General features: G+C 40.1%; 6 protein-coding genes across 11 annotated transcripts; 4 read left to right on the plus strand and 2 right to left on the minus strand.

The window, feature by feature from the left end:
• Nucleotides 1–440: 440 nt before the first annotated feature.
• On the plus strand, nucleotides 441–16,725 carry LOC310930472 (receptor-interacting serine/threonine-protein kinase 3-like). 3 transcript variants are annotated; one of them, XM_083893477.1, is made up of 12 exons: nucleotides 441–975; nucleotides 10,462–10,636; nucleotides 10,741–11,080; nucleotides 11,163–11,311; nucleotides 12,559–12,608; nucleotides 12,878–13,033; nucleotides 15,271–15,353; nucleotides 15,490–15,547; nucleotides 15,957–16,018; nucleotides 16,137–16,176; nucleotides 16,269–16,511; nucleotides 16,597–16,725. In XM_083893477.1, exons 2-12 carry the CDS (start codon nucleotides 10,482–10,484, stop codon nucleotides 16,614–16,616), a joined length of 1,356 nt encoding a protein of 451 aa, XP_083749603.1. In that variant the 5' UTR covers nucleotides 441–975; nucleotides 10,462–10,481; the 3' UTR covers nucleotides 16,617–16,725. The 3 variants fall into 3 exon arrangements, with proteins under 3 accessions (XP_083749603.1, XP_083749602.1, XP_083749604.1); XM_083893476.1 differs by lacking the exon at nucleotides 441–975 and adding an exon at nucleotides 9,917–9,964; XM_083893478.1 differs by lacking the exon at nucleotides 441–975 and adding an exon at nucleotides 9,917–9,964 and having other exon boundaries at nucleotides 16,140–16,176.
• A 6,053-nt stretch (nucleotides 16,726–22,778) lies between these two features.
• impdh1a (IMP (inosine 5'-monophosphate) dehydrogenase 1a) lies at nucleotides 22,779–34,240 on the plus strand (the record flags this gene model as incomplete). 3 transcript variants are annotated; one of them, XM_083893579.1, is made up of 14 exons in its annotated part: nucleotides 22,779–22,877; nucleotides 24,678–24,726; nucleotides 26,643–26,744; nucleotides 26,911–26,985; nucleotides 29,425–29,631; nucleotides 30,178–30,558; nucleotides 30,641–30,731; nucleotides 30,838–30,933; nucleotides 31,066–31,209; nucleotides 31,816–31,957; nucleotides 32,045–32,188; nucleotides 32,264–32,347; nucleotides 33,952–33,968; nucleotides 34,137–34,240. In XM_083893579.1, exons 1-14 carry the CDS (start codon nucleotides 22,780–22,782, stop codon nucleotides 34,238–34,240), a joined length of 1,734 nt encoding a protein of 577 aa, XP_083749705.1. In that variant the 5' UTR covers nucleotide 22,779. The 3 variants fall into 3 exon arrangements, with proteins under 3 accessions (XP_083749705.1, XP_083749706.1, XP_083749707.1); XM_083893580.1 differs by lacking the exon at nucleotides 33,952–33,968 and having other exon boundaries at nucleotides 30,838–30,945; nucleotides 34,137–34,158; XM_083893581.1 differs by lacking the exon at nucleotides 33,952–33,968 and having other exon boundaries at nucleotides 34,137–34,158.
• A 2,033-nt stretch (nucleotides 34,241–36,273) lies between these two features.
• On the minus strand, nucleotides 36,274–42,376 carry prrt4a (proline rich transmembrane protein 4a; the record flags this gene model as incomplete). Its single annotated transcript, XM_083894274.1, has 2 exons — nucleotides 36,274–38,360; nucleotides 41,689–42,376. The coding sequence occupies 2 exons, from the start codon at nucleotides 42,374–42,376 to the stop codon at nucleotides 36,274–36,276; spliced, it is 2,775 nt and encodes a 924-aa protein (XP_083750400.1).
• Nucleotides 42,377–51,850: 9,474 nt separating this feature from the next.
• Nucleotides 51,851–58,191, plus strand: LOC310930438 (transmembrane protein 53; the record flags this gene model as incomplete). The annotated part of the gene is made up of 4 exons (XM_083893418.1): nucleotides 51,851–51,933; nucleotides 53,918–54,204; nucleotides 57,500–57,746; nucleotides 57,830–58,191. Exons 2-4 carry the CDS (start codon nucleotides 53,953–53,955, stop codon nucleotides 58,189–58,191), a joined length of 861 nt encoding a protein of 286 aa, XP_083749544.1. The 5' UTR covers nucleotides 51,851–51,933; nucleotides 53,918–53,952.
• Nucleotides 58,192–60,222: 2,031 nt separating this feature from the next.
• Nucleotides 60,223–69,680, plus strand: rbm28 (RNA binding motif protein 28). Of its 2 annotated transcripts, none has more exons than XM_083893158.1 (20): nucleotides 60,223–60,538; nucleotides 60,674–60,817; nucleotides 60,906–60,994; nucleotides 61,104–61,179; nucleotides 61,292–61,384; nucleotides 61,467–61,538; nucleotides 61,783–61,888; nucleotides 61,988–62,247; nucleotides 62,337–62,403; nucleotides 62,572–62,681; nucleotides 62,757–62,830; nucleotides 62,955–63,090; nucleotides 65,298–65,362; nucleotides 65,478–65,636; nucleotides 65,804–65,953; nucleotides 66,046–66,120; nucleotides 66,224–66,353; nucleotides 66,546–66,684; nucleotides 68,418–68,520; nucleotides 69,275–69,680. In XM_083893158.1, the coding sequence occupies exons 1-20, from the start codon at nucleotides 60,421–60,423 to the stop codon at nucleotides 69,413–69,415; spliced, it is 2,307 nt and encodes a 768-aa protein (XP_083749284.1). In that variant the 5' UTR covers nucleotides 60,223–60,420; the 3' UTR covers nucleotides 69,416–69,680. The 2 variants fall into 2 exon arrangements, with proteins under 2 accessions (XP_083749284.1, XP_083749285.1); XM_083893159.1 differs by having other exon boundaries at nucleotides 60,909–60,994.
• A 1,061-nt stretch (nucleotides 69,681–70,741) lies between these two features.
• On the minus strand, nucleotides 70,742–72,124 carry LOC310931164 (leptin-like; the record flags this gene model as incomplete). The annotated part of the gene is made up of 2 exons (XM_083894275.1): nucleotides 70,742–71,086; nucleotides 71,966–72,124. 2 exons carry the CDS (start codon nucleotides 72,122–72,124, stop codon nucleotides 70,742–70,744), a joined length of 504 nt encoding a protein of 167 aa, XP_083750401.1.
• Nucleotides 72,125–144,179: the final 72,055 nt, after the last annotated feature.

Raw genomic sequence — 144,179 nt, forward strand, 5'->3', positions numbered from 1 at the left:
GTGTTTATAATAATAATAATAATAATAATGCATTATATTTAAGGCGCCTTTCAAGACACTCAAGGTCGCCGTACAACAACAAAATAAAAAAAATAAATAAAAATAAAAATAAAAAAATAACAAAAGGTAAGAGCAACGGGTAGAGAGTTGGAGAGTTAGAGGGAGTAGGCCTGTTAAAAAATGTGGGTTTTCAGATGGGATTTGAAGATGGCGAACGAGACAATGTTCCTGATGCCGGGGGGGAGAGAGTTCCATGGCCCCGATGGTGGTCAGACGGGCAGGAGTCGCAATGAGGCTGAAAGATGAGCCAGATCAGTTTGACAGACGAGATCTTCCAGGTCTCGCGATAAATTATCGTGAGGCCTCCTCCTCTTCCGGTGAGACGGGGCTGACTGGAGTAAACAAACCCAGGTGGTGTAGCTTCATTGAGCTGAGAGAAATCATTAAGTTGTTGCCACGTCTCGGTTTGATATAAAAAGTCATACTTGCGGTCGAGGAGCAGGTCATGGAGCAGACGTCCTTTGCTTGTGAGAGAACGGATATTAATTAAACCTACTTTGATGTTGCAACGGTCGTTGGATAAGCTAACGTTAGCCGCCGCTCTGGGAATGCGAGCTAACACACTGTGGTCCACTTTGCGGGTAGAGATTCACGGTCGACGGCGTTTCGTGGACCAAATGGAGTTTAGGCAGTGGAGTCATCAATGTGGAAGCTTCGTCGGGAACCACGGTGGATGTATTTCCGATATGGCAGGCGAGCGATGTCCGGATAGAAGCGCAGCATCGGCAGTTGGATGAAACCGAAGCTGGAGGAGCTCAACAACTGTGTATTGGAGTAGGGCTGATGATGGATTTAATAAGATAGACATAATAGTCCAGAGGAGAACAAGCCTCACAGGCAGGTAAATCCCGCATGATGAGCGAGTGAGAGGCACCAGGAGATAACGGTGGGGAGGAGTAAGAGCGCCACGAACAGGTAAAAGACGTCCATAAAGATAAACACACACGGTGCTAACAGCAGATCGTTTGCAGAGTCAGGACGAAAAAAGTTCAGATAACAGTTAAGATCAGAAAAGGGGAGAAAGGGGGGAGAAAGGGGGAGCCGGAGAGCAGCGGCAGCCAACCGCGCCAGCGTACGCTCAACCGGAAGTGGTTATTACTCTGAAGTGCTCCAGTGCTTATATATCCATTCTTATCTTACTCATTCATGATAATATCAAGATTCTGGTCACAATTCTAACACAATAGCCACCCCCAGTCTCTATGACAGACTAAGAGAGCATTAAACTGGAGCTGGGATGATGTCAGTCTCGGGCAATCACATTAGTTCCAGACTAAATGACCCTAGAGGGGAAATAAAGCACAATTTACTGCATTTATTTGTATCAGTCAAAATAAAAGCATGACAGAAATGGTCTGTCTGTCTGTGGATGTGGGTGATGCAGGTTATTTGCTGTGCTGTCAGAGCGAATCACTTGAAGCAGCGCCCATAATCACTGCAGGAGATAATCACTTATACACCTGAAATATTAATACACACAGAGAGGCAGAAGGCGTGATCAATATTAATTTTGGCTTCCACACAGAGTGCACACACTAAAACTCCACACACGTGCACATGTGCTACATAAATTCATTAATAATTAAGATGGGCTCAAGCTCTGAACAAACCTCTGAGCTTTGAAATCAGTTATCCCACATACATTTAATTCAGTGTGTTATAAATGAAAATCACCCTCAGAAAAGGTTAAACGATCCAGTGTGTGGTTTAAGATCCAAGAAGCTTCAATGGCAGTAAACAGAATATCTTACTCATTGTATGTATTGTTTAATTGTTTTAATGTAAATGTTTCTTGGTCTTCGTATCTTTAGAATATAAATTGGGGAAAGGCCTTGGTTGATGAGACCACCGTCTTGGAGGGTTACCATGAAAATGAAGATTGGCTGTCCCTACATAAACCCAGTCCATCAAACCAATGAAAAAGATGGATGAAAGCGGATTGAGAGAGAGAGAGAAAGTGGGGATTTTTAAAATAACATATAACATCCTTTCTGGTATCTGAAGGCCACCATTGTTCGCTGATGCATCTTGAAAAGGAGGGAGAGTGAGGGATTAGAACATGAGATGTCACTAATTCTTACACAGTGGACATTTGAATTGTTTTACTCTTTTGTCTTGGAGGACCACACATTACAAAAAAAACACCAAAAGAGGTATTGATGTCAACACTTAGTCGTAATTTCTCATTGTCAACAATCAGATGGTAATGCTAAGTTCCATTACCCAGAAGCTGGAACTGGGAGTAACAACACTCGCTACCCAGTCAACGTATTCTCATGAAGGGTTTGTATGAAAACGTACGGAAAAGTATGTACCCCGTTTTTTTGTTCATTATCCTATGAAAATCCAATGATACGAGTATCAAAAAAAGTGAAAAATGTGAGAAAAAAAAATTGTGAAAAACAATCAAACAAGTGCGATTGAAGCCCGAGTGCCGATTATCTTCTGTTTCCTCAGTTATTACGGAGATTTTTCAGGTCTCTGCCTCGTGTTATGGCTACTGTTATGGTTATGGTGACAGGTATGGTTAGGGAAAGGGACAAGGGGATATAGCGCATCGTCCACGGGTCCGTGGTCGAAAATTACGTGCGAAAGCATATGAAATACAAATCTTTCATGAGAATAGGCTGACCCAGTAGCAATACCAGTTAACAACAAAGCTCTAAATAGTCTAAATGTCTGGTTGGTGAAGTTGCTCCAAGTTTCTGAGTTGGACTCTATCAGTATGGTATCAGGCACGTTGTCTTCAATGGCTTCATAGCACCTCCTAAACCTGGGGGCGGGGTCATCATAGCACGACTGCTACAATTTTGTGACAGAGATGTGACAGTGTTATACGCGACGTTCAGCTCTCCCAGGATCCATAGTGCTCTATGCTAATGCAACACGTGTAAAGGTAGAGAAGTCAGGGAACTGAGTTCTTTTTGTTTGCACCATGAGCTCCTGTTCAGGCTGTTGGAGAAACATGGCGACCTCTATAAAGCAAAACCCTTGCCTCAAGTAGCAAGTATAAAATGCTCAATCTACAGTTACTAAAACCACACATTTTTTATGTTAAAGTGACAATATTTATTTTATTTTCAGCAGAAATAAATGGTCACTTTTACTTTTTCTGTTCCATTCCTTTGTGCACTCCTGCCCTCATCACTAACACTTCCCTCTCCCAAGCCTGTCCATCATGTCTTGTTTTCTTTTCCCTCAACACTACTTTTACTGCTTGCCTCTCTCTCCCCAGTGGCGTGCCTGGTTCATTGCCATAGTAACAGACAGTCATGACAGGTGGAGTTAGCAGGTAGTGCAGCGATGCACAACTCCCCCTGGGGCTGCAGAATGCCCCCAACTATAGAATGGGAGAAAGGCAGAACATGCCCTCTTATACAACACTGATCTTTGTAAGTTGTATACATGTCAGTGTTGTCCATGCCAGAGTCTGTATCCTACACTTACTGTAAAACCACATGGCCATTGTTTCACTGTGCAGCTAGAGAGATGAGAAAGAGGAGTTTCTATTGTGCTGGATTCTATACTGATATGAGCCTGGGAATCATCTGCTACAGGCTGCAGCAAAACTGTTCTCTCTGCAATCTGTAATTGAATTGATTTAGTCTCAAACAGGGGAAATGATGCCCTGCTGATCTCTCACGCACACACACAGTACAACCTTTAAACAACTTATTTCCGAACACCACAGATACACACCTTGCTTACAGGTCCATAGGTAATGAGATTTAAATAGCATCTGTTTTCGACATACGCTGACAGCACCATGTCAACCATATAGCTACAATTGCTCCTTCGGGGATTACTGCTACTGCAGTAGTAGAACACGTGGGGGAGTTGGACAAAAGCTTTGTGTTTTCTGAGCTGGATGCAAATGACAACACGTTTTTGTTTTTTTTGTATGAAAAAAAAAAGCAGCTTCTGATCCTCACTAGGAAGTTATCACAGGATGGTAGTCTGTACTGGTAGACTGTAGTAAAAGGGGAGGAGCAAACAGGCACCATTCCTTTTTAATGAGACAACAGTTCACCTCATGCTTTAGTGGTTGCATGGGCAAAATGCTCTGCAGAGAAAGCGGTGTTAAAACAGCACAACGGAGAGAACAAAACATAGACAGCCAGCGGAGAGCAATGCAGAACTCACCATGAGCAAAGACACGGCTGATTCAGGCATGAGTTGCACAGCCATGATGGGATCCTGCTATCACTTCTTGGGGGGGAAAAAGAGGGGATGTTGTCAATTTCCTGGCGAGAGAGACTCCGTTATCCTTTTCTTCTTTCCTCTATGAATATAGCTGGGAATCAGACTCACATCTGTCCCGATGAAGTGTCCTCCCACTTTTGTGCCCTTCACCTCCTCTCTGCTCTTCAGTCAGTGCTGCAAACAGACTCTGGTGCCCAACTGTACAATGCCACAGTATCTGAAGGGTACAGTTTCTGAAAAGCAACCTCCTCTCTTCCACTGCTTTGATCCAAGAGCACACCTTCCTTACTTCTCGTTCACTTTTCAAACACTCCCTGCAGACCCCACACCCACCTCCCTCACCCCAAAGCCCTGTGACACGGGTGCTTTTGGCTCAACGCTCTCCTCCCTCACTCGTTGCCTTCTGCCTCCCAACACAAAGCACATCCAAGACCTGCATGGGAGTCTGTCCAGTCGCTGCGACACAGGATGTAACCTGCATCAGTGATGCTCGCTCCTCCAGTCTGAAGCACTTCTCCAGTGTGGCGGGAAAGCCCAGGCGCTCACCTCTCCTCTCTGAGATCCAGGGCAGAGAGAAAGATTTATATTATTCACCCTGCCTCATATATCATGAGCATGAGACAAGGGCAGAGAGGTAAGCAAATAGAGCAGAGTGTAATAAATGGTTTCAGAAGGACAGACAGAGGATGGGGTAAAAGGAAAAGCCAGGAGGAGAGAGATGTAGTGGAGACAGCAGCCACTGGTGAGAGAGCTCCAGACTGAGCTGAGCGTTAATGAAGGTGGGAGGAGAAGAGGGAGGGCTGAGAGCAATATTAATGCAGAGAGTAAGAGCAGACCGCGCCTACTGATGTCGGCTAAAAAAAAAAAGAAGCAAGGCAGCATGGGATGTGAATAAATACACCTCAGGATGCTTAATGAAGGGAATGTGAGATCAGATTTAAATCTGTGGTAGCTGTCATTTCCAGACACCTTTTTTTTTTTTTTTTTCGTCATTAATTATTTAAACGGAAAAGAGTCTCACCATCGATTTTGCCTTGTGTGCACAGCAGGAACAGCACAGGGCAGAGAGACATGTCATGCAATCACAAGACTGATGACCTATGAACTAGCAGAGTGTCATGAATGATGATTGGTTGGGGTCATACCTGTAGTGTTGCCAGTCCACCGAACAACACGGCAATAATCCATGCCACTGTGATGTGATGGTGAAAATGGTGAAAAAACTGGTTTCAGTTTGAGTCTCGAGTAAGTGGCTTATTGGTGTAATAGCAGACTGGAAGTGACACACATCTTTCTACAATCAGACTCCTTCATTACCTCCACTATGTGGTAATGTGTTCATGTTCAAAAAGTAATAGGTGGATTTCTTCATGTATGGGGGCTATGACCAAACTGAGTAATGGTAAGATTTGTTGGCAATAGGTCATAGGAATCCAGATTCAGGACTTAAAAGAATAAATGTAACCTTGCAAAATATGGGAGTGAATTTACACTCTGGGAAAGCAGGTGTTCTTGGAGTTTTGCGTTGTCTATTTTACAATCTAAACCCATGCATTCAATTTTACCATACTGGTTTATGCTTGTCCAATCGGAAGAAAATATTTTCTGGCATTGCCATCCCATCCATCATAAACAATAGTGTGAAATTGTCATTGTGTGGGTAATTACTTACTTCATTTGTCAGAGTAATCATTTCTGAAATATATGTCACAGATAACACAAAAGATAATGTTAATAGTGCTTGGGCAGGCAAAATACAAAGAGTCTTTATAATAAAACAAAACCATTCCCCCTTTGTCCTCTACATGGGGGTCATAGGAGAGCTGGAGCTCTAGTAGCCAAGCTTTAGTAGCCAAGCTTGACGGTACTACCTCAACCACAACACATGGAGCCTGTGGCAGGGAATCCAGTCTGTCACAAACTACAGGAGGACCACATCAACCACAGACTTCTGGGATGTCACACTCCCAGACAGCCTGAACAACTTCTATGTGAGGTTCGACAGGCTGAATGCAGACACACCCTCAAAAGCCCCCTGTGACCCCACGGACACTGCCTGACACACACACAGGTCCCTACACAGGTGTGTATACCGATATCTTTAACACATCACAGGCATCAGGCTGTAGTCCCCCGTATCTTCAAAACCTCCACCAGCATACCAGTCCCTAAAAGACCAGACACACCCACCCTAAATGACTTCAGGCCAGTGGCACCAGTTGCCATGAAGTCCCTGGAAAAACTAGTCCTCACCCACATCAACAACATGGTTCCAGACACTGTCGACCCCCTCCAGTTTGCCTACCGCCCCAACCGATCAGTGGACGACGCTACCACTATCCGTCCAGGCAGACTGATCGTGAAGTTGGCAGACGTTGGAGTCCCTACTCCCACCTGCAACTAGATCCTGGACTTTCTGACCGAAAGGCCACAGGCAGTGAATATGGGAGGACGGGTGTCTGCTGAGATCAGTGTCAGCACCGGATCACCACAGGGCTGCTGCCTCAGCCCGAAACCCCCACCCTGTACACACATGACTGTGTCTCCACCCAGGAAAGCTCCATCATCATTAAATACACTGATGACACCACCATCCTGGGGCTCATCAAGGGGGGAGACGAGTCAGGATACAGGGCCCTGGTCAACAACATCGTTGTCTATGGAGAGGAGAACGACCTCCTCCCCAACACAGACAAGACAAAGGAATTAATCCTGGATTTTAGGAAGAAACCTCCCCCTCTACAGCCTCTCTTCATTAGTGGGACCGAGGTGGAGCGGACAGACAGCTACAGATTCCTGGGACTGCAGGTCACATCTGACCTGAGCTGGGCTTGTAACACCACAGCCACAGTGAAAAAAGCCCAGCAAAGATTTTACTTCATCAGGCTGCTCAGGAAAGCTGGACTGAACCATCGCCCTCTCACCCTGGCATACAGAGGACTGATCGAGAGCATCCTCACCGCAGGCATCACTGTCTGGTACGGAAACACCACACAGGCAGAGAGGAAGGCTCTGCAGAGAGTCATAAAGACTGCGGAGAGGATTATTGGGACAAAACTTCCAGACTTGGACGCTGTAGGCAGGGGCGATTCTAGAGTCTGTAGGGGCCCTAAGCAAAAATTCCCAGGGGGCCCTTCCAACCAGTGTTCATCACCATTATGTTATAAATAATCTGACACCAACAAAAAGTGTATAATTCAAAACATTATTTTTTTGAAATGAATGAAATAACATGGAAAAACCTTGTAATTAAAAAGTATGTGAAACTATAAATGTAAAGAACAAATAAAATACTGTAATGGATTTTAATACATAACACTGTATAGAACCCACATTATACAACAATATAAATATATAGAACTATAAAATACTGTAAATAACTGAAAAAAAACATAAACTGAGTAAAAAAGATATGCATTACAGTAGTTTGCAGTAATTTGCAGTAAATAATCCTCTTCATTTTCCAACTTGCAGAATGATAACTTCACACAGGTTAACGTGAGGTGGGGCCCCTTTAGGGGGTTAATGAATAATAATAATAAATACACTACAGTACTACAACAAAAGGTCCAAGACCAAATTTGTCTGTAAAGGTTCTCAGTCATCCAGGTCATAGGTCTTCTGTGATTGTATGGCAACTGGACTGAATTTTATAAGCACAGAAAGGACAGTCAACTGTTAAATATACATTTAAAAGAGAATCTATAGAGAAAGACAAAAAAGACAGTGTTTATATCACAAGATCGACAAGTGAACATTGTGTCGTGTCAGGGCAACTAACAGAACAACAGATATCACACAAAAAAAAACAATGTACTAATCTTCACACTTTGTAATAAACAAATACAAATCAACTATTTATCGAATCAAAAATACTGAAACTCTATGATATAATACGCTATCGTGATGCTCAGTTTATGTACAGGGCGGCTAACCACGGCCTCCCTCACAACCTTCAAATGCTTCTCCAAACCAGGGAGAGGGGACTCCACCTAAGGGGGAACTTAGTTCAATCTTGATGACGAGGTCAAAACCTCAGCTACACTGAGAATGTTTAAAAAAAAGTATGTAAACATGATTGTGGCTGGGTACAGGGCGTCCCAACCAGACTGTGGATGAAGTCATGGTCAAATGTCTGTTGACACTATACTGAGATGTTATGATGGTATGCCTTATGTAACATGTGAACGTATAAAGCTGTGTTCCAAAACCGAACCGTTCAAACATTACAACGCTGCCCTAACTTGCAATGGAACTGCTGAGCTGGTCACTGAACGCAATAGACCGGATCTTTTGTACGCGAAAAGTGGGCTCTGATGAACCTGAATGTCCTGGAGGGACATTCCCTGCTGGTTACACTAGAGATGCATGGGGGAAATGGCAAGTCTCATGCCTGGCTGCACTAGACATAGAGGATGTCGAAGATGTGTACATATTCACATTCATGATAATTGGAATGTTATCCTTGGCATGTGGAATGTACATCCTAATTCGGAAGCAGAGAAAGGCCTCCATGGAGCAGCTAGATACGAGGGTGGACATCGCCACGATTAAGAATGCCGTGATGGGGTTGCGCACCGACAACTCCGCAATTCGAGACTGCGTGGTGCAGATGGGAGTGGATGCAGCCAAACGAGATGAGCTGGTGAAACTAAGCGTGGTGAGAGCTATGCGAGAGAGGGATGAATAAATCGGCGGAACCGATGCAACAACTCGAGACTGTGATCGCTCGTGATGGTTCGACAGGGACACATGTACGGCCGTGCATGTAGTCTGTTGACTGCCTTGAGATGAACTGCAGCCTTATGCTATTGTTGCTGCGACGTCAAAAATGTCGAAAGTTAACATGGAAAAAAAAAAAAAAAGGAAAAAAAAAAAAAAAAGAAGAAGTAATAAAATAGTATGGGTAATGGGGGCGGGACTAGATAAGCTTTGCTTCTCCCGCTGTCCCTTTCGGTCATGTGTATGAATGTAAATGCTGATGTATGCAGATGTTGATTACTTGTCATGCCCGAAAATAAACGATTCATTCATTCATTCATTCAAACAAGTTTTTTGTGATCAAAATACATAATTTTTCAGAACTGGCGACAGAAGCTCAGTGGTAAAGCGAGTTTTGGGTTAAATTCCCAGCTCTGCTAATATATATGTCGATATGTCCTTGGGGAAGACACTTAACCCCACTTTGCTCCTGACGGCTGTGCTGGCAGCCTGTGAATGGATATGAAAGATGCACTGCCCATAGATGTGCTGTATGAATGTGTGATTGTATGGGTATCAATGGGTGAATGGCAGAAGCTGCAGTTTAAAGTGGTCAGCAAGACTGAAGAAGTGCCATTTAAGTACAGATTATTCACGATAACTGACAAGATATAACGTTTGGTACTGTGCTGTAGCCACTTGCATTGAATAGATTAAAAGCAATAGACTAAACTACCCGACACATGATCTTTGTATTAAAGATCTAAATAAGGCAACCTACCGTCATCATATGGCATATGGTTGTTACCACTCCAGGAAGTTCTTTTTTTTTTTTAAATATAGAATTAAATAATTCTTTCCTGTCTAAACAAGGCCAGCCCCTCTGCAGCTTCCTGTAGCAGACACGGGAAGCTCAAGCTTGCTTGCTTGCAGGGTTGTTCTGTCACAGCCAGAATAAGTCACACTGAGTGTTGGATTGTTTGGGTGTACCACAAAACAAGTAAGTACAAACCCGAAGAAAACTTTGAAAAAGAAAAAAGGAATAAGATATTTATTGCATTGCATTAGCACAGGATCTGGTGTCAAAATCATAAATCTAGAGCAGACTGGTAACAAAGAAAGATTAGAAGATTTAGAGGGAAGCAATGGCACAGCTACTACATGACTGTACGAGTCTTGTGGGTGCAGGGAGAAGATTTAATGTAGGATTGAGTTTCATGTATGGTGTCCAGTCTATTGAGGGATGGTAGCAGCAAACAGTTGGTGTGAGGACTTCGAGTAAGAGTTGTCCTTTCAGACCTGAGAATTGGGAAAAATGTTGACAGACAGCACACAGAAAGAGGTGCTGCTCTAATGTCTTTGAGACATTAATGTCAGCCAGTACAAACGATTTACAATACAGTGAATGAAACCGTAAAGCTGCTAAACCACTTGTGTTTCTTTCCTTTGTGTGTGTGTTTTTTTTTTTTTTTCTAATCCACCCTATGATTTTAACAGATTTGCAGTCTCGGCAGTAGATGGCGCTGCTGAGCCACACAGCTGAACCAGTGGGCAATGAAAGCCTGGAGAATTGGGAGTTTGTTGATAGGGGGGGGTTTGGCTGCGTCTACAAGGCCAGACACAAGCACTGGGTATTTGATGTGGCCATTAAGCTGCTACGTGATGGTGTTGGGTTAGTGTATAAATATCTGCAAACAATTAATGCCTTCACATCCTGCTATTGTATGTAAATTGTTCAAGATGTTTTTGCTTTCTCTCTATTGTCCACAATTGCAGTACCCTCATGTTCAAGGATAAAGCACTGTTTGCAGAGGTGAATCACATGAACAAGGCCTCCTGTGAGTTTGTACTCAGGGTTTATGGAATTTATGAGGGAATACCACCACTTAGAGAACCGTTTGGAGTCTCCATGCAAAGTGGAATAGTCATGGAGTTCATGGGCAGAGGATCAGTCCAGTCTCTGATACAGGACCTCTCTGGTCATCCTCCATGGCCCCTGACATTCCGCTTGGCCCATCAAGTGGCTTTAGGCATGAACTTTCTCCACTCAAGGAACCTCATTCACCACGACCTGAAACCAAGTAATGTACTGCTGAATGATGACCTTAACGCCAAGGTAGAATGCACTTGTGTTAACGAGTTAATTTTTATTTGGTTTGAAGCTATTGAAGCTAATGGTGTGTGTGCTTGCTCAATAGCTGGCAGATTTTGGTTTGTCCAGAATTTCCACCAGTGCTTTGAATGGCAACGAAAAGACGAGTGGAGAGGTCGGAGGCTCCTACAAGTACATGCCTCCCGAGGCTTTCGAAGCATCGTATGAACCTGTTCGTGCCTTTGACAGATACAGGTAAATATCATTCAATACTATGTCTGTTGAGGTTCGCAGTCATCCAGATCAAGGTCATAGTCATCTTCAGTAGTTAGCTGTCGGCGACTAGACTGGTTTGGGTTGAGTTTGAAGTACGGGGGAAACAGAAAAGTTTAGTTATTTGGCATAAACATCCACCTTTTCAGGTTGGGTGAGGATTCAGTTGGACAAATGTCCTGCGTCTCTGACTGAGTTGTGTTGTTATCCCTTTTCCTCAGAGTCAAATCTTTAGGAGTTATTGCCTCTTGACTGTCGTTTTGCTAATTTCCCGCTCTGCCTTCCCTTACCTTTGGTGTGATGTCATGTCTGGGCCTTTTCAAACTTAAGATCACCTTTAGACCATTCGCGTTGTACTAACTACTGAAGATTCAATACAATATGGTGCAAAACCATAGAGTGTGTATAAAAATTGATTTAGTCTTCCAGTTCAAAACAAAATGAGAATCCTCAAGATTTGCCTTTGCCATATCAAAGTTCACGTTTCCTGCAATCGGACAAAAGGAAAATGTTTACTGACATTATAAATCAACTGAGAAGTAGAAGTTCATTCATCCAATCAAACCAAGTTATTTTTAATAACCGGATAATTGTAACAGTAAAATAACACTTAGTTTTGATCTCTCTCATGTCAACAGATAATCGGTTGACAACTGAAAAGTGACATACAATTGACTGCAAGACTTTATTTGTAACCCTAACCCTATACACAAGCACCTTTTTACTTTAAATACTATTTTTGCAGTGTTATTAATCATCTGTCTGCTAGTTCTCTGTAAACTGTGTCCGCATCTTATGAGTTGACTATCTACTTCTGATTAGTCTGTCACTTGAAAGTCAACAGGATCACGTCAACATACGATCACAAGTATGATCAATTCATAGTTGACAGATTATTGTCAAGTAAACATTTAATCATAGATTAGTTGACATTTAGTTGTTGATCTGTTAGTTGACAACCAGACTATTAGTATAGGGAAACTACACTTGGATATTGTGTGTCATGACCATCTAATTGTACAGTGTACAACAGCTGAGATCAGTATTAAGAAAAAAAAAAACGTACGTTGACCTGATAATGAATACCTTTTGATTATGAGTCAATCATGGACTAAAATATAGTGATATCATCCTACTTCATAGGCACCACACAAACTGGAATTCTACATACATTTTACATATAGTCTATGTGCTAAACTTGTAATATAAATGTGTCCTTTTTTCATCAGCTATGGTATCCTTCTCTGGTCTATTGTTACGGGGAAAGAGCCCTATCCATGTATGTATAAATCTTGTTTTATTATCTTACCATTTATCTCCTCTTCTGTTTGCACAGTAATTACCGTTTCCTCTTGAGGAATCTTTGTGATGACACAAAGATGCATGTATATATTATAGCAACAAACAGAAATAACAAAAGGTTTAACAGTATAAAGTGCCACTGAGGATTGCACTATATATTAAGTCTAGATAATTTGCACATTTTCCATTTATATAATGTTGAAAAATGACACCTAAATGTACAAACTGTATTTGTGTTATATACAGCTGCTCAAAGCAGTCTTGTGGCCCTGAAGATCCCTGATGGACAGAGACCCCCCCTCAAGGACATTAACCAGGGGGAAGCAGAAGGATTAAAAGAGCTGGTTGACCTCATGGAGATGTCCTGGGATAAGAATCCATTGAAGAGGCCCAGCTTTAAAGGTATGCATTTGCTATGCTGATAAAAATGTTTTATGTTCCCATATTAGAGCATTAGCTACAGTTAAATGGGCGTGAGGATTTTTTTATCTATCAATTGGACATTGACGGTGCTTTCACACCTACAGCATTTGGTGCGCAACAAATGCGTTTGGTCCCTCGGTTCCGTTCGTTTGTGTAGGTGTGAATGTAATCTCGGTACTTTGGTGCGCATCAAAGGACCGCTTTAGCCGCTCTACTATGGTACGGTTCGTCTGGTGTGAAACCAAACTATACCAGCAACCAGACTAAATGCATTATAGATATGAGATGAGATACGGGATTACCCCGAATCGAGCGTGTCAACCCAACACAGCGAGTATAAATTCCTCCATGCGCTACGAGCCATCCTCCTAGACTGGTGATTCCATTATTTTTGCCAGGGGTTGTAGAGAGATACAGCACCACCTATGGAAGCAGAGTCATGCGGCCTATAAATCGATTTTCTCCTCTATGTATACTCGGACTCTGCAAGTTGTCCGATTACCTGTCTTAGTCGGATTTCGGCCTTAGCTGGATTGTAGTGTGCATGTAAACATAGTGACTTACTGCAATGTATATACAGTACATGTGGAAGCAAATGTGTGCCTTTATCCAAATGAAAATGCATTAACAGAAATGCTTTTTCATTTTCAAAATGTAGCTGCATTTTTTGACTAATACTAAAAATAAAATGAATAATCAATATTCCAAACTGCATTTTCATTTTCAACTTCTAGACTGCTTTTTCTGTGCCCTAATTAAAAGACAAAGCAAACAGAGAATTTTTTTTGTCTTCATGTTTGCCGCAAAAAGTGTCTCTAGTTCAAATGAGTTTGCAATACGGAGCCGCGCAGGATAGTGACGTCAGTGGCCACGCCCCTTGTTCTTACAATCATGCTGAGCAAAGATATGTAAATTATAGAGGTCTTACGGCGGAGTGTCCATGCGTGATATTTCCAGACTGCAGACTGACTGATTGACCAGAGTGCCATCAGAAAAGTCTTACACAACTGTATAGATCAGTTAAAACTACCGTAACAATCCCAAAAACGTGGGTTAATCTCCAACAATTACGGGGGGAAACGTCTAAAATCTAAATATTTAAGGAGTCTGTTGTGTTTAGGAACAGCACCGCTGATTGCGACCGGCTGCATAGACACTGCAGCTGCGTGTGTTTGTGTCACACAGAGTCTGTGCGCCAGAGAACTCCGGCAGTTGATCGGTTAAAGCTGACCTAGACCGGAAGTTCCAATTAACGCTGTTTTTTAGTGTGTATCTGCGTCATTACCTTGTTTAAGAAGCCCTGAAGGTTCTAAACAAACATTTCAGCTACTGCCGAGAACGCTGTGTTTTATTGTAATCTCGGGCTCAGCGAGATCTCTGAAAAAACCCGGTCCGGTTACGTAAACAACGGTTCTCCTGAACAGCAGATCCTCCTGCTCCAGGCACTAGTCCGGGCACATCCGATTGCGTACATTGAACCGCAGAAGAAGAATAACGTCCGTTGTGGAGGTGTTTCACGAGCGACAGTGTCTTCTGACTCTGGGTCTGACTCCGGGTCAAAGTCATAAATGGGACTGCGGCGGGGAGTCGTGAAGAAGCTATTTTTAAACATTGTTAAAACAATGTTTTGATAATGAGTAGCAGTGCATCCACCGTCCCAGAGGGGGGAGCTGTGCTTCTGAGAGCGGGTGTACTTCTGGGTACTGGCCAATCACAAGACTCTGTCTTCTGGGTGAGAGAGTTGAGTCTCAAATCTCGCGGCTGGGAAACAGCGTCAGAAAAGAGGATTTCTATCAGCTCGTTTACAGCAACTAGGAGGTTTTTGACCATAAAAACAAGTTAATGTATGTAAGTAGACCTCCATAACTAACATATATGTGCAACAGGACCACCCTAGGTCTGCTTTAAAACTACTTTAACAATCCTAAAAACGTGGGTTAATTTCAATTACCGGGTAAATGTCTGACATTTCAATATCCGCGATGGTCCTCCACTCGTTTGTGTGGCTGTGTGTAGCAGAGCCAGAAGGCGGCGAGAACAGAGTGGGGAGCGGCTAGTGACGTCACTATCCTGCGCCCCTCCGTATTGCCAACTCATTTGAATTATTAGCCACTTTTTTTGCGCCGAACATGAAAACGAAAAAGCATTTCTCTGTTTGCTTTGTCTTGCTTCCATACATGTATGTCCTCTAAAATGGTCATTGCTTTATGTTTCAGAATGCCTTGAGGTCACTGACACAGTTTTCTCAAAGCACAAGGAGGAAATTCATGCAGCAGTTCAACACGTCTTGAGGACTTTGGTACAACTCATGAATTCACTTTCAAAAAAATTAGATATAGTTCTGAAAAATAACTTGTCACTGTATAATTTATGGGCAAACACTTCTCCAATTGGTCCATGTCTTTCTCCCATGTATAATATTTTCTCACCTGCAGTCAAAAATAAGTAATCAACATTCAAGTGTGCCATCCCATTGCTTTCATCAGACAACAGGTACTTTGTATACTCTCTGTGGGTCACATAGGTTTAATCTCTTAAAGGGATACTTCACCGATTTGAATGTGGCTTTGTACTGCTAGAATAGCAGTAGTATTTTTTTTTTTTTAAATGTGCTTCCCTCCCTCAGTTTTTCCCTGACTTGTAAAAAAATCTGTTTTCCCTTATCCAAATGTGCCCTACTGTGATGCAAAACCTGTCATTTGACTCACAGTAGGGCACATTTGGATAAGGGAACACAGATTTTTTTACAAGTCAGGGAAAAACTGAGGGAGGGAAGCACATTTTCTAAAAAATACTACTGCTATTCTAGCAATACGAAGCCACATTCAAATCGGTGAAGTATCCCTTTAATTGTTTACATTTTATAATAAATCATCTGATGTGGATGTTTATTTCCTTTCAGAACAATCAAAGTCACATGTGGATGGAGCCAGATTTAGAAAAAGTGAAATGGCTTCATCACAGGTATACTTTGCATTTACATCACTGTCTGATGACTTCAACAATTGATATCATGCTGTAACTAATTGCCAGCTGTCAAAGGATTAAATTCATATATACATTTTTTTTTTACTTTCACAAGCAGAACCATTCTACCAAAACAATGAGTGACAGAGATAAAGGTGAGCATCCGTGTCAGTGAACTGGCACATTCATTTCCAATTTATTTACACTTGTCATGCTCGTGCTCTAATTCCCGCTCATTGTCAAACAGCAAAGTTTGTGGACGACAACAGAGCGCAGCTAATTCGACACGTTTCCGAGGTGATGGCGATCGTGGAAGAGCTCGGGAGCATGGTCCACGTGGAAACTTACTCGGTGATCAAAGCGGAACAGACGAGCCATGAGAAAATGAGGGCCCTCTTTCACAGGACGTTTCGTTCGGGAGGGGTAACTGTCAAAGCTGCCTTCTACACTGCCCTCAAAAGACATCACCCCGAACTGGTTGAGAGGCTTGGTGAGATTTGCTCCCAGTTTTGTCAACATTTAACAAAATACAAGTTCTTAAAATTATAAATTTCTTTTTTTTTTTTTTCTATCAGGTGGATACCTTGAAAGCTAATGTGGCTGCTCTCTGCATCAAGGAATCCTGTGCCTCAGAAACTTCATTTCAATTCAGAGTGCCAAATCAAATATGTGATCCGCTGTGGGGACGAGTGAGGGAGAAGCAGAAATAAAATAATATTATATATATAATATTATTTTATTTATATATATATATATACATATATATATATATACATATATATATATATATATATATATATATACATATATATATATATATATATATATATATATATATATATATATATATATGTATTAGAGGTGGAAACAATTCAAATAAACATACTTTACTTCATCTCTTCATCATCATTATCTGCTTTTCTTTAAACGTAATTAAGAACACTTTACATCAGGGATTAAAGTAACACTTTATATTTATATTTAACCAAGTAATATTTCTGTTACCATATATTTACTGGGTAAATAGCTAGTAATTGGGGGCTGTAGCTACCTGCTTATTACCAGCTTATAACCCAATAATACACTAAAATTCACCATATAGAAACCATTAAAACTATAAACTGTAATTCATTGCGGGCCACCAGAAATGTTTCTGCGGGCCGCCATTGGCCCCCGGGCCGCACTTTGAGAACCAATGCTTTACATGTATGAAGGTAATAGACAAAATAGTTAAATATATATATATATATGTATACACCCTCACACTGATAATAATAATAATTGACAAATAATTCAGTAATCAATTAATAATAAAGTCATTGTTTCAGCCCTATAATAAAGAGACAAATTACCATTTTTTTTAAAAAAAATCCTCATGTTGTCTTTTTTCCATAAATTTGGTGAAAATGTTTAAATATTATTCTGGACTTTTTGGTAGTTAAAACAGCAAAACTGTTTGTGTCATGGATAACACATTTTCCATTGTCAACTGTGTGTGTGTACGTGTGAGAGAGAGAGAGAGAGAGAGCGAGAGAGACTGGGTAAGAGGCTTTTCTGGTTCAATCCCTCGGTAACTGTCACAAGCAGTCAGTCAGTCACCTGCAGATGAAGGTGTCGAGGGCAACCAAGGCAACAAAGTTGTTCTCTGGCCTCAGTTTAATGTTTGTTGATCACTACACCCAATACAAATTCTAATAATTAAAAAAAAAAAAGGACATTTTAAGATCTTGAAGTTAAATCTCATATTAGACACAGCACTATTCTCACAACACGAGTGAATATGTGTGCACTTGGGATTAAAGTCACTTAACTAAAAAGAAGAAAATCAAGTGAATTCCACTTGTTTTGAAAGGTTCTACGTTTCTTCACAAACACACATTTATAGATGTCCTTGCAAAAGCTGCAGTGAAACAGCCTGAAAGGCCCTTTGTTTCATTCACTGCTCTGACTCCCTCGGCGCCGAACATTCTAACGATCGTACAACTCTGAGGTGAAAGTGTCTAGTATGTTAGGCGTCATCTTGACCTGTCCTTCTCCTGCACAGTCCTACTGGTGCTCTCCACCCGATAACACCCATCTCACCCCACCCCATCCCTGCATTAACGCTCCCAATCCTCTTTGTGGGAGAGTGACGTCTGCTACTGTCAGAAACAGAGTTAAGCTCAGCAGGCACCAGGAGAACAGAGTGGGGAGAGAAGCTCCCTGCCTTAGGGATAACCAAGCAGCTCTGCTCCTCCAGAGGGACGAGGGATTCTGCCACCTAACAAGATCTGACGCTTTCCCCTTGTGGCTGCTCCTGCCTCCAGCTGGGGAACAAACAGGTGCAACATCATATCCAACTTGGTTTGGCAAGATACTCAACTTCAGCAACAGGTTAGCTTTAAACTCTGGCCACCTGTCTGAAGGCCTTGGCGGCCTCCAAGGATCAGTCCTAAAAACTGGAATACAAAATCTCCTCCAGGAAAACAACCTTGTTTTGAGAGACATTTCTACTACTGCTGCTGCTGCTGCTGCTGCTGCTGCTGCTGCTGCTTGAAGGATTTCAGAAGCAGACATCACCATCTGTTTCATTCTGCTGTATGCAAAGCTGAGTTTGTGAAATATCGTGTGTTGCGTGTTGTCCATTGTGCAGATTTGCTGACCAGACAGACAGCTAGCCTCTCATGTCAGGTGTGTCTGAAAGGTGTTTGTGTGAGCATGTACTCAAAGCAATGGGTGCTCATGAGAGCTTATAATTGAATCGGAGTGTGTTGCTATTGGGAGCCACTGGGGACATTGTTTACTTGGTGTATGTGTGTATGTGTGAGGGTGTGATGATTTTGTTCATGTGCACGATACAAGTCAGAAGTGCTTGAAGAGTGAGTGAGTGAGTGAGTGAGTGAGTGAGTAGGTGTTTGTGTTTGAGGTGGTGGGGCCCTGTGGAGGTTGTAGCCCTGGATTTCCCAGAGATGGAGGGTCATGGTTATGACCGCTTTGGAGATGGAGAGAGGGACAATTACCAGATTGATTACCGGAGGATTGTGGGCGACATGGAGCCAGCGCGGCCTCGCATCTCAAACAGAGACGGAGAACAAGCCCACGCCTTTGGCGCCTACACCCACCCGACGCCACATGGGCATGGACACGAGACTGCGGCCCAGCGATATAGTGCTACACGGATACAAGCTGGATTTGAACCTGAAAGGTCTGTCCCACACTCACTTCTCTGAATACCATAGCAAGGTCTTGAACGTATCATGTCAGAGCTTATTTACTAGATGCAGTGTTTGTGGAAACAGTTATTTTCAATTTAAAGCTGCAGTGTGTAACCTTTGTTACATTGTTGTTGATGTTAAAACAGTTTTAATTGTATTATCAATAAGTGGATAAACAAGACAATAGTGACTCACCAAAACAAAAAGGACCTGTGCAGCAACGCATGCATTATTGGGCCACGTGGCCACAATCAGACTCTAGATAAAAAGCTGAACTATGCTTAATTGTAGACAAGTTCCTTCTTCTAGAGGGGGATCTTGTATAATGCTGACATAGCACAGCAACTTGCCTATTACGAAATGTCATGTTGTGCAAAATGTTGGACCAATAAGATGCAGGGCATGTGCAGTGCATATCACGCAGGGCCACATATAGAGACAAACAACCATTCGCTCACACTCTCACACCTACGATTAATTTAGAGTGACCAATTCACCTAAATCCCCAAATCTGCATGTTTTTGGACTGTGGGAGGAAGCTGGAGAAAACCCACACACACGGGGAGAACATGAAAACTCCATGCAGAAAGGTACACTGCCAAAATCCATTCATCCATCCATTATCTACCGCTTTATCCTCCACCAGAGGGTTGCGGGGGGTGCTGTGCCTATCTCAGCTGACATTGGGCGATAGGCGGGGTACAACCTGGACAGTTCGCCAGTCCATCGCAGCACTGCCAAAATGTCAAATATTTTTTTATTTTATTGATTCAACTTTTCTAGGTTTAAGAAAAAACAATCTACCAATAAAGAAAGCAAATTTTCCTTGGCTAGAATAACTGAAACTAGCTTGTTAATCTGCAGTAACTCTAGACTCTAATGTTCCTTATAATAAAGAAACAGGCCACAAACTAGACAAGACTGTCATGTAAGAAATACTTAAAACTAGTCTTCCTTTTCTTGATTAATGTGACTTTACTTTACTTCCAACTATAACATTGTGAATGCAATGTTTTCTGATGTTGACCCACTGATGTTATGCCGTGTGCTCTCAGAAGCTCATTTATCAGATCCTCTTATCTGCTGTGCTGTCGTCACAGAAGGAGTTTCCATTGACAAGGACTGTTTCTATTTATTAGCATGTCCGGCCACATTTGTAATTGGATTCGACTCCGTGTGAGAAAACAGAGGTCAAGAGTTAAAAAGGTTCCATTACCTCCATGGTTCTCAAACTGTGGTACATGTACCACCAGTGGTACACAAGCTTCCTCTGGTAGTACTTAGGAAAACTAGGAAAATATTTTGTGCAATGTTTTCTCTGGGGGTTCTTGGTATTAAAGGTTAAGAACCACTACAAAAATAATATGTGGTATAAAATCAAAAATATCAGTAAAAATTAGGGCTGTCAAAATTATTTTTTTTTACACATTAATGCACTTTCTCACTTTCATCGCGCTACGAGTAGACGTGCAGTTTATAAACAGGCAAGGCGGCGGGCAACTGCATGGGGCCCCGACCTGATAGGGGGGCTCCCGACACTCGGAGCCTAAATGCATCAGTGAGCAGCCGCATCCCCGTACCCCTTAAACAACAAGGATTGATTAGCATTGACATCTCAGTAGGAAACCCCCCTAAAGGGGCCCCACGTCTCCTCACGTTAACCTGTGTGAAGCTGAAGGAAAATGAAGAGGAGTTATCAATCAGGAAGTTAGAAGAGGAAGAAAAAAGAGAGGATGAAGAAAAAAGAAAGAAAGACACACAGTTGTAAGTGGCGCTACTGGCGCAGATAAAGATATAATCATAACATTAACAGTCACTGTCTAACTAACGGGGACACAGACAGCAGCTAACATTAGCGTCAGAATGCTAGCTGACGCTAACGCTAACTAGTAGAAGCAGTGCTTCAAAGTGCTGATGAGGAATTTCCTGCTGTGAGTTTAGTAAGAAAACTATTTAACTTCTATACTTTATATTTTGTTTATAATGTGAGTTATTTACAGTGCAATGTATAGTTGTTTTTTTTAAAGTTATTTATTTTTTCTATTTATTTATATTGTCTTATAATGTGGGTTTTTTACAATGTAATGTTTATTTTTTACTAAGTTTGTATAGGTTTTTACAAGTTATTTACAGTATTTTATTGTTCTTTACATTTATATTATTTATTTATATGTATCTCTCCGTTCCTACAACAATATAAAGAGAAAATTAGAATTTTTTGGGCATATTTATGAATGGTAATTAATCGTGATTAATCGTGATTAATCCACAGCTATCCTGTGATTAATCTGATTAAAAATGTTAATCTTTTGACAGCCCTAGTAAAAATATAAAATATATAATGTAAACATGACAAGGAATATTTACCCTATTAATGTTACAATACATAATACACATCAAATTTGTAAGTTAATCGAATATGTGAATATATGTACACAAAAGCATTAAATTAAATGAAATACTTTAAAAGGCTAATTATGTTTATCTTTTTCTGACAGTAGATTTGCATTAATTATTGCAATTAATAGTTGCTTACTTACTATAAAAGTTGAGAGCAGCAGGAGAGAAATATCACACAATGGGTGGCGACGAGGCTGAAAAACGGGCCGTAAAAATGTTTTATATTATGTTCAAAAATTAAGTATAAAAGAGAGAGCGAGGAGTGACTTTAGCTGAAGCTCCCTGTTTATCTGCCCTGAACAGGACAAATGTTTTGTCTTCATCTTCCTTTCCACTTTCAGCTGTCTGTGAACACAGCGGTTCCCAAACCCGGGGTCAGGACCCACAGTTTCTTTCGCTGAATTCTCACAGCCATTTAGTTCAGATTTATGTATTAATATGTGTTTTAATTAGCATGCATAACATGGTTCACCAGTTCAAAGTGAATACAGATACAGTATGGCTGTAAATTAGTGGTTACATTATACACACATTTGCTCTAGTCCTGACTGATGATGTGATCCGAGTCATGATAGTTTACCATTTTTAAAAACGTGGGTCCCGAAGTAGAGTCTGGGGAAACAGAACTTGTATGTGCCAACATGCTCTGAGCTGCATTAGTGGGTGAGTGGTGCAATAGAACCAAAACACCAAAGTCTGGTCAAGAGGGGACTGGTCTAGAGTCATGGCTGGGCAATATGAGTTTTACAATATTCCATCATGATATCACATGTAAGATATTTCACACATTTCAAAGAGTTTGTTTTGATATGGAACTACGTGTACTTTTCAACAAAAACAGATGTATGACGCAAAACAAATTAATGTCAAAAAACAGAAATAAATCAGGGACAAATGTAATTAAAACACTAAACAAGCTTATACAGTATGTGATTTAATGTAATACATTAGTAATATAATAAAAAAAATATATATGTTATAAAACATTTAGTATTATAACATGATATTAAGTGGTGGGCCCCATGTATACAGTGTTACATTTAATGGAAAACTGATGCAATGCCACATTTTTAAATAATAATTTGACATTTTAGAAAAAGACATGAATATAAATGTCTTTCTAAAGCGCACGTCCATGATTAATGTGTGTCGTCCTATTTCAGCATGGCTGACTACTTGATCAGTGGAGGCACAGGTTATGTTCCTGAAGACGGTTTAACAGCACAGCAACTCTTCTCCATTGGTGATGGACTCACATACAAGTAAGAAAATGCTATTGTTGAGCTGCCGATCTGCCCTCAAGTGCCATATGAGTCTAGACTTTCATGTTCAAGACAGATTTGAACTTTGCAATCAATAAGAAGCATCTTTTAAATCTGGGGACGATTTGCACCGAGTGGATCGCAGACGACACGTTTGTGCTAGCATTACCGTAATTATGCGACGGTTTGTGCTATCAGAGAAATTCCAACGGTTTCTGAAAGCTGAGCAGTTGCAGGTCAAAGACAACATGGATATTACGGTAATTTCACTAGCGCTGTTGCAGGAAGCCGGCAAATCAGCGTCTTTGTCAGCAGATAGGGAAAAAGTGTGAAAACGTCTGTACATAGTTTTCATTTTTGGGCCTGTTTTTGGACATTGAGAAAAAATATGTTTTATACTGCTCAAATTTTAAATTTAACACAGAATCTGGTGTTCTTGTACAACTACAGTGTTTTATTTGATAAAACTGTATTTGGTTTTCTTCATTTTAAATTGTTAATACACTATTTTTTATATGCAGTAAATTTTAAATAACTGTCAGATATTGAACGTTATTGTGGAACAATGGGCTACAGAACTTTTATCAAAATATAATATCATTTCTGAGGCGTATGTGTTAAAGCAGGGGTTTTCATTTTGACTGAGGGCCACATCAGCATAATGGTTGCCCTCAAAGGGCCAGATGTAACTGTCATACAGAATAAATGTAACTAAATGTAACCAAATATAATGTAAACTAAAGGTAACTACATAACATAATATTGCTAAATAACTTTCTGTATTTATTACTTATTCAATTTCACTCGTTGCATGATGCATGCGTGATACACTGCGATCTAGTGACGGTGCCGTCACTTTGCGGGTAACACAATCACCATGCATTGTGGGAAATGTAGTTCATGGTCAACCGATGCCTTTAAGCAGCATAGACCTATTTAAATACAGATTTTTAAGACCAATTGATCACTCGCGGGCCACATTAAATGACATGGTGGGCCACATCTGGCTCCTGGGCCGTGAGTTTGACACGTGTGTTAAAGGATTAAAGTCAGAATTTGGACATTAATCTCAGAATTTTGGGTTTTCTATTCATTTGTATTGTTTTTAGTTTTTTTCCAAAAACGTTTGGAATCTTCTGGCCATAATCCTCTGCGGTAGTCAACTATTTAACACATTTTATTTATGTTTTTTGAATTTCTGGTACTCTTTTTTTTCTTACCATTGTTGAGTTTTTTGTTCTTGTTCCAAGTTTGAAGAATCCTGAGTTATTTTTTTGAAGAAACCTTATAAATAGATTATTTTGTTCTTTGTATAAAAATGAATATGAAAAAGGTGGACTTAAACACAGACACATTTCTAGCACACAGCATGTGCACATGCACCAATGGCACAGAGAATTATGCAACATGCAACATTAAGTGTTTAGTAATATCACTAATGACACATCTGCTTGTTTCCAACATGGAGGATTATGATGAATGAGACTTTCAAGGATAAGTCTGAGTGGTGTCACGGACATTAAAAGCACTGTGTGTGTGTTTGTGTGTGTGTGTGTGTGTGTGTGTGTGTGTGTGTGTTTCACTAATGAGTGGAGTTTCCTTAATGGAGGCTATATATAGGATTTATCAGTGCTGCAGAGGATAAATGTAGAATATTTAAGTGGGTTGAACTGCTACTGTAAAAACTGCAGCATTGAAGGAATTACAGTGATATGATCCTCTAATATACGTAATAGTTCTGTAGTTGAAGTATGAGATGTTTACCCTCAAACCATGTCTGTTTTGTCTCCTTCCTCTCAGTGACTTTTTGATCCTCCCTGGCTTCATAGATTTCACATCTGATGAGGTGGTGAGTATAACCACACTATGTGGCACAGTGGCTCACCAAATATATGGGTACAAGACAAGAGAGTTCTGCATCTGCATCTCTGGACTTTTAAATCAAACCCAATCTGTGCCTTCAGTTTAAAAGTAACATTTAAAGGATTTATGGGATTCACTGTATCTCAAAGTTGCTAGAAAGCCATAGTCTATCAGAGAGTACAAAGTGAATTTTAATAAAAGTTAAATGATATTTATTTTGTACACAAATTAGTATTTTCATGACATGATTTATTAGATTGTAAATTGGGTCATGCCTATCTGCAAAAAGTGTGACCCCAGATAACAAATTTGGGAAAAAAGTGCTTATGCATATCACATGCTATGAATGCTTAATACGTCCTTATATGTCCAGAATATTGTTGTGGTAAAACTTTACAATAAGGGTACATTAATACATTTAAGATTTAACATTTAATCATTTTATGCTATTTATACTGTATTAATGAAGGTATTCATTCAAACATCTGAGGGATTATAAAGCTACTGGTAACATCAGTTAACAAGGTTAACTGTTTATATAAGTATTACATTACTTATCCATAATTAAGTATTTATTAACCATAACCTTTAATAATGCTCCATGTGTTTTGTATGTAAGGTGACCTTTATTGTCAGAAAGGCACCAACAAATATAATGTATTATTATTATTATATGAGCCATGGGGTCATGCACCACTAACAGACTTCACAAATACATCAAGTACGTTAAGTACTGGAGCAGAATTGATAATGTATTAACCTTTGTTTAATCTTAATAAAAAATAAATGCTTAATTATAGCTGAGCAATGCTTTTGTTTTACATTTAAAAGATGCATGTTAAAATAAGGGTCACAAGGATCATTAATAAGGTCAACGTTTGTTTATGTGATGCTTAACAGTTAAGTCATTATTATTTCATGCTATTATACAATTGTATACATAAATGTCACCTGAGGTAAACACATTTTGAACATTGAATAAATGTTAACCAGAGGAAGACATTTACTTAATGTCAGTAATAACCGTTAACTGACCGTTAATTAAAGCGTTAACAGTAGCTTTATAGACCCTTGAATGATATATTAACTCATAATTCCATTAACTTGAACATTAATGAGTGGTTAGTTAAAACTGAACCCTTATAGTAAAATGTTTCCATTGTCGTGTATATTGTACATGCCAACATCAAAACTATTATTTCACTGTTCATGAGAGGTCAAAGTAAACTTCCTGGTCGTGATGTGTATCTGCCGTTTTTGCACAGTCAGGGGTTTTTTCCAGATAACGAATCGCAGTAATTTAGTCGAGGCTCCTTAAGCACCGTGGTGTTTATTTGACTTGCTTTGTTTTCGTCTCTGCCTGCTCTGCTGGGACATTCAATTAATTGCATGCCTCGGTCACATGGGTGATAAATCATAAGTAGGTGTTCAAAACAGACACAGCTGCGTTATCTAACACTCACTAACTCACCATCAGTTTTGAACATTCGTTTACAAGGAGAGTTTGTGTCTTTGTGCTGCACAGTAGGGCGGAACGATTTTGAATAAATATCTAATTGCGATTATTTTGACTGAAATTGCGATTCGATTATTCCCATTTTCATTTGAATTTTATTTTTAAAATGATTTGTGCAGATTCATGAGAAACAAAGAGGTTTTCTTTCATCTGCAGATCATTATCTGTACAGGTCAGGACAATATTTGATCTAAAATGATAATTTCACACATTTTGGCTTCAAGAAATATTGCAGTAAGCCATATTGGGATTTTGTTAAATTTCGATTAATTGTTCAGCCCTACTGCATAGACCAGTGTTCATTTAACACACACACACACACACACACACAGTTTTATGTCATAAGGTCATTACATGTTTCTCTTTCTAAATGCACCACACTTTAGGATCTAACATCTGCGCTGACAAGGAAGATCACCCTGAAAACGCCGCTCATTTCGTCTCCCATGGATACAGTCACAGAGTCATCTATGGCCATCGCCATGGCAGTGAGTGCACAGCACAACCTGACACACCACAGAGCTAAACGTTCACTCAGCTCAGCAAAACCCCGCTCCACAATCTGTGGCAAGCGTACACCAAAATGTTCCACATTTGAGTTATATGTACATGAGTATCGTGTCTCCTCTTTGTCTCTGATTGGCTGCTTTCCAGCTGATGGGTGGGATTGGCATCATTCATCATAACTGCACCGCAGAGTTCCAGGCTAATGAGGTGCGCAAAGTCAAGGTAAGACAGGCGCGGTCAACAAGATATGTGTGACACTCACTGTGGTACCAACTGCCCTCAATGGCCTGGTTTCCATTACAATGTATTGAAAATGTTTACTGAATTTGGTAAAGGAAAATCCACATTAAAGCACTGCTGTTGAAAAGCAAACGTTGGGAGTTAGGCAAGTACTAGACGCTTACACTTTAAAATCGTTTACCTCAGAAGAACTCATGATTGTAGTAATATTTGCTTCATGCACCAAGTCAGGGCCAATGAGCATCGAGTATTTTTCAAGAGGGGGCCAGTCTAGAGGGAAAAAAATACCTTCAAATCATAAAAACAACATTCTATTATGATATCGCAGTCAAGATTTTCATGATAAATTTTGCAGAATTTAAAAAATAAAAGTGCTGTTTTTGATATGGAACAATGTATACTTCACAATAATAATATATTCATGACGCAAAACATGCAATTAAAACAACAAACTTGCATTTAATGTAATGTATTATGTAATTATTATTATTATTATTCATTACATTTATCTAGAACTTTTCCATAGACCCAAAGCGTTGTAATGCATGTAATTTAATCAATGTGATAACAACCAAAATATGTCTTATTATTATTAATATTATACTAAAAATATTGGTGGCAAATGTATGTAATATAACATTCTGTCTATATTCTATCACCTCACTGGCAGCTGTGCTTCGGCCAATATTGCCATGTTTAAAAGGAAGAGCAGGTGACGGCCATGTTTTTATGATATTGATTGGTGGGCCTCATCAGTCTACACATTCCTCCTCCCGTCTGCAGTTTCCTAGATTTTTCCAGTGCAGTGACTTTTGTACATCCAAGTATAAATGCGAGGAACGCCTGTCTGTCTGTCTGTCTGTCACATAACTGTCCGTCTCCTGACGGGCGTTGAACCTGGCAGGCGACTTACTCAGGGCACCAGTGTGTGGAGTGGCAACTTTGGCAGTGTTTGGATAAAAGAGAAAGCAAGATTATCAGAAAAATGCAACACTTTCCTGCCCCAATCACACAGTGATATTCCATTCATCTGTAACACCAAAAATACCCACAAACATAAAAACAGGCACATATTCAATTACAAAGTACTGCACTGTGCCTTCATTTAGTTTTCTTGCAAATTGGAAATGCACATAACAGGCAATCCAGCTACTGACTGTATGTTTATCATCATGCTATTGCATTAATACATACTACATTGTTTTCATACATCACATGTAAACAAATAATTATTTGTTTACATGAAATGAAAACAAATGAATGAATTATTTGCTGCATGTTAAATTATAAACATGCAGCAAATAATTTAAGGTAGGGGCTTCAATAAAGAAGTGTGGGTCACACCTTGACTTTACTTGACTTTATTAAACAATTTACCAAAACTCTAATAATGAAGTAAAGAAGAGGATCAGTCACCACTGGGAAGACCAGCCAGCCGTATACTACTTTAGGGGAAAAAATTAATTAGAAAATAAAACAGCTCAAAACAACCACAAACCATAACACTATGTGCATGAACTCCTAGCACCCCAGCCACACCGGTGAAAGAGACAGAATTAAAACACAAACCCAACAAACAAAAAAAGTCACTATTACTAAAACAGTATTAAATACAATACTAAAAATAATACTCAAATGAACGACAGGTAGCGCTTTGTAGACATATCTTTCTTTTCTTTCTACAGACAATAACGGCAGACCCACTTTAATACATCATGCACCTCAGGGTAAACCATGCAATAACAAGCTAAATATAATATAATGTGTAAACAATCATGTTTGGCTTACCAGAGCCTCAAACAGTTCCATCACATGGAGAGGGAAGTGTCTCACACCTGCTGCCAATCAGCCAATGTATCCCTTATTTCCTGGGTTAACAGAGTTGTCTCTCCTAGGTCCTAGTGCCCCTCTTTTTTATGGAAACCATCTTTAAATAACAAACAGTTTGTGTATAGCATGGATTTATTATATGAACTGGATAGAGCACCGCCCCTTGCTTCCGTTCATTCCTATAAAGCTGCTCACCCAGCACATATGCCAAAAAAGTTTTTGACTTCTGCGTTTATTTCCGGGTTATGGGGCCCATAGAGCATGCGCAGTAGTGTCACTACCATATAAAGATCTATAATAGTCCGTGTCCATGTCTCGAGGTGTCCTGTCGACACTTTTACAGGCGTCTCTTTTACTATTGCGGTCAATGGTAAAGTTGCTTTTTGGGCTTTTATGGGGTTTTCTGTTGCAGTACCCACAGTGGCCACCATGTAAAAATTGTCTTCAAGGCAGAGGGGGCGGTGCTCTATCCAGTTCATATAATACATCCATGGTGTATAGGAATGTATGGTCTATTTTTATATTTCTGCTGTTGCATTGTCCAGACGTCTCCTGACCAACTCATCACTTCCTGTGCTCTGTTCCTCTCAGAAATTTGAGCAGGGCTTCATTACAGATCCGGTGGTGATGAGCCCTCGACACACAGTGGGCGATGTGTTCGAGGCCAAGATACGCCATGGTTTCTCTGGGATCCCCGTTACAGAAACTGGCAAGATGGGCAGCAAGCTGGTCGGCATCGTCACCTCCAGAGACATCGACTTCCTGTCTGAGAAAGACCACGACAGACCGCTGGAAGAGGTCAGGCTCAAACTGATGTGTGTTTGTAGAAGAATGTGTTTCAGGAGGACTTCAGGCACACAAGAGGAAAACATGGAACCAAACTGGTCAAGGGTTTTTACCATGGTTTTCACCCAAACCCTGACCCAGTGTTTTTTTTACATTTTGTGAATCCTGAATAAATGATGGTAAGACATTTTAGGATCCTTTTTTATGGCACAGTTTGAGCATTTGAATAACTTTAATGAAACAAAAAAGGAAAACAAAAAAACAACTTTGAAGAATCAGATGTGCCTGCTGGACGTCAGCCAATCAAAGAGGTTAAATAAAATAAATGTATATGAACTAGTTTTGGAACTATGAACTTCGTTCTTAAAGAAAATTAACTTTGAACTTTAAATTTAATTTCAAATTTCGGGAGGTTCTGAAAAATTGCCATTGCTATAGACCAATGTAATAAGCTGTCCTGGTGGTCCCTCTCTGTTGCAGGGCTCTCTCTTTGTTTACACCGCTGAATAAGTGTATAATTGACACCATTTTATTAACTTTAACCTCTTTTGGATTTAGGCAATGACAAAGAGAGAAGATCTAGTCGTTGCACCAGCTGGAGTCACACTGAAGGAGGCTAATGATATACTGCAACGGAGCAAAAAAGGTCAAATTTGCCAGAACAGTATTTTGTCTGTGGCGTCAGTATTCCAACTGGACTCATACATGGTACATTTTGTTTGCACTCTGACCCCTGTAGGTAAGCTCCCTATAGTGAATGACAGTGATGAACTGGTGGCCATCATTGCTCGGACTGACTTAAAAAAGAACAGAGACTACCCCTTGGCTTCCAAGGACTCTCGCAAGCAGCTTTTGTGCGGGGCTGCCATCGGTACCAGGGAGGATGACAAATACAGACTGGACATCCTAGTGCAGGCTGGGGTGGATGTGGTCGTCCTCGTAGGTTTTAACTGTATTTAAAGATGTACATAATCTGACTGCACATAAACTGTTTTTACATAACTTCAAATCTTATCTGCAGGACTCCTCCCAAGGAAACTCAGTGTATCAAATCAACACGATAAACTACATCAAACAGAAGTATCCTGAGCTTCAGGTGGTTGGAGGAAATGGTGAACTCATTTTCTGAACTCTCCGCTGCATGTGTGGAGTCAAACCTCCTCCTCCTCAACAACCTCCTCATCATTTAGCTATTTTTCTTTCTGTGATTCCCTCTAGTGGTGACAGCTGCTCAGGCCAAAAACCTCATAGATGCAGGTGTGGATGCTCTGAGAGTGGGCATGGGATGTGGCTCCATCTGTATCACTCAGGAAGGTTGGATGCTGTGTGCACTATACATATATATATATATACATATAGTATATAAAGTTTTCTATTAAATGAAAGTAAAAGCTTGTACACATACATGTACATGATTGTGTTCATTATTTTACTCCTGTCTGTCAGTGATGGCATGTGGACGACCCCAGGGAACATCAGTGTACAAGGTGGCAGAATACGCTCGACGTTTTGGAGTGCCGGTGATTGCTGATGGAGGAATTCAGACGGTTGGACATGTGGTTAAAGCGCTGGCCCTGGGAGCGTCGACAGGTAAAAAAAAGCCATATTATCCAGATGTGCATGATATTTGGCTTTGCATTGCATTGCTCTGCGGTTTTAATCATACAAAACAGAACAATAACATGATCAAATTCAGGTAAAACAAACACAGATACATTCTGTATCACAAAATTCAAAAAAATAAGACATTAAGATATAAAAGAATAATAACAGTTAATTAAAAACATCACTTTAGAAACAATTAAAGTAAAACAAACATGCAGGGGAAATGAGCAACAAAGTAAATGTTTAAAATGTTTAATGACTCAACTTTCTTATTCATTGAACCTTTTTTTTGGTTCTAAAAACTAAAAGCTAATGTACCGAGTTCAGAGTGAATCAGGGGAATTTCAAGATGCATTATTAAGCACTGTGAGTGCAGTTAACGGTAGACGAATCTGGGTTTTAATGGAGAAGTGAGGTAGAGAGGGATCATGTTCAACAGTGCTTAATAGATAAAAATGAGACAGCTTCTATTAATGCATATCATATATATATATATATATATATAAAACACACCATATATCCATTTTATCTCTTCTTCAGGGGTCTGGTTGATTGGAAACACATCACTTAATCCCTTATTTCTGTCCTCAGTGATGATGGGGTCGTTGCTGGCAGCAACCACTGAAGCTCCAGGAGAATATTTCTTTTCAGATGGTGTGCGTCTGAAGAAGTACAGAGGAATGGGCTCCCTGGACGCCATGGAGAAAAATAACAGTCAGAAACGCTACTTCAGGTGGTGTGACAGTGACTTTTCCTCTGTAAATGTGGATTTTAGTAAACTACACACTTATTTTTTATGAATATTTTTGCGTGTGTCCAGTGAGGGAGATAAAGTCAAGGTGGCCCAAGGTGTGTCAGGCTCAGTACAAGATAAAGGCTCCATCCACAAATTTGTTCCTTACCTCATTGCTGGTATCCAACATGGCTGTCAGGACATAGGAGCCAAGAGTCTGTCCATTTTACGGTAGGTTTGGAATCATTTGTTTGTGTGTTTGTGACTTGATTGACTGAAAGTTTACAGCGTGTGTCTCTCTCTCAGGTCGATGATGTATTCAGGAGAGCTGAAGTTTGAGAAGAGGACCATGTCTGCTCAAATGGAGGGAGGAGTTCACGGCCTCCACTCGTAAGTCGGACTTTTACCCCCTCCCTGTGACTCTTTCTCACAATTACTCACAAATGTTTGGATAGTCTTAAAGGTCCAGTGTGTAAGATTTAAATGTTGAGAAGGCCGATTGTAACAAACGGTGGACTCGTCCTTTCAACCCTCCCTTTTCCAAATGTGTCAAAACCAACTATCGACCACCTGCAATGCTGTCCTGAAAGGACAAATGGTCACACACACAACAACAAAGACAAACTCCAACACACAAAATAGCAGACTCTGTCCCCCCTGACCCTTTTTAGCTGGAGTTTCCCACCAGTTCGGAAGGGAAGAAGCCTCTTGGGTGAGAGGTGAATCATCTTCAATTCTCATCTCCAACCGTCCCTGGGCTGCCATGATTTTTTTCTGCCACCAAACTTGCAGGAGAACTACTGGAGCCCACATGGATCTGAGATTCACTCAGAAAACAGTTAAGTTTGGTGGTGGACAAATCATTGGTCTGGGGTTACATCCAGTACGGTGGTGTGCGAGAGATTTGCAGGGTGGAAGGCAATATCAATAGCCTAAAATATCAAGAAATATTAGCTACCTCTTACATTCCCAACCATAAAAGGGGTCAAATTTTGCAGCAGGATGGTGCTCCATCGCATACTTCCATCTCTACCTCAACATTCCTCAATGCGAAGAAGATCAAGGTGCTGGCCAGCCCAGTCATCAGACACAAACATCACTGAGCATGTCTGGGGTAGAATGAAAGAGGAAGCGTGGAAGACGAAACCAAAGAATCTTGATGAACTCTGGGAGGCATGGACGACTGCTTTCTTTGCTATTCCTGATGTCTTCATCAATAAATTGTATATGAATCATTGTCAAACCGCATGGATGTAGTCCTTCAAGTTAATGGAAGTCATACAAAATATTAAATATTGATCTCACAGCACCACTACTTCATTCACTGATGTTATGCAACATATTTTAAGTAAATTATTTGTTTAATTTTCACATTTCTCTCTGTAGGCGACAAAACTTTTGTCTTGCCAAAAGCCGACCTTTCTGTGTTCATTAAATGATCAAAAATTCTTAAGTGAAGCAAATTAAATTTATTTAGTATTGAACAGAATAATTGGGAGGGTTTTAGCTTTCATATGAGCCATTTCTAAAACCAGTGGATTAATTGAAAGTCAGGTTATAAGCTGTTGTTTCTACAAAATGGATAAGTGACAAGACTTTTGTCAGGGACTGTATGTTGCTCAGACAGCTGTTAGTAACATGTCATAGCACTGACTTGACACTGGGGTTAAAGAGTATGTATGAAATAAATTTAAAATGCTTATTCTAAGGTTACAAAACCCAAATAATAGCAATTATGTGCTTATAAAAACACATTTATGTGTAGTATATTCCCTTTCTGCTAGAAAAACATCCTAAATGTTACACACTGGACCTCAAAGTTTTAAACTGAGTTTTTCTGTCCTCATCTGTTTCCACTTGTTGTCTTAGCTTCACTTGGATCCATTGTCAAAAAAAACCTTTTCTAATCAAATTAAATGTGATTTGCCTGTGTTTAGCACCATCAAACTGTCTTCTCTCTTCCTCTTTTTTTCTTGTCCATGCTATCATATTAGATATTCTTATGTGCCATGTAAGTACATCCATGTAGTTATAATGGCTCCATCTTTGTCTTCTATTCATTCATCTCCATTTTAGAAGGTTTCTGTGTTTTTGGCAAAACATAATCACAAAACACAGAAAATGCTGTTGCTTCACTCTTTTTTTTACGTATTTTTTTTTTTTCAATCTTCACATGCAGTTATGAGAAGCGGCTTTACTGAGTCGTCAGGAAAGGGAAACGCTCGATCGGGACCTAACATTCCAACCCCAGCAGCCACGAACAGATGCAGTGGGCACATGTGACCAAACTACATACCACAAAATGACGCTGTTGTCATCAGCTGGCAATACCTGTGTGTGTTCTCCGTTTTTGTTACGTCTCTAACACCTTTAAGTTTAGATCACACTACTTTAATCCAAGTCTGAGGGTCAAAGGAGGGTCACACCTATTGAAGGACACATGAACTCTGTCTTCCTCTGGCTGTGGCCAAGGTGCAGTGAGGTTAATGTAATTACTCTGTTCATCCCTTATTATTGCTGAGCTCTGAAATCCATCCTTAGTATTGAGTATACAATAAATCTTGAGTTTCAGCCCTTTATTCCCCTGCTCATTCAATATCCCACACACAAGTGTTGTCGTAGGAAATCAGGAATCCATATATATATATTTATATATATGACATTGCAAAAAGCAGCTTAGTCTTTGACAAAATGTTTCACATTTTATTAATGATAAATGTTGTAAAAAGCACATGTAAAATGATCTAATATACTAATATACCAGTATACCATATTTTCTAGCCTGTGATCTTGTGTATAAATATTACTGGGTCATATTTTCAGTTTCTTCTTAGTGCATTGCATAATACATCCATCCATCCATCCATCCATCTTCTACCTTCTACCCTTTATCCTATTTTCTCTTTCTGAAAAGGAGGGTGTTACATGATTAATCACCCTGCATGACAAACCTGGTATCTGCCTTAATTCACCTTTACAATGATTATTACAATGAGCACCTCAAAGGAGCAAACACATGTAATCACACTCTGGATTTCATCTTATTTGCAGTAGAGCATACTGGTAACAAGACATAATAGAATCCTATACTTTAAAATAATCTAATCATCAGTCTATACAATATACTCATATATTCACACATGTTGGGATCTCCATAATTTAATTTTGCAACTGGATAATGTTAATCACGTGGCTATTGAGTGTACATATATAAGATATATTCTTATGTGTCTCATTTTCATACTCAGTACTAATAAACAGAGCCAATGAGTCAGTTGAGCAAAGCCAGGTCACCCACGTTAGATTGTTTTCTAGAAATATAGATGTTTTTGGCAATTTTAAAATACGATTTCTTAATGTTGTCGAAACCATGACTTTCTTTGGTATGAAATATATAATTATGCCATAAACGCTGGATCTTTATTTGGCAATTGTGCAACCAGTTACATGATTACAGATTATACAGAAATTTTGAATGTATTTTTGTTTAATCCAACTAAAGGATTGTGAATTATTAAGTGTACATAGTGCTGCATTAATAAAGGTTATTTTAACATGGGGATTTTGAAATTGCTTCATCACAATGCATTTATATTTAATATAAAGAGGAAATTGCACACCTTGGGTGTTTTTTCCCATGACCACTAGGTGGCAGTCAATCATCGTGTAGGAAATTAAATAAGAATTTCAAAAATACTAAACAGATGAAATGCAAACATTATTTTAACCTAAAACATTTTTTTTTTTTTTATCAACACCACACTGACATAACATAAGTCGGCGTGAAAGGTACTACATGCTGCATTGTCTGTTTTATGAATTACATCTCCATTCACAACTTAATAGACATCATTTGAAAAACAAAATACAAATACAGTCACTGGTACATAGAGATAGTAATATTTAGCCTCCTCTGACAATCAGTTTGATTTATTAATTAATGTATATTATATTATTAAAATGGTCCAAAGCAATACTATAATACTACAGTTAAGAGTTTGGGGGTTTCACGTTATATGCTAATGAGCATGTATTGACTTTTGAAATGATGAAGACTATTAGCATGTCAGCAATGCTAACTAAAGTTTTGTGGAATCCACTTTGTTTGTTTATTTGTATATTCAAAGCGTAAGGAGGCTATCTTTTACATTCCCTTTGTTTTGTAGGATAACTTCAATGTCCAAAAGGTACATATTGTAGGGTTAGGGTTAGGGTACATGTACAATAATTCAATTATAGTAAATCACTACAACTTTTACAATGAAAAATCAATCGGGACCAGAGTCTGCTACATTTGCATTCTAATCATAGTTTTTCTATAGTTCAATGGTGTCACTGCAAACACTCAGAGAATCAATTTGTCTACACACATTGACAAATTCTGCCTGCACGGCCAGATCCCATTGTAGCTGTTTGCTTTCACTTAAGTGTTTGGTCCCTGCTAGTCGGCCAGAACCCCGCATGTCCCGTGACGCTGTGCTCAGGGTTCGGTAACGCCTGTGGTAAGACAGATGAATTGCCCGTGGTAGGCTGTGCTGAGTAAAGTTGTGCCCTCTGTTGGCCCAGGAGTTTGAGTGTAGCTTTCCTGTCTCTTTTGGGTTGCTGCACAGACCCTGGGTTGAGCCAGAGACACTCCCTTTCCATTCCCAGTGCTCTGGTGTCCTGCTTTGAGACGTTAAAGAGCTGTGAGGCTGGGAGCATCTTGAACAAGGAAGGTTTTTCTCTTGACCCACATCTCCACAGGAGGAGGTTCTGTATAAGGCATTATCTCGACAACTCGACCCTTTTTCTGAAGTCCCTTTGCTGGGAGAGCTCAAAGAGTGGCTTGAAGAAGCATGGGACAACCTCGGCAAACCAAAGATACTGTGAGAGAAAAGGGACTCACTGAACAAAGCCTGATCAATACTGCGAGACAGGTCTATGGGAGATGGAGGCTGTAGATCCACAGTAGAGTCATTATATTGTCCTAAGCTACCCAGTGATGATAACTCCACAGCATATGTATGATTCTGAGGAGGGCTTGGGGGTGAAGGTAGAGGTAATACAGTTGTCTGTTTACGGCTGGATTTTGGAAGACAATTACACACATTTCTTGGATGATCCACAATAGAGCAAAGAGGGAGAGCATCTGACTCTCGTTGGGTGATGACATTGCAGAACACCTGCTTTTCCTTCTTACCTTGGGACCATGAATCATATGAGGAGAGAACAGGAGAATGTGCACTTCCTGGAGAGGGCAGAGTGAGCCCTCGAGAAGGGGAGCTGCATGACAGACGGGACCAAGATCCTGGCCTGGGGTGAGTTGTGGTCTTGACGGAAGAGTGTCTGTAACATAGAGGGTGTGTGCCAATGAGAGACAAACCAAGACACACCCCTATCTCGCAAAGTCTGCAGCCCACCTGGTAGCCCCACCAGGACCAGGGATGGAACCCATAACCATCAACCCCACCTAAACCAAGGACATGCAGGATCCCATAAAGCTGTAGTCCTCCACAGCCCAATAAACAAAATGAAGCTCCTACACCAGCTACTGCTGCCCTATGCCAGTCCTCCACTTTGGAAAAGGGGCAACTTGCTGGTTGTATCACTTCAGGAGATCCTCCATTCTCCCCATTGTCATTTAGCCTGTAGATGTGTTCAGTGTCAACTTGTATTAAGCAGAAGAAGATGAGGTAGGAGAGTGATAGAAATATGGTGAGACAAACAAAAAGACCATGGGGCAAAAGCAGGATCATTGTAGGAAGGAAGTGGAAGAGTTGGAGCAAGCCAACACATCCTAGAGATACTCCAAAATGCAACAGGGACACACACAATAACAAGCAAGGTTTGGGCAAGGCTGAAAAGTGAGTTGAAATAGCAAGTGGGAATGAAAGGTGCATGCGTGACCGCAGTGAAAGAAGGAGGAAGGCCAAGGAGAAAGCTGAGATCAAACAGGGGAACGGCAACACAGAGAGCAGCAGTGAACCGAGAGGGGGAAGACGATCCTGGTGACTGTATGCATCATAGAGCAAACAGAAAGCTTGGATCCCTGCAAATGCAAGGAGGAACAAGTGCAGCAAGGTGAAGTAGGGGCTTCCTGCAGGACACCTCAGGGGAAGCCCCAACAGGCAGATGACAGAGATTAGGCCAAACACAGCGAAGACTGACCCCAGGCCATAAGTGTGAGCTTCCCATGCAAACCCCCATGTAGCAAGGGCAGAGTTCCAGTCCGAATACAGAGGGACGTGCAGGGCAGGGATGAAAGCAAGGGAGGGATGCAGGGACTCGTTGGTAGTGGAATCATCTGGGAAGGTGGGAGTCCACGACTGGTTGGTTGTTTTGCAAGGTGCTGTCGAGGTGTCCATGTTACCATCGAGCAATGATTTGTCACTGGATGTTTGCAGGCTACTGTCCACGGAGGCATCTGTAAATGAAAACACAACATATTAACAAGCTATATACTGCTTTGACAGAAAAGCTGAAGGTAGAAATTTTACGTACAAATATATTTGGCAAAGACCTATATAAAATGTCCATAAATGACCTGCAAAAGATCATGATGTTAGGTTTGACATTGCCTTGTGAACATGCAACCTTGGTAATATTAGCATTTAGCTTAATGCAGCCTACTGTTGTGTCCAAACATACACAACTCACATTGTTTATAATGTGACACAGTTTTATTTTTATTTTAGGTTGTGATTTTGTTTTCTGGTATCTTTGCCTTTATTGGATAGCGACAGAGAAACAGGACACACATGTCAATGCTTGATGATGCTTGCGGGCATGTGTTCAATAGCCACTCAGCTACCAGCAATCTGTTGTTTAGGTTGTTTAATTAAATGAAGAGTTTCCTTTAAAACCAACATAAGACGAATAGACGATAGGCCAAAGAAAGGGAAAAGGAACATGGTGGAATATGTTGTGTATGAAGCTGATCTATAATACAAGAGAGTGGGCTCATTGCAGGGAATCTCCAACTGGGTCAAAGAGAGAGAGAGTGTGAGCATGAGCAAGTAGTGTGTGTGTGTGTGCATGTGTGAGGGAGGGAGATAGCAAGACAGAGAGAGAGAGAGAGAGAGAGAGAGAGAGAGAGAGAGAGAGAGAGAGAGAGAGAGAGAGATAATGTTGATTAGCCAGTATTGACCTCATTGCTTCTCTACTTCTGTGTTGCTATTACAAAGCATGATCATCAGGTGCCCTCCCGTCTTTAAATGTTGTAATTTAATTTCATCATTGAACTGTTGGTAATGTCTCACCTCTTACTGTGTCTGTGTCACCAATAAACAATGTGCATGGCCTCTATTCTCGAAGTGAAATAATGTTCATTTGACTCTGTGTGGCTTCTTCAGGATGAGATAACCTAAATGTTATAAATAGTGTGTCTTTTTTCTAGCACATATAAAGCGGACCCAGAACGGAAGTTCTAATTAAAACTGTTTTTTTTGGTGTGTATCTGTGTCATTACCTCGTTTATGAAGCCCTGAAGGTTCTAAACAAACAGTTCAGCCACTGCTGAGAACGCTTTGTTCAATTGTAATCTCGGACTCAGCGAGATCTTTGAAAAAACCTGGTCCGGTTACAGCATTTCTCCTGAACAGCAGATCCTCGTGCTCCGGGCACATTGAACCGCAGCAGAAGAAGAAGAACGTCCGTTGTGGAGGTGTTTCGCTTGTGAAAGTGTCTTCTGACTCTGGGTCTGACTCCGGGTCAAAGTCGTAAAAAGGACTGCGATGGGGAGTCGTGACAAAGCTATTTTTAAACACTGTTAAAACAATGTTTTGATAATGAGGAGCAGTGCATTCTGTCAGCCACGCTGTTTTCAGTCTGAAACAGCGTGGCTGACGAGAGCTTCAGTGAGGAGAGATTTCTATCGTCTTGTTTTCAGCAATCAGGAGGTTTTTGACCATAAAAACAAGTTAATGTATGTAAGTAGACCTCCATAACTCACATATATGTGCTTTAGGACCACTCTATGGGAGCTTTAATAACAAGTGAACAAACTGAAGAGAACTTCCAAACACAGGGTCAGTATCAGAGCCGCAGACTCCGCTACATTTCTATCGATACCCACGAGTTCCTGTTACTTCTTCTAAAAAAGTGTGCCAACCCGTGGCCCTACCTCGCCAGACTATTTAGATTTTCCGAACAAGTTAACGATAGTGTTCGCTTCAAGTGTTTGCTGTGTTTACCAAAACAAAACTTCATCGCTGCCTACAAAAATTCATCTTCCAACTTGCGGAAGCATGTCAAGGTACGTACATTGAAATAAACTTCCTTACATTTCGAAGCGAGAGCGTTACCATGGGGGCAAGTGAGAAATGTTAAATAAAGCAACATGGTAAAAAGATGTACACGTACTTCAGTACTTTTACATAAGTAGACATCTGACTGTAGTACCATTACTTTTACTTGAGTAAAATTTAGCAAGGGGTATCTGTACATTTACTCAAGTAATGAAGCTGTGTACTCTGTCCGCCTCTGGTCAGTAATGACTTGAAAGAAAATCCAATAAATGTATTGTGGACAAGGATAAATGTGGTTGTTAGTTAACAAACTGGATGTAATCAAATTGATAAGCAGATTAAATGGGTAATTTCTCACACGCGTCTGTCAAAGCCTTCCTCCCGTCACTATGACGTACTGTGAACCCATCATTTACTTTAACAAGTGTGTGTGTGTGTGTGCTAAATATGTTCAGGTGTGTGCCACATTAGCAAATAAAGAGAAGCGGTTGCAATTGCCATGTAACATTAACATTCAAGTGCAGGGACTGAAAGGAAAAATCTGACAAAAAGCTTGAAATCACAAGACAAGGGAGAACATTCTTGGGGAGATTTTCTGAGGAGCGAAAGCTTGGGGGAGTTGAAGTGATACAGGCCATTCGGTGAATGTAAAACAACTGTGTCTGCCTGCAGAATACATTTGATATTGCAAATGCTGCAGTCACACATCAACTCACAGTCTTGAGTCACCTTGTGATTAGGGCTGTCTGTTGTTGATAAGATACATACAGTGGCAATGATAAAAAAAAAAAAAAGATATATACTATAAAGAAGGAAATCATATTGTGATTGTTGCCCTAAAATAGCATAGAGGTCAATTCAACCGAGGTGCAAGTGGAGTTTACATGTTTTCCCTATGTTTTTTCCCACAGTCCAACAACATGAAGAGGTTAAAAGGTTAACTGGACACTTATAAGTGTGAGTGAACAAATGATTATTTGTCTCTTTGTGGTTGCTCTGCAGTGGACTGGTGATCTTGAGTGGAACAGTTCGGTTTGGTACCATTAGGAATAGTACCATAATTACCAGCCCCAACAGTTAAATTTTTGACGGTCAGGGTTGAGCCACAACAGTCAAGCTTATTTGCCAACAAACTTTACTGTTTTGTTTTTTTTCATACAAAGCTTGACGTCTTTTTGAGACAAACAAGCCACAAACCGCGCAGGAAAAAAAACAAAGAGCTGCATTGTTGCCCGTTGTGTTGCGTTCGATGTTGACATTCATTGCCGTCGTTCTTTGACGTTGCAACTGGTACGGCACCACGGTACATAATCTGACTGATGCAGCCATTGGGCACATCCCATACCCCGCCCACCAAGTAATGGTACTGATTTCAATTGGAACGCAAGCCTGACCCAAGGCTTTTGCATTCCAAACCACACCGTACCTTACCAAACTGTACCATGATGGAAACACAGCATATGTCAATGATGGAGGCTTGAACAGTTTTATTTGAATGATTCTTACCTTTCTCTGTCACCCTATTCACAGCTACTCTGTGGTCTGTCATATCAACCAATCCACCACCAGACTCTTTCACTGGGACCCTTGTCTTCTCCTGTGAAGGACCAACTATTGTCCTCCCCGAACTGCCACTGTCTAGAGCTGGGGTGGGCTGGTCAGAGCTGTGTCCCGGTCCAACAGACAGTGGAGAAGTGTCTGATGGAAGTGAGCCATAAGTCTTATTGTGCAAGGCTGTTAAAATTAGGTGATTCTCTTGAGTCTGTGTATCCAGGTTAGATTCCAAGCTGGTCTCAGCTGGCAGGTATTCAAATGTTTGTTCCTGAGTATTTTGAGGTGACATATCTTCTGTTGCACTTTCAGAGGAGCTGGGTATGAAAAAGTCCTTCTCGTTCGTATCCATAAGCGACATTTCTGTGCTTGCCTGTAGATCAACATATTCACCGATCACACCTTGTCTGTCTGATTCCTCTGATGAGAATGAAGGCCAACTCAGAGGTTGACCCAGGAGGTTGGCATCCGTGGGCTCAAACAGGGGACCAAGTCTTGGTGTCGGCTGTGGAATATGCTGTGCTGGTTTGTCTCGGCCTGGCTGTTGTGTTTCCTTGACATTTACTCCAGTTAAAACTATGGCACGGAGTGAGGACGGCAAAGAGAGGGGGAGGAGAAGATAAAGATTCCAGAGAGACAGCATGGTGAGGGTCTGTAAACTCCACCGCAAAGTCACATGCTGCAGGTTTTGGGGAACGTTATTATTGTCCAGTCATGTTTCAGTCAGGTTTCCAAGGACCTTGTGCCAAATAGATAAAAGAGAGGTGATCAATGAATTGCTAAGATATCTGCAGTAAATGGCATCATCTGCAAATATCATAAGATCCTGTGACATACACACAAAAACAACATCACACATTGAATACAGAACTGCCCTTTTTTTCTTACATCCTAGTTTCATAATCGAGTTTCAGTGCTCTTACCTCATCAACAGCCCGCTCTGCTGCAGCCTCTCTATTAAACATATATATGGCTCTGTGTTGCTGCTGCATGCCTGCCTGCAGTCTCTCTCTCTTTCTCTCTCTATCGCTCTCTGTGTCACACTCACTGTGCTCTGCCCCCTCTTCTCTCCATCAGACAGTGGAAACACGGGACAAGACCCACCTCCTCTTGACATCCACCACTGTCTCACCATTAGCTCCGTGAAGTTGGCCCCCCACCCCCAATAAAACCATTTCAAAATACTTGTAATCGATTGTGCTTCGTTTGTGCAGGTTTGTGCAGCAAAAATTTTCGTTTGTGCTGCTTTAGTTTTTGAGTTATTAACATGTTTATATCCAGCCCCCCATATCGTCCAAATGAGCTGAAAATGGTCTCGTTTGTTTCGGCTTCGTTTGTGCTGCAAAAATTTCCGTTTGTGCTGCTTTAGTTTTTGAGATATTAAACATTATTTCAAAATGGGGCGCGCGCGCGCGTGCCCGCGCCGCACAGAGCGAGCCTCTTCAGCACTCGGTAGGTGAGGAAGAGGAGGATGAAGCAGAACCAGCCAGATTTGTCCAAATGAGCTGAAAATGGTCTCATTTGTTTGGGCTTCGTTTGTGCTGCTTAGTGCTGCAAAAAGTTTCGTTTGTGCTGCTTTAGTTTATGAAATATTAATAAATCTATATTGTCACACAGCCCCCCATATCCTCCAAATCAGCTGAAAATGGTCTCATTTGTTCGTGCTTCGTTTGTGCTGCTTTACTTTACAGTACTGGGGTTAATATTAACCGTTTTCCGGGGTTTTAATTTTTTTGGACCTCCAGGCTCCACACCGGGACTTCCCCGGAGGTCTACCCGGCCCAGGGGGCCCCTGTCCCGGCCACAGTCACCGCCACACACCGCCCCTAAATCCTGGAAGTCAACACTTTGACATTTTTTCACTAACTCCTGGAGCTCCACACCCAGGCTTTCACAGACGCTTACCCGCCCCAGGGGGCCCTCAGACCGGCCACAGACACTGCCACACACCGCTCCTAAACCCTGGAAGTCAACACTTTGTCACACAAGTTTGGTCTTTGATGGTAAGTGACGTTTCGGTCAACGTCACACCTGACAGAAGACCCCAGGGTCCAAAAGACGGCACAAAAACGAAGCACAAACAGGTGTGACGTTGACCGAAACGTCACTTGAAAAAATGTCAAAGTGTTGACTTCCAGGATTTGGGGGCGGTGTGTGGCGGTGACTGTGGCCGGGACAGGGGCCCCCTGGGCCGGGTAGACCTCCGGGGAAGTCCCGGTGTGGAGCCTGGAGGTCCAAAAAAATTAAAACCCGGAAAACGGTTAATATTAACCCCAGTACTGTAAAGTAAAGCAGCACAAACGAAGCACGAACAAATGAGACCATTTTCAGCTGATTTGGAGGATATGGGGGGCTGTGTGACAATATAGATTTATTAATATCTCATAAACTAAAGCAGCACAAACGAAACTTTTTGCAGCACAAACCAGCACAAACGAAGCCCAAACAAATGAGACCATTTTCAGCTCATTTGGACAATATGGGGGGCTGCGTGACAATATAGATTTATTAATATCTCATAAACTAAAGCAGCACAAACGAAACTTTTTGCAGCACAAACCAGCACAAACGAAGCCCAAACAAATGAGACCATTTTCAGCTCATTTGGACAAATCTCACTGGTTCTGCTTCATCCTCCTCTTCCGCTGAAGAGGCTCGCTCTGTGCTGCGCGGGCACGCGCGCGCGCGCCCCATTTTGAAATAATGTTTAATATCTCAAAAAATAAAGCAGCACAAACGAAAATTGTTGCAGCACAAACCAGCACAAACGAAGCCGAAACAAACGAGACCATTTTCAGCTCATTTGGACGATATGGGGGGCTGGATATAAACATGTCAATAACTCAAAAACTAAAGCAGCACAAACGAAAATTTTTGCTGCACAAACCTGCACAAACGAAGCACAATCGATTACAAGTATTTTGAAATGGTTTTATTGGGGGTGGGGGGCCAACTTCACGGAGCTCTCACCATTGCCTCTGGTCGCACTCGTCTGAGAGAGAGTTTGAACGATCCCCCTTTTATCCTAAATCTGAGTCTCTTTTGTAGTTGCAGATTATACTTTGCTGTCTCTCTTCTTCCCGACATTGCACTCACACACACTGGTCTGCTGTGTGCAGCATGCAGTATGTTTCACGAGAGAAATGTGTCAACCTACTTAACTAACTAATGCTCCAGATCAATACAATGGGAGTAATTTACAAGTGATGCTGTGCCCTCCCCTTTGTGAAAGTGGTCCTCACATCAGCAGCTCTGTTAGAAACAGCTTGCAATGCATGGATTTATGTGTGTGTGTGTGTGTGTGTGTGTGTGTGTGTGTGTGTGTGTGTGTGTGTGTGTGTGTGTGTGTGTGTGTATATGTATATGTATATGTATATTCATATAGAGCAGCCATTCTCAACCTTGGGGTCACGAGATGATTTCTGGGGGTCGACAAATAATTTTGGAATTTTATTTTATTTTTTTTAATCAAAATTAATGTAGCGTCCGATCAGACGTTAGAATGATGACGAGCGGTTGGGCCCAAAAAGTACACTGGATACACCAGCTTTTCACCACCTGACCGCCATCTGGAGATACATCCGTGACAGCGGAGAGTTTTTCCCTTTTTTTTGCCCCTCATTTTTATTAGCACTGCTGTTTTTGAGCTTAAAATTAATTAGTACAGTGAAGAATAGTTTCCACCCCCACAAAAAAAAACTAGACAATATTTGACACTAACTCTCAAACTCTCATTTGACAGTCAACTCTCAAAATGCCGTGTAATTCCCATCCCTAGTTATCGTTTCATTTCATTAAAAAGAAAAAGAAAGTTTGCGTTATTTGTTTACATTTTAACCGGCTCAACTACCAGCAATACAATGGGATGTAGCGACAATTGTCGGTCTATTACTCGCGTGAAAAGTTACCCTCTTGATGCTGCTGTATGTTTTTCAAAAAATCCAAAAGTGTTTCTAAATAAAAACGAATAGCTGAAGTGTGATCATAAGTGCTTGTCTGATATGTAAATGCAACGTAGCCAACGGTGTATTGATCCGGCGTTGTTTCAGCACCGCGGACAGTGCTTTATCCATCATACCCATCATGCGTTCACACTGGTGTGTGTGTGTGGATGGCGGGGGGCGGGGTCCCGGACAGCCGTGCATGTTAAATTTGGGGTCGCGACTCAAAAAGGTTGAGAACCACTGATATAGAGTATATATATACAGCAACATACTCTTACTCCATAGCAATTTCTTTCCATCCCCAAAATATGATCTTGTTGTTGTGATATGAGTGGTCTCCATGATTGATGCCACATTGCTCACTTTTAAAATGTCGTCAGACTTATTCACATGTGTTCACATGTTTTAATATATATTAATGATATTATCATTAATATTTATTGTCAGGTCTCATGAAGAAGGTTGTGGGTTCGATTCCCAGCTCTGCTGGTCTACATGTGTCCTGGACAAGACACTTAACCCGATGTTGATGAAAGATGTGTAATAGAAAGTGAGATGCGCTTATGAATGTGTGAGTGAATGAGTGTGAATGGGTGAATGGCAGAAACTGTGATGTAAAGCAGATTTGAGTGGTGTGGAAAAGACTAGAAGTGCTATATAAATAGAGACCATTCACCATTTATAATTTGTGTAAATATTGCATGTCATAAAACAAAGTCACGGCCATCTCATGCATCCGTGCGGCGATGACTCCGCCCACGTTGAGCAGGTACTATTTCGTAGAGGAAAACCAACATAAACCGTGCCGTGCTGAGGCAAGCTGGGACCATAGGTGGAAAAGGGTCTTTAGTATCATCTATCATGTATTGACCTGATAAGAGACATACAACAAACTAACTGTTTTATAGTGCTCTACGTTTCTGTTGACTATAAATACTGTTTGCGGTGTCAATGTATGACATTTGATCAATTCTTAGTTATTATCTGTTGACAATATGTCTATTGTCAAGTAAAAAAAAAGATATAGTTCACAATTAGTTGCTTATCTCGTGACCATCCAATTAAAATGCAAAATAGTTGAGCCGTAGTAGATATAAATCTGTGTCAGCTGATTTGTTAGAGGTTTGGGAAAACTCATAAAAGCTCTATGAAGGAAGGGCGTGGGGGGGGGTGGGGTGTATGTGCATACACACACACACATATATACACACACACAAACATATTGGTGTGCATATGTTGGTCCAATCAATCAAATGACACTAAATAACTGTCGATTTCTCATCGAGAGTCAAAAGTGGTAGACACACCACTCACACGTGTGTTTTCCCCCCAATAGAATAGATCTAGTAGTCTCGTGGCCTAATTCAATTCCCCAAGCATGGATCTAAAATAGACAGTGATCCACATACCTTTGGATGCATTGAGAGTCACAGAGTGTAATGCAGTTACACGTTGAATACTCTCTCTCTCTCTTCAGTTTTTACCACTCACTACTGTTAAATTAGCAAGACAAATGCACACACACACACAGTTTTTCAAAGAGTATTGTGTGGGAATTCGTAATAAAATTAATTGTTTCTCTTCAAATGCACCACATAATTTAATTGGATGTGTTTCTTACGGTGACCCTGAGGTGCAAAACACAACACAAATCAAAAACACAAACGCTAATCAAAAAACACAAACGCAAATCAAAAACACAAAAACATTAACTCAAAACGGAAACACAAATCACAACACAAACACAAAAGCAGAAAAACTTAATTTATACGTGTGAGATTGCAAAACTGGCATAGATGAGAATCAGCACCTCTAAGTCCGAGGCCATGGTTCTCGACCGGAAAAAGGTGGGTTGCTCCCTCCGGGTCAGTGGAGAGATCCTGCCTCAGGTGGAGGAGTTTAAGTATCTTGGGGTCTTGTTCACGAGTGAGGGAAGGATGGAGCGTGAGATTGACAGGCGGATCGGTGCAGCGGCCGCAGTAATGCTGTCGTTGTATCGGTCCGTTGTGGTGAAGAAGGAGCTGAGCCGAAAGGCAAAGCTCTCGATTTACCGGTCAATCTACGTTCCTACCCTCACCTATGGTCATGAACTTTGGGTTATGACCGAAAGAACAAGATCCCGGATACAAGCGGCTGAAATGAGTTTTCTCCGCAGGGTGGCAGAGCGCTCCCTTAGAGATAGGGTGAGGAGCTCTGTCACCCGGGAGGAGCTCGGAGTAGAGCCGCTGCTCCTCCACATCGTGAGGAGCCAGCTGAGGTGGCTCGGGCATCTGTATCGGATGCCCCCTGGACGCCTCCCTCGGGAGGTGTTCTGGGCATGTCCCACCGGGAGGAGACCCAGAGGAAGACCCAGGACACGCTGGAGTGACTACGTCACCCGGCTGGCCTGGGAACGCCTTGGGGTCCCCCCGGAAGAGCTGGAGGAAGTGTCCTGCGAGAGGGAGGTCTGGGCGTCCCTTCTCAGACTGCTGCCCCCGCGACCCGGCCCTGGATAAGCGGAAGAAGATGGATGGATGGATGGATGGAGATTGCAAAACCTCTTTTTCAATGATTTATTTTGAAAATGTATTTTGTTTATTCAATCTTCAATCACAAATGGCATATGTTAGCGTTGTGTTGGTCTACAAGTACACAGCCTGTTACTCTCAAGTCACCATTTTCAGAATGAAGGGTAATGAATTCTGCATGACTTTGTCGTTTTTGTGAACATAAGCAAATCATTTCAAATATCAAAAAAAAAATGTAATTCATGTACTGGGTCGGATATCACCCAGGGGCCACCTGTTGCTGACCACGGGCTTATTCAGATTATTCAGTCATTCTGTTGTCAAGATAACAACTCCCCCACTGCCAGGACACAGGAAACGCTTCAACCCAGCCGTGACTAAAGGGACTGGAGAGGGACAATGACAAGCCAAACATATGAGCTCAGTGAGGAACATATCCAAATTATTGCCGCCTCACTCTTGCTGTCCCCAACTCGTTGGGTGACTGGTTTCTGTTTAGACAAGTCATCCTGCAGCGAGACACAGGCACAGCAGGGACCAGGCTCCAGCTTGGGATCTGAACAATCAGGACAAGATCACAAAAACAAAGCTGCACAAGCAAAGAAGGAGATGATCTGACCCAGGTTATGATTCAAGATCAAGTATTGTAAAAGTCTTTATTGGGCATGGTGGTGCAGTGGTGACCACTGTGGACTCACAGCAAGTAGGGTCTGTTATGGTTCTGTGGACTGAGGCCTTTGTGTGGTTTGCATGTTTTCCCATGTGTCTGTGCAGGTTTATTTCAAGTCCCTTATCTCCCTCCAGAAGTCTGAGAACATGCAGGTTACATTAAGCATTAAGTAAGACCAGCCCACTTTTATTCCAGGAAATTGAATAAATGCAGGAAGTTCAAATTTAGTGAAACAGAACTTTAACCTATTACTTATTTATAAATTATTTTACTTTATGTTCATAGGGAGCAAATTGTGTTTATGTATATGGGATATCTATCAAAGTCAGCTACAGATAATTTCCTGTCATCGTCCTCCTCTTCCTCACATATACTTCACACACTGGCATAGTGAAATTAGAGGAGAGATATGGTGATTATTATTACTTTAAGGTGCATTATGTAATAAATCTAAATCAACTGGCCGTAAAATCCTCCTAATATAGAGACTCAGGAATAATGTTCATATAACATATTGAACTCACCAACAACAGTACAGCCAAAATATTTGCATTAAAAAAACTGCAAATCATGTTTATGTTTTGAAATCATGTTTTGGCATGTGGCGCCACCTACCGCTGTCTACCAATCATTGCAGTCAGTAGAGTCTCAGCTGCCGAGCAACCACGGGTTGCCAGTTACGTCAGAAAACGAAACCTAAAAGACCTCGGTATTTTGAATTTGAATGTAGTAACCGTTTTTGGCCACATTCTTACATATGGCACCTTTAATACATATTATTATTTCATGTATTGTTATTCTTTGTTACTTGTTTCATTTTCTTAACAGTCCAGTCAAAATTCAGCTCCACTCGGACATACACTGGTATATATGCTGATTTTTCTCCCAAGTACGACCAGAAGAAACTTGCAATCCTGCCATTAATTAAATGCTAAGTTAGTTTTTAGTTTTGATTTAAAGGCCTCGAGAGAGTCAGGATTGTCAGATGTCAGCAGGGAGGTTATTCCACAGGAACGGCCCTGTGACCTTCTCCTTATGAACTCTGTGAACACAGGGGAGCACAGTGTTCTTTGAGCACAGAGCTTGAGACAGAACATTAGAATTTATGATAGGTTAGAAAGAGGGACAGCTCTGGTTAAACGGTTTGGAGATAAAGTAAGACAGTCAAGGTTGAGATGGTTTGGTCACGTGCAGGGGGGGGCAGTGCTTATATAGTGCTTATATTTGACCAAGGATGATGGAGATGGAGCTGAAAAAAAGAAAGACCACAGAGAAGGCCTGTGGATGCTGATGGATGTGGGGACAGACGATCCACTGTGGTGACCCCTAAACGGAGGAGCTGGGAGAAGAAGAAGATAGGTAAGAGGGGGTGATTGGCTCCAACCCTCTGTGACCCACAGAAAATCCACTTTTGTATGCATATTATGTGCTCCTGCCTTGTCTAGTCGCTGTATAATATTCTTTGTTTCATTTTTTTAGTGTTTCAAAAAGTCATGTAAAATAACATGGTCGCGGGCCGCGGTTGCATTGCCACTGTTAGCAGCCATTAGACGCCATTTTTCTACCGGAGCCTGTAAGGACAAACGCGAGAGAACAAATCAAGCGTCTCTTTACTTGTAGCGGAAGTCCCGCCTCCACTCTCTCCGCTTCGTCTGCTATGGCCGCGGTAGCTCGCCCTCTCCCTCGCTTAATGAACGTCATCCGCTGAGACGGAGAAAGACGACGAGGACGACATTTGACCGGCTGAGGATACCGTAGCGCTCAGGGAAGGGAGGGGGTGAGCAGAGGAGCAGTTCTTTGTTGTAAATTTCAGCCTCTCCTCTAGATGGCACTATAAACTACTTACTTCACCTTTAAAGGAACAGTACCCACAGTGGCCACCATGACAAAATTGTCTTCATGGCAGAGGGGGCGGTGCTCTATCCAGATTTTGAACGCACATCCACGCACGAGCGTGGACGAGGACGCCACATGACTGCGCTTTGGTGTGCTCGTACACAGCTGTGACCTCACTCTGATAAATAAGATTTTTCTGGGCTTTAGGAAGGTTTTTAGGAATATATATAAATAATATATATATATATATATATATATATAAAATGATTATAAAAATAAATATTGTAATAATAATAATCTTGAAATAAATAAAATAATTACTTAAGTTTTGAGAAATAAAGTATAGCAGCAGCTTGAGTTTCACTTTCTTTTCGTTTTAACAGTCTCAGCTCATTTTAATCCGATCCTCAACACATCCTCTGAGAGTGCTTGTTTTCTGTGACCTAAGTTCAGATTTGAGTGAGTGTGTTTGGTCTCTTCATGACCAAACACTCTGGCGTTTCACGTTGCCACGGTCTCTGAGCATATGAGACGTAACAGTTTTGAACAAGAATGATTTGTCCATTATGGGTCCTCTATTTTCTCTGGCACACTCTTCTCTACCTTTATAGCTCACTCGTTTCTGTCTGCTCTCGCTGTGACGCTCTTTCCTCTCTGTTTACTGTGTCGTTCACTATTCTCCCCATAGTCTCCCTGCCTGTCACTCGCTCCTCACTGACTCCGTATTCAGGGCCGCACATTTGATTGGCTTTTAGAGGCGTCACGTGGGATGGCTTAATTCGATTGTAATTGGTCAGTGGATTTCCTGAGTCGCCCAACCAGTACCGTAAAGTCTAGAGAAGCTGAGCCGGTCAACATAGAAGCACCCCGTCAACATTTAAAATACTTATAATTGATTGACTGTAGGTCTAGGTCAGTATGGGTCCGGACTCGGACCGCGGTCCGCCTGTTTAGTGACCTCCGCCATAGGTGATACACACGGCGATGACGTCATTTAACGACTTTTAGGATAGCCAATAGCTATTTTCCATGCTGAGGAGTTGACAACAATGGGGATGATTCCTCTTAAAGGAAGGGAGCGTCATGAGGAAAGGAATCGACCGAAACGGGTTTGAGGTTTTGACTGCGGCTTAAGGAAGGACCACGTCTGAATTAGCAGAGCTCTCACTCCATCAGCTGTAATGTGCTTCGGAAAACCCGGTGTACTCGTTTATTAGCGTTTATTCCACAAACCCGAAACCAGGTTAGTGACTCGGCCAACAAACACACGTAACACTGTAAGCTGACTGAAGTTGGATAGCAAAGTTATGAACTGGTTTTGTAAATGTTGCTAAACAAATGAAGTCCGCTAGTATATCAGAGCACGGCTTAACCCGTTTTAAAGTAGCGCATTCTGTGGCCATTCTAGCTTCATATAACTCATGACTGTAATACATCTATATTTACGTTCGACTAGCTTACGTTCATGCATGCGAAAGTACATGAGTCAAACTGAGGGCTCTAAAAAGGCCCTCAGTTTGACTCATATCCATGCTTTCACACAGCGAATTACACCAGTAACCTCAGTTATGTACTGTACTATGGATACATATATGTATGTATATATATATATATATATATATATATACATATATGTATATGTATATGTATATATCTATGTATATGTATATGTATATATGTATATATCTATATATACATATATGTATATATGTGTATATATATATATATATATATATATATATATATATGTATATGTATGTACACACATACATACATATGTTTGTACATACATATATACATATATATATGTATGTATGTATGTATATATATATATGTATATATATATATATATATATACATATATATATACACACACACAAACACACACACAGTGGTATGCAAAATTTGGGCACCCCTGCAAGTTTTCATAATTTTCCTTTATAAATCATTGGTTGTTTGGATAAGAAATTTCATTTAAGTATATCATATAGGAGACAAACATTTATATTTTTGAGAAGTGAAATAAATATAACCCCTTTTATCAACTTAAAGGGGTTATAAATTGTGTATATAGTTCTACTCTTGTTGTCATACTACATCGCTACGTTTTGTTCAGTAACTGCTTTTCATAATTTAACCTAGTACTTCATTGTTTCTTTTTATCAAATCAAATCCCTTGTATTGCTATTACACTCTTGGCAATAGGGCTGAATGATTATGGCAAAATACGACATTTTAATAATCAAAAAAGTTTTCTGATTGTTCATATTTTTGAATTGTAAATATTTTCAGGTTTCTTTTGCGCCGTATAACAATGAAGTGGCATGCGTATAAAAGTTTTTTTTTTTTATTGTCAAAGAACATAGATCAATAATAGAACCATTTAATTAGCTATCTGCTGTGTTTTAAATTGTGATTTTAATATGAAAATGATGGATTGTTCTGCCATGAGTGCCAAAAAACACATTTGATTATGTCAGTGAACATGACCTTGAGAAGATTACTGGGAAAACAATGTGGTGGCCTTTGACAAAGAGATGACTAAGTAATCTTTCAAGTTTCCCCAGCATGTAACGGCTAGCAATGACCTTCACGGAAGTGCTAGTGTTGTGTCACTATTTCCATGTTCATTTGTTTTCAGTTGACATGGCTCTGGTGCTCTTAATACTGCATGTCCACTTGTCTTTTTCTGCTGGTTAACTTTTTCCTTGTTTCTGTTAGTGCCGTTGAGGGATTGTATTTTCCAAAGTGGTTTGTAAAATGTTAGTGTCCTCCACATCAATCTTGCCATGTGACAAAAAAAAATAGATAGAAAGATAGATAGATAGATAGATCTATCTATCTATCTATTTTTTTTTGTCACAAAAAAAATACCAGGAGAGGGCACCACATGATCACAGACTGTTTAATGCTGTGAGGCAAACTAATGGTACAATGTGATGCGCATGCTTCTGAGTAATAATTCAGGCTTTAATTATATTGATTAAGGCTTAGAGTTATGGTGTATAAATTACAACTTCTGGCAACGAGTCAACCCTGTTTCTTCCTCATACTTGAATCTGCTTCAACTGGGCTTATGCCAGGATGTTAGCATTCAAAGTAGGCTATTTATAGGGAAACACCTTCGAAAACTTAGTTTCAAGGTGTTGTACAAGAATATATTGGGTTCAATGTTGATATTTTAAGTTCATTCTCCAATATAACATAGCTCTTGTCTCTTCTTTCAGACTCCATTGTCAACTTTGATGCACTGGGGAAAGTGATGGCAGCAGCAGCAATGTTGGCTCGAGCAACCCTGAGCAGAGGAATTACTGCCCACCGCCTCAGTAAGAACGTCACCTTCTACACAAATGAAACTGTTTCTCCAGTCTCAGGATGTCGGAGCCAAGTCTCTCAAGACCATAAACCCGTCATGCTGATGCTGCCATGGCTGGGCTCTCGTCCCCAAGCTGTGGATAAGTACTGTGAAATCTACTTCCGCACTGGCTTCGATGTGCTTGTAGTTGAGAGTGAGGTAAGGACAGTGTTTCATATCTTCAATAACTTCTAACCACTTAGATATGGCTCGTGGTTGACAAATTCATTGGTTAGGCAGCGGAATTCTTCTGCAAAACTTCTAGGGTCAGTGATTAGAAAGGCAGAGAAAACAACAGAAAAGTACAAACAATAAACATGCAAAAATGGGAAACAACAATTCGGCAGAAATCTGACATACATTATGTAACTTTAACTAAACTTAAGTTTTCTTCCAATTTTTTATTTTTTAACACAAATCATCCTGTCTGAGCTGTCCAGCTTTGTAATTGTGAATATTTTCTTGTTGCTTTGCTCCATATAACAAAGAACTCTGTTTTGGTTGTGGCCAAAAACAAGACATTTGAGAACATTATCATGTTAAGGTTTGGGAAACACTGATTGACATTTTCTACATTTTCTGGAGTTATATGGACCAAACTACTTAACTTATAGTTTAGAGTTCTGCTATCGTTTAAGTGTAAGGTGAGGTCACACTAAATACTCGACGCGTAAGCCTGTAGAAGATTTTTTCTTAAATGTTCTGTTCTTTTAATCATGCAAAATATTTTCTGGCTGTGTGTTCTTAAAGAGACATTAAGAAATGTTATATGGTCATTACAGCGTTGATGGGACAACAAATGCAATAGTGATGTAGGACCTTTGCTTTTTATAGGTGTTTTCTGTAAACACAACCTGAAGGTCGGGAGTCAGGTGAGGGAAACTAACAAAACTCAACAATGCACCAAATGGCTCTTTGTGTTTTAAAAGGTGGAGGTGGAAATAAGACTCCCCACAGCAGCATACTAACAATATAGATTAACCGAAAACAACAAGAGACACAAAACTTTTCATGAAAAAGGAGTCGATGGACATGGGGAAAAATGAGAAACACATTTTCAAAACATAGTCAGCTCAAATATTCTTATACAACTGAAAGTCAGTTAAAGACGGTTGATTTTTTCCAGCCTGCATAATATCCAGAACACCAGTGAGCCCATAAAGCCCCTGATTAAAAAAAATTAATCTGTGATTAAAAGGGTGCTTTCACACCTACAGCGTTTGGTGCGCACCAAATGTGTTTGGTCCCTTGGTTCGGTTCATTTGCATTGGTGTGAATGTAATCTCGGTACTTTGGTGCTCACCAAATCAACCGGTCCGAGACCACCCCTTCAGGTAGGTCTCGGACCGCTTTATCTGCCCTACTTTGGTACGGTTCCTCTGAGGTGAAAGCAACTAAGCCAAATGGGAGGAAATGGTCTGATAAAATGCATGTATCGCAACAACACTGCCGTTTGTTTGACAACTTCATAACAAGCCTACGCCTCTCTGTATTCACATTAAAGATGAATAATATGTGGCCAGGCCGTGTTGATAGACCAATGTAATTCCTCATGGATCTGTAAGAAGATCGCCGGCTAATCATGAAATGATCATTCCGGAGGAGGGCACGTCTCTTCTCTTTGAAGTGGGGTGCAATGCGCTGGGCGAGTCGAATAAATCATGAAGTTTGTTTGGAGTCGCAGCCGCAAATCATGTTTGAAATTAATTGTTTGGAGAAAATTACAAAACAAAAACAAAATAAAAACGTACATATTTGGACCCTGGACCTGTCCAAGGAACAAGCTAAAATATTTACAAATTCTATCTGCATTAATAAGAACAGTCTTCTGCAGTTCCCAAAAACATCACACAAACATAAGATCCACAGAATAAGATAACGTGATATAATTGGTTAATTGTTAACCTAAGAGAATTATGTTTTGTGTGAGAGTGTTTTACCACTTGAATATTACGAGTTGAATTTACATCACAGGGCTTAAGCCACTCACACAGGTGTAGAAATTATGTGCAACATACATGTGAATGCACCTCTCAGTCTGACAACTAAAAGTAACATATATGCTGCACTGTCAGTGGGCCAAAGGTTCATGTTTTTGAGGGTTATTTGCTCTGGGTCATAAAGGCAGATAAGGATGAACCTGTGGAAAAGCATACATGCATATGAAATGCTGGCAAATGTGAGCTGTGAGCTCAACTGTTTTTGTTGTACAATTTGTTTCTGCATATATGAATCTCTTAAACTCACCTCCAGAAACAGTACTGAGACCTCTACCATTCTGGATGAGAAGTATCACATGGTATTAAAGCCTTAATATGACCTGTACAGTGTATATATTAATCGGTTAGACTGTTTTTTTTGACCGTTCAGTTTAACCAAGTAGATTTTTCAGGAGCTTGAATGTTAATATTTTTTTGTTTCTTTGCTCCTTACAACAAATATTACTACTACTTACTAAACAAATATATGTTTGTTTAGTGGACAAAACCAGACATTTGACATGTTATGGAGCAAACAACTGATTGATTAATCGAGAAAATAATCAATGGATTAAACAATTGTGAAAATAACTGTTTGTTACGGCCCTGAAAGGAATAGGTTTTTTTGACCTCATCAACTCTGACATCGCTGAGCGCTGTTCCTGTGGACCCTCGCTCTAAAACTAAAACACAGACACAGGGTAAAACAGTTTTAGTCAGGTCTGACTGGAAACTGAGTTTTGTAAACGGCTCACTCTCATGCACCAAAGTCTACTGCTGCTTTTATACATATACGTTTGTGCCACTTTGGTAAATCCAAACAAAGGTTTATAGATGCTGAAATCACATGATAGCATAATTAATCTTACTGACGGAGACAGTCAGTCGGAGACATGTCTTTGGTACAGGATAGTGAGCAATAAACAAACTTCAATTCCCTGCTGGAAGACTCTCTTACGGTGAAAAAAAGCAATGAATGTGCTTATTGACTTAACTAAGACTAGATTTTATGAGGTGGGCCTTTTGTTTAGTGGGTTAAATCTGTTTTTCTTTTTTTTCTTTGCTGGCAGCCATGGGTTGGGGTTAGTTGAGTCTGGTTCTGGCGGAGCTCTTCTGTGAGAGCTAGTGAAAGTAATGCATGTTGAGCTAACAGGAGCAGCTAACAAGATGACCCTGGTAAATGTCCTCACTTCTGGAGGATCTACACCTCGTTGAGCTTAGAAGAGCAGCTTCAGGATGCATTCAAGGAATCTCTTAAATGTCCTCGCTTCTCCAAACACACCTTGTGATAATAAATGATGAAGGCATTTTTTTTTTTTTTTTTGCTTTAATAAATCCAATAATCACAGTAATTGAATCAACTGAACAATCAAATTATTTTACTCATGCTAATCATTATATCTGAGTGCTTCTATAATCCTGTTTTTCAAATAAAGAGCCAAACGAATCATCACTACTTTGTTTCCGAACATAAGGTGCAGGAGTTCCTGTGGCCGCGCTGGGGTCTGGAACACGGCGAAAGATTGTTGGAGCTGCTCCAGAGTGAACGCTTTGTGTCCCGCCCACTGCTCATCCACGCCTTTTCCATCGGCGGCTACACATTTTGTCAGCTGCTGGTCCACGTGTCTCGGGACATGCAGAAATATCAGTCGCTCACAAAGAGGATCAAAGGCCAAGTCTTTGATAGCTTAGTGATCGGCTCCCTGGAGAGGATGGCTATCGGTACTGACTTTATTTAATTAATTTTAGTCAATATTGATAAGATCCAGTATATAATACTTGTGTTTTTCCTCCCCTGTGCCCAGGTTTAGGTAAGACTGTATTTCCTCGCATGGAGATGCTGGTAAAAAAACTAAGCATGCTTTACTTTAGCATGTTCAAACAACAGACGGTGGACTACTTTAACACGAGCATCGACGTGTTTTGGAACACTCCTGTCCCGGCTCCTGCGCTGTTCTTCTTCTGCGAAAACGACGCGTTAAGCCACGCCCCAACTGTGGAGGAACTGATCGAATACTGGCAGAAGCGCGGGATCGAGATCACAGCGAAGAAGTGGGAGGATTCAACACATGCAGGTCACTTGAAGAGGCACCCACAAGAGTATCTGACCACTTTAGAGCTGTTCCTCCAGTCACTCGACATGGCACCGCTGAAGGCCAAAATGTGAGATGGTTTACTGACAACCTCATTCCACATCAACTTGATCTGTTGTAATGCTTTTAACCTAAAATATGTGTTATCTTATGTTGCTGTTACATGGCAAAACTAAATTATTTAATGCTAAAGACAGCTCACAGTTGTTTTTGGTTTGTACAGGTTTTCATAGAGTTCAGCCTGGTCTACACTAGAGGATAATTGGCCAGATTTTGGTCCCGATCTAGCCCTTCCAGCAAGCATGGGTGCCATCTGATTTTTGGGCTGATTTGAACACATTACCTGGTTAAATTATCCTATAGTATGAGGGATTAACAGACGCGATTTAAACATCATTGGATATGAGTCCAATTTCAAACTGTAAGTATTAAACATGTTTGATATTTACAACTTAACAGTGATTGGGGTGTTAGCAGAATCTTGCTCTCAGCCATGACTTCATCCACAGTTTCTTTGCTTTTGTCAACACAAAACATCGCACAAACAATGGCTATTAACTGACGCTGCCGACAGTCTGCCTCCATGTCTGTTAATATTCTGAAATCACGGTAAAATCATGCAAATTTCTGTCCCAAATCACTGGAATCTCTTCCCTGAAATTCGATTAAACACCAAGTGTTTGGTCCTGTGTCTTGGCTGGATTGCCTAGTCGGTGCCTTCTCAGGAGCAAAGCAAAATTGGATACAAAGTCTGTTGCATCTGTGATCTTCCACTCATTACTCCTGTTTACGTTTGTCAGGAAACTGCAGTGGCCTTTAAATAACGGAAAGGATGCTGTTCTTGGTATGCTCCTGCTTTACAAATATGAAACGTGGCCTTGAACGTATAAAAGGATAGTTCTTCAAAAAGCAGATGGCTTTTAATTTTAAGGCAATTTATGTACCCTTAAACTTACATAAGTATGGGTAGTATATTCAAATTTTACCAACAAACCATCCTTAATGTTACACACTGGCATTTTATTGTCATTATTGCAGTTCACTATCTATATAACTATCTGTACTGTTTACTTTATTTAATACTGTAAGGTTAATATTACTGTATAGTAAATGATAATGTATTGACCTTATGAACTTGAACTAAAAAAAAACAAAAAACAAAAAACAAAAAACACAATAAGTGCCTTGAAAAATATCTCGTCCACGAGGCATTCCACCATGTAGTTGTTTGATGAACATGCTGAGTTACAGTCTAATGCATCCAGGGATTTAGATGTATAGTCTATTTTATGTATATATATATAAGACTGTTCATTAATAAACCTGTGCTCTGCATTCAGAGCTCATGGTCTCTGTGTTTGCCAAAGGTTTGGTAAAGCAACAAGTGAGGTGAGAGTTAGGACTTGAAAACTACATATAGTTGATGACAGAAATGTACATTTTACATATGAATGGATCTCATGAAGGTGGCTTTTGAAGGTAAAATGGTGACTTGTAACACTGAATTGCTTTGTCTGACAACTTGAACATGTAATGATTTTATATGTGCAGTTATGTATCATTATCTTTTTTGTGGTGCAGAAATAAATATTAAAACATTTCCTGAGGTGTTTTTCTCCCCCAGACTGAGAAATAAAAAAGGCAAATGCATTTAATTTGACTATTTTATTCCCAAATGAACTGAAGCATTTCCATCCATCCATCCATTTTCTACTCACATTCACACCTACGGAGTGACCAATTTACCTAATCCACATTCTAAAGCATTTCATCATTAAAATATATCAGTAATTTCCATTGCCCTCTTTGTTTCTTTTAGAAACTTCCCTTCTTTTCTTTATTTACATATTTATTTAGTTATTTAGTTATTTAGTGAGTTATTCGGTTCGTAGCGCCACAGTGCGGTCATCTACTGTTACAGACGAAAGGGGACAACACCCGGTCACTCAGCCAGGCTGTTCCATTAATGTGTATCACAATCTCGACTGAGGGGGGCAGCAGAGCGCTAATGATGCGTCACGTGGTCACGTGTGCCATACCAAACAGGAAGCAGACGAAGAAGAACTTATTTTCAAGATGGCTGCCCACGAGTTACCCATGATGTAAACATGCGACTTAACTCTGGTACCGAATGTCGGTTAAATTAAACAGTTCCTTAGTATTATTCCTGACACTGACCAGTCTGATACCGAGTAGATTAAAGTTAATGTCTAATGCTGAACTGTTGATAAACTAGGCAACTGTTTTTTTTTTGTAATTACTGATTGATTCTTGTGCTAAGGTTAGCTTCGCAACATAGAGTCATGGCAACTCAGACCTTATTCGTTGCTTCACTACCTGCCACAGCCACAAACCAGCGTCTGGAGGAAATTTTCTCTGAAATTGGTCCGGTGAAGCAGTGCTTCGTGGTCAAAGAGAAAGGTGACGTTGCCACGCTCATATACTCATATAGACTGTCCATTGAAGCTAAGTTGGGGTAGATCAAATAGACACTTGACAAGTTGAGTCTTGAAATTTAAAATATACTAAACAGCGTTGTCTTCTTTTACGAATCAGGTACAGAAAAATGTCGGGGTTTTGGCTACGTCACATATTCCATGGAGGAAGACGCACAGCAAGCCTTGAAAACGGTAAAAGTGTACGATGGACAGCGGATCTCTGTGTCTCTGGCAAAGAAGAAAACGAATGATAAGAAAATAGGTGTGTATGAAGACTTGTCTTTAAAAGTAGGGTACTGCTGTCAAACCATGACCCTGTAATAACCATAAATTTAATGTATTTGATTCAGCAGCCCCAAAGGATAATGAGGAGAAATCAAAAGGTTTCAGGAAGAACCAGCTAAAAGCAAGACTTATCATAAGGAACCTCAGTTTTAAGGTACGGTGATGTAATATGTTGTGGATTTACAGAACGTGGAATCCCTGAAATACACCATTATTGTTCTCTTGGTATATGAGTTGAACTGGAATTTTATTTTGTATAACAGTGCTCAGAAGACGACCTAAAGGGTGTTTTTGCCAAGTTTGGAACAGTTCTTGAGGCCAAAATTCCACTTAAACCTGGTAAAAATTGCTTTAACTCTCACAACCATGCTCAACAATACTTTTGAGTTGTTATCAGTCATGCACTCCTCGTATTGACTCAATATTTATTTAAAAAATGTTTTTTTTATAGATGGGAAGATGAGAGGATTTGCATTTGTCATGTTTAAAACTTTGCCGCAGGCTGCAAAAGCCCTGAACGCTATGAACCTGAAGGAGATTAAAGGTCAGTGACTGAGACGTCTTCAAATGTTTATCTAGCTTGGACATGGTGATGCGTTTTCTAAATATTTTTGTTTTACTCACAGGGAGACAGGTAGCAGTCGACTGGGCTATAGCAAAGGATAAGTATATGGCCTCACAGCAATCTACAACTGCAGGTAAATTTCTTTGAAGTTTATGAGTGGTTTAAATATTTGCAACTACGAGAGACTGCACACAGGCTGTTTCTCATGAGCTCATGTAAAGTCTTCTCTTTAGATGGTTGTGCTTCTTAAAGGAGAGTGACAGTACATTGTAAATGCTCCTGGTTATTTGTGTTTGATTTTCAACACAATAAGCTCCCATCATATGTATTCGATGGTATACACAGAAAGCATAAACACTATTGTATCTGTGTCTCAGGAAATAAAAGTACAACGGAGGATGCTGGAAAAAAGTCAGACCCTGAAAGTGAAATGGATGAAGATGAAGAAGAAAAAGAAAAAGCAGCAGTACCTTCAAAGAAAAAGTGTGAATTGGAGTCTCCTCTTTCTGTTTTCTGTTCATATGGCACACTGTGTTTGAATCAGAAATTGCATGGCTGATTTCATGCTACATCTTTCTACAGAGTTGCTGCAAAACCAGTTGTGCAGCAGGAGGATGAATCCCACTCAGATGATGATGATGACGACGATGATGATGGTGATGACGACGATGATGATGAGAGCAAAGAACAAGACAGTGAGGAGGAGGATGATGGTGGTGATGACGATGATGATGGTGATGATGACGACGACGACGACGATGGGAGTATCCTCGATTCAAATGAGAGTGAGGAGGATGACGACGATGATGATGATGATGATGATGATGATGAAAAGGAATCAGGTATAAGATGTGATCTTGTGTTTGATCTTGTTTTTGCATATCATAATGCTGATGATTAAACCTGGCTTGTCTGGTGCTTTTTGCTTTAGCCCAAAAGAAAACTCCAAAAAAACTCCTCCCTTCAGATGTAAACGAGGGCAGAACCATTTTCATCAGGTTAGTGATTCATCTAATCTCCCTAATCTCAAAAACTCTTTCAGGTTTTTCCTCGCTCCTTGTCATTTTAAAAATATGTTAATCCTCAAATTCTTGAAAAAACATTCCTGTTACGTATCTGTTACGTTATCACTAGCATCCCTTAATTCTTACTCCTGGCCGATCTAGGAACCTGTCCTTTGACACAGAGGAAGAGGGTCTTGAGGAAGTTCTCCTGCGCTATGGAGAGCTAAACTACATCAAGATTGTTGTCCATCCAGACACAGAACATTCAAAAGGTTAGTCAGTGGTGCCTGACTAAACACCATATTTTCATGAAAGAAGATCACTTTAAAGTTGTTCTGTTTTTCTAGGTTGTGCATTTGCTCAGTTTAAGACAAAAGAGGCTGCAGACAAATGCATAGCTGCAACTCAGGATGAGGCTGAGGTAAGTTTAAGCTAATCCTAAAAACTAACCCTAAATATCCCCAAATCTTCATCATTACGTCATGTTTCCTGTTATTTGTGTGTGTAGTACATTGAGGTGACATTCACTGTGTTGTCTGTTGCAGAATAGCGGCATCCGCGTAGATGGCAGGAGGCTGATAATAGTGGCAGCAGTGAGCAGAGAGGAGGCCTCCAAGCTGAAGGTCGATAAAGTGAAAGTGGAAACAGGCACCAGGAACCTGTACCTGGCCAGAGAGGGATGTGAGTAAACCTAGTTAATGCCATTTTCTCACTCATTTTACCTCCACCATTTGTGAGCAGCATAGCTCAAAAAGTAACCAATGGATTTTGATTAAATTGTCTTTCCCAAATAAGACATTTGGTCAGAATTTGGTCATGATGCAAATATGGATTAGGACTGCAAGTAATGATTATTTTCAAAATCAATTAATCTGAGGATTAATCTATGACTCATTCGGTCCATAAAATGTCAGAAAATGTTTAAACATGTTGATCAGTGTTGATCTAGTGATCACCTGGAAGTGATGTTCTCAAATGTCTTGTTTTGTCCCCAAACCAAAATCAATCAGTTGTATTAAAATATTATTATATAATATATTTATATCCGCGAGAAATGCGGATATTATGGAATCGGTCTCGCGCGTCTGCAGATTTTAGCCGTTAACGCGATAACTGGAAAGGCGTTTGAGATTACATTTTCTTATTTTTTTTATGGGTCACATACCCCCTGTCGATGATCCCTATTGATTTTGAGCTGTCTACCATTATTATTAATTAGTTAATTAATTAATTAATTAATGATATAAAAACCATATTTTCGCCTGTATCTTCCAAAGTATTGCAGGTATTGGCTTCAAATTTTGCATGGGCATCACATACTACCTGAGAATTATCCCTATTGTTGTAGCTTTATTATTAATAAGCAAATTAATTAATTTATTATGCTAAAAACACATTTTCGGCTTTATCTTCCAGACTGATGGAGATATTGCCTTCAAATTTTGTACAATGATTCATGTAACAACTATCTACAAGTACAATCATTATTACTTTGGCTATGATTGGTAATAGTTACATAATAAGTTAACTGGTTAACTTATTAGTGAACACAGAAAAAAAAATTAAGGCATTTTTTCTTTATTATTGAGCTCATTTGGACACATTGAGGATATCATGGGTTTATTTTGCACTTATTCATAATATTTATTACATTATAATATACATTTATTAATTATCATATAAAAAATAGTTAAGCCTCCATTTCTTTATTAATGCATTGAATGGAAAGTTTTGAACATATTGTATGCTTTTTCATGAAATTTAATAAGCATTGTGTATGCTTTTTCATGACATTTGGACACTTCGAAGATATGGCAGGTGTGGTTAGCATTTTAATATTCATAATATTTAACAAGGTATAATAGGTTAACTAGTTGTATTAAAAACTAGAGAGAAATGTATGAGTTCAGGTATTCTGTGTTCATTATCGAGTTTATATGGATACTTTGAACATGTATAAAGTGTAGTCAGCATTATATCATAATATTTAACAGTTATTTTGTTGAATTTATTAATAATTAATTAAAACAGTTAGTGGCAGGTGCGAGTGCGTATACTTTGGGTATATTGAAAAGTTGAGGATTGGACAAGTTCGCGGATATACCCCTTGCTGTCGGCCCCCAACTGCGTAGGCTAGTTGTTATGGAGCAAAGAAACCAGGAAATATTCACATTTAAGAAGCTGAAAATCGATTTTTTAAATGATTTAATGCCTCAAACCGATTATTTACATCCATCCATTCATCTTCTACCACTTTGTCCTCCACATGAGGGTCGCAGGGGGCGCTGTGCCAATCTCCAAACTGATTATTTGATTATTAATCAATTGCTTACTTGGTAATTGATTAATAATCGATTCATCATTATATGGATAGAGAATTGATTTGACACGGTTGTTAAACTTGCGAGTGCTTTCTGTAGTTACTTTAAAACTTACTTTTAAAAAAAGTTTAAAAATACCAATTAAGCAAATCTCAAAGGTTGCAATTTAGGTTACATTTTAGGTTATGCAAACATTTTTTTCAAATGGTTTAAGCACTGGTAAATTGTAATTCATATATTTCTGTTAAATAGTAGTTTAATAAGTTCATGTTAATCATGTCATTGTGTTTTAAATTGATTACAACCCCGATATTGAACTCAACTTCTGTTTTCAAAATGATTGCAAATGAAATCAGTCTCATCTGTCAGAAAATAGCAATTAAATGTTTATTTGATGCAGCTTTCTTACCTTTTCACATTACATTTATAAACCAAGACTTCTCAATGTGAAGTGCAAAACAAGGAAAGCCAAATCTGACTAGAGCGATATATATTACAATATTACAACAGATTTAGTTACTCTCCTTCTTACACTGCATGGTCTTTTCTTCTGCCTCCAATAACCAGTGATCCGAGCTGGAACTAAGGCTGGAGATAATGTGTCTGAAGCAGACATGGTCAAGCGAACCAGAGTATGTATATTATTTTTTCCACTTCATTTTTAAATGTTTTATTTGAATGATTTGTGGAAGTTGATGTTACATGCTCTCTCTTAATTTTATACTTTGTTTTGTCTTTTTCTCTTAGTTTGAAGAAATCAAGAGGACCAAGCTCCGGGACATAAGTGTGTTTGTGTCCAAGAATCGTCTGGTTGTCCATAACCTGCCCAAATCAGTGGACAATAACAAACTCAAATTACTCTGCCTTCAAGCCAATAAGGGAGTCAAAGGAGTTCGTGTTACAGAGGTGAGACATCATGATCAGCAGACCAGACATTTCATTTTATAATAGTTTTTTGCAATGGCATTGTTGGGTGCTAGACTGCTATGGAATTACAATAAAATGTCCAGTAGGGGGTGTTGTTATCCTTATTCATGCTGTTTGTATCATGTACCTTCTGTTTGTCTGCAAAGTGTCGGGTGATGTATGACAAAAAGCCAGTGAAGGGCCAGGCGACAGGACAGTCTTTAGGTTACGGTTTTGTCCAGTTCCAGGACCATGAACATGCTCTCAGCACACTCCGTTACCTCAACAACAACCCTGATATTTTCGGGGCAAACAAGGTGCATTTAATTTTTACATTTTACATGTGATTAAAAGTACCAGCACATTACAAGCAGCCTTTTTAAAATGTCCTTTCTTTGTCATCCTGCAGAGACCTATCGTTGAATTCTCCCTGGAGGATTCAAGGAAACTCAAAATGAAAGAAATGCGACAACAAAAGAACAAGGTATGTTCAGTTTGTGTTGGAGCTACTGTTTGAAAAAAATAAATAAAATCCTTTTTCCGTCGTTTAATGTGTTCTAATGGATCCCTGTGTGGATTTTTTGCAGCAGTTTTCTCAAAATCGTCCCTTTAAAGGAGGAGAAAAACCTCAGGCGCAGGCGGTCAAAGATGGAAAAGGCTTCATGGAAGGTGGAAGTAAACCACAGACTTCATCAGGGCTGACAGGAAAGGAAGGAGGTATGAAAGCAGTGTAAAGCATTTAGACAGTGGTTTCATGCAGAGTTTGTTGTTGTCCTGAACACATCGTGTTAAAAGTGTTTGGAAACCTGAAGGAGAAACCATGTAATTTTTTATGAAAAGAGCAATACAACCTTTTCATCATTGCTGTTACATTTGTATCGAGCCCACCATCATCTCTGTGTTCATCAGCTCCCCCTAAAAACCAGAAAAAGGGCCCACACCATTCTGGCTTCAAGACGCAGCCTGAAGTTGAACACATTGACCTGGAGAACGGGAAAAAAAAAAGGAAGATTCTAACTTTTCCTTCTCATCGTGGACCAAAGATCAGGTGCAGTGTTTATAAGCCACTCTTCTCCCATCTACAATTTTCCTATCACCTGCCACTCTGATTATGCAGATAGATTCAAACTGCAAAAATCATAATGCATTACATTTTAAGGATAGTTATTAATTAAAGGCTCTAAACGATTTCAAAGGAGAGTTCGAGAATTTCATTAAGTGGGGTGCTAGTTATTTTTCATATTTTATGGTCGAGCGCTGCTGGATCCAGAGTTTATGCTCGGAAATATGTGGCCGTTAATATTTAAAAATTGCGGGCATGCGTATTTAATGCCGGACATACATTACAGAGAAAAACATACACAGAATCTAAGTGTAACACATTTTCATTTCTGGAAAACAAACATTCCACAACTGTAAACTGATCGGGCAAAAATCTAATTACTATGAAGTAAATGAGACATAAACAATGAATTCTCTGCTGAATTAACCAGAAATATATTTATATATATATATATTTATGCCAAGTCCAACTCCTTTAAATTAATGACGACTTTTCACGCTTAACTCTTGCGCTTAATTTTTGCGTCTGTGTTTCATTGAAATGAAGTGTTCGGATGCTTCTGTGACGACTTGCGATCCTCATCAACCTTGTCGTTTTTTCCTCTGTGAGACGCCATCTTTGGGTTGTTTTGATTCGGTTTTGGAGTGAGAATTTGCGTTCGCCAGGCATGCCAGACACAGGAATTATGGTGGTGATTTTCCCCACCTTTGCCCCAGTCAGGGTAGATTTCCCCCAAAATTCCACATGACTATTTCACAAGTAGCTTGGAAGTGTTTCTAGTAATTATTGGTTTGTTGTGTTTTGGTGCTCGTTGTTACTATTGCACAACAAATGTTCAGTGACAGTTCAGCCGAACACGCATTCGTTGTCTGCCTCGGCTTCATGGCGCCTTGTCTGTGTGTATATATATATATATATATGTATGTATATATATATACATACCCACACATACTCTACATATACATATATATGCATTATACATTAAAACAAGTTGAAATAAAAGAAACAATATAACAACAACTAAAAACAACAGGAACACAATGAGGCGAAGAAGTTAAAAAAAATATATTTTATGGCTATATTGTTATATTTGTTATAGATGGATAGAGTGGGAGCCGGGAGGTTAGTGCAACTGCAGAGAAAGCTCGGTCACTTCTGTTTTTTAACGTTTGTACTGGGGACAACTTAGAGCTGCTAATCTTTCTAATCTTTATGGTTTGAAACAGTAGTGGGTTTTGCCGTCATGTGTTTGCCAGTCCGCTCGGTAGAGGTGCCATGTGAAAATCACAATTCTTATCCACAAATATTCAAAATCAATTAAAAACGTGCACAATTTGATTCAAAACAAAAAAATGTTTTGACATGTTTAATTTCAAAAGGTGTAGTAGAAAACAAAGGCTTCGGTTTTCTAAATAATGGATTTGCCTCTGTTTATATTCCCCTTTTACAAATAAAAATGTTATCTTAACTCTGATTTTATGATGACAAAACTATTGTGAGAGGCACACAAGGGCCTCTCACAATAGAGCCTCAATTTAGCAGCTCCATTATCTGAATTAATTTTTAATCAAATCTCTTTGAATCAAAAATCATTTTTTTCTTTGTTTAAGTAAAACACATTTTAAATGTCTTGCTAAAGGCTGCTAAACATTTGAAATGAAAGTAAATGCCATCATTGAGCGTCAGTACTAAGTTGCAGACTGTGTCGTCTTTTTCAGAATGCGGGATAAAGGAAAGCAGCAAGGTCCACCACCCAAGAAAGCCAAACCTGGGTCCAACAGAAAACGACAAATGGAAAAGCCAATGCAGCCCAGAAACCAGGTTTGTGTTTATTCTGTTTATCGATTTTTCAGCCTGATTTTGTAACTTGCAAATAAGCATTGGCCTGAAATCTACTGCTGCCAGCTGCTGTGTACAAACTTTTTAAAGACTTCCAGTTTTCCCACTGGGAGAAAATGTCTGTGTCAATTCTGATTTGTGTCAATTCTGGCACACATTTTTGTTGATATATGTGCATTTGCATCTATCTGGGATGGACAATGTCAATAAATTCAAAGATTACAAAGTCAGGCGTTTGATAAACAATCATAATGTATTATTAATGAGGCATAAGCAAATATCAACAGCCAGAACTATATGACAAGTACAGATAATATTGTTTCATTATTGTAATCTATTATTCAATGAGACTTGAAACAATAATACAATAAAATAAGACTTAAAAAAAGTGTAGAATATTGTAGTCCTGTTCAACATAAGTGACATATGGTCGCCATACATAAAAAGTGATCTGATTTAAATTGCAGCTTGTAAATGAGATATTTCTGAGGGATGAGCTCATTGACATGATTCTGCCAACCCTCAAAATATGCTCCTTTATTAAAAGTATATTCTTCCTGGCAGCCATTTTTACAGTTTGCGAAGTGTTGAAAGATTGTCTGCGATAATCAGTATATTTTATATTGCTACTGCCATGTTTAATTTGTTAATAAGTCTCTGTAGCAGAGGAGGTATTGATGATCAGCCAATATGACCTTACAGTTCTATTTACTTGTCTTTTTCTTTTCTAACGCAGAAGGGACCAGCAGCTAAGAAGCATTTCAAGAGTAGAGACGGAGACCGTTTTGACAGCCTGGTGGAGCAATACAAGAAGAAACTCATCGGTAACAGTGACAAGAGTGCCAATTACAAAAGAAACAAGTGGTTTGATGGTTGATGCTCCACGTGGGTGTGTGTTTATACTGTGTTAGTGTGTGAGAAACACAATGTGTTGCAAATGAGGTTTTATAGTGACAACAACTCTTCATGGATGTTCATGTGTTAGTTTTGTGTCAGCTTGTACAGTTTAAGAAGCCAAAGTGTTGAGCTGAACTGTCCCTTTAATCATTCTGAAAGTCCATGCCCTTGTTTTGTTTGCCACTAAAGACAAAGACTGAATTATACAGTATAAGGATACTGTTTTTTTTCTTTGTCTAAATGTCTTTTTAATTAAACATGAAAACTAAATTCAGTGTGTGTTTTTGTCAAAGTGAAGGTTGCCACAGTGTTCACTCATTTAGTTAAAAACATGGGTTAATCATAAGCTGATAGCCGTGGATAAACACTTCCCTGAACTACAATTGGACCAAGATAAAAACGCCCACCACTGAATGTCATTGTCACTTTATTCAATGTTTCTCTCATGACTCCTCACTGACAAACTTGCAGATACAAAATATAAATTGCATTACAACTATATTATAATACAGTTCAATAGTATCCAATAGTTGTTAAAAAAAACAAAACATTTAGGCTATAAATAAATTCCAGTTCTTACTCATTCTGTACATGACCTCGTTGAACAACATGATCCTGCTGACTCAGCGTTAGAGGCTGAATCTGTGTGTAGATTATTTGCTAACACATCCATGATGATGTCAACATCAGAAAAGGGAAAAACAAAGCATATAAGCAGCTCAAGCCTGAATTTGATGAGTACTGGCTACCACCTTAACATAGCTGGTACTTAACTATTATTGATACAAATGTAACACTGTAGTGTGGTCATACTGAACTAGAATTTGTTTAATGACTGGTTTTTAAAACTTAGAACAGCGTATTAACTGAGCAAACATCAACTCCAAAAATAAAGCCGAATCATTTTAGCTCAACACTATTTAGATATCTAAATATATCTAAATGTATGTAGATACACACTCCTGGGTTGTAGCTGCTTAGTTTCCCGTATGCCTTGAGCCTGTGGTAAGATCAGTTTGCATATAAACACCGCATCTTCTACAGCAAGACGTGCTGATGAAAAGACAATACTTTGTTACAAAATACAGGTTTTCTGAATCAAGTAGGCAAATAAATACATATGTATATAAATAAGTGCATATTAAAGAGTACATTTCCTTCCAAAAAACCCCAAAAAAACAACAGTGGTAAAAGTTCAACATGGCCAGTAGGGAATGGCAACTCTGACATCACTGATGCAGGATTTGTCCAAAACATGAGGCCTGACAGCTTATAAATATTATTAATAGAGTGTTTTTTTTCTGGATCAACATCTCAGATGTTGATTTTGATCCAGAGTCTTTAGCAGCAGGTTGAGGAACTCCTTCACTCTCATGAGAGCTTCAAAGCTCACCGTGTGAATGAACTCTTTTTGACTCTGGAGCCTCTGCAGCGGCTCCGGCAACGAGGGTTTGGGCTCCTGCTCGCTGCAGTGTTTCTGCCTCCACTGATCCAGGTAACCCGTCAGTGATGAGATGTCAGACTTGATCTGGGAGACGCCACTGAGACTGTCGGAGATCAGGCTGTTGTAACCGTCCAAGACCATCAAGGTGGAGGACAGTCCATCCAGGTCTTCAGCAGCAGCTGGACTGAGTGTCCGGCCTGCAGGGAACTGCAGAGAGAGAACATGAGTCAGCAATACAACCCAGTGCAGTTCTTGATTAAAAGAAACATGGTGAAGATAACAAGACACAAAGACACAAAGCACCAGGATAGTTAAACTAAAGTGCCTTGAAACAGGATGTGTCAAAAATGGACGCAGTCTCCTGGTTTGACAAGTGAGGCGCATGGGAAGTAGAGCAGCCACTAGGGGGCGACTCCACTGAATTCAAGTCTATGGGAAAATGAGCTGAGGAGTTAATTATCATAATCACTAGCTTTGGCTCTTTTTCAATAGAATATAATGTCAATTTATCTAGTAATGTTCCCGTTTAGATGATAAAATATGGCACATATGAGTGGACACACCAGTGTAATTGACAGAACTGATAGGTGCCTGGTTGCATGTGAATGCTCTGTGTTATGGTGCTGGTCAAATTGCAAACAGAAGTTTTTTTACAGTCTGTACCTGAAAGGCAGTGTAAAAACATAGAACACCTTGAGGGAATTTCTGTCTGACAGACAAGATATTACGGGGTTGCAGATTTAGGAAGTTTTAGTGGCAAGAATTTTTTTTGTTTGTTTTTTTTCAAGTGTATAATCACAAGAAAATTGTTGTTTTCAAAGCCTTAGAATTAGCCTTTTATATGTTATATACTTTAGGCTTAGTCTTGCATCTCCATGTGTCAACAGACAAACTAGCAAGCGTGTGCATTTTGAAACCAAACATCTACATCCTTTCTGTTGTACAAAGGCCACCATAGTTTGGGAAATTGGAGGCATGAGCTGAGCTTTTATTTCCTTGCAATGATTAGACCTCCCTATTTCGACCAATATTAAAATTAAATTACAATTTTAGTATCCTTTAACAGAAATATAAAGCAAATATTACCTGGAAGTCTTTTTCCAGTCTGACCACCAGCTGCTCAGCAATTCTCTTCACTTTGGATTTCATTTTTACCACGTCCTCTGGTTCCACTGGCAGTGGAACAGCTGTGCACATGGTCGAAAGTTGCAACAGGGAAAGCAGAACGGCCAGAGTGTAGTCCATAATGCGGGCTGTTATTCTCCTTCAAGTTAGAGGAGCACCGATTAATCCTGCGAGGTGACGAGAGAGAGCGGGAGAGAGAGAGATTATTCTACCTCTTGATGCTTGTCTGTCACTCTCCATCTTCCACTTGGCATCTCGCCACGGTGTCAACCCGCCAGGTATTAGCTCTTATCAGCATGTCATCCAGTTGGACTTCTAAACTCACTTCCTCCCCCGGTCGATTTTACACAATATGTTTAAATTGTGGCAACAAATATTTGGAATAGAGACACCTGTGAATTCCGGTACAAAGATCACACACTATCATTGCCAAGCCCCCAGATGTTTGCCAGTTTATCCCTGAAGAGTCATTAGATAGGGTTAGCTCATAAAAACTGAAATCCTTTATATGTATATCTATGTATACACACACACACACACACACACACACACACACACACACACAAACACAAATATATATGTACACACATATATAAAAAACAAAGAGAGTGAAATATAGCTGGAGAAGATGAGATTGAGAGGAGAGTTGACCTTACCTTGGCTGGTGTCTGTGTGTATGCCACTGTTAGGCTCCATCAGTGTATCTTATAGTGGAGGGATGTTGACTCATCTCTTACTCACCTCACTCTGACCCCCCGCTTCCCCCCTCATCCACCCCCACAGTCCCCATCTCATACCCCACAAGCCCTTGAGGAGACATGGATATACTTGTTTTTTTTAGTCATTTACTTTGACTAAAATCCAATCATAATGTACCCAAATTAAAGTCTTTGTGGAAACACTTGTTTCCCTAAAATAAAATGCAGTTAAGTTATATAAGACATGATACAACTTCAGTTAAAAATAGTTTTAAATCATTGGAAAACACTTTATGTCCTAGTAACAGATAATCCAAGATTACACCACAGCATTTTTAATATTTAAAATCAGGGATAAAAGCAATACTTGGAATGATTCTGATATCTTCAAACCAAAACAAAAGAGTTAAACATGTTTTTTTTTAATGTAAATTCCACAGAAAAAGTGGACACACAAATCAGACGACAAATTTTCAAAGTTGGCAAAAGCACAGCGTTAGCTAATCCAGGATTGCACATCTTAATGTTGCTGTCTCTTTAATGAATGTTTATTCATTAAAGAGACGGATCAAAGTAATACTTCAAATGTTTCGAACGTCTTCAAACCAAAACAAAAGTTTGTCAGAAAATTCCACTAAGAACAATATATATATATATATGTATATATGTATATATGTATATATATATATGTGTGTGTGTGTGTGTTGTTGTTTTTTTCAATGATGGGAAAAACACATGTTACAGCAACAGCTAATCCAGGATTACACCACATGTTGATGTTCCTGCTATTCTTATTATATTGATTCATTAAAGACGGGGTTAAAAGTGATACCAAATAAATGTTTGATAAATGTTTCCAGCGCTACTGACCAAAGTTTCCTTGTATGTCACGTCCTGTTCGTGACGCACACTTCTCTTTACTGCTCCTCTGGGCGTTGCATAATGTCACGCGGGTCAGTATTTATTCAGCGTGTACCAAAACACAGTGTGTCTGAGTGCACGCACATGCAGCAAATTAATAACTCACATTAAACAGTATTTAGCTGTTGAGTTATTTGTTAGTTTTTGTCTCTAATCCTCTTTAAAATCACCAAAATCATTGGGACTATATAGTGTATATAGAGGAGCTGCAATGTATAGGTCTATACATCTCCATATATTTATATTGATCATTGTATCATATGTTCACTGTTCAATAATTCCTATTATCTAGTATCTAGAAGTATAAATACCTGCTCACACTGGAGTATTTACCATAAAAGACATCACCATGATCATTTCACACATTTTGAATTCACAACACATTTGTTCAATTTCAATAAAACAACAACTGTCATCATTACTCTTGAATTGAATTGACTAATACACTGCATGGAATAACTGCTCTGAAGCGCCAGTAAAATAAGAATAAACAGCATAAGTAGTAGAAAAACTCCTAAATTGTACCAATATTGAACATAACTGTGGCGTTACAGTCAACAATTTAGACTACTTAACTATTAAATGATACAGTAACCTGTACAGTTATTATAGTAAATATGCACATTACACAACAACAAAGTGTGAAATAGCCAGGAAGCCAAATATTTTGACAAAATGGACTTTAAGTTTCGCTTTTAAAGAATTGCCATTGTGCTTATTTAACCTTGAGAACAATTACAGGATTATCATGTGTCAATATCCAGACACAGCGTCTCAGTGTAAAACAACAGCATTGTTATGATCTGTAATAAGAGATTCCATGTGTTTGTAATGCGGGCCATGTGTGCTTTTTTAAAATGGTCACATTTCGAGCTGTAAATTTTCATAGCATTTAATGTTCGTATTTGTTCGTTTTGCTCTAATTTATTGCTATTCTTGAGAAACTGTGTGAAAATCTTATTTGAAACGGAGTGGAGGAGGGGAGTGGCTGTGCAGAGAAACTTTCTGTTTCTCTGAAGCATGAAGAGGTCAAGAAGGCCAGTGTGTGTGTGTGTGTTTGTGTGTGTTTGTGTGTGTTATTACTTCTTCACTGACTTTGTGAGGACCAAAAGTCTTACAGGAAACCAACTCCTGGTCTTAACAAAGTAGAGCCTTAGAGACATCAGTTGGTTATGGTTATGATTAGATTGTCCAGGTGGTGCATATAAAAAATATAAAACCAAAGATAAAAACCAAGTCTCTACATTGTGAATTATTACATTTTAGCTGAGATCGTGAAAACTGAACTGTGTCAAAATTCAACTTAATCCTCTCTTTGTGAGGACACTTTGGCAACATAAGGACATTCTGTCTTGTCCTCACAACTTTAAATGGCTTTTTAGGGTTAAATCTCGGTTTCAGGATTAGGGTTAAACCTGGGTTTAAGTTTAATTGTTAAGGTTAAGCACTTAGTCTATGTCTGGGACTGTCCTCACTAAGAATGCTGTAAAAGAACATGTGTGTGTGGTCTGCAGGAAACAAAACGCAGCACCGTGATGGTGATTTCAGTTTTCTCTCAAAGTAATTTACAGTAAATCCTGCTCCATATTAGCTCATGCATGTGCACCAACTTGCTGACAGTGTGCAGATACCGGAGGTCTCCTGAAAACCATCCACACATGAACACTGTGATACTCATGCAAAATTTCAAAATTGTTGGGAAAAAGAAACACTGCAGGACATATTTCTGGGAAGCAAAGTAAATGGGCGACAGAACGCGTGCCACTTGCCCTCGTGACGGGAATTAGTGTATTATTCATCGCAGGAAAAATGCACACAAAAGAATGAAATGAATGGTAATTTGATGAAAACCTTTCCAAATATTGCTCAAAGTTTCTTGAGATGTGTTTGGAGGCTTTTCTCCTCTCTTGCTGGTAACACAGGCAGCTGACATCTGGGATAAATCAAAGCTGCGTGTTGCTGGGACTATTTATAATTCGAGATTTTGACTGCCAGTATGTGACGTCTCAGGATTACCTCACAGTAAAATATGCAATCACTGGATCTTTGCACATCAGCACAAACAATACCAGGCTTTGGATTAATCGTTTATCAATTTTCTATCAGGTTCATATCCATCCATTATCTACCGCTTTATCCTCCACCAGAGGGTCGCGGGGGGGGGGGGAATGTGCCTATCTCAGCTGACATTGGGGCGACATAGGGTACATCCTGGACAGTTCGCCAGTCCATCATAGGGCCACAGATAGAGACAAACAACCATTCACTCACACTCTCACACCTACGGGCAATTTAGAGCAGGTGTTCTCAAAGTTTTCATACCTGAGGGCCAATTTAGGAACATTGGACTGAGGGCCGCCAAAGGACAAAAACAGAAAGAAATCCCATTTGTAATCATTTTAATGACCAGATTGCAGTTCTACAGTTTAGCGTTAAGTAATATCAGCGTTAATATAATGTTATTTAAGCATTAATATAACGCTTTATAATTTACTGGGTAATAACCCAGTATTTTGGCCATTGTTCTTACCTTCTAATTACAGGTTAATACCAAGTAACACATTTCTGTTACCATATATTTACTGGCTAAATAGCTAGTAATTGGGGGCTGTAGCTACCTGCTTATTACCTGCTTATAACCCAATAATACACTAAAATTCACCATATAGAAACCAGGTAAATACCCAGTATTTGTGTTTACACTTATTGGTCTGTATCCAGTAATGTCCAATATACATTTAACAAGCTTAGTACCTGCTGGATTAAAACTATCAACTGTAATTCATTGTGGGCCGCCAGAAATGTTTCTGCAGGCCGCCATTGGCCCGAGGGCCGCACTTTGAGAACCAATGATTTAGAGTGACCAATTCACCTAATCCCCAAATCTGCATGTTTTTGGACTATTGGAGGAAGCCGGAGAACCTGGAGAAAACGTACACACACAAACACGGGGAGAACATGCAAACTCCATGCAGAAAGGCCCTTGTTCCAACCGGTGCTCGAACCCGGGTCTTGTTGCTGCAAAATCAAGAGCGCCAACCACTACATCAACCGTGTGGCCCCACGTTCATATCAGTTAATGAAAATGTTTATGATTCATGAATAGGATTGTCATATTTCCGCCACAGCCACTTACTTTGCAACGGTGGCGGGAAAGAATCAAGGGACTTTACACAGAAAAACTGTAAGTTTTTTTGCTGAAGGACTCCTTTAAAGAGCCCATATTATACCCTATTACCCCAAGTTAAACTAGTTCCTGATGCCCTAATGAACATGTCTGTGTCATGCTTTAGTCAAAATATCATAAGGATGAAGCACAATAGCAGTTCAATAACCTGCCAAAACAGCCCATGTGAATGAGACCCAGGTAAACACACACACCCACTGCTTCCAGGGGAGTGTCGATCTTACTATCCACAGCCATACTGTCACCATTTATCACCTATTGTCATGCAGCGTCGTCACAACCTCCGCTCCATATACCCCATAGTAATGTCCGTTTACCCGTTGTTACTGCGTTTCACCGTAATGCATAGAGTGACCACGATTTTGGCTTCTCACGAAACATTAGAATCGAAGAAAAACGATTAATGCGCCACACGGCGCGGCGTGTATGTAAATTCCTACGCTAGAAAAAGACCTTGAATGCACCAGTGTTACTGTGGCTGAAAATGACGTGTGTGGATCAATAATGAGCAGAGAATGTGGAAACACGACAGAAAGGAAGCCTTTGGTTGAGAAGAAATGTAGGACAACATCTACATCTTTCTGCAGTGCTTTCAAACGCGTGCTCTTCATATTATTTATCCACACATGTCACTGCAGGCACGTAACTGGTGCGTTCAAGGTGTTTTTCTAGCATAGGAATTTACATACACGATCAACAACAAAGGGCTTGTGAAGCTTGTGAACATTTTTTTCATAAATAAAATATATCCACTGGACACAAAAATCCTCTGAGGCTGGAAGTTTGTGTAAAACACTGTGCTCCGCTGTGCAGCCACACTTCCTCCCTCGCCTGCACTCTCGTATTTCACAGGGACAAGGGGGAGCTACGGTGGAGCTGTGAAGTACTCTGCCTGGGGGGGTGCCAACATTCACGGTGAAATGCTTGCTATGTCGTCATTCCGAGGGAGGTTTAAACATTGCGTGTTTTATCGCCTATACTTACACTAAGTGGAACCACTAAAACGTGACTAAGTCTTGTTTTTTCACATTTTGGGGACTGGTATGGCCCCCTGAGTCCCAAATATCAGTACTAAAATGATTAAAAAGTTGATTTTGCACAATATGGGCCCTTTAATAGAACAGTTAAATTTACCATCATATGACAAGTTAGGGGGTCACATGCCTTACAGTAAAAAAAAGGTTTTCTCAGGGTCCTCTGATGTGCAGAGGTTAACAGGACACTCTAAATTGACCGTCTCTATGTGTTGGCCCTGCGATGGACTGGTGACATTTCCAGGGTTTACCCAGCCTGTCGCCCTATGTCAGGTGGGATTGGCTCCGGCTCCCTGCAACCCTCATGCTGAAGATAAAGTGGTAATGAATGAATGACAAGTGAGATGAAACAAGAATAGACAACCATTTTCATAGGAGCGCCATTAAAATACAGACATACAGGTAATAACTGTCAGTGCACCCATCGACCTCCACCATTCATTTATCAGAAAAAATGTGAACAAAACAATGTTTTGAAATCTTTGCCTGTTCACATTAAAACAAACTCTGACTTTGAAACATGGATGATACGCAAAGACAGACCTATATAAGAATATGCGCTTCTATTTGCAGGCCACAATGCAGATTAGTGGATAGCACTGTTGCCTCACAGAAAGGAAGGTCCGGGTTTGTGACCCTGTTTGACTGAGGGCCTTTCTTTGTGAAGTTTGTGAATGTGCATGTTCTCCCCGTGTGAGTATGGGTTTTCTCCAGGTTCTCCGATTTCTGCCCACAGTCCAAATACATGCAATACAAGGATTAGGTAAATTGGACACTCTACATAGCTTTGAGTGTGAGAGTGGATGCTTGTTCTACTGCAAACCTGATACAGTTATCGTAAGCTATAATTGCCTTTCTTGCATGTCTAACAGTACTTAGTAAAAATTTGAACATGATCACCTGCAGGGTGGAACGGTAGCAGCTATGTGCATGCGTGATTCATTAGCATGCTGCTCGTTGAGCACAGTAACTGCAGAGTGATACATGCTTTCACGTGAGAGTCTCCAAACACCACAAAAAGTCGGCAGATTTAGCGACAAAGTCGCCACGTTAGCAAAGCTGCTCTGTCGAGGCTCACGACAGAAGACAGACAGGAAACTCTGCAAATTATTTTTTTCAGTCTGAATATTTTAATTGGTCATACTTTTATCATAATAATATGACAATTAAATAATGATGAGTTTCAAAACCTGGTGAGTTTATCTTACGTTTTAGAGTGCCATACGCTTATTAGGAGCAATTTAACCCTGTAAAGCCCAAACCATTAAATATTTGACAGAAAATTCTAATTCTTTGAAACTGAAGCCTTTATTGGTCCTTCTGAACAAACATTTTTTTTTTTTTTCAAATATCAATTTCCATATAGGGGTTTTAATTTGTATCATATTTGATACAGTGGGTCACAATGCTCAAATATTCTTTTTTTTTTTTTGAACAAAAAATTCACAAACAAATCCAACAAAAACAATGCAGCAATGAAACTGGCAGGGAGGAAGTCTGGAAGACATATCATTTCAGTTATTTTTACTCATTTTGCAGTTCACAACCTTTTTATTTTGAGTGATGGTAGGCTTGAAAACAGCTGTTCAGACAAAGATGCACTCTGCATTTCTCACAGGATACATGGGCAAAGTGCCCTACGCAGTGCTTGCATCTGTCGGGTTTCCCATAATTTTATACATCGGGTTTGTCAAGGAAAAAAATCGTTTGGCGTTATAGGGTTACGATTACGAAAGAAAAGTGTAAAAATGCAAGAAAGGTAAGTATAGCAGAACTAGACCGGAAGTTCCAATTAACGCTGTTTTTAAGTTTGTACCTGCGTCATTACCTTGTTTATGAAGTTTCGAAACAAACAGTTCAGCCATTGCTGAGAACGCTGTGTTTTATTGTAATCTCGGGCTCAGCGAGTTATAGTTACGTAAACAGCGGTTCTCCTGAACAGCAGACCGCCTGCTCCGGGCACTAGTCCGGGTACATCCGGTTGCGTACATTGAACCGCAGAAGAAGAATAACGTCCGTTGTGGAGGTGTTCCACGAGCGACAGTGTCTTCTGATTCTGGGTCAAAGTCATAAAAGGGACTGCGGCGGGGAATGTTTTGTAAATGAGTAGCATTACATCCACCGTTCCAGAAGGGGGAGCTGCGCTTCTGAGAGCGGGTGTGCCGAATGTCACTTCCGGGTTCTGGCCAATCACAACACAGTCTGTCTTCTCAGGTGAGATTTATGTCTGAAATAGCGCGGCTGACAAGTGCTTCAAAAAGGACATATTTCTACCCGCTTGTTTCCAGCAACTAGGAGGTTTTTGACCATAAAAACAAGTTAATGTATAGACCTCCATAACTAACATTTATGTGCAACAGGACCACTCTATGTGAGCTCTAAGTAACAGAATGTAGGATTTGCTCTTGGCGCCCCCCACAGCTGGGAAACAGTATTGTCTGTTACCCCTGTTGTAAAATATGTTGCTATAACACGTGCATTTGTTGACAAGCCAATGAAACCAGTGAACTCTGAAGGACTGCTAATGTACAAACAACCAGACAATGTCTTCAGACCAGGTACAGGAGCCTGTGTTCAAGCATTTTGTACAAATATAATTACATTGTTTATCTCAAGATATTACAAATTAAATGTCACCCTAATAAAACCTGACAGTTCTTCGCAGGGCCACAAACAACCATTCACTTTCATATTCACACCGACAGTCAATTCAGAGTTTACCGTACCTAATCCCCATATTGCATTTTTGGACTGTGGGAGGAACCCGCACACAGTGGAGAATATGCAAACTCCATGCAGAAAGGCCCTTGTTCCAACGGGTCTTCTTCCTGCAAGGGCAAGTGTGCTAACCACTACACCACACTACGTGTGGCCCCTTGCGTTTTCAACCCAGCTCATATAATCGTTTGCAAATAGTTTGAATCTCTTGCTTAACAAAACGAAACGAAACAAACGAAAGGAGATGACTTACTTTACGTATGCAACAAAGTACAATTGTATCGTTCTCTTTATGACAGGGACATTATGGTGTCGACCCAAACCCCAAAGTTCCATAGTGCCAAGGCAGACCTGCTCAGGCTTAGACAGATTGTAAATTAATTTAACATTGAAATAATCCTACATTGTGTTTCTGCCCATACATGTATGACTGAAAGAGTTAAGACATTACACATCCTTTGACTCTTTATTTAAAGGAGAGCCTTTTAAGTCCATTTGTGGCAGTGAATTGTATCGTTCAATAACAACATTTCCAAAAAGTAAAAAAAAAAAAAAAAGAAAGAAAAAAAGTTGGTGCCTTTTCTCACTTGGCTCAGCAAAAAGAAAAACATTCGATTACGAGACTAGATTATGAAACATGGCTGGAATTAAGAGTGAGTCCAGAGTTTTATGTTTTCACTGTGTCTTTGATGCTGGAGAATCAGACGCACTGCTGCATGAGATGTTGCCTCCTGGAATGTGACAAATGGACACTGCAAGGCTTCATTAATAAATCATGAGGACCTGACTGTGCCACATGACTTATGGGAGAGTATGAGTCACACCCTCATATGGTATGTGTGTGTGTGTGTGTCTATTCAATCACTCGTAGACATTTCAGCGCCTCTTTTACTCCTGTTTAAGTCAAACCCTCAGGTTAATTACCAGTTGAGCCATGTTAGACCTTATACAGCATCAGATGACTTATCCAGATGCAGCGTGGAAACCAGGAATCCCACTCAGCAGGGTCTGCCTGGATGAGTCACAGGAATGACAGGAATTCCGTGTCTCAGGGATCCTGGATTTGCTGCCTTGCAGAATGAGTTTTTTTTTTTTTTATCACGCCCTCCAGACATTTGAGTGACGTTAATGCAATTAAAAAAAACAACTAATGGCATCCTGTCATGTCCAGTCATGTACTTTTAACAACATAATCATGTTAAGCAACACTGGTAACACAGATCTGTTTTATAAAGTCAACATATACTGAGAAAACATTGACTATTACATGGATTTAAGTTCAAGGCTTTTAAAAAAAATGTGAATTACACTGACTTTTTACCAACCATCAGCCTTTGTTGCCTTTTCCCAGCAGCATTTTATGGAGAGGTTTTATGTTTCAGTGAATTTTGAACGAAACCATCTGACACATGCACATTGTAAGCCCTGTTACATCTGTATGCACTGCACTGCACTTTTCTCACATGACTTACAATAAGTCATATATTCATACATATGTTTTAAACAGAAAGGAAATGAATCTGAACGTCTCCAGACAAAATAAGTAATAATTAGTAAAGGGTCACACAGTGGTGCAGTGGTGAGCCTTGTTGCCTCAGAGCAAGGAGGTCACATTCAACCCCGTGCTTGAGTGGCTTCAGAAATGTTTCTTTAGCAGGAACAAACAAGCAGGTACACATTTTAAAGGTACAGTGCTTCATACGTTGATTTCTTAGTGTGTATGTGGAGGATTAAGTGGTAGAAAATGAATGAATGAATGAATGAATAATTGGCAAAAATCAACTGACTAAATCTAAAGAAACGGGCCCAATATTTGCTCTGGAATGTGTTTAACATCAATATCTGCTGCCATCTAATGGTGAGACTGCATAATGCAACAAATGGACATCTTCTCCGGTGACAGCTATTGCTAGGCTATTGCTAGGCTAACCGAGCCCACTTTCTTTACAGCCAAAGGTTCATATATATTGTCCTCCATTTTGAAATCCCTCTAAAAGGTTTAGTCTATGGCTATGAAAACCAAACAATTTTTATTTGAAACTGATCATACAGTTATACAACTATACATTATATAATAGTAATATATTCTGTTTTTGCCAATTCCTCTTGGCAACCTTGACTCTCTTACTGTTTGTCCCTCAAATATGCTTATTTCTAATCATGCCCATTTTTTCCAAATAAAATCTTAGCATCTTCAACTATGCTAGCTGATATTATCATGCATCAGTAGCAAAATTCCTTAAAGACATTCAAATATATTCAACTATGGAGGAGATTCAAAGGCAGTCACTGCCACATGACAACACCCTTAATGACAAAACCCAAAATAATTCTAGGCTGGAAGTGAGAACATATGAAAACCAGCTGAACAGACTTTAAAGACAGAAGTCTGGTTGTGACATGTGCTCAGCAGATGCTCTGAATACAATGACAGAGACTCCTATGATGTTAATAGACTGGCATTCATTTCAGAGGAAATGTGATTAAACCAGTTTATGTTACAATGAGCTCAAGTTGTGTCAATTCAGTGACTGGTGATTTTTCAGATGAACAATAAATAAGTGACACAACCTGATTCAGACTTTTGTTCATTAAAAAAGCCATAAAAGGGAAATCTGGAGAAAGTAAATGTGCAACTAGAGAAAGCACTCAGAGAGTATCTGATGCATCTGGATTCCCACTAAAATCCAGTCATTTCTTCCTTGGGCCATAAACTACATTACCAGAAAGTTTTTTAGTTTTTGTTTTTTCAGCCCAATCATTTATTTTTTGAGTAATGCTGCACAGACAAATAAAAGTGGCCAAAATACATTTCCAATAACTCTTTGTATACAGTATCAAACAATACATTATCACCAAGCATTATTATTTTGATAAGTGTATCCAGGATTTGGTCACATATTTGAGTCTGTACTCATCTGAGGTCACAGAGGTCACAAAAAAGATGGAGACTAAACCCTAACACTATACATACATCAAATACAATGACTACAAAACCAAATTAAACATCTAACTTTTGATTATTTTTGTCGATGTTATTGCTCTGCCTCTAATACTGTTGCATCATTTCTATTCACAAAGACCAATATTTTGTGTTCTTCATCTGAAAATAGGCTTTGTAATGCAAAACTATTACACCTGACTAACGGAGTGGGTAGAATTAAAGCGGACCTAGACCGGAAGTTCCAATTAACGCTGTTTTTTAGTGTGTATCTGCATCCTTACCTTGTTTAAGAAGCCCTGAAGGTTCTAAACAAACAGTTCAGCCACTGCAGAGAACGCTGTGTTTTATTGTAATCTCGGGCTCAGCGAGATCTCTGAAAAAACCCGGTCCGGTTACGTAAACAGCGGTTCTCCTGAACAGCAGATCCTCCTGCTCCGGGCACATCCAGTTGCGTACATTGAACCGCAGAAGAAGAATAACGTCCGTTGTGGAGGTGTTTCACGAGCGACAGTGTCTTCTGACTCTGGGTCTGACTCCGGGTCAAAGTCATAAAAGGGACTGCGGCGGGGAGTCATGAAGAAGCTATTATTAAACATTGTTAAAACAATGTTAGATAATGAGTAGCAGTGCATCCACCGTTCCAGAGGGGGGAGCTGTGCTTCTGAGAGCTGGTGTGCTGAATATTTCACTTCCGGGTATTGGCCAATCACAAGACAGTTGGGAAGGCTCTACGCTGGCTGGACAATCACAAGACACTGTCTTCTGGGTGTGAGATTTATGTCTGAAATATCGTGGCCCAGCACACCATCAGAAAAGAGGATTTCTATCGGCGCATTTACAGCAACTAGGAGGTTTTTGACCATAAAGTTAACAAGTTAATGTATAGACCTCCATAACTAATATATATGTGCAACAGGACCACTCTATGTGAGCTATAATGCTGTTATTCTCAAACTTTATACCAAGTACCACCATGTGAAAATATTGAGCTCTCAAAGTAACACCATTATGACCAACGTTAAAATACACTGCTGTAAATAGTCTGTATTTATATGGTGCTTTTCTAGTCTTGTAGACTGTATAACACCAGCACTGTGTCAAAAATATGAAGATTTGGATCAGAATGTCAATTATCAAAATGGTGATGACTGAAAAGTGATTCCGAATAAAGATTAAATGTCAAAAAAACAACACAAAAACAACAACAACCCAGCACTGTGTTATAACACTGTGGAACAGTTTTCTTTACTCACCTAGCCTGGCATACCTCGTTCAATACACATGCAATAATTGTGTGTAACTGTACTTTTTCTCCTCATCTGTTCACTTCTGTAACCTTTTGGTGGACTTTGTAATTTAGTTTTAAATGAATGTATGTTACATACTGTACACATTTTAACCAGTGTGTTATTTTCCTTTTATCTGACCCGGGATAACAGGTAATATATAAAGCAATATTGTGAAGTATCCAGTGTCAGCCGTTCAACACACAGCCCTAACATTTCAGTATTTGCACTCTGTTAATTTGTTTCATTTTAATTTTTGTAATTTGTAAATTATATATGTTGAGGGGTTTCGCATGATTGCATGCATGTGTTGAAAGTTATGTAAGTTCGGAAATAAAGTGAAGTGATGTACAAAACTCCAAATCCAAGTCAGCTCAAACATAACTTGACGTGGACCCGACTTGTGAAAAATATAAATAATATGTACTTGCCTCACTCATTCGCATGTTCTGGACGTGTCCCCTTTTGGTCACATTTGGACACTCAGAAACTTTCCATTGCCAAGTTGAACCAAATTCTTTGGCTGCCATTTTTGGCATAGCTTTCCGAAAGATAAACTAAATATTTTGGCATTTTTCTCCTTACTGCACCGACAAACTATCTTTATTTTTGAGGGAACCAATAGGGGTATGAGAATGGAATAGAATAGAATAGAATGGAATAGAATGGAATAGGTCTAAGGACAGAGGATGTTACCAACCCTGTGAAGTCCCGTGAGACATATGTTTTGTAAACTGTGGGCTATACAAATAAAGATTGATTGATTGATTGATTGAATAGGTGGAAAAGGTGAAATTCGCCTTCGTCTCACAACATAAAATCACAAAAGGAGACACAGAAAGTCATAAAAAAACACACAGTTTTAGTTTAAACAGTTTAGTTTAGAGATAGTCCCAAAAACAATCGATAACACTGAAACAAACAGGGTTAACTTATATAAAAAAAAAAACCCTGCTCTTTACTCTTATACAGTAAAAGCTAGGTGTAGAGTTGCATGTTCTGACTGTGTGCATGGATTTTCTCCGGTTTCCTGTCAACCAGAGAGCTCAGTGGCAGAGTGAGTCATCCTCATCATCAAATCATTCACTGTATGAAAGTGTGTTTCAATCATACCTTTCAAAATGCCTGTGATCACAGAATTCTACAGACAAAAAAAAAATCATACTTTTACATCAGCAAGGACAACAAGAGAGCTATTGTTTTGGCCTCAGGCTGTTGCACTGCAGCACCGTAGAACACCACTCACAGGTCTGCACATGTTTATCCACATCTGTATGTGGTGTTGTGCGAGCTACAGGTAACTGTTAATGATGTGGTCACCGCACTCCACCGCAGAGTTTTTATGAGAAATTCCCTTTGGAAGAAAATGAGTCATGACTGAGCTGGAAGGTCAAGTGAAAGACAAGCAGCTGCGGAACTTTAACTGGAACAGTGGCATTTTGTGAATAAGTGAATCAGACAATCAGAAAACACACATTTTCACAAGATGGTGTCAGCAAAGAAAAACGTGACAAAGGTCATTCATGATTAGTGCTTTAATGATCGTCTTATTGTTAATGAGACCCTTTTTTGTCTTTATAACTAAGAATGTACACTTTACATTATCTTTTAGTTTTGTCTATATATACAGGTGTGTGACATTATTAATATAACATATATGACATTAATAATATATAATGGGCCCATGGTTGATGCAGTGGTTAGCACTCTCGCCTTTGCAGCAAGAAGACCCAGATTCTTGGGTTCGAGAGCCTTTCTGCATGGAGTTTGCATGTTCTCCCCGTGTGTGAGTGTCGGTTTTCTCCGGGTTCTCCGTCTTCCTCCCACAGTCCAAAAACATGCAGATTTGGGGATTAGGTCAATTGGTCACTCTAAATTGACCGTGGGTGTGAGACTGTGAGTGAATGGTTGTTTGTCTCTATATGTGGCCGCTGCCATGGACTGGTGAACTGTCCAGGGTGTACCCCGTCTATAGGCCTATGTCAGCTGAGATAGGCACAGCACCCCCTGCGACCCCCGGGTAATGGATAATGGATATATGGAAGTATATGTAATTATATTATATTATATAATTTCTCTTGCAATATGATAATTGATACACCAGGGCAAATATCCATATTTTAATTAACAAATGAAGGCACTCTTAGGTAATTAGTCCATGTCAGTTTTGCTCTCCAGACGTCGCTACTTTGTGTCTCCTCGTGGTGGCGCTGTTCAGATGAATGAGGGAAACCTTGCGGAAGAGGAGGGAGTTTACCTTGATAGTGAGCGACAAAGCATTTGTACCTTTTTAGGTACGGTCTCATACTTTGATTTATTTTTTAATTTTTTTAATTTTGTTCAATAATTAGTACACTTATATACTTTTAACTCCATTAAAAAATTGTATTTGTACTCAAGATGCAATTCAAGGCACATAGAGGTTTTATCAGCAAAGACAACTCGGTAATAAATACAAAATGAATATACGTTACATATTTCATGGTGAGACCAAAGAAAAATGTCCTTGTTCTGGCTGAACAATAAAGGTATATTCTATTCTGTAAAAGCAAAAAAAATGACCAAGATGAACAAATGCAAAATGGATAAAACAAAATATCTTTGCACCCCAAGGTCATCGCCTGTAAACTGAAACAAAAGAAAAAGGCTGGATCCACTCCTTACTTTTCCCACAAATCACTATCAGACTCCTTAACTAATTTACCACACAGACAGTAAACAACAAATGCTGATCTGAATTATGTAAATAACATGTGGATCCAGTTGCTCAATGAGAGTGTGTCCATGTTTTCCATCTCAACTCAACTCAACTGATGCTGTCTCTGTCAGTTAAGATTTAAATACAATCTAAGATTAAGTTTATTGTTCATGTTTAATTTCCTCTATATAAATCTTTGTAGTGTCGAACTCACACCACATACGTCTATTTAGAAAAGTTAAGCCTATAAAGCACATTTTTGGCTTTTCCAGACAAATAACATGATAACATGATATATAATCTATGTGAGTAAAGACCTCCACTATCTTCACTATATTATACGACTTTTCACTAGAATAAAGGGTCTTCTTAAACACGCTTTTGTAAGTCAATATAACAAAACTAGATCAAAAACAAATCCCACACCATTTTTCCAATTGAATCCTGAAGTCACTGGATGGAAATTCAGTTACTAAAATCACATCACTGTGTCAAAGAAGTGATCAAACAATTAGCCTGAATCCATGTTTTTTCCCTCACTTTTGTTCCATTGTGCAAAAAAATACGACGTTGTTAACAATACATAATGGAAACAACAACATTTTAAGTGGTTTATTGTGACTGGAAACATTTACTCTGAAATCACTTCAGTCAGTACCTTGTGTGGGTAGAGACAACAGCCTCATATTATGAGAAAAACGTCTGAGTGTGCTATAATACAGACAAAAAACTGTATGACTAAAAAGTAAACACATGCCACAGCAAAGCATTTTAATCATGGCTACATGAATATATCCTCAAGTTCATTGTGATCACCATTCATCCATAGATGTATAACGGTTAGAGAGTTGAAGTCATAATTCTTTATCGTCAAAAACCTGAGAAATGCTGCCACCTTCTGAACAAAAAAATGTAATGCTTTACATGGAGAACGAATGAAAGAAATTCATTTCAATGTTGCTCCTGATGAAGAAAACTGCTGTGTTTAAAAATAATAATAAAAATAAATAATAATAATTTGAAAAAATAATAAACAAATAAAAAAAATTAAGTGTAACTATGAGGCAGATAACCAGTACTACATTCATTGACTAGTATAGCATAAAATAATAACACAATATTATTCTCAAAGCAGAATAAAACAGAGAATGACAAAATATAAAACATGAACCATACAATTAACAGCATTCAGTGATAAAAACGGGGTGACTTTGTTGGTGAATTAGTTAAATCATCTTAAAACAGCCAACTTCAAGTTATTCAAAGTTCATTTAAAAAACATTCTGTGAGACAAAGTCTTTATTAAAATAATTCTGAGCAGCAGAGTGGACTGTCCTTTTCCCACAACTCAGTGTGTGACATTTAATAAAAATAAGTCCTGCGAGTATACGTCATATAGTCTCCACCATTTTAAAGCAACGCACGCACGTTTGAGTAGCATTTGTCGCCAGGACACTCATAGACCTAAAGCATTCCCTTGCCTCTTGCCTTAACCTTAACCAGCGCAACAAAATGCCTAACCTTAACCTAACCCTGAGTCTTAACTCTGAAAAAAACCCTTTTAAGGGGTCAGAGAACACGAGGACCAGCCAAAAAGTACACACACACACACACACATAGTTGTGTCTTTGTATTAGTCAGCACAAGTTACTGATACTGATACTGCAGTGGACCACACAGTGATGCAGTGACTAGCATTGTAGTCTCACAGCAAGAAGGTCACCCATTTGGATCCTGGTTTGCCTGCCTTTCTTTTTGCGTGTTTGCATGTACATCTTTCCTTCCATGTTCAAAAACACATGCAGAGGTTAACTGGACACTCTCAATTGACAGGCGTGAATGATTGTCTATGCGACATGTCCAGGGTGTCCCTGCCTTTCACCTGCTCACTGGAATCAGCTCCAGCTCCACCTGTGACTCAGCAGCAGCAGAATGAATTCCCACAAATTAAAAAGCTGAGTTCAAATGTAAAAAAAAAAACAAACAAAAAAAAACACTCGCTGTTAAGGTCCCTTGCAGATGCTTTTTGGGGTAAGGGCTTCCTGGATAGTCATTGGACAGCAAGCCCAGACCGCAAAAAGACCTGAAAAGAACATAACTACTCAGCCGCGATCATAAAGAGCTGATGTGACGCGCAGCATCTGAAACACACAGTTACAAATGAGACAGAAGATTAGTAAGGAAACAAAATGAGACGTCCGTAACTGAAGATCACCTCATGTAGATTTCACCTTTACTTTTTTCTGTCCACACCTATTGGACAAAATGCCTTAACTGACATGAAAAAAATCTCACACCCAAAACAGGAAACTTGACATTTTTAATTTTTTTTTCCTGTTTGTAAATGTTCACTAAATTACCGATAGAACACGACATAGATGATGATACCACAAGTGAAAAGCAGCGTGACCTCAATAGCCCAAATGTGACAGTGTTAATGCTATTTTGATTCTTACTAATGCAGTGGAAAAAACAAAATAAATCTTTCAGACTATTTCAATGCTATAAATCCCTTTTTTTCCATATTATATTAGAAATGCAAATAAATACTTCTGATACTTTTAGTTGAGAGAATTAGTGTTATTTTGAGTGACTGGTTGATTCTGACTCCAGTGTCACAACAGAATGATACATATGCCTCCTTTCATAAGTATAATTAGTCATATTTATATTCTTAATGTTCAGATACTGTATATTACTGCGATGTTGTTGTGCTTCTGGAATCCTTTCATGTATTGCGTGGTCTTTCACTCTCAGTAACAGAATCTGATTTGAAATTGAATTGATGCTGCTTTAAATAGAGAATATGCAAAGTCATGGATTATCATATACTGATGTTAACGTGCATAAAAAATGAGATTGTGATCACTGTTGTATTGATCAACATAGGTTGATCAAAAATCAAAACTGTGTGAAAGGGGAATATATTCTCCACACCTTGATTACACACATAGCACAAAAATAACCATAATATAAGGCATTGTAGTTTTTGATTTATTTAATGCTGTGCGGCGTTCAAGATTATCTTTTATTACTTGCACACATCACACTTGTACACCTCAGGAAAACAGAAAATGACACTGTCACGTAAACTGGCATTTTAAATGTCCAATATATGCTGGCAACTGTTTGCACCTTGTAATGTAAGATAGCAGTTCATTATTAAAAATCACAATGGGTATATTGTATACAAAACTGAATTTTATTATAGTTAAAACATGGCCAGATTCTGTACAGGAGCAAACAAAACTGATAGTGGGACATATACTGGGACATTTGGAGTGGACACACACCTGCTGTATAAGCACATGGTGACGTAAAGAGAGACATGCATCACAAAGTATTATTATAAGGAATGGCCTGATACCAATTTGTATAGCCTAATTGAGTACAATATTAGTGTGATGTTATCTTTTATCACATTTTGGCCACAAGACACTGATTATCCTATCAGCTTATTCCTAACTATTAGTGAATCCAAGGGAAAAACTATAAGAAAGACCATCAGTCTTGTATATTTTTCATTTTCCCTATATCACCCAAAAAACGTCATTTCACAGAGGTGTTACTGGCATGATGAAACAAGAAATTGATAACAGCAGTGACTGATGGTGACATATATATTATATATGTGTATATATAGGTAAATAAGCTGCTGTTGTGTGAGGTGTTTTCCAGACACTGATGCTGCAGACCGGAGTGAGGACCACACACTGGATGATCTTCATGTGAGCTGTCCATGGTTCTGAAAGCTCCACACGCACACACACACGCACACGCACACGCACACACACACACACACACACACACACACACACACACACACACACACACACACACACACACACACACACACACACTCCTGCCGGTAAACGCCCTAAAATCCCCCACTCTACCCCCCTCATCCACAACCTCACCTCCTCTCACGACACATTGCACGTTTGTGTGTGTGTGTGTGTGTGTGTGTGTGCGTGCGTGTGTGTAAAGCGCACGTCTGTCTGACAGTGTCCGACAGTATGTGTGTGTGTGTGTGTTGGAGCACCATCTTGCAGCCGTATATGCAACATGCATCTCTCTTGGGGTTTTTCTTGTAAAGAGGGGTTGCACTGTCAAATTCATGCTGCCTTCACCCACGTCACGTCACCTGGCACTATTATAGCCCACTGAATCCCGCTCTATATCAAGGATACACTCAGTGGGTGGAATCAATCACACACACACACACACACACACACACACACACACACACACACACACACACACACACACACACACACACACACACACACACACACACACACACATATCACACCACACTTAAACTGCAAAGAGATGATCCACAAAGTTTTATGAAAGATTTTCTTCTTTTTTTTTTTAAAAAGAACTAAATCCTCCATGCTTGGTTGTGCGCATCGCGAGCGACCATGACGCGCAACAATCCACGTATCCCCCCCCCCCCCATTTTTTTTCTTTACTGCCGTACAAATCCAGACCCCATCAATTTGACTCACATGCACGAGCACAATCATGAGAAACCGAAGAATAAATGTCCCCACACTACAGCTGTGTCGTGGTTTCATGGAGGTGTGAGACGAGGGGAGAAGGTGCTCTGTGTTACCTCTGTGCGTCTCCGTGTCTCCGCGTGCGCTTGGAACAGGTCTGGTAAGTAAAAGCCCTTGGGAGGAGAGAAGAACAAATGACAGAAAATGTGAAGAGCATGCAAATAAAACAGTATAACGTGCATGTAAAGGCAGTGACGTAGACAACACATAACACCACCATCACCATGATACAATTATGCGAAAATCAAATCAAAAAAATGATCTTCCACAGTCTCCGACAGCAGCTAAAAAAAATACATACATGAATATATATATGTATATATATACATATATATATGTACAAATATATACACACCTCCGTTACTATCGCTGCTGCTTGAAGGGTTGGTTAGGTTAGAGCGACGGTGATGCCTGTGATCATGTTCACCTCTACATTTTCATCTCGATGCATTTTGGTTGGAAAAAAAACAAAAAAAAACAAAAACAATATATGCACGTAAATATATACTTCCATTTTGTGCCCGTTTCCATCCCTTTCTGTAGGAAAGACTGCAAAAGACCCAAATGGAAGCCACTCAATTCCTCCAGTCTGCGATTGACCCGCATTGACGTCATTGCGTCATTAGGTCTCCCCTGGAAACACGGGGCTCCCAAAAATAGCAACACATTAATTCAGCCTGCGCTGGGGTTGGCTTGGCGGGGGTGACTATTTGTATCAATCCATAACCCCTCCTCTGAATCTGAGCAATACTACAGCTCTCTCTCTCTCTCTCTCTCTCTCTCTCTCTCTCTCTCTCTCTCTCTCTCTCTCTCTATCTCTCTCTCTCTCTCTCAAGGACGAGCTGATCACGACTCACTGCTATTTTTGGAAAAAGAGAGAGAGAGTGAGAGAGGGAGGGAGAGAAAGAGAGAGGTGGGTGTGATGAGAGACGCCCGCACCTCTGTTCTTCTCTCTGCAGCTGGCTGCATGGCTGAGAAACAGAAACAGCACCGCGGGGATAAAAATAGCAGCCAGAGCTGGTCATGCAGCTCAGAGAGCAGAGCAGGGTGAGGGAGGGAGGGAGGGAGGAGGAGAGGCAATAAAGAGACAAAAAAAAAAAAAAAAGAAGTTAAACACCATACAAATAAGGCCCTGTCCGAGCGAGCAGGGGCTTTCATTCATCCATTCACTCATTCATTCAGATCCCCACTGTAGTTTGCCACTGACAAGGCATCACCTTTTTGCCCCTTGAATTATTTAATATTCATATCAGCTCACAGGTGATGCATGACAGATACATCAATAAACGAAATATAGAAAATAATAATATAATACAAAATACAATCTTGCATGCGCTCTAACCTACAGTCCTGCTCGCCATTATTGGCACCCATTAATTTTTTTGCATAACCTGTACAATATCTTCAGAAATAAATGGAAATGTACCAAATAATTTGGTACATTGTAGTTATTGCAATTACAAAAAAAGCATACATGGAATGGGGGGCCACATTTGTTGACGATAGTCACTTCAGCCATGGATCATGATGAATACAAAATAAAAGTATTAGGGAAAAATCAGCTACTTCTTTACTTATTTTAGTGTACAAAGTTTTGCATGATTTCTCTATGTTTTGTACTTCTTAATATTATCTAAATATACATTAATATCTGTTCCATAGCGTAGATATGAATGTAAAATAGTGTACATATTGTACTATTCTTATTCTTATATTTAATATTTCCCTGTGTTTGTATTATTCTTATCCTTTGTTACCTTAAGCAGTGACAGAGTGACAATGGACACGGACAGTGTTGGAAATATTACTAATATGAAATACAATTATGAAAATATTTTAACATAACATCTGCTATGCAGTGCCAGAGCCTGCCAGAGAATGCCAGAATGCCAGAGTGCCACATAGTGCCACAGCATGCCACAGAATGAGCCTGCCAGTATTATTCATGACAATACAGATGATATTCAATGAACATAAAGAGGAAAATTGCACTTGATACAACTTGGTATTCAACAGTATATAGTTACATTATGTAGGTTGGAGGAAGTCCAGCTTTTACAAAGACACCTTGTGGCAAGCTCTGGCACTCTGTGGCATTCTGTGGCACTCTGTGCCTCATTTTGTGGCAGGCTTTGGCACTGCATAGCAACTGTTATGTTAAAATATTTTCATAATTGTATTTTGTATTAGTAATTTAGTAATACTTAGTAAACACTGTCAGTGTCCATTGTTACTCTGTCACTGCTTACGGTAACAAAGGATAAGAATAATATAAACACAGGGACATATTAAATAGAATAAGAATAGTACAATATGTACACTGTTTTATTCACATTTACGCTATGGAACAGATATTAATGTATTTTTAAATAATATGAAAAAGTACAAAACATAGAGAAATCGTGCAAAACTTTGTACCCTAAAATAAGTAAAGAAGTAGTTGATTTTTCCCTTATACTTTTATTTTGTATACATCATGATCCATGGCGGGAGTGACTACAAATGTGGCCCCTGCCTTTATTGGCAGCCAGTGAGGTGCCACTACCTGCCAATGCCACTGGGAGGATCTCGCTGCTGCTTGGCTTCATTTCAATATTTATTGTGTCATAGGTTCAAAACATGAACAACACCATAAACAAATCAAAGGACCCTTGTGTAGGTTGAAGTGGCATCTCGGGGTGAAGCTACACAGTTGCAGACTGGTTGTGTTGGACTGGATATAAGAGGAAGTTAACGCTAGTTAAAGTTGATGCAAGAGTCATGAAAACATTAACCACTCTGTACACTATTCAACATTAAGAAATTAAATATATACATTGTTTGTAAAAAGTATATGGATCCTTTTTTTTATCACAATGAAACATAATCAAAAAAACAGTTGAACTGCAGCCTATGTGTTTTGCTAATAATATTTCATTAGATTTTTTCATTAGTTTATTTTTTTTTTTATTGTTCAGCCCTGAAATATACTAACCATACATATGTTTCTATACATGTGTAACTGCCTATAAAAAAAAAAGTAATAATTTGTGCTGCTGCCTTGTTACTACACACAAACCATGGTCACGAGTGTGTTGTGTATTTCCAGACACCCTTGGGAGGGAGGGAGGGAGTTTTATTGATGGAGTTTTCCATTTGTTGCAGTTTGTAACCTCACCATTAGATGTCACTAATTGTGCACACTAGACCTTACATGTAGGCTACTTACAAGCAATAATCTGACATGATTATACCCTTAATATCTGATTATATGGAATCATAAAAAATCAACAGTCATGATACTAATAAAATACATCATTTGATTTTTGTTATCTGTGTTAAATGAACGTGTTATTCACATTGATCAGCTGTAGTGATAGTGTGCCCACAAGTGCTAATCCTAAACTGCTGATGCCATCTACTGGTTATTTAGGAGATGTGCATATAAGAGAAAATCCAGTTGCATCATCCACAGTGCAAGACTGGAAGGGATGTCTTCTTCTCACTAACCTGGTTGAGCAGGTAGGTCTAAGGTTGAGGTTCAGTATTAAGACATTTGAAAACAGTGAGACGAGATCATTCCTCATTTATTTTCAGTTCACTCAATAGCACTTTTCATGTAAAGAAATGCAACTTACAATGTGACTCTCAACAACCATCTCAACCGACATGTGGCTGCTATTATGCATTAAAACAGTAATGAGGGAACGCTATCATGGAATCAGTGCACACTGCTTCCCTTTTTTTCCCCTTCCCTATTGGATTTATCCTTCACAGCTTCATAACTGATGAATGCTGGATTTCTTCTGACAAGCAAAGTCCTGCAGACAACAAAAGCACAGTTGACCAACAATGAAGAGGCTCTGCAGTGGCCTCTACGAACAGCAGGTGGCAGGAGGGAGCACTGGGCTGAAGTAAACCTGTTGCAGCACATTCATGAAGTATAGTGCAGCTTATGTAAGCCTCCTTTTTTTTTTAATCCTTGATGAGCTGCCAAAACGCTTAGAGTTGTAAATAACTGGTTTGTGAAAATGCAGGCTCATTGAAGCACTGCTACTTTACAGCTTTGCACATCCTCATATCTGAAGCACGATCAGCAGCAGCAGCAGCCTTCAAGGCAAACACACAAAAAACTGGATTTATTTGCAGAGGAAAATGCTAATGATGGTTGTGTGTGTGTGAGAGAGAGAGATAGTGAATAAGAGAGTGAGAGAGAGAGAGAGAGAGAGAGAGAGATAGTTGGGGGATAGGGTTTTCCTCACTCCACTCATGTTAACATTTGTATGTACAAGTGAGATCCTCCCATATTAAATCCCAGCGTCTGCTGTAAATTTTCCAGCTCATGTGGTGCTAATGTGTCTCCTCTTCTTTTTAGCTGTGTGGGGACTCATCACATGTTCCACGGTGGTTGAAACAGGAGAGAATCTGTTTATTACCGGTTGCTCATTTGGAGCCATAATTGCCTGCCTTTGTGATCAATTTCAGACGACTTTTTTTTTTTAAATTGCCAATTTTTGTGGCCATATGGTTCAAATATAACACAACAGGGGTTCCTTTGGGAGACATCAGTGGAATCGCCTTGGGAGAAAATAGCAGCAGCGATATCTATCCCCAGCTATACAGAAATTAAGAGCAGACGCTGGCATCATTTACAGCTCCTGACGGTAAGCAGTTTAGCTCAGGCTGCTGTAAATCACTGCCACTGGAGACGTGCACTCTGCACTGGCTTTATGTGTGGTTTTTTATCTCCACATATTCCTGATTTATCAGCTGTTCCCTTTTTTGGCAAAGAATAATAGCACCCCCAAGCTTCACCTGCTGAGGCTCCACTGCATGAACAAACTTATCAATTTGCTCGCAGGAGCACGCTATTCTTCGCATATACTGCACCTTACGAGGTTTCTGATGTATGTTTCTAAGGGTGTGCATGTGTTTTTAACAGCATTATACGGGCCGATAGACATAGACTAGTTCATTTTCAATCAGCTGGAGACCCGCGTTAACTGGAGATATTAAAGAGGAGAGTAATACTGTCGTACGAGCCAATAGTCTGTGAACGCTGGAATCTGCTGAGTCTGAAATGTGTGCGCGCTCACACACACCAGCCCACACACACACAATTGTGTTTGTCCTGCTCAAAATATTCCCCAATGTACATTCAGTTGTCAGTTGTATGATTATATATCTTTTATTTAGTCAGGTGAAGTCACATTGAGAGAAGATCTTTTACAAAAGAGACTTGTTCATTGGCTGTAAAATAAATCAAACATAATATCCAGTCATTATATCATAAAATAAAAAAAAATAATAAAAAAATGCATGGTATAGTCTAAGAACTTTTATATTGACCAAGTGTGTATGTATAGTATTCTCTGCTTATTTTATACATAATTTTCTAGTATGTTTTCGTATTTGTCACATGTCTAATTTAATATTTTGTAATCTAATCTAAAGATTTGTATCCAAATGCTGTCATATTTCAGGTGCATTTAAGAAGAGTAGGTCACCATAATGAAACAAAGGCAACAATGTTGGTCAAGTGTTTTGTGTGTGTGATAGAGAGTTGGATTTAGGTTTTCAGGATCACCAATAGTCAAATGGGATGTTCTCACTATATCACTATTTGAACAGGATTAGTTTTGCATAGGTAGGTGGAGTAACATACTTTGACCACAGGACATATGGTGGCCCTGAGGTGCAAAAACACAAACGCAAATCACAAAAACACAACACAAATCAAAAACACAAACGCAAATCAAAAAACACAAACTCAAATCAAAAAACACAAACGCAAATCAAAAACACAAATACATTAACTCAAAACGGAAACACAAATCACACAACACAAACACAAAAGCAGAAAACAAAATATTAACTCTACATGGGACGGCAGCTCTACTAAGTGAGCTACAGTAAGTCATTGTTTTTGTGTTTTCTGCTTTTGTGTTTGCGTTGTGAGTTAATGTTTTTGTGTTTTCTGCATTTGCGTTTGTGTTGAGTGATTTGTGTTTCCGTTTTGAGCTAATGATTTTGTGTTTTTGATTTGCGTTTGTGTTTTTTGATTTGCGTTTGTGTTTTTTGATTTGCCTTTGTGTTTTTGATTTGTGTTGTGTTTTGTGAATTGCGTTTGTGTTTTGCACCTCAGGGCCACCGTAAGGACACCTGTAATATGCATGTCCAATTTGTACAGGATAAGACATTTAAGTAAAATTGCCACAAGTGGGAGAGGTCAATCCATGTTCGCACCCCTGTCACCTGTGTGTACTACACAGCTAAAATGCATGAAAGAGAAACTTGACCAGGGAGGAAACAGTGTGTTTAATTAAGGTTTGGGACAGTTTGAGACCATGTGCCTCCTGTGCTTCTGACAATTGCTTTTAATCTTTTTTGTTGGTGTGTATGGTGTTTGAAGTGCATCAATAAACACCCAAGGTTTAGCACAAACAAACTCTATGCTTCCTCCTTCCTCCATGAGACATTTACTGTTTGTCTGCTTGTACAACAATAGTATAACATGGCGTAAATTTTCCAGACCTTTTTATTGAAAGGTAAAAATCTTTAAGTCCAGTAATTATTGCTGACATGGTATCAGGCTGAACAAACACAGGATGTTACACATGGCACATTTGGATGGGACTAAAATTACAAAGAAACTGGTAATAATTACTTGACTCCACTAATCCTGTCCAAATAGTCCTTAAGATGCATCAAATAACTAAGCGATGAAAATGATTTGCTCATGTCTTTTTTTATTGATTTTTGAGATTCTGTTGAACAAAAGCAAAAAATAACCCAAAAGAGCGGAGGAGGGTAGAAATGTAAAACTAGAGAAACCAAAAATACCTGGAAAACAAGGACATGAGGAGTAAAAACAGATGACCAGACAAAACTGCACATAACTCCGCAAAGTGAACAGATGAACAAAGACTTAAGAGCACAGACTCATAAGTCATTAAGACACAGGTGAATCTCATCAAGGCAGGCGAAGACAACACGGGGAAAAACAACAAAAAACAGGAACTAACAAGACAAAGGGAAAACACACAAAAAAAACAGGTACAAAGAACTTAAACCCCCAAGCAGTATATTGTGTCGTACACACAACGCATAATTGCAAAAGTCCAACAATCACTACACTCAAAGCTTGAGCTGCTCCAGTCTGTCGATTCAGCCTTTTTTACCTTATAGAGGCACTGAACTCATAAAAACGGCATCAGGGAATATTACAAGATTTGCTCTCTGGTATATAACTTATTTGCTGCTACTGGCTCATTTACAGTGTTGTGCGTTTTCTGTTAAAAGTTTTAATTGTGTGCTGATTACGTCAATAGTTACTGTACTTTAAGAGGAGCCAAAGACACATTTCCACTGAGTTGCACAATGGAGTCAATCAGTATAATCTGTAGATTAACATTAACTCAAAAGGTGACCCACAGTGCCTGACAGTCTTAAGATGCCTGACAGTCTTAAGGTGCCTGACAGTCTTCTCCGACTGTGTAACCACGGAGACGCCTCGAGCCTTCATACTTCTGTGTCGTGGTGACGGATACGCACTGCAATTTCCCGCCCAATCAGTAGGTGTCGCTACACAAAGTTGTTGTGCTTTTGTTTTGTTTTTTTTAACCTGTCCTGCCCAGTACCTGGGACATGTAGTATGGTTGACTACGTGCCCTGTGGTGTTAAGCAGATTTGCTGTGCGCAGGGCAAGTCTCTGATACTTGGCCTGCAGTGTTTTTTATTCTTATTTATTTGTTTTATGATCGTGGCAGACAACATTAACAGTGACAGTGTAGTACAGTGCAGACAGAACATACTTCACAGAACATAAACAACAATAAACAATTAAGGTTATACAAAACAGACAGAACATACTTCACAGAACATATGCAGCATTAAACAATTAAGGTAATACAAAGCAGAACATACTTCACAGAACAAAGCATAAACAACACTAAACAATTAAGGTACTACAAAATAGATAGAACATGCTTCACAAGACAGAACATGAACGATAACAAATTAATACTTAACATACTTCACAGAACATAATATTCAATTGTATAACAGGTATGGTTTCTAGTAATCGTTAATGACCATATCAAGAGAGGTTATCCAGGTATGCAACATCTATATCCGTTCAGTTTCATCTTATAGTGTAGTGGGGTGCGTGTGTGTGTGTGTGTGGGAAAGCATAAGCGCGCATGTGTGTAAATGTGCAGGTGTTGTCATTAGATGTGGTTGGAATCTGAGTGGGGGACCGAGCCATTGTCCGACCAACCCCCAGCAGCGAGCCGGTAAGGACCCCGATGCCCGGGACCTCCAGCGGCCGTGCAGGGCAGGAGGAGCCCGCGGCCACCGCCCCCCAGAATGGCCGCGCATCCACCCCACAGGAGACCAGCCGGAGGGGTGCGGGGCGGAAGTCCCCCCACGCAGGGTCAGCCCCCGAGGGCAGACGGCGGCAAAGCTACGGACAGAGGCCCAGCCACCCCACACCCAGGTAGATCGAGGAGGTCCAGGCCTCCCACACCCAGAGCCCACTAGTGTCCCGGGGCGGGGCCGGCCCACCACCGACGGGGGCAGAGCTCCCCCAGGCCGCCCACCGGGAAAGCGGGGGAGAGCCCGCCACAACCACCCCCACCACACACCAGAGACCGACCGCACGTCCCCCATCCCCAGGAGGGGCAGGTAGAGGCTCACACAGTACCCCAAGCCAGGGGGATCCCCAAAGACAGAAGACGGGAAGGCCCCCGAGCCAGTCCAGGGCAGAGCTCCCAAGCATAGGCGGGGGCAGAGGTCCGAGGAGCCGCCATGCCCGACCCCACGGCGCCCCAGCCAGGGTCCCCACCAAATATCCAAGAGTGCCGCTGCCCATCGCCAGCCCCCGCCGGGTAAGCAGTCAGCCGCCCACCACCGCACCTTCCGGGAGGTGCCCGCCCACCACTGCAACCCCCGGGAGGTGCGCCATGATGGACAGCAGCAATGCCCCCCAGTCCCCCCCAGCCGAGCGTAGGCGAACCGGCCCCCCCACATCCAGCGACACCCCTAAGCCGCCGCAGCTGTCCCCCACCCAAACAGCCAGCCCCCAACCAGACCGAGGAGTGAGCAGGGGTCAGGTAACCGGGAGAGTACTCATGCCCAATCCCCAGCCCCCGTCCTCCAGGGATGACTTGGTGGTGAGTGTGTGTGTGCATGTGTGTGTGATATGGGGTATGGAATATGAGGTATGTTGTAAACTAGTGTGAAATTAAAATGGAGGGGGAAGGCATGGCACGGACGCCCCACTGCTGGCTGACAGTGGACATCAACGTGCTCCCTCCCCCACCAGACCCTGTTGTCTATGGTGCGATAAAATTAGGGGGGAGAGCAGCGGATCGTGGAGAGTGGTCCCACCATGTGGTGGTTCCAACTCCCCTCTGTCCCGCCATTCCTCCCCCCAGTGCCCTAAATGTATGTGGGGAGGTGTATGCATCCTGGAGGGATATTGAGGTGGGCAAGAGCAACCCTCCCGCTGGATGCCAGCTTCCCGACTGGCAGAGCCATGTGCCCTGACCCCGCCCGCGTCACCCCCCTAGGAGGGGGGTCCGTCCAGGTCAGGGATATTCCACAGCGCCCCACGAGCATCACCAGAGCGGAGGGGTTGTTGTGCTTTTGGCTACAGTGATCAATGGCGTTCGAGAGAGAAAGACTGTTGTTGTTGAAACAGTGGCCGTTTCTCACTTTTCTGTGTCACGGAACGCAATTTTAAGATAATTTAAAGTGAGAAATTGGCTATGTATTAAGATATGATGTATTTATAGTTTGGCAGCGACGTTGTCGGTGGTGATCAGCTCCACTTCTGTGGACGCTCGGTGCGCACTGTGAGCCGGCACAGAGCAGAGTTAGCTCAGCCTGTCCTGAGGACCAATCGCAGCCCTTGCCGTCTCCGTTGTCACTTGATGGAGTGACTGACACTTAAAAAATATTTTGTGCAGTCGGAGACGACGTAGAGGGCTCTGCGTAACCTACGTAGAGCACTTTATGCAGGAGTATAAATTGGGCTAGGTATAGAAGCAGAAGCTGCAGGGAACCATGGGACATTTGACAGAATCAGGTCAAATCCTTGTTAAAATGTCAAGCTTTGGTTGGTGTCCATTTAAAAGATGACCAATAATGTGATGCTATAGCTCAAGTGTCTGGCATGGACTAATAAAAGGAGCATCCATCACAAGATTTAAAGCACATCTTGTCAAGCACAGCCTGTGCATAATTCATAAATCTTGACTGTATAATTCATGCATGTTAAATTATCTATACGATTCTTGGTGGTCGCCCTGTGGGGTTCCATTTCATTTCATTTCATTGTATCATTCTTGTGCATGTGTAACTACAGTAGTTCTTGGAGATAGATTCTGCAGATGGGAATACCACTGCACTTTATAAAGAATTGAGTTTCCCTGTGGTCAAGAAACAAAGAGAAAGTGAGAGAACCACTGCTCAAAGCTGCAGCCTCCTGCAAGTCAAGAGAAGGCTTGGGCTTTGGGATTTATATGTGTCCATGTCTGTTTTTCACCCAGCAGCATTGTGGGTGGCAACGTTTGTTTGTTGAATTGTGTGCTATCATTTTGACAAGAGGGTGAATATTGCAATGTTAGTCATATAATAGTTTCAAAACTATATTTCCAATGGCTTCATCGTTGCTTTCAAATTAATATTAGAAATCATGCACGGTTCTCTTGACTAACTAACTAAATAACACATACATTATCCCTCACCTCGATTCTTATTTTTAATTGCATTTAAATATTCTATTCTATTCTGTTCTATTCTATCACACAGTGTGTACAACTGTGCATGACTTCCCTATTCATAAAAATAAGCTTCAGTTCCATTTTCTTGTGTGGGAAGTTTTCCCTAATTATTATGAATTAGACTAAATAAATTACCTTATAATCCTCAGCAGGGTTGATGCAGTAAATCCACCAGGGTTCCCACGGGTCTTCGAAATTCTTGAAGGTTTGTGTTATTACTAGCGGTGTTGTGGACACTGTACACTGTCTCTCTCCACTGTTGATGGAAGATTCCATAGAGAGAAAATTAAATTATGTGATGTATGTAAAATGCAAATTCCAAGATCTCTGAAATTACAAAGACTGGCTTTGACCAAGATCGCAAGGACAATCACTTGTGCAGATGCAGAGCGTGCTGCAAATCAATAAAAGCGGACGCCATGGGAAAAGAGGCTCTTTCAAGTTGCCACGAGCTGTATCAGCACATTCAGTGCTTGAATTTGAGGGAATTGGTGTTGAACATCCATCCATTATCTACCGCTTTATCCTCCACCAGAGGGTCGCAGGGGGTGCTGTGCCTATCTCAGCTGACAGGGCGATAGGTGGGGTACACCCTGGACAGTTCTGGTGCTGAACAGTCATTGAAAATTTGATGTCAACCCTGATTTGCTCTTTATTTTGATGCAGCATCTACCTGTGAAGTAGCTATGAAGAGGTAAGCTTAAGAGAGTAATGTATATCAGAGCCAAGTTCCATTAATTAACTCAAGAGAGGAGAGTAAATGGGTTTACTGTTCGGGGAGTGAATTAGAAGAAAAGTTATTGACTGGTGCAGAATGTGGACGACTAACAGGGTCATTCTAGTAATTACCAAACACAAACTACAGGACGGTGAAACTGAGGAGCAGCTGTAATCAATGTTTTTATCCATTTCTCCCCAAACTGTCTGCATTTCTTACCTGCTGTGTAGGATAGAAAACCCAAGTCCCACTGAGGGAACGTAATTCACTTCTCAGCAGTATTACAGCATTATATATCATCAGTCACATAAGCGTTCACTGTCCCACTGTTCGGCAAATATTGATAAAGTTGCATCATTCAGGGGGAAAAAAGAATGGGGCTCTTTGTCAAGCAGCGGATGGAATGATTTTACATTCTGCCTTGTATTATGATGGATGATGAAATGCTGGCCTAAAAACCAAAAAGTGAACAAACAAAACAAAACAGCAACCTCGGCTTGAATACCCAAAGGACAGTCACTGGAGAATGAAAGGGGAGATTGATATTCTATCAACAGTGTTTGTTTGTTTTGCTGTAAATCTGTTGAGATATGCCCACATATATTAATAGAAGGAAAACTCTATATGAGCTCTTTTTTCTTGAAGATGTCTGTCAGCATTATTGCTCCCAGGAAAGCGCCTTCTGTGCTTTTTGTTTATGGCAAGATGTAATATTTATACCATTTTTGTCCAGGCTTTCTATGCAATACTACTATTAATACAGTACATTAGAGTTAGCACATACTGTCAGTCACTCAAGGCTGTAATATTTCCACTTTCAAGTTGCAAAGGTGGGAATCTTTTTCCCCCCCATCTCTAAATAATTAACAAAAAATGCTATACAAGAATGTCCACATTGTTATGGAGATTACACAGATTTCATATAAACAGAATTTTGAAGGTATAATAAATGTCTTGTATTTGTAGTGTATGTAGAGATTAAGGATAAAACTGATATACTGGCCTCATTATATTTACAATTATTTATTTTATTTACACTCGTCATTTACACCAAGTCTGCTTATGTTTTAAAGCTATAGTGTGTAAAATTGATGAAGTTGCTGCTGAATATCCCTCACCTCATCTCACCCTTCTCCTCCAACTGTGTTGGAGAACCTACAGTATGTAGCCTTCAGTGAGCACCAACATCTCGTTGGCTGTTGTAAAATCACAGAGATCCAAAATGCCTGCCTCCATAGAGCTGACCTAGCATCTGATATAAAGGCTCATTCTGGCATAATGAAAAATAATTCACACAATCAGATGATTGTACATTCAAAAACAAACATAATGATGTTATATTCAATTTCTGCCCAAGCAAAAATAAATTAACCTACGTTTTACACACTAAACTATGTGTTTTCCACCACCCCAACAATAATACAGTACCTCAACACATGGGTTGAAAGAGGATATACTCAAATACAGTGAGCTGCAGCTGTGGGTTAAATGCCTAATGTTAACAATTTCCATCTCTAAAATGCATCGAGCAGAGGAGAAAGCACTGCAGCTTTACACATTATACATACAGCCTCTTTAAGATGGATGGTTGTACTGTATGTCTCTCACTGCAGTGCTCTGTTGGTCTTCTCTCCAGAAAATGTAAGATGCAAGCATATACACCCCGGAGCAGCTGGAGTCCTACCACTGTTATCAGGCCTCCTGAGGGACAGAGAAGGACACCAGAGAGCTGATTCATTCTACATGTGTTCAGATTTGATGGAGGAGGACACTTTTCCACCTGCAGTAGCAACCGCTGTCCTGTGTGGGGCAGCAGAGATAGCAGCAGAGCCCTCTGTTTCTGCATGATGGCACCCAATTGACTGGTGCTTGCCCGAAACACTGACACACATTCAAGTGTGCACACATGTATGAGCAGAGCGCACGCTGAGACAAATCAGTGAGGCCAACAGGCTGGACGCAGATTTAGACTGGGCACAGTCGTTCGCTGTGTAGTCAAGCCTCCTCATTCCAAACTGACACAGATGGCAGTGGTTAATAAAGTAGCCGATGAGGACGCGGGAGGAAGGGGAGGAGGAGGAGGAGGTAACGGACTAGGAATTGTTATAAATCTTGAAAAGAGATTTCATCCCACATGAACAGCACAGGCAAAGGCTGTATGTGATGACGGGGGGGGAACTGTACTGTATTTATGTGGCTGATTGATAGCAATATTTTGCTTTGAATTGGAAATAGAGTTAAGGATGCATTGAAGCAAGACAGTGCGGGGATTAAACACTGAATGTACACTCAAAGCATAAATATGATTCTGTCCTTGAGCTGCGGAAAGTGACAGCATCCTCGTGTAATGGGGTTGAGCGGTAGCCGCTCTGTGAGATCATTCATACACCAAGTCATTTTTCAAGCACTCGTCCCAGAATGAATGACTGTCCAGAGATTTTACATTTTCATACCAGATCCATTCATGCCGGCCAAGCGTGACAAGTGACTGGCCACATTACAGTCTGTCGCTTTGTCTTCTCTTGCCCCAACAGGTGGTGTGTTATGATGTGTTTTGCTCACGCGTACACAAAATGTCAGGGCATGTAACCAAGAACACCTGCAGCCTTGATGGCCAACACTAAAATTATAAATATTAAATGGTAATTTGGATATGCTAAATATGCAGCAGGCTGATGAACTAAAAGGGGGCACTAAATCTGCAGACTTTGTGTGGTGTTTGGAGACTCTCACGTGAAAGCACGTATCACTCTGCAGTTACTGTACGCAACAAGCAGCGTGCGTTGCGGGGATCCCCTCCCATATGAGGCGCCGATTGTAAAGTTTTGCATGCTAAAATAAACAGCAACTTTTTTGCCACATTTAGTAAAAAAAACATGTATAAAAAACATGTGAATTTTTTTTAATGTTAGTTTTGACCAGATTTACAGCAATATTTGTGAATTTTGTGATTTACTTCTCTTGTAAAAATATAATTTCAATGTTTAATCTGAATAATACATCTAAATCTAAATGTTAAATATTAAATGTTAAATATAAATGATAATTATAAATCTTAATGTTAAATCTAAATCTAAATGTTAAATCTAAATCTTTCGTTTGAAACTAAATATTTATCTAATATGCAAATTCACACTGCCGGTAACCGGATGTACCAAATTAAAAGCTTGAGGAGGTCGGGCTGTGTTTATACAAACAAATAACAAATTAAAACCACCCTAACGGGGGAAATAAACTTGAACATACACTATTGTGATAATAACTACCTAAAATATAAACGTTTTTCAAACTGTCAGGTCAAAACATTTACATTAAAAACAAAATAACGCGTCAACAACAAATCTATCGATCACGCCACGTATCTGATGACGGAGACGTCTGTGCCAGCGGATCATTTCAATAAGACAGGCCGAGGTAACGCTGCTCTGTGCCGGCCACTGTGCGCACCGAGCGTCCACAGAGGCGGAGCTGATCACCTCTGACAACGTCGCTGCCAAACTATAAATACGTCTTATCTTAATTCACATGTTTGGATTCTAAATGACTAATATCTTGCGTCAAATGATTTCAAAACTGCGTTCCGGGACACAGAAAAATACAGTAAATATCACAAAATTCACAAATATTGCTGTATCTGGTCAAAACTAACATTAACATGTTTTTTATACATGTTTTTTTGCTAAATGTGGAAAAAAATTGCTGTTTATTTTAACATGCGCAACTTTACAATTGGCCCCTCATGCTCCCAAAGCACAATAGTACTAGTAGGGTCAAGGAGGCTACTAGTGCGTGACACATGCCTACTAGTAGGGCCTTGTAGTGTTACTAGTGCAGCACAGTAGTTTACTAGTAAGGTTTGATTGTGCACTAGTAGGCCAAAAGTAGCACTAGTAGTGGAAAAAGCGTTACATGTAAGACACAGTCATTCTACTAGTGCACCCTAGTAGTTCTACTAGTGTGCCAAACTGTCTTACTAGTGAAGACACAAAGCTTACTAGTACATGGACCTTAAGTCTGATATCAAGGATATCGAATAAATGATCAAACGGCTTGCCATACAATAGCCTCTGCAGTCCCAGCCTACAGTCAGAGCAGGAAGGAGAACTTCAGCACTCCGCCTCCAGGCTGCTAATGAATCGTGTATGCGTAAGGCCGCCTCCGGGCGGGACGTTGAGGGAGGCGGAGTTGTTCTTGTTCAAGTTTTTACAAAATTGCTGTGAGACATGCAAGGAAGGTAAGTATAGCTTTAAATCTATTACTTTTTCTATTTACCTCCATCCTATGTGTGCCTGCCTCTAGCAGCCGCACATGCTGACTAATGGTTTATGTGTTTGTGCGATTTCAGGTGGGGCTCGGGGAGGTGAGAGAGAACACAACCATGTTGTCTGTGCACGGACTCAAACTCAAATACCCACGTGTCGTGTGTGTAAATCCCACAGCATTGCTCAATAACGAGTGGCTGATTAATCACTAGTGTTCAGAGGGCATCTTGCTGTCCTCTGTAGTACTACAGAGGCTTGACCAAGCCATCATGTGACATACTGTATATGGGTAAACATGCATGTCCTGTATATACCATTCTTTCACCTTGCTACTTCATTACCGCTCATTAACTCTGGATTTTGAACTTTACAACCTCTACTTTGTTTTCACCGGAAATGTTTGAACTTGCAACAAATTAGTTCTGCTCCTCTCTAATGAGATAGTCAGTGTGTTTCCATGTACACATAAGCTCAACACCACCATTTCAGTGGACTACAATGGTGGTTAAGTGGTAGAGCGAGTCGTCTTTAGAATGGAAGGTTGTTCGATTTCCGGCACTGCTCGTACGCATGCCAATGTGTCCTTAGGCAAGACACTTAAGAACAACAACAACAACAACAACTTAACCAACAATTCCACATTTTGCAAAGGAAGCCTTTCATTTTACATCACAGCTGATGGATGCAAGGTAGGAGTACAACAGTTACATAGCACTAGTAAAGCAAGATGGCAGGGTCCAGGATTATTTTTTCAAAAATAAACCTGGGCATTCAGCATTTTGACAGGATCAATATTATTGAAACCGGGTTGCAGAGGAGTGATTTCAAAAGACAGGGTCGGGGACCCCCCCAAAAAACACCACGCATGACCCTTTTTGGGTTTTTGGGTCCCCAAAAAAACCTGCAGAATTTTCCAAACCTTTCATTGAGATACACTACCGTTCAAATGTGTGGGGTCACCTATAACATTTTTGTTGTGTTTTCCATTAAAAGTCACACTTTTATTCATCAAAAGAGTTACAAAATGAATAGAAAATATAGTCAAGACATTGACAAGATTAGAGATAATGATTTTTTTTCAAAATAATAATAATGCCCTTCAAACTTTGCTTTCGTCAAAGAACCAGCAAAACTGTTTTCAGCTGTGCTAACATAATTGCACAAGGGTTTTCAAGGGTTTTCTAAACATCGATAGCCTTCTAACGCGATTAGCAAATGTGAGCCAAAACTTACATTATTCACAAGCCACTGTTGATGTTGTAATTTGAGTCACGAGTGTTTGGATAGAAAGTTTGGGAAACACTGATGATGAAGTTAAATTGTATTGGTAATTCCTTAAATTCTTCTTGGGGGAGCAATACAACTTTGGCACTAGAGCTTTATGATTATGAATTTGTCTTAATGTTCCAACTATTTTTTAAATGTTAATGAAAGCACAACTGACTGCACCTGTGCTAAATGGTGACAGCCTGAAAATATGAAAGCATCCTGATGGTCTGTGTGATGCTGAAGCATCAGAGCTGTGAGATTATATAGTTTGAGTGTATGTTTGTATTTGTTTTTTGTGTGACTGTCTAATGTGTATACATGCCCTTTTAAATTGAAATATGTGACACCAACTTTGGAGGAGCTCAGCAATCAGCTGAAAACAAAAAGGGTGAGCTACTGACTGTCCTTGTCATGTTCTGACTTATGGGATGACATTTTGCAAACTGGAGAGTAGAAAAGAAAAACATGTGTCATAAGTCAAGTGTGCACAATGTATCAAGAGGACAGAAGCCAATACAATAGAGAATTGCTAAATGTTGGAGAGAGTGGACAGAACAGGGAGCAAATCATGGATCAAATTAAATAACATTTCAATATAAATCAATATTAATTTGAGTGTGACTCCATCAGAAAACACCATCCATTAGTGCTTGTAAATGAATACTTGAAATGAAAGAAGTAATTACATAGAATCAAAGAGGAATTTAAGAAAATAGGTCACAGAGTTGGATGGAGAGGAACAATAAAACCAGTTGATGGATTACGCCTTATTTTTGTAAAAAATGTTTATGTGTTTTTTTTTTTTTTTTTTTAAATGTATAATTATATAAATAAAATAAAAGGAAACTTCAAATCCTTCATTGGGCCTTAGGAAAAATGTGATTTTAGGACCCTTAAAATGCCAATAATAAAGCAGTAAATTACCTGATGCTTCCGGGGGAATGCTGCACAGCTGTGTTGCAGTGGCATGCACAGACATTTGGAAGGGCAGGGGCAAACATGGGAAGGGCACCTAGTGCGAAGAATTAAAAGGGCACCTACCGCACACACCTCCACTATAGTATGCTTAAGGCATGCATGTCTGAAATGCACACTAAGGCAGCCTGACCCTAGGTACTAAATTTCACTTGGACCTCTAAATGGCAAAGATAGGCATTTTTTTTTTATACAGCACTGAATATAATTTCCTCTAAAGACACCCTTTGGGATATTGTCATGTAGGGGCAGTAGGGAACTTCATAACAGCACCCTTTTAATTGGAAGGGCACCCATAGGAAATTAAGTTGCAAGGGCATCTTTTTCATCATATATAGAGCACTGCATCACTTTTTTCCTCAAGAAAGGCACTCCTTTGGTGACGATACATTATTTAAATGTATATTTTGCTTTAGAGGCCACGTATGAATGGTAGCCAATGGTTCACTTCTTGCGTGACTCAAGCGGGCACTTTAGCGCTGATTGTCCCATCCCTGTGCATGTCACTGCCGTGTTGCTTGTATTATCAAAAGTTGAATCATCCCAATGTCAGACTGTCGTGTTTTTACCCTTTTTACTGGCTTTAATCTTAAATGATAGCAAAATCTGAAGAATGGTCGTGTGTTGATTTTTTTTCACTTCATATTCAAAATGGCACAAGTCTAAGAGGTGTACTGAATATGGTGTCAGTCTACTAAAAATAAACTAAATGAAACTATGTACTTAATGTATTGTAACCATGAATAATACTATGTATAATATTATCTAGGCCAGTGGTTCTCAAACTTTTTATTATAAGTACTAGAGAAAATATTGCTCTTGAAGAGGCAGATTTACTCCCAATAAGTATTTAATGAATTTGTGTGTTATTTGTTTCGTTTTCTGTGCACTCCAGTCAAACTTCCTCAGCTCCACTCTGATCACATACCCTGGTATATACAGTTGTTGAGCTTAGCCATGGTAGACTGCTGAGGCCTATACTGGGAAACTGAACTCCTGAAAAAAACACATGTTGAGGACAAAGGAAAATCCTGACTCACCAAGGGGACCCAGTCTGTGATGGACTCATTCCCCACAAGCCACTGTGGTGCATGACATCATGGAAGTCATGGGATGCTCCGTCCCCGAGGTGAAGACTGACGGGCAAAGTCAAAATGAAGGTCAAACACATGGACGATCACAGGGGAAGACAGCTGGAAAGCTTGAAAAGACAATCTACAACCTTAGAAAACAACTCAACGAACAAACGCATTATGGACGTGTTTGTAGCATGTGACCTCCGATAGAGGAAAACCCTGGATTTAAGCATTTACTGGTTATTCTTGCATTCGTATTGTTAATAAATTATATTTGACAATATGGCCTTAGTGTGGTAGATTGCAAACAAATCAGAGACATTGGAAATAAAAACAAATACATTACTTATACCAATTACTTAAACCAATGATCTTAGACCAAACTAGACAAGTCTAAAAATGGCTCCATCTGTGCTAAAAGAGAGAGAAAAATGTAATCAAGGATTAGGAGAAGTGTGACACCCCTATACAGTACAACATCATGACAGTGTGATTTTGCTTTTATTCAACAGTTCTAGAAACACTATTTTATATTTTAAAATTAGATTAAACGCATCCCAAAACTCTTTTAGATTTTTGCGACCGCATCAGACCTGTTTATTGTTTATAATGCACACCTGTGAAGTGGAGTGATCCTACACTTAAGGCTCACTGTGCAGTTACAGTACGCTCAATATTACTATTGCTCTCATCCAATCGAATTACTTCTTTCAACTGTTCTATAAAACAGATTAATTCATCATAATATTTTAATTTCTCTGGATCCAAAACCCATTCTAAACACACATTTCACGTCAGGATTCATTTGTATGGATAATTAGTTTCTCACTGAAAGTTGTCATGTGGCCGTGTGGAAATGTGGATGCACAATTTGCTGTTTAAATGCTGTTAAACCATCTTACAAGAGACAAAGTACTGCAGTCTGTGTGCTTTAACATTACCATGGATCACTTCACTGTCAGTGGATCATGAGACAAGAGCAGTTTCGTTGGTGAACTCAAACGACATCTTGTAAGTTAAAGGTGCCATATGTAAGAATGTGGCCAAAAACGGTTACTACATTCAAATTCAAAATAGCGAGGTATTTTAGGTTTCGTTTCCTGACTTAACCGCGAGAAACGCGCGCGGATATTATGGAATCGTTCTCGCGCGTCCGTGTCCGTGGACAGATTTTAGCCATTAATGCGATAACTGGAAAGGCGTTTGAGATTAAATTTTCTTATTTTTTTTATGGGTCACATACCCCCTGTAGATGATCTCTATTGATTTTGAGCTGACTACCATTATTATTAATTAATTAATTAATTAATTAATTAATTAATGATATAAAAAACATATTTTCGTCTGCATCTTCCAAAGTATTTCAGGTATTGGCTTCAAATTTTACATGGGCATCACATACCACCTGAGAATTATCCCTATCTTTGTAGCTTTATTATTAATTAGCAAATTAATTAATTTATTATGCTAAAAACACATTTTCAGCATTATCTTCCAGACTGATGGAGATATTGCCTTCAAATTTTGTACAATGATTCATGTAACAACTATCTACAAGTACAATCATTAGGGATGCAAACAATTAATCGATTATCGATTAATTAATTGATAATTGATTAATTGTCGATAAGAAATTACTCGATTAAAATAAATCAATTGCAATGAATTGCGTTTTGAACCCGTAATTCCCCGCCAGTCCGTGTGAGGGCGCGCTTGACGCCAGACGTACTTGACGCACACGCGGGAACACAAGCGAAGCAGAGCTCTGACGACAACAAGACAAACAACAAGCGGTAACTGACAGGATGAAGACGGCAAAACGGAGTGCAGTATGGAGCCACTTCAAGTTAGTAAATGACGACAAATGTGGAAGTATTTTAAAGTACAACAACTCCACAACTTCGTTGAATTGCCACCTAAATATGTCACATTCAGCGAGTGGTTCTTCTCAGCCTACAATCACCACAGCGTTGGGATGAACGGTATGTTACTCCACGAAAGCAGATGGCATTACCCAGCGGATTTGTAACATGGTTACTACAGACATGCTGCCGATAAATGTCGTTGACGGACAGGGATTTCGAGGTAATAACCAACCATATGGAAGCAAGTTACGAGAGGAAGAACGCCGAGTTGAAAGCACAACTTGCAACCGCGAATGTGGCCCTCACAACAGACTGTTGGACTTCGTTGAATACAGAAAGCTACATCACAGTTACATGCCACTATATTGAACCGGACTGGTCTACTAATGTTATTGTGTTACGGGTCGCATTTCCCAGTTTAAAGAGGATTATAAATGCTGCTAATAGTCCATATGTGACACCTTATTTACTTTTCAGAATGTATTTTATTTATTTTATTATGTTGCTAAGAGACAGTGCACTAATTAATTTTCATGTTAAAGTAGCCTACATAGTATTGTATTCTTTTCAGGAATGTATTTTTTTTCATGCTGCTGCTATTAATGTTTCCAATGTCTCATATGAGAGAATGCCCAACTTATTTTCATGTTAAGTCTTTGACCAAAATGCTATTCCCTGCCATATTAAGGAATATGATTTGCATTTTTTCTTTATATCATAAGGTAGATAGGATTTTATGTTACGTGTACAGTAGATAGAACCTATTCAGAGAGAAATTCAGCTTCTCAGAAAAATTGCCGCTTATCAATTAATCGATCATCGATCGATAAGATGAAACAACTATCGATTAATGAATTACTCGATAATTTGCATCCCTAACAATCATTATTACTTTGGCTATGATTGGTAATAGTTACATAATAAGTTAACTGGTTAACTTATTAGTGATCACAGAAAAAATAGTTAAGGCATTTTTTCTTTATTATTGAGCTCATTTGGACACATTGAGGATATCATGGGTTTATTTAGCACTTATTCATAATATTTATTACATTATAATATACATTTATTAATTATCATATAAAAAATAGTTAAGCCTCCATTTCTTTATTTAATGCATTGAATGGAAAGTTTGAACATATTGTAGCTTTTTCATGAAATTTAATAAACATAGTGTATGCTTTTTCATGACATTTGGACACTTTGAAGATATGGCAGGTGTGGTTAGCATTTTAATATTCATAATGTTTAACAAGGTACAATAGGTTTATTAAAAACTAGAGAGAAATGTATGAGTTCAGGTATTCTGTGTTCAATATCGAGTTTATATGGATACTTTGAACATATATAAAGTGTAGTCAGCATTATATCATAATATTTAACAGTTATTTTGTTGAATTTATTAATAATTAATTAGTTAGTGGCAGGTGCGAGTGCGTATACTTTGGGTATATTGGAAAGTTGAGGATTGGACAAGTTCACGGATATACCCCTTGCTGTCGGCCCCCGACAGCGTAGGCTAGTTCATTCATGCTATTCTTGTCATGGCTACAAGAGGAAGCCTTTTAAAAGAGTTCAAGATGACATGTGAAAACCCAGTAACCAACAATAAGAAGGCACCTTCACCAGCATAAAGAAGAAAGCACGTTTAACCTCCATCATAAGGCACATCTCTCTTCTGCTCTCACTGGCATTTTTCAACACTTTTTGTATCACTCTTTATTTCCTTTTAATGGATAGATGATTGAGTTTGTGTTGTCTTCCTCCAGCCGTTATCCAATCAGAAGTATAGGCCACTTATTACAGCCACAGACAAATAGATTGTATTTTCAAGGCATCACACGTGAGGAAAGGGCTGTGTAGCAAAGGGTTAACATACTGGTGGGAGAGAGAGGAAATGGTTGGATAGTAATACAATTCAAAGACAATTAATTTAACATACCACTGCTGATTTGTAATTCAAGGATATGTCACTGAAATATTTACGCATACATTAACAAAATACGTCATGTGCTACACTGGCTCCTGTCGACTGATACAAAATTACATTTTCTGTGTCGTAGGTTGATGTAAGTGGTGCTTGTACAACATGAGACAGGAGAGGTGAAAACACTGCAGGGGCTCAGTGTCCATGTTACGCTGGTGACTTTAACCCAGAGTAATCCATCATTTAGTTTGGTATAGATCAATGAAAAGGGTTAGGGTTTTTTGTGTCATATGTTACTTCCTTTTTATGGGATAGTGACAGAGAGAGACTTCTGAATGCTGTCACATCTGCTCCCAGACACACACACACACACACACACACACACACACACACACACACACACACACACACACACACACACACACACACACCAAGATCTGCACTGTCACAGGCAAGTGATCAAAAGGAAATTGCAGTGCGCTCTGGGAACCCTGATGGGGGGACGAGGGTGAAATTAAAGAAGGTGCTTAATTCAATGCGACACATTCATTTACACAAAGTAAACGGCTATTAATCATGTGTACATGGACCCTAAAATTCATACCACATTATACACACACCATGACAGCACCCATGACATAAAATAGAACATGCACATATACAGTTTTTCTCGATTGTTTACACACATTTTCTGAAAGCATGCCTCATGCTCTCAGAACTCTACACACAAATCCAAAAACACACACACAATGGGCAAAACCCCATTTTTAGTGTTTAGTGTTACACTTACTACAGACAGTACATACATAAGTGTGTAAATATTTTAGAATATTGTTTTTATAGGTGGCGGATGAAGCGGTAAATAATGGATGGATTGTTTTTATACTCAAAACACACAAATACACAGTAACACATATATTTTATTCCTATTTATTTCCAACAAAAACAATGTACACAGTGTCCATCCCAACCAACACAAAGTTGCACATACAGTGGTCTACATACAAAACAGAACCCTTTTATGGTAACGCACTGACTGCAAATTGTAAACCTGTGTGACAGGTGTTTTCCCATGTGATGAGTCAGTTTGCATAGTAGGGAAATTAACTTTAGAATTTTGAATGACAGTGTGTTCCTTGTGAAAACAAGAGATTTTCTTCATGAAAATCGTGCCAAATGCAGAGAATTGTGTGTAGTGTTTTGAAAAAAGTGTGTTTTACAACTGCAATTTGAGTGTAAAGCAGGAATTGTGCTTGTAGTTTAGCAGAGTTGGTTCAGGGGGTTGGTGCATGAGTTACCTGTTGTGGTCATTGTGTCTCAAGTACCAGTATTTGTGTGTAAATAATTGAGAAAAACTGTAAACAAGCGCACATGGAAACTTTCAGAAGTAATTTCTACTTCTACGGAGGGCAACGTTCTTCACCCCACTGGAGTTGGAAATATTAATGTGCTCATACGGTGAGTTTGAGCATGTTTTTAGAAGGAAGTGTATCATCGCTGCAGCAGCAACAGAGAGGGAGACGGCGTGGGAGAACACTGTTGCTCGGGTCAATGCGTAAGTTTAAATGTCGTCCTTTGCACAATCACAATAATATTACAGGGGGAAACTGCTTGAGTGGTAGACCATTAATTTATTTAATTTAGGTGTAATCCCTTGGGGGAGAAGCACACTTGGCAGCAGTTTAAGATGAAACATAAAAACATTGTTCAAACAGGTAAGACCACGACATAATCTCATGGGGTTACCTCATTTTGGTCATATTGTACATTGTAAATTGAATTTAAATGAAGTGGCTGTTTTACTGTGTACAGTTGTTTTATCCCCAACATAATGCTGTTTTCACACACACGACTTCTCATTTCTCATCAAAACTCTGCTGACTGAATGAATGAGGAAATCAAATACCGTGTGTGGCTGAAAGAGGGCAGAGCAGAGAGAAACTGGAGGTTTGTTGAGAAAAACCTGGTCCCGACCAGGTTAGGTTCAAAGAGCATGTTACCATGGTAACTGACCGAGAGCTTAAGTTACCTCTCTCTGTGAAACAGGCTAGAGTTACTCCTCTTTCTCTGGTTTGACTTACCTCCCTTTGTGAAACGGAAAGCTCGGAGTTTCCATTTCAGGGTTAACAGACAGTGAAACGGACCCCAGGTCAACATACGAGAGTCTGTTTTATTTTCACTAACTCTGCACATATTAAAGGTGTATTGCATAACTTAAATGAATATAAACAAACATCTATTACATTTAAACTCAGCTCAACTCCACTCCAGATGACTCTCTGTGTTTCAGCAGTTCACGGAATGTCGCACTTCATTCCAGTGCTGCACACAGGAAGCAATTTGTTTTATGCCAAGACAGTCGGAGGAAACTTTACTTTCTAGTAAAGAGTCGACTGCGAACAGGATGGAGAATGACTGAAAACACAAAGAAGTGTATTCTACTGCTCAGGTTTGATAGATTTGCTTGACAGAGCCCGTAAAGGAGGCAACACACAAATATTGTAACCTAATTTCAGTTCCCAATGACCAAACATAAGCAGAATAATAACAACAACAAAAAATCACCAGAAGTTGGAAAATAATGCTTTCCCATTTTACTGTCAACTAATGTTGTGATACCTAGTGTTTTCCAATGCAAATATGGATCAAAGGCCATGAGCTCCTGGGCAGGTGACGCTGAATACTCTTTTCTCTTTTCCTCTCTCTAGACTAAATACTGCAATTACACATTCTCTTTCGTCTCTCGTGAGCTAAACCTGGAGCCACAGGCTGTACGTGTCCATCAGGGCAAGAATGTTAAATATCAACAGAATTAAAAGGGAAGCTTTTGTTACAAAGCAGGCTTTTGACATCTGATTTACAGCCACTCCATGTTTCTCTTTTCTACAGATGGCCTCTGGCTCTCCAGTCTTTACAAATCCCACAGGAGCCAGAACATCTGTTAGTGTGGACTGTTTCATATGAAACACACATAAATTCCCAGGCAATGACAAGCTTCAGTTTGAGAGGGACATGGAGACAGAGAGATAATATGTACAGTGGATGATGACCTACAATGCAGAATCTCAAGTGTGGGGTTTGCGTTTTAAAAAATGAACTGAAAACAGATGGAAGTAGAAGAAGAAGGGAGTGGGGTCCACTCACGCATTAAAGTGAATTTACTACCTATAAGTATGTTTGTATTGGTATAATCACTTTAGAATAAAAGTGCATGTTGATGCACGGGCCCTTGTACTATGGGCCCGTGGGTATCATGGGTATGATTTGAAATTTATTTTTTCAAATTCAACACTCCATATCTCTTTGCATTCAGTTCTCACAATTCAAATTCAGTACTCAAAATTCAGATTCAGTTGAATTGAAAAATTCAGATTCAAATTACTGTGACAGACAGCTGCCACGAACGGCTTCATTAACCACTGGCTGTAGCTCTATCCTACCGGTAAGTTTCACTTTACGTTAGTTTGTTTACTTGACTGGACTTGTTTAGGAGCTACTGGTTAGCAGATGAGAGGCTGACAAACTCCGATCTATCCGGCTGCTTCAGCTAAGGTAACGTAAATGTAGGCTAACGTTAACTTAGCAATGAGAGATGAGATGAGAGTTTGTCAGCCTCTCATCTGCTAACCAGTAGCACATAAACAAACCCAGTCAAGTATACAAACTCACGTAAACTTACCGGTAGGACAGAGCTACAGCCAGTGGTTACAGTTTTTCTCAAATGCTAAAACACCTCCTCTAAACCAAATGACCAGGTGTCCGTTTCACAAAGCAGGTTCAACAAACTCTGAGTCTAACCCTGAACTCTGAGATGATCTACTCTGAGATAGGAAACTCTGAGTTTTTGGTTTCAGAACAGCTGATTTGAGTTCGTTTGTTCAACTCGGAGTAGTTTCACCTCGAGTTAAGCACGTGCACCACAAGTATAAAAAGACAGCATGAATGAAAGCATTTCGACGAGTCACCATGACAACGGGGAAGCGGAGGGCGACGTTCTTCACGGCACTGGAGTTTTATATTAATGCGTGAGTTTGAGCAAGTTTTTAGAAGGAAGTGTAACACAGCAGCAAAAGAGAGGGAGACGGTGTCGGAGAACACTGCTGCTGATGAGGAAGTTTAAATGTCGTCCTTTGCACAATCACAATAATATTACAGCGGGAAACTGCTTGAGTTGTAGACGATTAATTTATTTCATTTAGGTGTAATCCCGCAGGGGAGAAGCGCAATTGGCAGCAGTTTAATATGAAACATAAAAACATTGTTCAAACAGGTAAGACCTCGGTATAATCTCCTGGGATTAACCTCATTTTGATCATGTTTTACATAAAGTAAATATGAAGTGGCTGTTTGACTGTACAGTTGTTTTATCCCCAACATAATAACGTTTTCACACATAAATGACTTCTCGTTCTTTATATCACGTTCAAGTGCTCTGCATCTATGACGTTGTATAAAAGAAAAATGTGTACATTTGTAAGTAAAAAAACACACAATATCTGCTGTGATGTGAGAGCATGGTTGATAATGTTGAAATGTAAGGACAGATTAGGTTGTGAATGTAAATGATGAACTGTGACGTGAAACTGTACCGCTCAAAAAGAAACGTGTCTGGAAATGTAAGAACATCTATGCGCGGTCTGATAATCATCTCCTGACGAATATTTAATTATCTGCGCAGTAATGCTGCACCTTCATCCACAGGATCACTGTCAAAAGGACATGGTTGTGAAAATAGTCTCCACCTAATATAACTTCTAATGTAGACGCAGAACAGACACAGAACTATACTACGCTAAAACTCTGCTGACTGAATGAATGAGGAAGTCAAATACCGTGTGTGTCTGAAAGAGGGCGGAGACAGAGAGAAACTCAAGGTTTGCGGAGAAAAACCTGGTCCCGACCAGGTTAGTTTCAAAGAGCATGTTACCATGGTAACTGACCAAGAGGTTAAGTTACCTCTCTCTGTGAAACAGGCTAGAGTTACTCCTCTTTCTCTGGTTTGACTTACCTCCCTTTGTGAAACGGAAAACCCGGAGTTTCCCTCATTTCAGGGTTAACAGACTCAGAGTTTTCACTAAACCTGCTTTGTGAAACGGACCCCAGTTGTCTAAACACATTCACTAAATCTAGCCATAATTTTCCAATATCCTGAACACATTTCACATGAAGACACAATTCACAAAACACAATCCTCCGTTCTCATAAATCTAAACACATTTTTCCTTGCTAAAACACATGTTGCAAAAGAACATATTCTCAAATGAAAGTTCATGTGATGCAAAATGCTTACCACAGTCAGCAATAATTGAACACAATGAACACACCTGCCGTCATTTATTACACACAACGACTCCAAATTGAAGACACTTGTTGCTAATGCTGTGACCACACCTATAAAAGCACAGTTTGCTGAAGATTCCAAACAAACACAATGGATGAAGGCAGAGTCAGGGGAAGAGGAATTCGAGTGAGAGGAGGGAGAAGAGCTGGCCATGGGAGAAGAGAAGCAGACCAAAGAGGAAGAGGAGTTCAAATCAGTGGAGGAGGAGAAGCAGGCCAAATAGGAAGAGGAGGAGGCCAACAAGGGAGAGGAGAAGGTCCAGGAGGGAGAGCAAGACAACCTCGCACCATCATTACGGACGAGATGCGAGCAACAGTCATTGACCATGTCATTGTCCATGGCATGACAATGGCTGAAGCAGGACTAAGAGTCCGTCCAAACCTGAGTAGGTTCACCGTGGCCACCATTATCAGGGCATTCAGACAACACAACAGGTATTGTACTCTATTGCTTTCTTTGTCACAATACCGTTTTACAAGCCTGTGAAAGTAGTCTATTACTGTAGTTTTACATATAAATCAGTTGTTACTGTATTGTAAAACATGTCAATTGACAACACATGTTTCTTTCTTTAGAGTTGAAAGAATGCCACATAGAGGTGGGAGGGTTGCCATATTTCCAGCGGCACAAGAAACCTCATCCTCTGACCATCAGACTCCGGGTGATCAGAGACAAAGTCATTGGCGATAATGTCAACTTTGAGAACAGTGATGATGTCTGCTTGTCCACAATAGACCGAGTTCTCCGGCGCCAAAATATGCAGATGAAACAGGTCTAGGGTTCCCTTTGAGCGCAACTCTGTGCGACACAAAGACCTACGTTACGAGCATGTGCAAGTAAGTATACATCCATGTTCACAGTACAGTTAGTGGACATACTGTGTAGCTCAGTGGCCTACATTACTTCTGGACAATATTGTGCTACCTGATTGACTGTTGTTCTGAACACCTGTGCACTTTTACATTTTCACAGAGGATATTACAGTTGGACGCGATCGCCAGACCTCATGAGTACCTCTTCCTGGATGAGGCTGGCTTCAACCTGCAGAAACGAAGGCAAAGAGGCTGTAACATCATTGGCCAAAGAGCCATCACTGAGGTTCCTGGCCAACGGGGGGTAATATTACTCTTTGTGCGGCAATGGGTTCGGAGGGGCTTGTCCACCGGCATGCTGTCCTTGGGTCTTACAACACCCAACGTCTCCTCACCTTCCTAGAGGCGCTAAAAGACATCCTCCTGGACCGCCAACAACACCGTCCTGGGCTTGCACATCACATTTATGTGATCATTTGGGACAATGTCCGCTTCCACAAAACAAACCAAATTAGAGAGTGGTTCACCACTAACAGTAACCACTTTTTGTCTGCCACCCTACTCCGCTTTTCCTGAACCCTATAGAGGAGTTCTTCTCATCGTGGAGATGGAAGGTTTATGACAGACAGCCGTACACTAGAGAGAACCTCCTAAGGGCAATGGAGCTGGCCTGTGCTGACATCCCAGTGGAGGCCTTCCAAGGATGGATTCGCCATTCCAGGGCGTTTTAACCGTGGTGCCTAGCAAGAGACAATATAGCCTGCGATGTGGATGAGGTAATGTGGCCCGATGCAGCTCGGGCGACATGATGCCACACAGTGACTGTGGTGTGTGTGTGTGTGTGTGGTGTGAATGAAGAAAATAAAAAAACTTCACACCCTGATCATGTTTTCAAGAGTACTGTTGTGTGCAATAGATTCTGTTTTTTGCATTGAGTTGTGTTACAGTAGTGTACTTGCAGAATTTTCTGTACTCTTCATATGAAACTCACAACTCTAAATGCCTAATCCTCTGCAGAGATCTAAGAAGATCCGTTACTCTAAAGTTTTTTAAAAAATTGGCAGTTATGAAACAAAGAACCTTCTCACAAATTGAGCATTGTGTTTTAAATTGTTTTGCTGTAGTGTGTAATGGTGTGTATAGTGTTTACATTTTTGAAAGCTTCAAGCTGCTCTTTTGGTGTGAAAGTTTGAGTTTTGAAGTGAGAAGGTGTGGTTGTGCTTATGTAGCTTTAGAAAAGGGTATTGTGTTTAGACATTGGAGAACATGGAGGAAACGTTTGTGAAATGTGTTTTAGCATTCGAGAAAAACTGTAATGAAGCCGTTCGTGGCAGCTGTTATCAACACCAAGCCGGCAGATCCTGAATCTGTTCTCGATTGTTCTTCCATCATCCTTGAACTAACCGGATGTCTGTCACAGTAATTTGAATCTGAATTATGAGAACTGAATCTGAATTTTGGGAACTGAATCTGAATTGTGAGAACTGAATCTGAATTTTGAGAACTGAATCTGAAGATGTATGGAGTGTTGAATTTGAAAAATTCAATTTCAAATTATACTATTCAGATTCAGTTTTTCAATGCAATAATTCAAATTAAACAAAACAAATTCAAATTATGTGATTCAATTTCTGTTTCTGGTGGCACATATTTCAGCCCATACATTGTTTCTGTCCACAAAGATCAAAGCGGCAGTATAAAAACAAAAATCACCTAAACGTATGCAGTGCAACCTCTATCCCCTGTATGTAGTTTGTGTTACATTCATTAAATGTGTGACATTCTTGGTTATTACAACAATTAAGCGCCGCAACCAAAACGAGGCAACACAAACGTCGAGGAGGTGACCAGGGCCCAGTTTCACAAATGCAGAATTAAGAGAGAAACCCAGCATATCCATGCCAGGAGAAGGAGGTGTAGCTGTGTCAAGACAGTAATTCTGTTAAATGTGGCTTTACATGTGAAAACGTCAGCAGGTAAATCTTTTGATGCTGGAATACAAAACGTCCAGCAGCCTTTAATGGACGCCCAAAAACAGCTTTTGTTTTTTTAATTTGGCTGTTAGCTTCCATTTTATAAAACTACAAGCACGTGTGCTGACATGTTTTATTTATCGTGCCGCATACATTATCTGGATCACTGGTCTGATTGGTTGCAGGTCTATCCGATTGCATGCAGAGGCATTATGATCTGTGACAGTTGGTCACACCTCCTGCAAGTGGGAGGTGACTTCACCCTTTCCAGACACATACTCAATCTGAACGGAGATGGGATATTAACCCTGTAAAGGATTGGTGACCTGTCCAGGTCCTAAAACACGCAGACCATCGTTGAACATGTCAAACCTGAGAGTAGATGTACTACAGCAGTAGAAGCCTACACAGGATGCCACTCCTGATACTTTATTGTGTACCTAATTAAGTGAGCGTGAGCATATTAACATATAATTCTCCCAACTTCACCGATAAACTAAGCTTATGACTTAGAAGTTTCTCATTAGCGTAAACATCAGTCACAGAACAAAGACATGAATGAGCCACCAGCAAAACGTGTTCCAACTCTTCCCTCAAATGTTCTCATTACGAGTGTAAAAAGGTCGGTGTAATCAACAATGTATTCCCACTCAATTAAAATGGAATTATTTTTAAATGCTTGAAGAATATAAAAGGATTTGTACACACACATACACACAGCCATCACTTCTCCTTTGCTGTCTTTCTAACTCACTCTATTTCTCTGCCCTAATCCCCTGTTCAGACTGAGGTGATTTAGTCTGTTACTGTCAGCAGTTTGAAACGGCAGACTTGTATCCATTCATTGCATTGTGTTGTACAATTACAATGACAAATGCTTGAGCGATTTTCTTGGCGGTGTTTCATTAAAAAGAAAAAAAAAAAGGCCACTGGGGGAAAGAAATAGCTGGAGAATAAAACTGTGTTTTAACTCTACAGGGTCTTTCTCATAAATATTGTAATTGTCCAGTGATAGAAAGAGGAATGGCAGCCGGAGATATTTCCAGTTTCCTGGTTAGCGTAGAAAGCCTTAACTTGTCGACAAGCTGAGTCTGGGAGATAATAAGTGAATATCAAAACAGCATCTCCATCATTATGCAGCTCCATAAAGGGATGACAGTGCAGTAGAAAACATGCAGATTTTGCAGACAGAGCTCCATGAGGAGAATCCTAATTCTGTGCTGGTTTGTGCCACATTGAATTTGAAAGCCTTTAGTGAAGAACAGTGATGGGTGGTGAGATTTCCTTTTTGGGCGTAAGGTGCAATATTTCTGTAAAAAGTCAGTGCATCACACCAATCTATTTACTAAAAATACTCTGCTTCTAACAGTATTTGCTATATTGATATTCCACAAAAAAATACGGCTTCCAAATTAAAATGACCTTATTTAACACAAACCACCATAAATGAGATTGTTTCCAAAATGTTACCCATTTTTTAAGTAGAGGATAAAGCTTAAAGTATGACAGACCCAATTACAAATATAATTTATGTCAAGTGGGACTAACGTGTTTACATGACATTAAAAAACTGAATTATTGTAACTGAAATCTAACATTTAAAGCAGACCTAGACCGGAAGTTCCAATGAACACTGTTTTTTAGTGTGTATCTGTGTCATTACCTTGTTTACGAAGCCCTGAAGGTTCTAAACAAACAGTTCAGCCACTGCTGAGAACGCTGTGTTTTATTGTAATCTCGGGCTCAGCGAGATCTTTGAAAAAACCCGGTCCGGTTACGTAAACACCGGTTCTCTGGATCAGCAGATCGTCCTGCTCCGGGCACTAGTCCGGGCACACCCGGTTGCGTACATTGAACCGCAGAAGAAGAATAAAGTCCGTTGTGGGGGTGTTTCACGAGCGACAGTGTCTTCTGACTCTGGGTCTGACTCCGGGTCAAAGACGTTAAAGGGACTGCGGCGGGGAGTCGTGAAGAAACTATTTTTAAACATTGTCAAAACAATGTTTTGATAATGAGTAGCAGTGCATCCACCGCTCCAGAGGAGGGAGCTGTGTTTCTGAGAGCGGGTGTGCTGAATAGTACTGGCCAATCACAAGACTCTGTCTTCTGGGGGTGAGAGTTCACTGTGACTCAGGAACAGCGTCAGAAAAGAGGATTTCAATCGGCTCGTTTACAGCAACTAGGAGGTTTTTGACCATAAAAACAAGTTAATGTATGTAGACCTCCATAACTAACATATATGTGCAACAGCACCACTCTAGGTCAACTTTAACATATAAATAAGTGGCAGGAGATAGCTTATATAGCTCAAAACTACATTGCTGCTGCTCAGTTGGGTTCAGTTCAGTTGCCAGTAGCATCGTCTAATGTGGTTTCTGTTTTTATTCCTATTACAGGTAAGAGTTCAGCTTCCAGGCTGAAAAAGTGAGTCACTGCGTGAGTGTTTTTGTGTGCGCTCGCCTACATGTGCGAGTCTGTTGGCGCTGGCAGCAAATGTTATCTCTGAGAGAAATTAAATGGTGAAGTGTGTTGCAGGGTAATCCTAAAGATAACAGAGCGGCAGCCAGCAGGGATCTGCTTGGCTTCTCATCACCTTTAAACCTTTTTTTTTATGGCTATTACGCATCAGGCTGCAGGTGATCACGAGTGCAGTAACACAGAAGCTCAAACAGAGAAAAGAACAATGGCAACAAGACTATGGTTTCAGGCAGTCATGATTATTTAAATACTATGATTGTGGTGCAGAACATTGAAATGGACGGCTACATCCCAATACTGTAACATGGTTAATTAAAATGTCAGTTGGTGGTTTGCTGTGGGTTTAGCTGATTAGCAATGTCTGTGGCTTCAAACAAACCAGGTCCGCTCAACTAAACAATGCTTATAAAACTGCAGTCTTGGAAGTGCAACCTCACACACACACGCACACACACACACACCCCCCATACACACACACACACACATTAAATCAAAAACAACCAGACAAGTGTGTGGACAGACAGGCTGACGGATTCATAAATGCAGTAGGAGAATGGCAGAAACATCACTTTTCATGCTAATTAGCTGTCTGATCAAGTGACATAGACAAAATAGGTGGGCAGGCTATACTGCTGGCTTGCTTGTGGGAATTAAAACATTTGCAGGGCACTGTAATACAGTTTTAAACAATAAGGAATGGTTTGTGTCTTGCAGAAATGCTGATACCTTGTGTTCACAGAACTGTTTCAACAACTTGAACAAAGTAATTTAAGGACATATTTTTCTTTATCTATCCATTATCTCCGACTTGTCCTTTGAGGGTGACATCTGGGAGAGCTGGAGCCAATGGAAAAGCCTATCAGCTCCATACAATTCTATTTTCCTCAGAATAGCAGTTTTTTTTTGTTTACCTGTCTGTGTCATGACCCATTTTACATCTTGACTAAGCAGATTCGATGGAAGAAGCACATGTAGTGAGTAAAGTGTGATGGCACTATGGCTGAAAACTCCACAAAGTGGTCCTGAAAAGTTTAAGTGGATTATTCTGTTAAAAATAATCCTGCAAGTTTTTTTTCAGTAGGACAATTATTCATGATTGTCCAATATTGAACATGTACACTGCAGCAGTCCCTGACCTCACAGCTGTAAGTTTCCTGACGGCAGTATGGACAAGTTATGCTACAGTAAAAGACAGATAAACACTTACTATAGTTTTTCGTACTTGAGATGGCTCTGTTTCTGTCTCCCTCTCTGTAATTATACATGACTGGGGAGGGTCACGGAAGTAAAACGAGGTCGAAATCAGAAATGCAGTGTTGTGGCAATTACTCAGAGGGCCGTGGGGTTCTTCACAGGAACTTTAAGGTTAACAAAAGTAATAAAATCCTCAGAACCAGCACCTCCATTTTAATTACATTTATTAGGCCTGAAACAAATTACATGTTGTCTTTGGATGACATCATTTGGCAGGTCCATTAAAGGTGTTTTCTTTTCTTTTTATTTATTTATTTAAAAACACCTTTATTCATTATGTTCTTGATTTCAATTTCCAAGATGTCTGGGGAAAATCAATTATTTTTCTCTCACCTGCAAATGCTACTGGTTGGATTGTCTCAGATGTGCATTGAGTGGCTTGTGTACCTGCCAATGTTAATCAGGCCTGTCTGTGTGGGTGCACTTTACAGGTATTCCCTGCCTAAGGATACAGCACTTCACACTACACCAAATAAGCGGAAGCAGCAAAAGATTTTTAGTGAGTCGCAGCAGAGATGGTAGAAAGAAATACCACAGTACCTTTGACCTCTGGAAGTTTATCGATACAAAAACAAGATGGACAGCAAAAAAAGCAAAACCCTGGTGAACATGGGTGATGCTTTTCAGGGATGGCTTCAGTGGTAGGACATGAAAGGATTAAAAAGTGACAGAGAAGCTGCCCTTTTTCTGCTAGGTGACAGGTAAATATGTTATATATACATTATATAATTATAGTGGTTAGCACTTTTGCCTTTGCAGCAGGCAAAGCCCCGGTTGGAACAAGGGCCTTTCTGCATGGAGTTTCCATGTTCTCCCTTTGTCTGCGTGGGTTTTCTCCAGGTAGTTGTTTGTCTCCATCTGGCTCTGTGCCAATTGCCCTATGTGATAGGCACAGCACCCCTCGCAACCCTCCCGTGGAGGATAAAGAGGTAGATAATGGATGGATGGATGGATATATACTGTATTTCGGGTGTCGGTCATCTTGTATATGGTGGCTCTTTCAGGTCATCAAGACTAAAAAAGTCACTTATGAATTGGATGTTCTTGTCATTGTGACATCACCATCTGTACAACACACAAAAAAAAATCATACAACATTTATTGTAAACCTGTACATTAACAGACCAAGCTCACTTAAAAACCTCAAGGGACACCTGCAGTCATTGCTTGTTTGTTTTTGAGCAGCACAACTCAAAATGTAACAGATGGAATATGATAAAATGTATTGGTGATGCAGTTTATGGCCCAAGAAAGAAATACAGATCACCACTTGCGAGTATTGACTCTGTGAACTGTGGGGAGCTGAGTGGCCTTGCACATGTATTTTCTCTAGTTCCATGGTTATCAAACTGAGGTCACAAGAGTCACCTTGTCTCTTGCTCCATCGTAATCTGAGTTCGCTATACCAGTGTGTGTATACCAGTGCTGTCAAACGATAAAAAGTTTTCATCGCGATTAATCGCATTAATGTCATAGTTGATCACAAATTTTTATCTATTCTAAGGCTGAATCCCAATTCCACCCCTTAGCCCTCCCCCTTCCCCCTACCCCTTGTTTTTGCGCGTTCACGGGGGTAGGGCTGGCTCATTTCTAATTAGGGTTAAGGGCTAGGGCCAAGCCGTAAGGCTACGTAGCCCTTGAAACGAAGCTTCCTAAGGACCGCACTTGAAACGGAGGGCTTTGAGGAATTTCCCAGCTTCCGCCGCGTCACCTGTCAGCGAAGTTTGAAAGCCGGCCGGTAAAGACTCACACAAATGTATTTTCAGAATTTTAATTACGACAGTCATGTGTAATGATACTATTGTGGTCTTCTTCAATTGTCAACGGTGTTTCTGAATCTCTAGTCAAGTTCGTTTTGAATTACTAGCTAGTCGTAGCCGATGCTATCCCGGCGTTCCTTTCGTATGTGGTTAGCTAGCTGCTATCACTATTTTTTTAAACATTTACAAATGGTGCCGGAGTGCACAGTTACGTCTTCAGGACGGAACAGGAGATTCTGTCCCAGCTCTACTCCGCTCTGTCTGCGAGCAGCTTTCTCCGTCAGGACCGTGTGTGTGTGTGTGTGTGGCTATGGTAATGCAGCGGGTCTGCAGTCGCCGTAACTGTGTTTGGGAACACTCCTAGCAGCTGACAGTCATAAAAACAGAAAAATAGCCCAGGCAACAGACATTACTTGTGAGGACAGCATTTTTGGATTGTTCCATCAACAGTCCGCGAGCATCAAGTCCGGACGACGTGATGACATAATGGAGGTGTGTCTCATTTCTTAGGGAAACGTTCTTACCCCTAGCACCCTCAACTCTGTATTGGGGGCCAAGGGGAACTCCAACAAAGGGGTAGGGGGAAGGAGTGGAATCGGGATTCAGCCTATATGTCCCTTCTTTTTGTCCCATTATTTTTTCTCATTTTAATGCTCTTGCTTTAACCCACCTACGGCTCTCCCCAGTTACGGCGTCCGCTCCCCCCGCCTGTTGTTTTGTTTCCGGTCTAGCTGTGGTGTTGTAGTTTTTCTAACGTTACTATTTGTTGCAACAGCATGTGAAAACAACTACAAAGTTTGCTAGGCCAGAAAGAGCGTTAATCTCGTGAAAAATTTACGTTAATAACCCATTATATGAGGAAGAGGAGGATGAGAGGGCAAAATGATCTTATTGGGAATAAATCAGCAGCCGACTTTGCTTGGCCTATTTACACCACTGTATTTTAATGTTGGAGATAATGGAGTTACTTCGAGAGCTCAATATTTTCTCAGGTGGTACTCGTTATAAGAAGTTTGAGAACCACTAGTCTAATTAAATATAAGATTATGTGCAAACTATGGCTGCCTCTAAAGTTAACCCTTTAACACCTAAGCCTCAAAATGTCTTTCTGTCAGTAAGTGCTTTTGCCCATTTTAGTATTAACGATTTAAATGAAGAAAAACAAAAGTTTTATTTAGATGTACATCTATATATATGTTCTTTATTGTCCTAATGTCCAAAAACAGGTCAAAACATGGACATGAATAAATAATACTTTTGTAATAGTTATTTATTAATTTCCTTATAAATTAAGAACAAGGCACCACTCCTCTTCAACAGAGGAGAAGGACAGTTTCAGAATGACCTGTCACTTCACTACCTTTGGATAAGTCTAGTTTTTATCAGATACAAATTATTAATTTGTATGCAAAATATTAATTCTATTAATTTGGATGGGAATGTGTGGGGCTGTACACTGGCTTCTTGCAGACGGAGTCCGGTTGGAAGGGAAAAAGCGCTTATCGCTTTTATAGTCTTCACCTCGGGGGCGGAGCATCCTATAACTTCCACCAATGGGTGAACGTGTTGCCTGCTGATGATGTAATGCACTGCAGTGGCTTGTGGGGAATGAATCCATCACAGACTGGTCCCCCTGGTGGCTCGGCCCAACACTTGCAACTTCTCAGCTTTCAGAAAACACCAAATTTTTCCTATAGCACAAAATGTTGCATGACTACGGTAATGCGGCAAGTGCGCTTGTGCAGATGTGTTGTCTAACGTAAAGGGTTAAGTTATTGAGTTTAGTCACATCTAATCTACCAAGATCTGTTATTCATGCTTAACATGGAAACAAGGGTGAATTTCAATTCCTTGCTTAACCCTCAATCTCAAAAATGTGCGCTCCCTCTAGTGCAAGTGCTGTCCCAATTCTCAGAAAAATTAAGTTGAGGGGCAAGTTTAAGGGCTGTATCGCCCTCAATATTGAGATTTTCCGAGACCACCCTTGGGAGCAAGGGCTACCCAGAATGCATTGCGTGTTTTCACACAAGAAAGATGGCGTCGAAAGCAGCGAAGCGAGCGCGTTACAAATTAAGTATTTTCTTTGTTAATAGAGATATAAAAATGATGAAAACCATTGTATTATCTTAGTTTAGGCCCATATTATGGATTACTGACGTCATTGTTGCGTAACATTTATTTTTATTTTACGATCTTTTGTCAATAGCCGGCCGGTGCGCACACGCGTTCGTTTGCTATGGTTTACTTTTCAATAAGCCGTGGTGTGTGGTAACTGTCAGCTGAATATGTCCGTGGTTGTGGTATTTGTATGAGTATCATCTTATAACTAACTGACAACCTAATAACTTGACTGACAAACGGATCGTAATAAATAATCCTGGCGTAAATGTGTTCTTCTTCTTCTTTTTTGGAGTTGACAGACTGAACGCAGCTTTCGTGTTATTCTGCCCCCTACAGTCTGAAGACGTATCTGCATTTAAGTGGTGTCCCATTTCTAAGTGACAAAATAACCCTCAACACTTGGTTTTGAGGGCCAGTTAAGATTAAGGGTTGGTGCTTGAGGGTTAAGATAGGAATTGGAATTGGCCCCAAATCTTAATATTTGCTGTACATCATCTTTCAGTAAAATGCCATAATACTACAAGGCTATAGTCACAAGGCTATAGCACCAAAAGCTGCAACATCATAATGACGTTAAAAGAATACTACCATAATGATTTAAATTGGTTTTATCTATATACCTTCCATTACATGAACATTATTTTCTTTCCCTTAGTGGAGGAGGTCATTTTTAGCTGTATCATAGAAATGATGGGTTGCGGTGAAATGTAGGACAGATTAAATATTGAAATCCTTCTTGGGAGGTCCTCATTATCAACATATGTTGCTCTCATCTGTGAATCACTCTCGCTTCCTCTACTTCTGCTGCTCCCTCTGTTACTATTCCTCCCACTTGTGGTGTCAAAGTTCTTTCCGTTTTCATTCAGACTCACATCATTCATCAGTTTCTTCACTCACTCATTCAGATGGATTGCAAAAAGTAGGTCGCTCACCTTGAAAAAAAAAGTATCTTACTCTAACAAAGTGCTTTGTTTACACTGGTGGCATTATTCCAATGAGATCTATTTGGCATCATTAAGCATTTGGCCTGTTCAGCGATTCCACCTCTCCACCGCTGTATCTGCCGCTAGTTACCTTGTATTCATGCAAGAAATTATTTTTAATGTAATATGCTTGATGGGTCAAAACATTAAAAACCCATAGGCAGATATAGTAATAAGGAACCCAATGATATTAATACAGGCTGACAACAAATCTGTTTTATTTATCTTAATTCCTTCTCATCCTCATCAGCTTTTATTTGTCCTATCTTCTTTTTATGTCAGGTTTGTTATTTTCAGGTGGCTTTTCAGGGTGAAAAATGTCTCCTGACTGCTTCACGACACTGAATCACCTACTTGGGAAATGAAAAAGAGATGAGAGATAGAGAGAGAGAGAGAGATGAGAGTGAGAGATAGCCCATAAAGGTAAACTGGGCAAATGGCCAGAGCTTTTAAGTCTTCCTTTATGAGGAAATAGCTTTGTAAGATAAACAGGTGTGCTGATGTAGAAAGCCAATATGAAACACATCAGCTGAGGGATTTATAGATTGACTGTTGTTTGACCTTCAGGATCAGTCTGACACTCTGTTAAGCTTGTCCCACTAAGTTTCATTAGGTTGTAATTGGCATAATAGTCAGCAGAAATTATGAAATATGGAAAAGTTTCTCTCTAAAAGAAGTTTTGTTTGTGATAGCACTGCTGCTTTACTGTGAGAATCTTCAATTGATGGAGTGGGGATTAAAGTATGTTTTTTTTTGTTTGTTTGTTTCTTTTGGGACAAAAACTAAAAAAAGTATTTTTCCTTCCCAGGCCAGAGCAGTTTCCTAAACACATTTGAGTGTTTTTCTCAAATGTGTGTGTGTGTGTGATGACCACAACTACATTTTGTTGATGATGCCGTCACTGCTGTTGGCATCTTGGATACATCCCAGATCCTCTCCAGGCAAAAGTGAGGAACATTATATCTTTCCTTTGCGTCAGGCACTCACATCGATGTAGCATCCTCCTCCTTCCAATCTCTCTCCTCTCCTATGTGTGTGTGTGTGTGGCATTGGTGGGCTGTCTTGGCTCTTGTAGGAACAGAGAGTGTGTAACTAAGCACATCCTGTCAGACAGTCATGGTGTCTCCTCCTGGTCCAGACCTCGTCTTCCCGTCATGCTCCGTTTGCCTGTTATTCTCAGGAGACAAGCCGCTCTGAACGAGAAACCCTGCAGTGAAAGCACCTACAGACTCTGCAATTTCTGCAATATCGGAGATGTTTTACTACAAGCCACGCTGGGCGACATGGATGTAAAACATTTGATGTATGCAGACTATAATGAGTATACAAGAATACAATCTCATCAGCATGCGCCTGAGCAGCTGTATATCGTAAAATGGTCTCTTGTTGATCTGATTCATGTTGCATTCCTATAGGTTTATGTGTACATGTGGATGATCATCAATAAAGAAGATGACACTGTCATGCATACATTTCTGGTGCTGTCACAATTTAGTTTCAAAAGCTGTCCTCATTTTCCTCTTTTTATATGACTTTTCCCTATTTTTCTCCAAAGGTCATTGGGGCAGTCATTTTTTTTGCCCCAGATAAACTCCATTGGCTATCTCTAGATAAGAGCCTAATATAATGATCCATGTGGAATCATTTGGTGAGCCAATGATCCCTGAATATAGGAATGTTACATTACCCAGAAAACAAAACCTAAAGGTCAGGGTTGCAGTTTGAGAAACTGACAATAACAACAGACAGCAACAGATAATGTAGGCTGGTAGGTTTTCTAAAAGATGGCAGTGGGAATAAAACTCCCCACAGTCACCCATCAGTTTTATTCAATGGATAAATGTAGAAAAAATACACGTGAAAAAAGAGTCTCTGGACAAGAGGAAAAGGGGGTACACAAAGTCAAAGTCCCTCCATCCTTATTTTGTACCGCTTTATCTTCCACATGATGGTCATATGCAGGGGAGCTGGACACAATTCAAGGTGACTTAAGCTTGAAAGGCAGGGTCACACCATGGACAGGTCACCAGTCCATTCCAGGGCCAAAACACTCTCATACTTACACCGATGTACCCACAATTTCCAATTAACCTCTGCATGTTTTTGGACCAAGAGAAGCAGGGACATAACCTCTACACACAGAGAGAACATGTCAACTCTATACAAAAGGACCTTGGTCAAACCAGAATCCAAACCTGTGACCTTCTTGATGTGAGGCAACAATGATAGCCACTGCAACACCATGTACCCTCTCAATCAAAGTCTTTCAACAATAACTATTGGCGTGACATGACACAGAGCTTTTCAAGTTCCAGTGCTATCAAACTAATGCAATTGCACACTTTGCCTTTCCTGGTATGCCAACCTCTTTTACATAAGCTTAAACTTTATTTGCTTTAATAATGTCCTTGCTTTTGTGTATAATTGTGCTGCATTTGCATTTACCGTTAAAATACCAATGTTGTTTCACATTTCAACACTGGAATGTATGTAGTTGGTAAAACACAGTTCACTTATTTTGGTTCAATTACCTATTCTGATTTCTATTGGTTTATTCAGTTCTTCTGTATTTGATGTATGCATGTTTTATTGCATAAAAACTTTTTTAGTATATTTAGTTTTAATTGACTGTGGGGGTATCAAGGATTATTGAAGGAACAACAAGAAAACGTGCTCTTCTATTGTTTTAATGAAGGGCAACATCTGTTTCCTCCATTTTTTTTGTTTTATGTGGACATACGACACATATACGCACCAATGGGCTCAGCCATTTCTCCCAGCTATTGTTCGACACACTCTATGTTTTGGTTGTGTTTCCTGCAATTGGTTTACTTGAAGTAAACCGAGACCTATGTTTTTAGGCGGACCAGCGTTAGCTTCTTTGGTGCGGATCAGCGTTTGGTTGCACATTCACACCTACCCAAACAAACTGGACTTCCCGAGCAAATTAATTAGGATTCAATTTAGAAGGGCTGGTGTGAACACAAACTAAGTACAATAAAGTCCCTGACAAAAGTCTTGTCACTTATCCATTTTGTAGAAACAACAGCTTATAACCTGACTTTTAATTAGAAATTGTTAGAAAATGGTTTTAGAAAATGGTTTTAGAAATGGCTCACATGAAAGCTAAAATCCTCCCAAATTATGTTTAATATACTAAAATAAAATTTGCTTCACTGAAGAATTCTTGATCATTTAATGAACACAGAAAGGTCCTATTTTGGCAAGACAAAAGTTTTGTCGCCTACATGGGGTAAAGCGACAATTAAACAAATAATTTACTTCAAACACAAAAATATGTTGCATAACATCAGTGTATTAAGTAGTGGTGCTGTGAGATCCATATTTAATATTTTGTATGACTTCCATGAGCTTGAAGGACTGCATCCATGCGGTTTGACAATGATTCATACAATTTATTGATGAAGACATCAGGAATAGCAAAGAAAGCAGTCGTCCATGCCTCCCAGAGTTCATCAAGATTCTTTGGTTTCGTCTTCCATGCTTCCTCTTTCATTCTACCCCAGACATGCTCAGTGATGTTCATCTCTGGTGACTGGGCTGGCCAGCACCTTGATCTTCTTCGCCTTGAGGAATTTTAATGTAGATATGGAAGTATGCGATGGAGCACCATCCTGCTGCAAAATTTGACCCTTTTCATGGTTGGGAATGTAAGAGGTAGCTAATACTTCTTGATATTTTAGGCTATTGATATTGCGTTCGTAACTGCAAATGTAACCCCAGACCATGTTTTTGCCATCAAACTGAACTGTTTTCTGGGTGAATCTCGGATCCATGCGGGCTCCAGTAGTTCTGCAAGAAAACAGTTAAGTTCAGTAAGTAAGTAAGTTAAAGGTCCCATATTATACCCTATTATCCCAAGTTAAACTAGGTCCTGGTGCCCTAATGAACATGTCTGTGTCATGCTTTAGTCAAAATATCATAAGGATGAAGCACAATAGCAGTTCAATAACCCTGCCAAAACAGCCTTTTTCAGAACGCTCAGTTTTGTGCCTGGTCATTTACATGTGAATGGGACCCAGGTAAACACACATCCACTTCTTCCAGGGGAGTGTCGCCACTTATCACCTATTGTCATGCACCGTCGTCACAACCCCCGCTCCATATACCCCATAGTAATGTCCGTTTACCCGTTGTTACGGAGTTTCACCGTAATGCATAGAGTGACCACGATTTTCGCTTCTCGCGATCATAAAAACATTAAAATCTAAAAAAAAAAACGATGAATACGCCGTGCGGCGTGTATGTAAATTCCCATGCTAGAAAAAGACCCTGAACGCACCAGTGTTAATGCGGCTGCAAGTGACGTGTGTGGATCAACAACACGAGGAGAGAATGTGGAAACACGACAGAAAGGAAGCTTTTGGTTGAGAAGAAATGTAGGACATCTACATCTTTCTGCAGTGCTTTCAAACGTGTGCTCCTCATATCACCGATCCACACATCACACACTCGCCAACCGCAGGCACGTAACTGGTGCGTTCAAGGTGTCCCTCCAGCATAGGAATTTACACACACGATCAACAACAAAGGGCTTGTGAAGCTTGTGAACAATTTTTTCATAAATAAAATATATCCACTGGACACAAACATTTTCTGAGGCTGGAAGTTTGTGTAAAACACTGTGCTCCACTGTGCAGACACTCTTCCTCCTTGCCTGCACTCTCGTATTTCACAGGGACAAGGGGGAGCTATGGTGGAGCTGTGAAGTACTCTGCCTGGCGGGGTGCCAACATTCACGGTGAAATGTCCGCACTGTCGTCACTTGGTCGGGAGGTTAAAACATTGTGTGTTTTATCGCCTATACTTACACAAAGTGGAACCACCAAAACACACATTTTGGGGACTGGTATGGCCCCCTGAGTCCAAAATATAAGTACTAAAAGATTAAAAAGTTTTTGCACAATAGGGGACCTTTAAATCATGGATTTGATAAAACATGCAAAGTACATTGTACAAAGTACAATGACGGGGTTAAAAAAACGTTATGTAAACACCGGTTCTCTGGAACAGCAGATCGTCCTGGTCCGGGCACTAGTCCGGTCACATCCGGTTGCGTACATTGAACCGCAGAAGAAGAATAACGTCCGTTGTGGAGTTGTTTCTGGGGGCCTCTGCCAGTCTATCTTCAGGCTACCACCCACAATCTAACAGACAAACTGAACGGGCCAACCAGAACATGGAGGTGGCTCTACGCTGCGTCAATGCCCGCCACCCCGAAGATTGGAGCTCATTTCTTACATGGATAGAATACGCCCATAACTCCCTCACCTCGCCTTCAACCGGCGTCTCCCCCTTTAAGGCGTCCCTGGGCTACCAACCTCCTCTCTTTGACTTCCAGGAGAGAGAAGTTGCAGTCCCGTCCGTCCATGCCAACATGGAGCGCTGCCAGGCTGTTTGGCTGGAGGTGAGAGCTTCTCTCCTTAAAGCATCTCAGCGTTCCCAGAAGCAAGCTAATCGCCATCGCATCCTGGCTCCTGAATACCTACCCGGCCAAAAGGTCTGGCTATCAACGAAGGACCTACCCCTTCAGGTCGAATCCCGCAAGCTGGCTCCAAGGTTCATCGGCCCTTTTCCAGTAGGGATCAACGCCACTTCCGTCCGTCTTAAATTACCTCAGTCCTTGAAGATTCACCCAACCTTCCATGTGTCCCTCCTCAAGACCGTGATCGAGTCAGACCTATTATATATATACTTACCTGTGTCCTGCTCTGCATTCGGGTCCTCACCTTAAGATCTAGGCTTTCCCTTTAAAGGGAAAGCGTAACAGATGATCTGAGGTATAGGGCTTTCAATTTATATACACTACCGTTCAAAAGTTTGGTCACTTAGAAATGACAGACACAGACAGACACTTGACAGAGACAATGAACTACAGGTTCATGCTGCATTTGGACTGTCACTTTATCAGAAAACCATTGAAAACACTTGTGCAATTATGTTAGCACAACAGCTTAGCTGGTTCGTTGACGAAAGCAAAGTTTGAAGGGCAAAATTATTATTTTTTGAATAAAAATCATTATTTCTAATCTTGACTATATTCTCTACTCATTTTACAACTCGTTTGATGAATAAACGTGTGCATTTTAATGGAAAACTCACACAAAATTGTATAGGTGACCCCCAAACTTCTGAACAGTAGTGTATTTTGTGTTTGAGATTTGCATCCAGTTCCTGTCAAGGGGGAAATCAATCTGTTGCCATATGCCATCAGAAACTCAAGGCTGAAAAATAAGTGCGTAAAAAAAAGGTTTTGTTCTTAGGAGAAAGGAGCCACATTTTTGGTTTGGATCAATGCCAAAATGCACAACACACACTGAAAGTGATGATTAGATGTGATATAAGCCAATAAACTAAAAGTGCTTACCCCACTTCAGCAGACAGTTTTTCTACTGAGGCTTCCCTTATTTGTTTAGTGACAGTCTGATGGTTCCAAGATTTCTGGAATTCAAACCCATTCGACATATGTCTGTGTTCATGTCGTTCAGATGGCTTGGCGTTATCATAAATATAAAGGAGACTCCTGGAGACTTGACTGTATCGTAAGAACTGTGTTCCAACCCTGTATTACCTCTAATACTACATCCCCCTTTCCAACTTGAGGATGCTGTCTAAGAAGACACTTAAAGGGACACTGTGTAGTATTTATGGGTTTATGTTACCCAAAATCCACTTTTTCATACATATTATGTGCTCCTGCATTGTCTAGTCGCTGTATAATAGTTTTTGTTTCATTTTCGTAGTGTTTCGAAAAGTCATGTAAAATAACATGGTCGCGGTCCGCGGTTGCCTTGCCACTGTTAGCAGCGAGACGACATGTTTCTACCGGAGCCTGTAAGGACAAACGCGAGAGAACAAATCAAGCGTTGCTTTACTTGTAGCGGAAGTCCCGCCTCCACTCTCTCCGCTTCGTCTGCTACGGCCGCGGTAGCTCGCCCTCTCCCTCACCTCACGAACCTCATCTGCTGACACGGAGAAATACGACGAGGACGACATTTGACCAGCTTAGGATACCGTAGCGCTCAGGGAAGGGAGGGGGTGAGCAGAGGAGCAGTTCTTTGTTGTAAAATTCAGCCTCTCCTCTAGCTGTCACTATAAACTACTTACTTCACCTTTAACTAAACCATAACCTCATGTTGAGAAAACATTAATTATTTCTTTCACTCCTCTTGAGGGTTAAACGAAACACTTCCATTTTAACGCAAACACGTTTTTAAACTAAGACTGTTTTATGTCAGTCTCATAACCATTATGAAATGAAGCTGTGAAATTACATTCAATGTAAACAGTTGTATTTTCACTTTCAACATGAGGCCCAGATAAGGATCACTGGACTTCTTCAGTATACTTTTGACTGCCCTAACTGCCCTAACAGCCTTCTCTGCCTCTCTGGTTACTCTGTGGAAAGTGGGGACTGGATGTGACATGGCTGAAACCCCACTTTCCTGCAAACTTTCTCAAGCACTGGGATGCAAACTGTGGCCCATTGTCTGAGGGCACCACGTCTGGTTGAGCTGTTCAGCTCTGTGAGGTCAGTGCAAATCCTGACTCTGCCGGTGCTCTTGGGCACCACAACCATGGGTGCACACCATGCTGTAGGCTCCTCCACCTTTGAAATCACTCCTTGCTGCTCCATGCGAGTGAGCTCTTCTTTGAATTTTGGCATGAGTGGGAGGGATATGCATTGCGGAGTCGGAAGAGAAAAGGGCTTTGCTCCCGGCTTCAGTACAATGGTGTCCTCTCCCTCCATTCTTCCTAGTCCAGAAAAAAGCTTTGGAAACTCTCTCTTTACAGTCTCTTTAGTATCCAGGCTTATGTCATTCAATCGAGCAACCAGTTGAAGTGTTGTGGTGGCTAGTCCACCCAGGAGTGGTGTACGTAGACTGCCAACATAAACTTCCTCTTGTATGCTTTTGTTTCCCATACTGAGAGTGGCTGTGAATTTTCCTTTTACCTTTAATGCTGTCCCTCCTGGCCCATAAATAATCTTCGTGGCTCTGGACAGTTTACTGAACTGGCCCTGGGTGTACCCTTTTGCTGAGACCGCAGTGACATCTGCTCGTGTCTATCTTAAACACTGCTTTGTGATTGTCCACTTTAACCTCTGTCATCCATGGACTGGCACCTGTGGACTCGGGTTAGTGCCCAAGAATTCGACTTCCTCATCGCTGTCTTCCTCAGACACTGCAGCAACATGAACTCCCAGTTTCTTTCTAGCTTCGCAGACTCTAGAATAATGTCCTAGTTTCCTGCACTGGTTACCACCTTTCACCATATTATAGTCTCCCGTAGCTCACTGTTAACTTCTGACACCATGTTCAGATGGCTTGGCATTATCATAAATATAAAGGAGACTTGTGGAGACGTGACTGTATCGTAACAACTGTGTTCCTTTTATTAACTTCCACTTCCGGTTGCATAGGTTACATGCCGAACATTCCAACCCCCTTGTTACCTCTAATACTACACACGTTACTGCAGTTTTGTACGAAAGAAATTACAAACTGCCCAGAATAGAGCTGCAAGATTAGCATCAATTATTGGAATAATTGTCCACTGAATATACGTAAACTGAATAGCAAAGTATCTTTCAAGTACCATCTGAGAATGCACTATTTAAGTTTGTGAGTTGGGTATGGACATACAGAATGTAACAGTGAATGTTATGCTGTGAGAACTTATCATTATAAACATCATCAGTAAATTTTCAGAATGTCTACAATGTTTCACTGCTTTTAGATGTTGTAAGAACTTATTTGTGGACCCCAGGAAGACTAGCTTGTCTAAATGGTTGTATGTTTTTACTTACAAACATTAGTTTTTATTGAATTTGAAGAAATATGTTCTCTGACATTTTTTTTTTTCAATTGCAACCTGTTCTGTTTCGATCTCAAATTATTATTTTTTGATTGGAACTTACTGTTTCTTGCTCTCAAATCTCTTTTTTGGTTTCAAATCTATTCTATTTGATTGATTAATAAAGGAACAAAATTATCTCCATACACACAAAGTAAAATAACCACATTGTTCAACAGATGGGGACACGATTTAATTAACTTTAACTTAGCTCGTGGACCACACACCACTCAACAGTGACACATCTACATGAACTACAGTAACTATCACAAATCATGCACTCTCCAGTGATTTTAGGTACAGGATCCATTAAAGTGACAGAAGTGGCACCCAGTGAGTCTGCTGCTGCTGGAGCTCAGCTACTTGCCCTGCTACTACAATATGCATGGTTTACTTTCTATTCAGCAAGTGGTTATTTGAGTTACTGCTGTAAAAAATATCTGTGCAGAATCTCATTCATCATTATGGAGCCTGTAGCAAGTGGACTTGAAGTTCCTCTCGAATATGTTTCTGATGAACTGAAGGAGCCTCTTGGATGAGAGGTGACACATCTCCAAGAGAAAATTCAAGTCCACCTACTACCGACTCAATGTGTTTTGGACATTCTCTGTAAACACTAGATGCACCAACTCACACCAACTATGCCACATTCAAAGTCATTGTAAATTCACCATTCTTCCTCATGCTGATGCTCTGTTTGAAATTCAGCAGGTCATCTTGATCAGTGTTTCAGCTTTTCATACGAGGACCCCTTTTTAAAGATGACAAAAATATCTGACCTATTTAAAAAATATATAAAATGTATTATATTAAATTATATATATTTTATAAATCTACAATATCTACTGCCTTTCCTGTAACACCCTATATTATTTTGGATTGGTTACATACCTATAAAATATATCCAGCTCCAGTCAGAGTTTTCTTCTTCTTTTCCGTGTAGGGGTTGCCACAGCAGATCATCTGCCGCCATCGTAGCAGTGATTACAGTAATCCACGTATTTGATTTGGTAAAGGTTTTATTCCAGATGCCCTTCTTCACGCAACCCTCCCCATTTATCCGGTCTTGGGACGAGTACTCGATGAACACTGGATGTGGACCCCCCAGTGATTGGGTTCATATGTCGCACATACATTCTGAAAAGGTTTTTGTTCATCTTGTTGTGACACAGACATGCCCAGAAAAATTTAATGTGTGTCATAATGGATGCAAGGAAGTGCTTCTCATTTCTGTGTGTCTTCTGTGTATCATGCTTTTTAAAATAATGTACGTCTTTGCAAAAGATGCTGCTGCTATGAGTTGCTGCCATGTTCGCATTAAATAGCCACTGCCATGGTGTACTTAATAGAATGGCTAATGAGTGTACATTGTCCCTCTTTTTCTTGGGTTTATGTAATATTTTTTTCTTCATCATATCCTTAAAAGACAGATTTAAAAGGAGCCTCTCAACAGCATCACTATTGTAACTGCACTGCTTGTGTTAACATGTGGTGGAGTTTTTCCTTAACTCATCCGTTACAGTCTGGTTGTCCATGCTGTCTTTTTTTCCAGCAGCAAAGCAAACAAGCCTCAATCAAGCAGCAAAGTGAAAGTCAATATATTCGAGAAACGGATCTGAGTGAGCTGCCTAAGGCCCATAAAAATAATGGAGTGTGTAAGATTATTCCAGGCACCCCAAATAGAAACAGGCCTAAGGGGGGAAATATCTGGCATAAGGCAACTCCACTCATCTGTGCACAGCAGGGGAGTGCAGGAGAAAGAGGGTGCGATATGAACATTTACCTGTGCCAGGAGACCCGCAGCCAAATTTAGAATATTACAACGTTCCCTTTATTGTTATTCTCATTTCTGCTATAAGCTTCCCTCATGTTATATGGATGTATGCACGTGTGCACTGGTGTGTATTAATATATTGTCATTCCGTTTCCCTAGTGAACCACTGCTCACACAGCTCTCTCTATTTGCATGCATTGTTTTCCTGCAAACAAAAAGGTTTCAGTACTTTTTCCCGGAGATGGAACAATTCAATTAAATTTTATTTGTACAGCGCCAAATCATAACATATACAACATTATCTCAAAGCACTGTACATATACAACATCATGCAGAGCAGAGAAACCCAACAATTCACACAATGAGCAAGCACAGTGGAGAGAAAAAAGAAAGATAGAAAGAAATCTCTGACAGAACCAGATTCAAAGATGTGCAGCCATCTGCCTCGACCGGTTGGGGAGAAAGGAAAAATGGGGTATAGAGGAGACGTGAGGCACAGGGGAGAGAAAGGACAAGAGGGAGATGAAGTAGAGACCAGGAGCAGATATACAACAACTGTGCCACGTTATAAATATTTACAGGACAGTGAGAGTAAGTGATGACATGCTTCTAGAACTACAGTGTCATATAAGCAGCAGCAGAGATTGTTGATACAAATTATACTGTTATCGGATTTTAATTTTAGCATCATAATAATAATGGTTATGACATGATGATAATAATAATAATGATAGTAGTAGCCTCGAAGCTGGATCTGGATCCTGCCTCCTCCGGAGGTTGTGGGGGTTGCTTTGCATATCTCAGCTGACATAGGGCGATAGGCGGTACACCCTGGACAGTTTGCCAGTCCATCGCAGGGCCATGGTGATGACATGTATGATAATAATAATAGTAGTAGCCTCGAAACTGGATCTGGACCTGCAACCTGCAAGAGGAGGACACAGAGACAGAGAGGAGGTTTCGAAAATACATCGTTGGAACATCCTGATAATAAGGAGTTAAAGTAATCTAATCTAGATGTAACAAAAGCATGAACCAGATTTCTCAGCGTCCATTAAGGACAGGATGCTCTCGCCTTTGCAGCAAGAATACCAATACCAGCAACAACTCCATTCTACTTCATGTGTTTTTTCATATTCCACAACAAGAAGGAGGGGTTGAGCAAGGGAAGAGAAAAAAAACTGAGACTTTCTCACACTCAGGGCGGGAGAAAGTGATAGGCACCCCCTCTGAGAGTCACACTGGTGTTGTCTGTCACTGCACCATATCTGGTGCCAGCACTTTCCTTCTTTGCACTGCATAAGCTGCAAAACTGTCTGTGCCATGTGTGACAGCCTGAGCAGAATTCCCTCTGGATTCTTCCCAGGACTGAACGGAATAAAGGCAAATTATTTAATTAAATAAAAATGCGAAATTTATGAATGTCTATATATACGTTCTGATTGGTCCTTGTTTATCAGGTGATTTGTTTGCGCTTGGCTAATGTTCTGTTGACGCATGGGTTGGTTTTTCTGTTCGATTTCATTGTGGTGTAGTAATTGCTGTGAGCTGAATAATTTTGTTTCAACTCACTTTGTCTCAAAACTATGTTTTCCCTCAAATATCTGTGTGGCCAGGGAGAAAATACAGTTATTTAATTGGATTCAAATAAGAAAATTATATTTTTTTCGAGTTATAATTCATCAATGATTGCAATATTATTTTTCTATTCACTTGCCCATAAATGCTCACTTATCTCACCCCTTGAATACTTCCTGAACACTGTGGATGTCACCACTCCAGAAATAAACCAGAGTGGGCTGAAAGGTTCATAGGCTGACTAAGAAGGAGTAATGCCAGAGAAATGAAACTTGGCATGCATGAAACTCAACTTTCGTGTTACTAACTGCATTATTT

The sequence above is a fragment of the Microchirus variegatus genome, assembly GCF_963457635.1.
Source record: "Microchirus variegatus genome assembly, chromosome: 8".
NCBI classification, from domain to species: domain Eukaryota; kingdom Metazoa; phylum Chordata; class Actinopteri; order Pleuronectiformes; family Soleidae; genus Microchirus; species Microchirus variegatus.

Bases quoted from the DNA above. Each gene is read 5' to 3' on its own strand.
- LOC310930472 (XM_083893477.1), top strand. From the start codon at position 10,482: ATGGCGCTGCTGAGCCACACAGCTGAACCAGTGGGCAATGAAAGCCTG. The intron at 10,637-10,740 runs GTTAGTGTATAA...CCACAATTGCAG, and splicing joins CTGCTACGTGATGGTGTTGG to TACCCTCATGTTCAAGGATA. The intron at 16,019-16,136 runs GTATACTTTGCA...TACTTTCACAAG, and splicing joins GTGAAATGGCTTCATCACAG to CAGAACCATTCTACCAAAAC.
- rbm28 (XM_083893158.1), top strand. From the start codon at position 60,421: ATGGCAACTCAGACCTTATTCGTTGCTTCACTACCTGCCACAGCCACA. The intron at 62,831-62,954 runs GTAAGTTTAAGC...TGTCTGTTGCAG, and splicing joins CAACTCAGGATGAGGCTGAG to AATAGCGGCATCCGCGTAGA. The intron at 66,685-68,417 runs GTGCAGTGTTTA...CGTCTTTTTCAG, and splicing joins CATCGTGGACCAAAGATCAG to AATGCGGGATAAAGGAAAGC.